General features: G+C 36.1%; 5 protein-coding genes and 1 long non-coding RNA gene across 11 annotated transcripts; 3 read left to right on the forward strand and 3 right to left on the reverse strand.

The window, feature by feature from the left end:
• Window positions 1–11934: 11934 nt before the first annotated feature.
• LOC135073945 (acetylcholine receptor subunit alpha-like) lies at window positions 11935–61948 on the forward strand. 2 transcript variants are annotated; one of them, XM_063968206.1, is made up of 10 exons: window positions 11935–12123; window positions 31326–31480; window positions 41049–41229; window positions 43674–43789; window positions 49547–49715; window positions 50861–50997; window positions 54051–54197; window positions 58896–59090; window positions 60442–60661; window positions 61720–61948. In XM_063968206.1, exons 1-10 carry the CDS (start codon window positions 11935–11937, stop codon window positions 61912–61914), a joined length of 1704 nt encoding a protein of 567 aa, XP_063824276.1. In that variant the 3' UTR covers window positions 61915–61948. The 2 variants fall into 2 exon arrangements, with proteins under 2 accessions (XP_063824276.1, XP_063824277.1); XM_063968207.1 differs by lacking the exon at window positions 41049–41229 and adding an exon at window positions 41284–41464.
• A 2221-nt stretch (window positions 61949–64169) lies between these two features.
• LOC135073952 (uncharacterized) lies at window positions 64170–65757 on the reverse strand. Its single transcript, XM_063968221.1, has 2 exons — window positions 65666–65757; window positions 64170–65566 (listed from the first exon to the last, which is right to left on the reverse strand). Exons 1-2 carry the CDS (start codon window positions 65714–65716, stop codon window positions 64397–64399), a joined length of 1221 nt encoding a protein of 406 aa, XP_063824291.1. The 5' UTR covers window positions 65717–65757; the 3' UTR covers window positions 64170–64396.
• Window positions 65758–66069: 312 nt separating this feature from the next.
• On the reverse strand, window positions 66070–97640 carry LOC135073917 (protein draper). 4 transcript variants are annotated; one of them, XR_010257725.1, is made up of 20 exons: window positions 97440–97640; window positions 91728–91973; window positions 90352–90647; window positions 89499–89745; window positions 88738–88869; window positions 87986–88103; window positions 85063–85274; window positions 82217–82362; window positions 80988–81138; window positions 80516–80622; window positions 79664–79825; window positions 77578–77781; window positions 76736–76891; window positions 75366–75542; window positions 74256–74423; window positions 72988–73146; window positions 71583–71750; window positions 70219–70359; window positions 68963–69322; window positions 66070–68706 (listed from the first exon to the last, which is right to left on the reverse strand). XR_010257725.1 is itself a non-coding variant. In XM_063968169.1 (19 exons), the coding sequence occupies exons 2-19, from the start codon at window positions 91814–91816 to the stop codon at window positions 69024–69026; spliced, it is 3129 nt and encodes a 1042-aa protein (XP_063824239.1). In that variant the 5' UTR covers window positions 91817–91973; window positions 97440–97640; the 3' UTR covers window positions 66070–69023. The 4 variants fall into 4 exon arrangements, 2 of the variants coding, with proteins under 2 accessions (XP_063824239.1, XP_063824238.1); XR_010257724.1 differs by having other exon boundaries at window positions 66070–68827; window positions 68919–69322; XM_063968169.1 differs by having other exon boundaries at window positions 66070–69322; window positions 72988–73143.
• A 4089-nt stretch (window positions 97641–101729) lies between these two features.
• On the reverse strand, window positions 101730–108734 carry LOC135074201 (uncharacterized). 2 transcript variants are annotated; one of them, XM_063968501.1, is made up of 8 exons: window positions 108391–108734; window positions 107599–107799; window positions 106856–106945; window positions 105954–106049; window positions 105038–105133; window positions 104457–104561; window positions 103260–104378; window positions 101730–102911 (listed from the first exon to the last, which is right to left on the reverse strand). In XM_063968501.1, exons 1-8 carry the CDS (start codon window positions 108440–108442, stop codon window positions 101782–101784), a joined length of 2889 nt encoding a protein of 962 aa, XP_063824571.1. In that variant the 5' UTR covers window positions 108443–108734; the 3' UTR covers window positions 101730–101781. The 2 variants fall into 2 exon arrangements, with proteins under 2 accessions (XP_063824571.1, XP_063824572.1); XM_063968502.1 differs by lacking the exon at window positions 101730–102911 and having other exon boundaries at window positions 103129–104378.
• Window positions 108735–112238: 3504 nt separating this feature from the next.
• On the forward strand, window positions 112239–115040 carry LOC135073918 (uncharacterized). The gene is made up of 6 exons (XR_010257726.1): window positions 112239–112317; window positions 112413–112570; window positions 112935–112991; window positions 113424–113493; window positions 113954–114144; window positions 114784–115040. It is a non-coding gene; the product is annotated as an uncharacterized LOC135073918 (long non-coding RNA).
• A 3605-nt stretch (window positions 115041–118645) lies between these two features.
• LOC135073919 (protein spindle-F) lies at window positions 118646–119917 on the forward strand. Its single transcript, XM_063968170.1, has 2 exons — window positions 118646–119435; window positions 119553–119917. Exons 1-2 carry the CDS (start codon window positions 118691–118693, stop codon window positions 119909–119911), a joined length of 1104 nt encoding a protein of 367 aa, XP_063824240.1. The 5' UTR covers window positions 118646–118690; the 3' UTR covers window positions 119912–119917.
• Window positions 119918–125175: the final 5258 nt, after the last annotated feature.

Genomic DNA, 125175 nt, shown 5'->3' on the forward strand with positions numbered 1-125175 from the left:
GCGCGCTGCTGCTCGCAGTGACGTCAGCGCCGAGGGCGCTTCTAGTGTACAGTGCGTCAGTGTAAAAAACCAGTCTAATAGTGCTAGTGTTGGTGATAGTGTTAGTGCTAGTGAGCAACCAATTAGTGAAACGGGCAGTGAAAATAAAAATAGTGCGCGAGTTGATAAGGCGCCGCCGCCAAATCCACGTTTTCGATTCGCAAACCTTTAAATAGATTAAGCACTAGTTAAGTCAATAATGCCCAATCACCTGTAATGCACAAAACCAAAACTATTGTTTATCACCTTGTATCTCATCTCATCTCACCAGCACCACTACCATACTTTCACCTCATCTTCTCCCTTCCCCGGGAGTATGTACGGTCTACGTACATTGCACAAACGCGGCGCCTCGGCGCGCCGTCAGCATTTTCGCGCATTGGCCTACTTTTTCATTTTAACCATAATTTTAGTTTTATATTCAGTACACGTCGAATCACCATACCAATCGCGCGTGCTCATTACCATTCGACCATTTTAGCGTAATATTAATTATTCGCAATATAATTATAGTTTCTACCAGTGACTTTCATTCATCTATCTACCATCTTCTTTAAATGAGCGGACAGTAACCGAACATTTAAATGATATGATATGATATCAACCGTCCGTCGTTGTGTCTCATTTCCCCCCGCTGCGGCCAAGACACCCTTAGCCGTCGCTATGATCAGTCCGGTGAGTCTGCCGGGCTGGCAGCGGGTCCCCGCCGCCTACCTGCTGTCCTAACGCTGCTGCCCTGGGCAACCTGGGCACAGCTTCCTTCCTATCAACCCTTATTATGTCTAAGTATATATTGTTAGGCAGGGCTAGGGCTCTAGGGACTTAGTGTCTTAGGGAATAGGGACTCTAGGCTCACTAGGGAGTTAGTTCCCTTCCTGACCGCATATCCCGGGCACGGGAGCGGTGCCTTACAACCACTGCCTCCCTCCCGTACACAGATGCTTTAGTAACCTTTAAAGATTTTACTCAGCTTATAACAGTTAAGTTAAAACACACAGAAATGTAAAAAAAAAAAAAATTATGTACCCAAGTATGTAACAGTTTTGATATTTGATAATCTCTCCAAAAGATTGCTCCAAAATTAATTAATTAATAGTCATGTGACCCTTTTCATACTTCCATACTTCATTTAGACTGTTTCATACCTATTTACAAGCTTTGTACAATTGTAATGTCGCGTTAAAATTTGCATAGCAAGCATTATGCAATACCTCAGACACTTGACGTTGCGGATGTGTACTCGTAACACAGACAGAACTGCCGTGTTGTAAATAAACAAATTTAGAGCTAGGTCGGATCGCGGCTACGCGCGGCAGGCAGCTCGCGACAGGCGCTGAGCTAACACTTTTGTAAACTGGCCAGGGCGACCTGTATTTTATCTCGTCTATCTTATTTGCCTAAATGTCGCCAGGTACTCCCAAAGCTGGACAGGCTATTAAGTATTCTCTTTACATCTTCGAACCCCAATTTTAATATTTATTTGGCGCAGAGCACACAAAACATTTTGTCACTGCTGAACTTAGCCAACGCTGAACTGTGAAGTCTAGATAAAGCCCTGAGGTTAAATTTGTCTAGATTCAGCTGTCTGTGGTAGCATATTGTATTATTGTCAAACACAAGTATACCGATGCGTTTATTAAAGCTGATTTAATGTTATTTGGTAAGAGCCACAGCGATAAAATATCATGAAATGTTCATGCTAACAATTGTCATATACAATAACTATTCTAGATCATTAGACTTTAATAACAGCAAGTTTGTGACGCCTGTGAACCGATTGAGTGACATAAAACAGCAATACTCGTAATATTGATCTCATTGTCGTAGTCTGCTACGGATTACGCTACGGGAGGATTGCTACGAACTACGAGCGTTACGGGACTACGACATAATAGAAATTTCATTTAAACCGTTTGATGATTTGAAATGTAACGTTGTAGCATTTAATTCTAATTTATGAGACATTATACCTACTCATTCATAAATTCATAACATCATACAAACTTTTTAAATCTATACTCTACACACTTTTTAAGTCTGTCTGTCTTGCTTTCACGCCTAAACAACTTAACCGATTTTGATGTGACATAGAGATAGTTTGAGTCCCGGGAAAGGACATAGGATAGTTTTTATCCCGGTTTTTGAAACAGGGACACGCGCGATAAAGTTTTTCTGTGACAGTCAAAATTACACGCGGGCGAAGCCGCGGGCGAAAAGCTAGTCAAAAATAATACGTAAAATTTACCGTAGAATAGTTACAGTTCTAACATTATGTATGAAAATTGCTAATTAAGTTATATAAACTAAGGGAGTAAACAGCTTTTGTCGTATAAGCTGTATCGCACGTGCTAAGTAGCGTGGCTTCACGGTTTTCGCTTATTAGGTAGGTATTTTGCAGTTTAATAACATTTAGTTATCTTTTACAATTTTTTACGATAATACCTAAAATAGTTGTACCTATGGTTTCTGAGAAGACACAAATTAGAAATTATGATGTAATTCATGTTTGAGTTGTAACAACGCGTACCTACCTATTATACCTAGTTATAATCCTAAAGAAAACCTCTCGCTCTCAATGTTCTGACAGTTAATCAAGACTCATTTCCGCCGCTCGTTGCTATGGCACTGAAACAAATAATGTAGCAGACAATAGGTACTCTCTCACTGGGTGTCCTATTACGTAATTCAGTAAATTACAAATTCTCAGTTGTCTTGATAAAACCGGTATCTTTACTAAAGTATTGTAATTTGGTAAGTACAGAATAAATATCTAAGTTCTGAAAATAAATTGAACTACTTTTTCGTATCCAATGAAAATTTAATCACCAGTCCGGTATCTGTCAGACTATACTTCATAACGCAATAGCTGAGCTTATTAAATTATGGCTGTCTTCAGAAATCCCCAGTGGAGCAAAAAATCTTTTTCATTTTGAGCCTAGCACAGATTCCGTCAGAGGCCAGTTTTGCTATTATAAATTCATAATAAGACAAGGCACTAAACGCTGTGTAAACTGTCGACGTAATGGAATTTAACCTTTCGAGACTGTTTAAGTTATAAACGCTGGATTATTTTCCGCTGTGGTATTTAACCTGCAATCGCTTAAGCAATTTCCCTTTCATTTCTCTCTTCACCATTAAATAGGTAGTTACAGAAGCCATTACGGATTCAAATAATAACCCTGGGGACAGTGTTGAGGGTTCAACAGCCGGTGTGAAAAAATCGTGCTCGGAAGCAAATTGAATAATTTGTTGAAAGATATTCGGCAAGAGAGGTGCCGTGCCGAGGCAGCTAAACCGTAATTTCGTGAAAATAAAACCAACAATTTCCGCGGCGCCTTATTTAACGTCCATGCATAAATTCTATTTGTATTGTGTATTTCCGAACTGTAATTTGTAAACATTTAGAAGACAGATGAATTAAGACAGATGTACTCCTCACTTTGTTTTTGTTCTCCCCGTAAATAGGTGAAGTATTTTTGGCTGTCTTTTGTTAACTTAATATTGTATGTAAGGAAAAGATGCCTTAATCGTTCTTTCGGCATGATTTGAAAATTCAGTGGTCTATTATTACGGAAAGATACCCCCTTTCTTCATTTAATAATAATGCTTCATAAGCGAGACCGAGAGTATAATGTAATCTTTTGTTTTTTTAATTACAGTTCAGACAAAACTCTTCACTGCAAAAAGGGGTTGGAAAATTCTTCTTCTTGAAATTCTTTTGAAATGCCTGTTGGTGCACGAATTTTTAAGTAAACATATTTCATTCAACTTTTTTCCATTCATATTATTGTTTGAAAGTATTTTGGCTTGGGTACTTTATCATGAGTTATAGATAGAGAGTTATAAAGAATGAATCATATAGTAGACTTGGCACAGTCATGGTGAGTAGCATTCAGCCTGCAAGCATACTCGTCCATGCTCGCTACTCGTACATCGATCAATCATCGGGCCCTTAGGAGCTCGCACGCAGCTTCCTGCATTCAAGAGTGACCGCAATCTTTAATGGATGGAAACGGAATCAACTGTTTTGGTTGAAGTATCCACATTTACATAAACAAAAAACACACAACAAACTGTAAAATTTGTATTTGATTCACCTTTACATTAGAATATTACTTTTTGCTGGACCGTTTAATACAAATATTCAGATCCGAATACCATGTTAATTCGGACGTGTGAATGTGTAAATATTATCTAAAAGCAAACATTACACCCGACTGTAACCTGACATGTGCATAATTGCACGTGAGTCTATATGTATACTGGTAGGGATAGATAGGTTGCATATTGAAGTAACCGAATAGTTGCTTCAATATGCAGAGGTTGAATATGTGCAAGATTGAATATTGACTATCTCACCGACCTTTGAAGATAAGAGCAAGAGGGCGTATAAGGAGGTGTTCAAGGAGTCCTCTATATGAAGTAGGTACCTAATCTAATGCAGCGGGTTCAAAGTGAAGAGCTGTACAATGAAAACGTTTGTTAGTACAAACTACAATGCAGCAATTTGTTATTTGACTAGTAAGGACTTTCAGTGAAAGTAAAGAGCATTGTTTCTGTAAGCGAGATGCAAAATGTATTTACGAGGTGTTTCCCACAAACAATTCAAGAGCCCCGAGCTCGAAGCACTGTGAAATAAAGAATTTAAAAGGATCACAGCTCGGCGATGTTTCTACTGTTTCGCTCGTTGCCATCTGATCTTTGAGACCTAAAGGAAGGGTAGTAATGATATACGCCAAGTTGTATTGCACTAGGGAATTCTACAACGGATGTGAATGCGGATACGGATGACTTCGCTCGATACGGACATTTACATGTTATGAATTCGTTTTCTCCTTTTTAATCAGTACTTGTTACGTTTTTCTTTTTATTTAATTTAATAAACAAATTTTGGTAATAACGACATTCAAAGCCGATAACAGCATAGGTGCCTATTGGATTTTATAAGGAAGTAAGTAAACCTTAATAAGTAGGTAAGTAATAATGACACATAAAATTAAAATATCAAAACATTATTAGGTGATTTACTCCTAAGTAATGTATTTTGTAAGGATTTATTAAGCCTCATAATAAGTCACAGATTGGAGAGATGAATCAAGGTCCAAGAATACTTTAACATTCTTTATAAATAGGTAAATGCTTCGCTGCATTTTTGATCTCATATTATGATTGTAGCTCAATTTTAAAGTATAGAATTTCAATAAATACTTCAAATGATATTCTTTCCTTTGCGGTCTATGAAGAAATATGGGTTGATATGATTCCAATTGCAATATTGGATCCCGAAGGCATCTTGTGGCTATAAAAATAATCCTGGCAGCGGGCCGGGCCCGGCACGTAGTGTTTCACGTTATATCGCAGATACGAAACCTGACTTGGCTTCGAATAAAACGCTTACGTCTCTCAAACTAAATTCGCCTTTTTATCCCCTTCAATTCATCGCATTAAGCGCTAAAACTGTGTCCATATACAAGTTTTATTTTCATGAAATGCGTTCTTTAGATAAGATACTACGAGTAGTAAATAATAAAAACTGATCTGCAAACTTTTAAGAATGATATACGAGCGTTCTAGACTCAGAATGTCTCCTCCAAACTCGGTCAGTTTCCATTTTGATGCATTGTGAAATACAACGGGCGTGCGACAATAACTGTCGGTAGCTTTAACCCCTTTTTCGGAGTGTAAATACCTAAGTTTATACCTGTATAGAATAGGTAGTTTGTTGTTTATATTGCTGAATAAACTAGCCGTATCTTTTTTTGGCTGACATTTTGATATAATGCTACGCAAATGTTTTTAGACATCCCAAAAAGCTATGGTCTAAGTTGTTTTTCGTGTAATTTTGATTTATGCCTGGGAGACGCTAAATCGAAAGGGTCTGTGAAGACTGACGACCCTTTTTACTCCCCACAGAAACTTGGATTATGACGGCCGCGCCAAAGTTATAAGACTTATCGTTATAAACTTTTATAGGTATTTTACAGCACTTTCTTTTCACTTTAACGGGGAATACGTTATTGACACTTGGAATTAGGAAAAACTTCTAGTCTTCTTCGTGATATTCTTTGAGTTTGTGATAGCAAACATATTGGTTCAGTTTTGATGAGAATTTTTAACGCAGTGGAAAAACGACAGGTTGAACAGGTATTATATTTTACATACGAGTCAAGTACATATGTTACTGTAAAAGCTCGAATTGCAGTAAATCCTAAGATATTCCAGTAAAACCTAAGATCTACCAATTTCTAATGGTAAATGTCCCAAAAGGTTTGCGATTCGAACTCTTACCACCATTTCGTTGGTAAATCTTAGGATTTACATTAATGGCACGGTAAATGTTGAAAAACAAAACATGTCATAACGTGCTCAGCGCATCTCATCATCATCATCATCATCATCAGAAATTACTTCAATTGGAAAAAATCGAATCTATCTTAATATTGAAGTTGCCCTCTTTGTATTTCTAGTCGCTCACTTAGTAATGTAGTCGCACGGACAGAATTTTAATATCTAAAATGGATTAAACATAACCCACTTTTTGTAAGCTCGTTCTGCATTTGATTATATTAATCAATATTCGTCGTTAGTTAAGTTAATTTTTCGCTTACTCAAATTCATACCGCTCAAGTTATTAAAACAGTAAGTATGCCATCATCAGTCGCTAAATTATTTTTTAATCGATCGTGTTATAATTCCCCATAAAGAATTAGTCATTGTTTTATTCCTAAAACCAACATCTACCAGCTGACAGAGGTAAAACCTAGCATATACTGAATTCGAATGGTAAAAGCTCGAAAAAATCGTCGTATTTTCAGAAATACTTACATTTACCAACTCATGTCGGTAAATCCTAAGACTTACACTTAAATCTTAAGATTAACCGTAGTTCGAGCTTTTACAGTAACACATACACAGTTCACACATATTTTTAAATTTAGATTCTATTTGCATAATATTAAGGCAGATGTTCCCTATATTTTCATTCGACATTTCCCAAGTGGGTGATTACAAAAGGGGCGACACGAAAGAATCCCGGAAATATTCGCAAACAGTCCTTCTACCTACTTCTGATAATTCTCAGAAACTAAACATAGCGTTTATCTTACGCCCATATTCACAAACGATGCTTGCTTAAGTGAGGTAGCAAATCGAACGCACAGCGTTGAATAGAGCTCTGTGATTGGTTCGTGCGTCCATGCGCTCTGTGAGACCTCATAGTAATGTTTGTGAATATGGGCGTTAATATAAAAGGAGAGAATTGGAGTATATGTCATTAAATTATAATTTTCTCAAACGAAAAATAATAGTTGCGAGCTGTTTTAAAGTAATGGAATTCTAGTTAGGGTTAGGTACATTGTTATTTCATAAAGATTCCCCGAGATAAAGCACCTGCTAAGATTAATTTCAGCAAATGCGACAGACAGGGAGAAATTGGAAAATAATCTTTGCTGCCGGCCCAGCCTTGGATACACCCGGGTCTTATTAGCGCCATGCCTTGTAAACAAATATTGTCCTATCACCTACGTAAAGCGTGAAAACACACCTCTTAAATAAACAGAAGCTTATGAATGTATAATATTGATATTTTATGAAATAATATTTATGGATATGCTTTTAATGTGTGTGATAAATAAATCACGTGGCAGTTTTTGATTCGATTTTAATTTATTTACTAGTAGCGTAAGAGTTTAATATTGTATTGGGACAAATTATCTTTTTATCCCTTAAATATTTATTATACCTAGTGCCAGGGCCGCGCCGACCGCCGGAAGCGCCTGTGTGCGGAACCTATGAAGCGCCTCTTTTCTAATGAATCGTCATAAAAAACGAATTTAAATTATTTTTAACGAATATTTTAATTGTTAATTTTGACTAAAATAAATGTTCTTCAGTTTTACAGTAGGTACTTAGATAATATTATCATAAGTGTATTAAAACTGAAAACCACTTAGGAATTAGGATACTAAATAGGTAAATCCCGTTCGTTCTGCTTGCCAATTACTACGAAAAAGAAAACTCGAACTAAATTTTTACATGCTTAATACAAAGAATTGTATATTTAAATATTAATAACAAAGAAGCTTACTTGTTTCTAATCATAATAATACTAATATGACTATTACGTACCTACCTATGCTATGTAAAAACAGCAAGAGTCTAACTTTTTTTTTATATTAGTGCTACTGAAATGCACTTGCAACTGGTGCTAACAAGAATATTTTAATCATACTTAAATTATAATACAGGGTGTTAGGCGGAAGATTAGACATACTTCGTGGGTGTATAGGTAAGGTCATTTTAAGAATACAAGTTCGCCCATTTTACCCTAAGTGGGCTATTTTTTTAAATTTTATATTTTTGTTTTAATTTAATTTTTTCCGAAATTTGACCTAAAAACTGCTTTTTTTTCTCGCGTGTTTTGAATCGCTTTTATTATTTCAAATTAATATCGAATATGTCTTAAGTCAAGTAAAATAAATTTCAGATCCAGATAATGATTGGATAGCTAGTTACGAGCCGCCAAAGTTTAACAAAAGTACGAACCATGATAAAAAAAACTACTTGGAATTCTATTTAAAAAAAAATTAAAGATGACAGTGAATTGCTAATGATCTTAAAAACATCTCTAGCTTCTCTTCTTTCCAATGATATTATGTCACATGTAGCCTAATAAGATGTTGAAATTTGTCAAAAATTCAAAGTTTAGGGAAGAAAATGGAACAGTAATACAAAAGTTATCCATGCAAAGTAAATTTAGAATTTTTTTACTGTTTTTTCTTCATAATGTGGTTATTATTTTTAAATTGATTTTGAAATAAAACACAAAAAAAGTAATGAAAATGAGTATAGCAGAAAATATAACGATGTTGGAAGAAGCTTTGTATGGATAACTTTTGTATTATTGTTCCATAGTAACGGCAAGTTTATTTTTGTTTAAAATAAATTTTCCGTTCCAAAGGAAAGTTATGCAAATCGCTCTTTTTCGTTAATTTATTTTTGCGAACATAACTATTTACTTACTTCAGTAGTTACTTACGAACTTAGTAGCTCACTGGGTAAAATGGGCGAACTTGTATTCTTATAATGACCTTACCTATATACCCACGAAGTTTGTCTAACCTTCCGCCAAACACCCTGTATACTGTGGTTTTGGCTTGGCTATCTCGTTCGTTAAAATCCCCGTGGCGGGGAATCCCCGGGACCCCATCCCGTTTGTGTCGTAACTCGCACGCATCGCATCGGGTTGCGTTCATAAACTCACTCATAGTCATAAAAAAATTGTATTACAAACTCGGCGCCTCTACGGTTCAAAATATGTAACTAGTACTTTATGGTTCAAAAGAACTGCCGCCGTTTCAACGTTGAGCTCGTAAGTAATCTATACTTGTATGTAATAAATCTGTAGAGAGGTCAATTCTGTACATAAAATATATTTTCAAAATAACTACCAGGGGGTGATTAGTGATCGATACTGATGCCAAAAATGCAATCAGTAAAATTTTTGTCTGTCTGTCTGTATGTTCCTTATAGAAACAAAAACTACTCGACGGATTTTAACGAACTTTGGTACAATTATTCTTCATACTCCTGGGCAGGTTATAGTATACTTAGGAATTCCCACGGAAACGGGAATTAGCGGGAAAATCCTTTTGTATAAAAAATCAAAACCGCTTAAGTTAGACGCTTTTTGGCAAGCAGGTACCTTAGTAAACTTAAAGCTTAGTTACAACAGGATATTGCAAAATTCCCACGGGAACGGGAGTTAGCGGGGAAAAACATATGTATGAAAAAATCTAAACAGATAGATGAAGGGGGTAAAACGGGATCCACGCGTACGAAGTCGCGGGCGGCCGCTAGTGTAAACTAAACTAAAACCCTAAGCGTAAAATGAAACCATAAACGTGAATCATAATAAACATATAGATATTGAGAGACTTGTTTAATAAGCGTAATATTTGTTTTGTTGCGCTTGCGCATACTGTACCTACTTACTTATCAATATGTACTCCATTAAAAAAAAATAGGTGGCAGTAGCGGCGCGGCGCCCCTATTGTCTTGGCGCCTGTGTGCGCCGCACACATCGCACACAGGGGCGGCGCGGCCCTGCCTAGTGCTTTTGAAATATTGTGTTTATGTATTATTAAATATACTGTATACTTAGAAAAAGTATAAAACTAAACATAGACGTGTTTATAGCGTTGAATTAATGGCACTGAATGAATTATTTAAAAAAGAGAACCTTTTTCCTCTACTTTCAGAAAAAAGAAATTATCTAGTTATTTACACACCGATGGATTAGAAGGTAGTGCTAAAGCCGGGTACTGTAGATGGTATAGCCGCGGCGGCGCGGGTAAGCTCTTACACCTTGTCATTTATGCTCGGGAATTACTCGTTTATCATAACGCGTTGTAATCTGCCATCGCCCTCGCTATCGCGCTGTGAATATTATATTTTCGAGATAAAATTTCACCGTCACAAGAAATTAAATTTTATCCACGCCGTGATTCCAGCCATTCAACCTGTTCAACACACGATAAATGGAATATCATCGCCATTATTCGGTTTTTTATTAAATTTAGAAATAGATTTAGGTTTTTGGTATATTATTTTGTTACTTGGATTTAATATTATAAGTCCAGTAAGTAGGTACTACAAATAGTGAGTGAAATAGTTTCAAATACAAAGTTAGTAAGTTTGTGTTTTGTACCGCTCCCAAAAGCAGTATAATCAAAAAGTTTTTAATAGGCGCGGAGTGCACGTCACCTCTACATCTTCCACGCTGCGACTGTGACTTCAAAGTTCGCCTGCAGCATGCATTCGATATTAATTAGAAGGCTGGCTTCCACGGCGCGAACACCGTCTGTGTTCAATTGAGCATGTTTTACTAACTATGCTTACTTTACCTAATTTGTTAAAAAGTTATCATTTAGGTAATAAACTGAGGAAAATGTTTGGTGTCCATTAACTCAACTTTTAGTTGGGGTTTTCACAAAACAGTGACTTGCGAGCCTATAACAAGATCGTTAACAGAGATTAATTAAACAAGTTTAGTTTTAAACTCACTACAAATAATTTCGTTATTTTACACGAAATGTATTTACTCCCTATTTATCACAAGTCAACCCATAGTTGGCACGGGTTAATCCCTTTTTTGAAATATTAAAATTAAGTCCGCAATCCATTTCTTTTCAGTACTAGGTATAATAATGCATCTGTTTTGAATGTAGATCGCCAGTGTAACCGTCAACAGTAGCGGTCAAGGAATGCGATGCGCTCGCTATCGACTCGCATATTTATAGAGGGTGTGCAGAGCGATGCGCCCCAAGCGCGCCGCCTCCCACCCCTCCCCCACGCTTACATACTTCGCCGAAAACCAAAATCTAATTACACAATTCTGTTAACTGATGATTGCGTTATCATAGTTCACGGGTTTCCTAGTACCGCTGTACGCTTAATAGAGTTGTTAAAGTGTTATAAAGTTCAGTTTACACAAAACCGTTGTAGCTGTAACGTTAGTTATTATTTTTATTTAAATAAAAAAAATGATTAGATTATGATCCGAAAAGGACAACTTCACAATTTCATAATAAAAACTCTATCACTTAAAATTTTGTGTCATAACGTTTATTGAAAAATAACTCAAACAAAAATTCTTTGACAGGAGTGAAATACCTATGTAATTGAATGAATATGCATATCGTGCAGGCAGAGCGGAGCTATGCATCGTGTTTAATTAAAGCGCCCGCTAACTAATACAAAAGAGAGTCGCGTCGGGCCGTGATTCTTTGGCAGGGCGGCTCGGGCGCGCGGGGCGGCGCGCAGGGCGGCAGTCGCCGCGCCGCGCCCGGCCCAGCTCCCCGCTCCGTTGCGTAACATGGCCGAGCCCGCGAGCTGATGGCCGCGATCGTCTGGTGGCTGGCGGCCTGCTGCCTGCTGCGCGCCGCCACCGCCGGCAACCCCGACGCCAAGCGGCTCTACGACGACCTGCTGTCCAACTACAACAAGCTGGTGCGGCCCGTCGTCAACACCACCGACGTGCTCCGCGTCTGCATCAAGCTCAAGCTCAGCCAGCTCATCGATGTCGTAAGTGTCGCGCGTGTAAACACTGCGTGCCGGGCTGACCTACATCGCGCAGGGTGCACTGCGAACGCATACCTTGCACTTGCGCGCCGCATTTGGAATTTAAATAGACACGAATCGCATCAACGCCTCGGCTCGACCCACTTTTTGTAGGACGCTTCAGTTTACCACAAATCTTGTAACCGCTATATTTGTAACTGTCGCTTTCACGCGGTCCCGATATCGCTGTTCGCGCGAGGCGCCGCGCTGTCTCCTTATGTATTTCAAATCAGATCCCATAAATCACCCGTATAAAGGAAATCGTATCTTTGATATTTATTCAAACCTCCTTTTCCCTAGCCCAGCCAGACACATCTTTACTTGTTTTATTGGATGTATATTTGAACATTTACTTTTGGATTAGACATTTACGAATATCTTTCACACTATTTTATTTTTTCTTATTAAGCTATTTAAGTAGGAGACATAATTATTATGTAAGTGCTTTTGTTATTATATTAACAATAGAAGCTTCCTTAGGTTTAAAAGAAGCTAATGTTTCCAGATTAGCTCAATCTTATGCTATTTAAAATAATAATTACCTTTTATAAAACTGTATGAAATCTTTTCCAGGATGCAATTGGCATCCCGCTCTTATTAGATTAAAAAAGAAGAAATGGAATTAGAATTCCTTAAAAGGCGTAAGTAAACTTACTTACACTTCGTACTTTATTATTTAATTTAAACAACTCGCACTTCTTGTTTACCTTATTTATTATCCCACTAACGCCGAATAAATGTTTCGTAATATTACGGGCCTATCATCCCCTCACCAGCGATATTTGCGGTGAATTTTAATAAAGCGAAACGAAACGATGAATCTGAATTTTATTTCATCGAAATGCAGTGTCCGCCAAAACAATCCGCTGATACAGATATCGTTTTGCGGCAGCTACAATACGCTTAGTATTGTTCGAATAATACACCTATTTCTGACCTCTCTGTGCCATACGGTGGTGGGAAATACCTGAAAAAAAAAAATTGGTACCTACGTATGTACACGCGCGTTTCATAATACGAGCTATGTGACGTTTCTCAAAACACGTGGAATAATTTTCCAATTATTTTGTGAAATATTACACGCATATTACTCCAATCTGGTTGAGAGGGCGCGAAAGCAGTCCAATTTAAAAATATGATATTTCCAGTGAATTAATTTATTTACGTAGGTATTCTCTTTTTATTTGAGAAAGGTTGGTGAGAATAATTCACCAGGATAAAACATTTCAGACTAGGAAATACCTCTTCTAATATTGAACATGTACATAAACAACATGAAACATGTAAATACATTCTATACATGCTGAGTAAAGGTTAAGTTTTGTAAATTCATTGTAAACTCCACTTAAATTATGGTTTCTCCAAATAGAATCTTAACTCCTTACAATAATTAGTATTTGTGACTCGCCATTCCACTTTTTGTCTCGATAATTACAAAGTCCAAATCCTCCAGCTACCTCGTTCCGCTGTCGAACAATACTGTCTGTACTTTTGTAATACTTTTGGAATTGCTCGACTGTAAACTTTACCCCGGGTTTGTAGCAACTCAACGATATACATTTGTGAGAAGATTCGCTTTGTACAGAAATCTAGAGTTATGCTTTTGTTTTGTATTGTCACAAGTTTGAGGAAATTTTTTGTTAACTAGTATTTTATTTGTAGTTATTGCAGGTATGTATAAAAAAAATACTAAAATTCAAACTCTAGCTGTATTTGAAATGTCATCTCTCCATAGAGTTGTTCCGTTTAATCAACATAGAAGCAAAAGCTAACAGTTGGTTTCCAACTTTAGCAAGCATCGAAAGTGTTTCCTGGAAAATAGTCTGGACGAGCGTGGGGCTTACCAATAAATAAACGCTTCACTTTATTGCATTCATTTTAATCTGGTTTATTTTACGTTTCGACGAAACGAAATCGAGTTCACCTTCGGACAATAGAATGAATGTATGTTTCATTTCACTGGCAATAATACATTTATTGGAAACAACAACGTGACAAAAATGAAACAGGATGAAGCACTGTGAATTGTGAATGACTGCACTCGTGATGTGTAAACAAATTAAGTTTCTTTCTTTTTGAAAAATAAAACATCGGTGACAATAATCGTTACTATTTTCATAAAAATAATTAACGTCTTCATAAACTTACTTTACATGAATGTTAGTATGAATAATGTTTCGTTTACTTGATTCGTTTAGTAAGAAACTCTTGGAGATACCCAAAATGGTGGCTACGTTAGCCCCTGTTCAATCATTGAAGCTAACGTGTAGGTATATCTATTTTATGAAATGAGTTCTAGCTAGAGCTTTAAATAAAGATACCTAAGCTTTATTAAGAACTTATTGATTTAAGGGCATTTCTACGGGGACGACCGATCGACCTACTGGGGCGAAAAAAGTACCTTTAAAATTGAAGTACGGACTTGAAAAAATCCGAAAGTTCAAAAACGGGCGAAATTTGGCCTAAAATGGAGTGTCCGGTTTCCAGAATTTACTCGTTTTTGCTTCATAACTTTTGAAATAATAACTTCCCCATTATGAAACCCACATTCACAGAACAAGGGATAGTTAATAAAGCTATATAAATGAGTTTCTTTATTGCAAGTCCTTGGGTTTTAATACAGTAACACATTTAAATTTTGTCCGACGTGTGTGCCTCAATTCCGTGATTTTTACTTTTGTGCTCCTATATCACTAACAACGCACAATACGAACACCCACGCCTGATTCCCATAAACTAGCAGTTGCACTCGAGTGGTCGAGCAGTATAAAAGAGGGATCAGTCGCTTTGAGGAGCATTTTTCAGAGGTTTGAAATCACTCAGAATTTTTGGTCACTGGTCATTTCTCAAACCGGTGTGCGATATTAAAAATGTTCATGAAGTATTTAATGACATTACTGCTGAATTAATTAAGTATTTAACTGATATCTGCCATTACGTTTGGTAGAAATCGTTGTAATTTATAATATTTTCGAGTAATTTGATTAAATGTGATTTTTCCTCAATTCCGTGGATCTCAATTCCGCGGAATATGGGGCATCGAATTGAGAAAACACGTACACCGAATTGATATTAAATGAAAATAGATACTTTTACTGTGCTATAAATTGTTTGTGTAACTTAAAATAATAATGAAATCAATAGAGCATAATAATAGGGTGAACTACCTCCAATCATTGGACCGTACCAGTCATTGGACAGAAGACAATAAAACTAATTTTTTGAGGTTTCATTTAAAAAAATACACTGCTATTGCTATCTTATTAAAATAATTCTTCCAGGTTCTTCCCTCGACCTTCACCAGATCGTCGGTCTACCTAGTGGGGGGCTGCTCACTGGTCCGTGGTTTCCACTCGATAACTTTTCAGTCATTTTGAGACCCACTTGTTGAAAGGCTCTACGGAGGCCATGACTCCGATATCATCCCCGATATCGCGACTCCTTGGTCTTCTGTATAATCTGCCGTAGCGTACCTGTGTGTGTACCATAATACTAAAGCCTTTTCGGAAGACTGGAAGTCGTCGAATCTGCGAGCGAGATGATTCGTAAGGACTCTCAAAAACAGCTTGTAAACACGCCTCATAAGTGAGATGAGTCTATAATGCTATCACCACACTTCTGTGCCATGCCGGAGGCGTTTTTTCTTCGAGAATAACGGAATTGAACTACTTCTGTAGAGCCTTTAGTACCGGCGAAGCTCAGCTATAATGCCGTAACACCTGGTGCCTTGTTGTATTTCAGCTATTTGAGTGCCATTTTAATCGTGTACAAACTGACGTCCGATATAATATCTTCGGTATAGTGTCAGGTCAATCTAGCTCTTGGGTTTTGCAATATTTGTTTTATGTTTAAGGTTAAGAATAAATAAACAAAGAGACCCTGTGTTATGTATTTATTTGTTTTATTTAAATAAAATTAAAATAATATATAAAAATTAAGAATTTATTATAGTTCCTTATTAAAAAATTAAACATATTGATTATTTTATTCCATTTTGTTTTTGGATTTTTGTTTTATTCCATTGGTATTTCAGACACATAAACCTAAAATGAACCATCTAACTAATAGACCAGCAATCAGATATCAAAACGTATTAAGTATTTATTTTATTAATTATTGAAATACATTAGGTATTTCTTCATAATGTCATCAATTCTAAGTTTGCGGAGCGATTTTTATATTTGGAGATTCATTTCTCAATTCCGTGATTCATTTTCTCAATTCGGTGCTCTCTCAATTCGATGCTTAACATTTCTCATAAACCACTTCACAATATTTAGTGACAATGCTATTTTTACATTCAGAATGGAGTAACATTTATTTTTTTGTATTGAAACTACTTAAAAAACTAAATATAAATTTTAGCACCGAATTGAGAAAATATACACCGTACAGTAGAAATGCATTTTTTCCTAATGTTTTCAATTGAGGGTCAATAATAATAATAAGTACATGCATTAATAGTAAGTAAATCATGTATTTCTATGATTAAATCAATTATAATTACAAGTCACTTGAAATGGTCATCATTTATTTGGTCTTTTATTAGCAACATTGTGTTTTCCCACACTTTTTCTACTACTGTTTCATCTTTGACAATTTTATTCGGTTCCACAATCTTGCAGTCAGAAAAATATTTTCCTGAGATATTTTCTAGCTCAGGTGCCACGCATAAGTGGAGAGTTGTCTGAGCGCCTTCAACAGGCGTTTTGAAAAACATGTCTATAAATAAATTTATTATCATTTTACGAAGTTTGGAATATCTGTGAAAAATATCAGTTTTAACTAAACCGGGATTTAATGAGTTAACAGTGATTCCCTCTGGTAATCGCTTTGATAACGCTTTAGCCCAAATAATATTACAGACTTTGCTGTTGGCGTACCTCGACCAGAAATCTAGAGGCCTCTTACCAATTATATCGTTGGGATCTAATTTATGAGAACGGTGTGCAACTGAGGATACTATCACTATTCTGCTAGGTTTAGACACTTTCAGTTTGTCCATGAGTAAGTGCGTCAGTAGGAATGGTCCAACGTAGTTGATTTGCATAATTTTTTCAATACCATTTTCGGTGCAGGCTTGACGTATTCCTGCAACACCAGCATTATTTACTAATATATCCAAACGTTCATAAGTTTCATTAAATTGCTTCACGAATTTCTGTATGCTGGAAAACTTTGATAGGTCCAACTGCTTGAATTCAACGTTTGGGTTATCGGTGGTTGCTATGATATCGCTCACAACTTCATTTCCTGTTTGGGTCGATCTAGCCGCGATAACCAAGCGGGCTCCACGCCTCGCAAGGTCTCTTGCTGTTTCAACTCCTATGCCCAGAGTCCCTCCGGTGACGATAACAACTTTTCCATCTAATCGTGCATTGCTGGTACACACACCTTTTATTGGTCCCACCCAAAACCGCAATCCGACTACGAACAAAAGGACAAGTGCAGCTAAACATAAAATCACTATAATACTCAAAAATAAATAATAGTAGTCAAACATTTTCTTGTCGAAAGAGTTTAAATCACTAAATAAATTAACAATATATTAAGGTTATAACGTCGAAATATGAATAAATTACCAAAAGATGGGGAGAGCTAGGTAAGTTAAGTAGTAGGTATGTTAGTGTCAGAATAATTACACAACAACAGATAAAAATAACACGTAGTGTCTTATATTTAACGTAAAAATAATGATGAAATAGTTAATTAAAAATTAATAGCACCTACGCGTACACGATCCAGATGACGGTAAAGTATATTTATGACACGAGAAATATGACTATTTAGCTTAGCTTTAAATACTATTGTCTTCATGACAAAACCGAATATTCTTGGAATGTTTAAGCAAAATCCTATAATTTAACCAATATTATGCCTGAAGGGCGTTAGAACTAAATATTACTACTTAAACCGTACTTCTAGGAATCAAATGTAAATGAGGACAAAATGTTTTTGGCAAAGAAGCATTATTAAAATGATATTGACTTTTAAAGGTAACAATAGCTCAAGAGAGCTTAATTTCTACTAAAAAGAGTTTTCAGAATTCAGTTGGACACCTTATGATTCGTTGAGATAACTCGAATATTAAATGTTTGTTCTAAAAATCTTCTTCTATACTTATAATAAATCTGTAGAGAGGTCAATTCTGTACATGAAATATATTTTCAAAATAACTATCAGTGGGTGATTAGTGATCGATACTGATGCCAAAAATGCAATCAGTAAAATTTTTGTCTGTCTGTCTGTCCGTCTGTATGTTCCTTATAGAAACAAAAACTACTCAACGGATTTTAACGAAACTTGGTACAATTATTCTTCATACTCCTGGGCAGGTTATAGTATACTTAGGAATTCCCACGGGAACAGGAATTAGCGGGAAAATCCTTTTGTATGAAAAATCTAAACCGCTTAAGTTAGACGCTTGAAATTTGGCATGTAGGTACCTTAGTAAACTTAAAGCTTAGTTACAACAAGGAATTCCCGAAATTTCCACGGGAACGGGAATTCGCGGGAAAATCCTTTTGTATGAAAAATCTTAAACCGATTAAGTTAGACGCTTGAAATTTGGCATGCAGGTACCTTAGTAAACTTAAAGCTTAGTTACAACAGGATATTGCAAAATTCCCACTGGAACGGGAGTTAGCGGGAAAAAATATTTGTATGAAAAAATCTAATCCCATCAAAAACAATACTTGTCAAAAAAACCAAGTCTCGCAACTCAGTTGTTCTACGGTAAAAAGTTGTGAGATCCATGTAATACCAAGTCCAGGCCAGGAAATCTTTAACGTTTTACATAAATATATTGACTTGGCCATCGCATGAAAACACGTGTAAATTAAATTATTTAGTGCGATGGCCAAGTCAATAATTTATGTAAAACGTTAAAGATTTCCTGGCCTGGACTTGGTATTACATGGATCTCACAACTTTTTACCGTAGAACAACTGAGTTGCGAGACTTGGTTTTTTTGACAAGTATTGTTTTTGATGGGATCTCATTTCTTTTTGTATTTTGTAGACAGCAGTTATGTATCTAGAAAACTGGACCGAAATTGAAAAATTTTACTCGACTTGGCGGTTGCACTACCGTGCCCCCAAATATTTTAGTTTTTCCTTGATTCATACACCAAACACTACTTATATTCCAAATTTGAAGCTTCTAGGTCTGCTAGAAGTGCCTTAGAATTTTGATGATCGGTGAGTCAGTCAGTGAGTGACAAAATTAAGTAACTTTGACCCGTTATAATTCTTAAACTACTGGTTCAAATTGAATGAAATTTTAAATATACCGTGTCTTTACAATGCCTGCATAGCTAATGAAAATTCAGCCTTCTAGTTTTATCCACAACGAAGTTACAGGCAGTCGAAAATGGCCTGAATTGCTTCGAGAAAAGGATGGTACGGCCGTGCCGCTTTTTTGCTCGACTTGGTGGGGGCACTGCCGTGCCCCCAGAACCGCGTAAGATAGATGAAGGGGGTAAAACGGGATCCACGCGTACGAAGTCGCGGGCGGCGATTACTTAATTACGATTACTTAATAAAATTTTAACTACCAATAGGTATTGTTACGTATATTTCAAAGAATATAGATAGCCTTTTTCAATATTAATTATAAAAAAGCTATAGCAGAAAATACCTATTCTTTGAACTTAACGATATAAGTAAATGTAGTGTCATTAAAAATAAATAGGTACAAACAAACCCCAATATACCCTAAATCGTAACCTTTTACCCATACACGAATAGAACTGGCATAACAATGACTTTATTCTAAAATTCAAGGTGTAGCAGTAGGTATGTAGTTACGTCAATTCTTTTTAATTTTTTCTTAAATATTTATGTAGTAGTAATGATCAAATGACGATTAATGGTTCAATAAAATATATCATTTTCGCTGTCCACTTTGTCCCTTAAGTGGATAAGCCGAAGCATTTACCGAAGGTAAACTTTGGCGTATTTATTCAGTGCACGTCCAGTAACGTCGGAATGCCCGCTCTCGCAGCCCGGCGCCCATTGTGCTGCGATGTGACGCGTCGCATCAAACATGTTACACTTCTGTCTGTAAATTGCACAGCTCGTGTATCACATCTACATCAATTCGATAAATGTTTCTTTTATGATACTATACAACAATAAAAATGATGCGATATCGATTACGCACAAACAGCACAATAGAGCAAACGGAGCGAAATCGTTTCCAATTCAAAGACTACTTCAACTTATTAGCCATTATCTGGAATTATTTCTTATACCTACAAGGATAACGAGGTTTTCCATTATGTACAATATTATTATTATTGAAGTTCACATAAACTCAGCCACCGAAATGATAAGAAACACAGACTGAATATTGACGTTACTTTATAGACTCAAGCTGAAAATTTAGGGACTTTTCAGTTTGATTAGGGACATAGTCTTGAAATACACTGTTTCACCATTTGGAAGCCTACAGTTCAGTTTTTGCCAATCTGTCCCTTACACCCTACACATAATATGCCCACAAACATTAAATTCTGTAATCCCCGTCTGCAAACGCCAGCCTACTTGGGATAGAGGTTATTTTGGTACAGCGTAGAGGTTATAAATACACTTACATTTGACTTTGAAATGATTTAAATCAGCATTTAAACCTCTGTCGCTTGCCTAAGTAGGTAATGTAGTTACTGCTTGACTAAACCCGAAACAAAAGGGATAATGGTCAGCGTGCTTTATGTAACTAATCCCGACATCACGTAGTCCTTTTAAACCCGAGCCGGTCCACAAACACGTGAACGTGACGTGTACTGTAAATTCCATTAAAAATTCACGCAACCATCTGGTGAGAGGGTTTTTGACCATCAATATTTCAATAGGTTACATAATATAAGTTTCAAACTAAGTTACTAAATTACGTTTAAACGTAATACCTGATAGGTATATTTTTTCAGCGTAATTTCAGGCATTATTGATTAGTGACTTGTTTCCACAGTAAAGACATGATTAATTATATTATTTCACTCATTACAGTGTGACCTAAGTTAAACGTGATTAATTAGTATGACACTAAAGCCTGGTCCGTGAGCACGTAGAATTTTGTCTACGTAAGGATGGGTAGCTTGGGGTCATTGGACAAAATTCTACGTGCTCACGGACCAGGCTTTAGTATTAAGTATAAATTATAAATCCAACATGTCAATACAATGTGACTAATATAAATTATTGTCGTTAGGTAGGTAGGTAGTTGCCTTGTCTCATTAGTATAAATAAATCCAGTAGAATAAGTTGGAATTGATAAAAGTAATAAACATTCTTCGTTCTTATAGATGATATCAAATTGGCGGAGGAAGAAATAAAAGAAGTCTCAGAAAACGTAGGTACACAGCAAATGGGTTGGGATTGAAATGCACCATAAAACTTACGAAAACATATAAAAGTTTTCTCTGAACGTCGCAAGATAAAATTTTATTTTAAAACGCTTTCGATTACCTTTCGTGGGGGTTAAAATACGATTTCCATTAGAACGAGCTCTTTATGTACATACTCGTAATTCATTCTTCAAAGTACACTTATTAAACGAGGTCGGTACTAGAAATTAGCGCAGCACACACAGCTTTCAGCTTTAACTGTCAAGGAGTGCGCCCATGCTTTAAGTTCAGGATCCTCTGACGCACATTTATCACGGTGACGTAATGTTATTCAGTGATTAACGCATTATTCGGGAAAGCTTTCAGGGATGGAGAATGTAGAGTTCCAGTGAGACGTAGGAAGCGTTCAAACCGACCCAGTGTACGCAATGAACTTTTTCAACCGACTTCAAAAAAAGGAGGAGGTTCTCAATTCGACCCGTATGTTTTTTTTTTCTATGTTTGTTACGCGATAACTCCGCCAATTATGAACCGATTTGAACAAATCTTTTTTCGGCGTATAGGTAATACCTCAAGGGTGGTCCCATTTAAATTTAATAATAAAAAAAACAACCCCCAAGGGTGGAAAATTGGGGATGAACTTTTTTATACGCAATATCTCCGCCGATTATAAACCAATTTGAACGATTATTTTTTTGTTGATTAGGTATTATCAAAAGGGTGGTTTCATGCGAATTTGAAGAAAATATTTCACTCCCAAGGGTGGAAAATTGGGGATGAACTTTTTTATACGCAATATCTCCGCCGATTATGAACCAATTTGAACGATTATTTTTTTGTTGAATAGGTATTATCAAAAGGGTGGTTTCATGCGAATTTGAAGAAAAACTGGTCATGGTAGGCACAACTCCTTAATGCTTAGGAGTTGTAGGATAAATCTTTAAATATTATAAGTACAAATAGACCAACAGTTGTATTCTTTCATGTTTTTAAGGTGGGCTGACGGTTTAAGGTCTTTTTAGGTTTCCTATGGTCTCAATGTACTGCCTACCTTCAGTGGTAACATCAAGGTAATAATTAGTTTAACTAAAAAGCAAGAAATAAGTAAAATTTTATTTAAAAAAAACCGACTCCAAAAAACCTACACTAAAAAGTAGAAAAATAATTACTAATTACCTACTTATTTATTAGGACGAATTATTAATATTTATGTAGGTATACCATGATTGATACTTTTGGAGTCGGTGCAGGCAAACTTTACATGTTTCATAATCTGGGCACCGACTCCAGAAGTATCAATCATGGTATACCTACATAAATATTAATAATTCGTCCTAATAAATAAGTAGGTAATTAGTAATTATTTTTCTACTTTTTAGTGTAGGTTTTTTGGAGTCGGTTTTATTTTTTTTAAAAATTTTTACTTATTTTCATGTTATTTTATTTTAAATGCAATCTATCTGACTTTAAGTCCATAGTCTGACCAATCATCGCTTATTATATGAGAAATCTGCTCGCTTCATCGTATCTTTGGGACCAATTTTATTGTGATTAGAGAATCAACCCATTTAAAAGAAAGAAATTAATGTCTTTACTGTAACTCGCAGGGAGCCTGCTATAGGTGGCAGTTGAAGATTGGTTTTTGAATTGGAACGACTTGTTTGGTGTGAACTCACCCGTATAGCCGTGGTGTCACATCGTACCGCCCGCGTCTCGACTCCCGCCCGAGCCAGCAGGGAGCGAATCGACTCGTCCGCCTCCACGAGAACTAGTCACGTAATTTTCCGATTTCCGGATATTCAACGGAAAATCTTTACTTCTTTTATTTTTATTTTAAAACTCCGTTGGGTACGTAGCTACTGCTAAAGTAACGTTTTGTACCTATGCATATAAAACAGTGTGTAAAGGTTACGTTCAAGATACCAAGATGAATTCAAGTACCTACATTTTTTGAGTTTTAAGAATTTTGTCCTTTGTAATTTATTTTTACGAGTGTTTTATGTAATGATCAAAAACTATTATGGCCGGATTTTAATATTTCTCACTTGAAACCTTGGGTAAAGTTGAAACTTTTCTGAGATTTCCTCCGATCGTTCTACTGTAAGTCATTGAAAGACTGGACGAACGTAAAAGATTGAATGAAGGACAGTGTTATTTTCTTTCCTAGTTATTGCTTTGGTCAGACATACATAATAACTATAATTTTCGCTCTGCAATATATAAAATACTAGCTGTGCCCGCGACTTCGTCCGCGTGGAATAATGACTTTGGGTAGGCACTTTTAATAATTTAGTCTAATTATTTTACACATAGCTTTTGCCCGCGACTTCGTCCGTGGAGAAGTCGAAAACGTTCTCATACGATTATTTTTAAATGTTTTAACGTTATTATCTAAATGTTTGAATACTTTTAAAATATAAAAATCAGGTTAAATAAACATGAAAATATTTTTTTCTTATATTTTATGAATATGCAGCTCGGCCTTTGATCCGGTGAAAGTTACTCGGTGGTATTATTTTTTTACAACGAAATCGAAAACTACACCTATCGCAGTATTATTGGTAAACATTTTTTTATATTTTCTTACGGGTGCTAGAATCACCAAGCTTCCAGCATGCCACTGGCCGTGGGAGAAGGAGCTTTTCCTCAAGACTACTCCCACTACCTCAAGGGCCTCCGCCAAAACTCTCGCGCGAAAATGAGTTTATGTATACAGCGCAAGCAGGTGCCCGCGGCATGACTTTCATGCATTACTATGCATTGTTGGGCGAGCGCACGCAGCGGGCACCCACTCCGAGGTTAAGTGGAGGCCCCTAGAGTATGGTAGTCGTGAACATGACGTCATGATTGTAAAAAAATGCACTAATGAGTAATTAATAACAACTTTGAAGCAAATCACCACTAAAATAACTTTCTACCCCTTTTTAACATAGTTAGGGGGTGCATTTCACTAAAATACGAAACACGTCTTCCATTAATTCTGTTATAGAATGCTTATGCAAAATTTTAAGTAGATTGGATGAAGGAATCTCGTTATTTCATACAAACTTTGCCCCTCCTTTTTACCTCCTTAGGGGTAGAATTTTGGAAAATCCTTTCTTATCAGATGCTTACGTCATACAAAGAACACACCGTCCAAGTTTCAGGTCTTTACGATCAGCGGTTTAGGCTGTGCATTGATCCATCAGTAGCGCGCGTAGTACTTGATCATTATTTTGCTGCGATGTGATTTTAAAACTGCGATATCTCCTAAGATATTTATTGAAATCGAATGGTGTAAAGGGCAAGAATGTTTAAAATTAAATACTTGTGGTGAATAATTTATTTATTTGGATAAGGATTAATATCATGTTTATAAAAACACCTTCGCAAATAATGCATTATTTTAAAACAGATTTTTTTTGCATAAAAATGGTTACTATGAGCCAACCTTAAAAGATAGACATATGCTACCGCGGACTTTTTTAAAGAACTTTTAAAGGGGAACAATCCTGTCATACATGATTTTTGCGAAACTTTAACCGTTTACGCAGCGTCAGCTCTCAAAAGGAAAAAATTCACTGATTTGAAATATTCTTGATTGGTGCTCCGCTCCTATTGGTCTTAGCGTGATGATAAATAGCCTAAAGCCTTCAGGAACTAACGGGCTATCCAACACAAAAAGAATTTTTCAAATCGGTCCAGTAGTTCCTGAGATTAGCGCGTTCAACCAAACAAACAAACAAACAAACAAACAAACAAACAAACAAACAAACAAACTCTTCAGCTTTATAATATTAGTATAGATCTGTGATGTTTTCACTTCTTCACGACTTTTTCTAACACGATAATATGTTTTGCCGAAATTATTTTTTGATTGTGTACAACATCAGCATAATTTACCCAACTTTACTTATTCCCTAAGCTAAAAGTTAATCGAAGTTTCACAACAGTGAAAATTACATCAAACTTCGACCACAATTTCCAATATGAATTCTTAATACATACATAGATAAACAATAAATTACGTAGGAACTTCCTCGTTTAAAAACGGCGGGGTGTGAGTTTTGAAAACAAACGTTCAGAATAAATAAAATTCGTTTGTATATTTTTTTATTTGACTCTCGGGGGAAATTATGCGTTCAAATCCCTCGACAGTTAGCCCTTATAAAAAGTTTATGCTTTATATTTTTAGTGCCGACAGGCCAATCACCGAATGTTGGGTGAAACGGTACACTGATCCGGATCAATGAAACCATGAAATGAAACAAAATTATGTTGAAGACTTTTGTAATAAGAAATTATTATCCTTGTCTTATTATGAAGACTTTGTGAAATAAGACATCAAATTAAATTACCGTTTTTTTAATGCTCTGGTGAACTCTCTGAAACTCTAAAGAAAATAGCATTAAATTTGACCCAAATCACTAAGGGAAAGTTAAGTCATTAACTTTATAACAGTAATAAGAAATAGAGTGGACGGTCCGGAGACAGTAACGAGAGGCATATTAAGTGAAACGTGATAGAAGATGAATTATTAATAAATCTACCATGTTTAGACTCAGTGTTCTTGTAATCATGTAAAATATACCTTTAATTTGCATTTATTTAATTGAAAGTAGAGTTTCCGCACCATTTTTATAAATATTAATTATTTTATTATACAAGTTACTACGAAGTATGAAGGAATTAGCGTACTTAGTCTGTTTTTGTATTTTTCAATGTTGTATATCGTAGACTTACCTATAACAAGGACATTAATTATTAATCTAATTCGTTACACCTTTCTAATATTGTGTTTGTGAAACATGTAGACCCGTGTCACATGAATAATCTTTAATCTCGTGAAAGGGCATTCCCTCGGCATTACTAAATTACCAAAATCTGCCGAAATGTCGGATAGACGGTAATATTTTCCTCTGTGCGATGGATTGCCTTTGACACTTTTGTTATCCTGAAGTAAACACTTATGAACACAAATACCTAGCACCTCAGAAAAAAGTCAGGATAACCTTGATTTCGCCTATTACTTTTACCTAATTTACCATATTTTAGCCCAGACTTTTCGCTTTATATTATGTAGAATGATGCTGATATATAATAAATCTTACAAGATATTATTGCTATACCAAAATTTCTCAGACTTATGAAACAATTTTGTTTTCCCTTTCGTCGAGAATAAATTAAAATCGACTTCTGTTGTTGAAGTTAGATCTCTCAGTGTTTATCAAATAAACTTCACCGAGGATTTCTGGACCATTTTAATCGAATTCAAAACCAATAATAACTTTTCAAATTGATCTTCTAGGAATATTTTAAGGATATTTTGTAGCTTGTTTCCTCATTGACTTTATAGGCCACTTTGTAATATCGAGCAATATTTAAAGTACGGACGTACCTAAGAGTCAATGTCAACAATACCCTCTTAGCAAAGAGTGGTGCGCGCGGTGATGGGGCAAAGATTTTAATAGATGAAAACATCCCCCGCTCATTGACCTTGTTTCGGTTACCATAGTAACATACCGCCTAAGCGGAACAAAACTGAAATACCTTGGGTCAGCCTTTCAATCAACTGGCAGAATAAACTACGACGTTGGGACCCTTATTAACCGTATTACTCCCGCGACGTGTAAACTCAAGGAATGTGCCCGAAAACGGTAGTGGTACTTATTAGTTTGGCTGGCCCGTGACATATTAAAATAACTTTTCCCCAAACTGTTTCTGTATAGATCTCAACCCCATTTAATTACAACGCAATAGATGACCATAGTTACTTAAATATTAAGAGTATATTTATGCACTGATGAATCATTGTTTTGTTTAGAATAAAAACTAATTGACAGCACTAATGTTAGCAAGAGACCTTAAACCTAAGAATATTGTAAAATAATGTCTATGCAAATTATCTTGTCATGTATCCTTGAAGGTAACAATAACAATATAGGTAATGAACGCTGACCTTTAAGAAAATATAATGATTGACGTAAAAAGAACCTGAAAATCTCCATACTTGTTCGATCAAATATTTTCTACTTAAGTTACATGGTGATCCATTAAATAAGTCAAGAGCCATTTATGCCGACACGTCTGCACCTATTGCTGAGTGTGAAGGTTATCATTCGAGAGAAATCTAATATCCTTTGGGAAAACACAGGCGGTGATAGCGCGCCCCAGCGGAAAATAAAATATTCACCGACAGAGATTTCCTTTAGATAAACCTCGCATATTGTCCAAAAAGACAAAGGGACCTAAAGTGGAGGAATTACAGCATGAATGACATGATAAATGCAGGCTTTTGCTGCCATTGTCTTTGTTGCGCTCGATATTATGAAAACAGACTATTTTATTTTACCTAGGTCGGCTAGGTAGGATGTTTAGATTTTTAATAATTAATAAGACATTTAATAATAATTAATATTATGTATCATACCTACCTATTATTATTATAGTTTTCTGACATTGACATTACATGTAAGGGAGAGAAACCATTGTAGCAAAGTTCGCCTTTGTAGGTATTCTGTTATTATGCTATAAAGTTTAAATAAATTGATTAACTACAATCAAATACAATCATTTTCTTTATTGAACAATGTACAAGGATTTAATTCGTAAGCTTCCTAAATCTGCGCGATTAATCGCTTTAGATTATCAAGATAAATAGAGGTCTCAAGGCAAGGGTCCAAACTAATGAATGCTATCGATTTACAGTTCACAATTTCAATATCGTGAGAATGAATAGGAAAATTGGCAATTTTGTAAGCTGTTTTGGATAAAGCGAGGGCGTAATTTTCATTAATTACCTACTTACATTTATATTCAGTAAGAAGACTTTATGTGTACGTATCCCAAAAGAACCATATTACACATCATTTCGTAAGCAACTCAATATCAACTCCAATAAGATGTGATAGGCCCTGAACTTTGAGGCAATAGCAACTTACGAAAAAAGAAAAAGAAAATATGATTACAAGATCCCCTACAGTGGCGAGTGTCCAATCAAAACTTGTGTGAACAATAACTTACCTTTTGTGAAGTCATAAATATTTTCCGATGTAAGTAATCACAACTTCACATAGTGACCTACTAGCCAAACAACTTGCTTTAATTTTTAATGTAAAATAGGTACATAGGTAGTATACCTAATATCTACTCTATTCTCTCCCGTATGGATTTTATTATATCCTCGGTCGTGTGATAGTTCTATTTTATGACCCTATTATTTTATGAAAGGTGATTCAGAAGATTCCTTTTTTGAATACTTAATAACGATTGAGTTATTAATTCTAACGCGTTTGACCATTGAGACGCAATGATCGAATGCATGTATTATAATGATTTATGAATTTGCTATACGAAACTATTTTTTATTTATTTATTTAAACCCAGGTTCTAGCACAGAACCTTTGAAACTTTTGCTTGAACGAAACTTAAAAAAAAAAAATTTTCACAACATAATACGCACTTATTTTATTAATAAAAAACTTTTGTTACCTTGATAATATTACCTTCGTAACAAATAGGTAGATACAACGTGCTTTGTCATATTTTTTTGTAATTAAAATCTTGCTCTTTGTCTCGTTTTTTGTGATCATTTATTAACAGTGAACACATGTTACTTTAAGGTACCTTCTTATCTACGAGTACCATTGTTCAAATTGAAACCATCTAAAGAGGTCAAACAAAATTTTATCTAGCCGTAAAATCATTCTGCGGGTTCACGTAATGTATTTACGACGGCCGTTGTTGTCTTTCAATAATTGTGTTAGAACGGGAGCGCCTTTTCAATTCAAATGGCACTTTCTTTCGTAGAAATAAAATATTGGTAGGCCTTACTCATTTGTTTTCAATTTAATTTAATTTCGCTTTTCCACTGAAATTCAATTTGCTGCTTTCAAGTAATAGTAAGTACTTACAGTTTGTAAGGTGAAATAAGTATGTATCCTTTTCAGTAAACGATTTATTTTGTGTCCTGTTTAACATGCAAATATTGTAAATACAATTTTAACTAACTAACGGACATTCACTTCCCTAAGCATAATGTGTACCTACAGCATTTTCGACATAGCTCGCAGAATTGCTAAAATCAAGTGGCAGTGGGCGGGGCACATAGCTCGTAGAGACGATTGCCGTTGGGGCAGTTCTCGAGTGGCGACCACGGGCTGGAAGACGTAGCGTGGGCAGGCCTCCTACTAGGTGGACCGACGATCTGGTAAAGGTCGCGGGAAGAGCCTGGATGCGGGCAGCGCAGGACCGTTCATTGTGGAAAACCTTGGGGGAGGCCTTTGTCCAGCAGTGGACGTCATTTGGCTGAAACGAACAGCATTTTCGCAGGAGAAGCCCAAGCAAAAACTTCGTTGCAGAAGGAGGTAAACTTTAACAAGTGAACTTTGTAAAAATTAACTGGGTACGACGAAAAGTTGTTCAAAGAACGAAAGTTTTTTGCTGAGAAAATTTCAAACGTGTCGTCGTGCTAAGAAAATATTTGGTTCAAGCTATGTAATAGGTACCTATAGCAATGAAACGTTTTTTGGCACATTGATCATGTAATGCTATAAATATGGAACTATCTATAAATAATTTATGGAGCCTCTCCCTTTCCCTTAATATAGTGTGGAAAGTCCATTTCCCGAGAAATAGATTCGAACTGGGCACGAATCGCTTTCCCTTTTACTGTTCCCTTATCAGGATCAAAGATTACGCCACGGACAAGAAATTGATTGATTAGGCGGAACAATAGATTAGCAATAAGCTTTTAAGGCTTCGGAATTAATTGACATCTGCATTAATAGCTTTATCCTGATCAATTCCTTTTCACTGAAAGGAACAACTACGAGTACCACGACTTATGTAGCTACTTATGATAAAACGCAAATCAGATTGTTACTCTACAATCTCTACACAGTACTCTACTTAGTATGCACAGTGGTCACAATACTTTTTCTGCGCTCTAACTTTATTTAACTTTAACTTTTGTTGTTATATCTAGATTACACTATTACATTAACTATTAATATTTTTGAAAATAAATAAAAATCGAGTGTCACAATAGGCTAAAAACTGCCCAATTACTAATATTCTGAGTAGTCAGCCACTTACTATGAAATTGACAGATTGCTGAATTCTGATATATTCCAGATCAACATAGTCCTATAATAAGATCAATTGACGCTCAACTGCTGCTATCAGCTTAGTGCGAACCATTCTGGATCAGACAAATCTAATTTGACACGTAATCGGATACGACCCGCAACATTTGTGTCCAGTGGGTAATTGCTTATGTCTAGACACACAGTAGTAATACACACAAGTTTGTCTGTGTACGAACTTTCTTTTCGCAAATTACAAACAATTTTAAAAAGATTTTCTAACTAAATGCAAAAGCACTTTCGTATGCGAGCAAATACTCTGAGACGCAAAGCAAGCCGCAAGTTGTTGAAATAGTTTAAGTATAAGTTTGTAAGTTTTTTGTAGCCTTATTAAATTTATTTTAAAATGTAGCTACCCCACTTAAATGGATTCTGTTTGCTCTCTATGTTTGTAAAAGGATTGCAATACTCGTAGCTGCAGCTTTCAGGCGATAAATTCTGAACCACTAAAGCAGTGAAACCATTGAAGTATACATAATACATATAGTAAAGAATCGAAGTAAATCACCTTCTTAAATAAGCAATCACCTAAACTGCGTTACTTAACTTACGACTAATATCCGAAAATGTTGCTGAATTAACATCAAGTAACTTGTGTGATACGTTGTAACAGCCTATAGCAGTTCAATGCTGGGTCACAAATACCTACTTATTCGTCGATTCTTGACGCTAACAAAATTTTGTATTGTCCTCAGAACTTGAAGAACCAGATTATGACCACAAACCTGTGGGTGGAGCAGTCGTGGTATGACTACAAGCTGCGCTGGGAGCCGCGGGAATACGGAGGAGTGCACATGCTGCACGTGCCGTCCGACCACATCTGGCGGCCCGACATCGTGCTCTACAACAAGTGAGCCCCGCCCGAGCCTATCTGTGTCCTAATCAATCTTCTAAAACACAGGACGGTGTAGCGATACTGACGCGAGTCAACAAAAGATACTTTGTTCCGATTTTCTTTGTTTGTCCGGGAGATTCGATGGACCGTTAAATGGCATAAAACTAATCTCTGCTTGTAGTCTTTTATTTTAGAAATTACAGTGTTTCGTAATTATTTACTTTAGTAAGTAAATAAGCAAATAGAAAGGTAAAAGATATGAAACCGTAGTAGAAAAGCAAGCCAATTTTCGTTATGTTGACTGTAATTTTCCACTTCAATAAAAAACTTCACCCGTATTGGTCCAAACAAGAAACTTTCCTTAACTCCAAACTCTTTCAGTAATTGAGTCAGAGTAAATATTTACTTTATAAATTCAGTTCAAGTAATAACTTTCAAGCAGAATCTCAGTTTGTAACGTGGCAAAATACCGAAATACCTAGTATAGGTAGGCGATATCGCTGTCTACTGTCGAGTCTGTCTGGCGAACCCTTTGTCATTCTCTAAAACGAATTGTCATTGAATTTGTTGAAACAATTTGGATTACTTAGACTTAAGAGTAAATTATTACCTACTCCGTGACTTGGTGTAACTTATAGCGGGCGTATAAATCACACCCCCTATGGAGTTGGGCCTGTAAGGTGCCACAAACGTTTGGCAAGCCGCCTAAGATAACAAAGAGAAATGACGTCACAGGTGACCCAACATTTTTTGCCTTTGAGAGGTAAAGCTCTTATTATCTTAGGACCCTTAATTCTCATAATCAGCTTTTTATAATCGTATTGAATTTAGGTATTTTATTACATGGTAATGTAAAATAAATTGTTAATCCCTTGATCCACGCGATAACTTAGAAATAAATACTGAAGTAGGTAGGCATAAAATCTTGTGTTTCACTTTCGGAATCGATAAGTTTCATCTCAAATTTTCCGGTGAAAATGAATGACGTCATTTAAATGGGATCCCATCAAAAACAATACTTGTCAAAAAAACCAAGTCTCGCAACTCAGTTGTTCTACGGTAAAAAGTTGTGAGATCCATGTAATACCAAGTCCAGGCCAGGAAATCTTTAACGTTTTACATAAATTATTGACTTGGCCATCGCACTAAATAATTTAATTTACACGTGTTTTCATGCGATGGCCAAGTCAATATATTTATGTAAAACGTTAAAGATTTCCTGGCCTGGACTTGGTATTACATGGATCTCACAACTTTTTACCGTAGAACAACTGAGTTGCGAGACTTGGTTTTTTTGACAAGTATTGTTTTTGATGGGATCTCATTTCTTTTTGTATTTTGTAGACAGCAGTTATGTATCTAGAAAACTGGACCGAAATTGAAAAATTTTACTCGACTTGGCGGTTGCGCTACCGTGCCCCCAAATATTTTAGTTTTTCCTTGATTCATACACCAAACACTACTTATATTCCAAATTTGAAGCTTCTAGGTCTGCTAGAAGTGCCTTAGAGTTTTGATGATCGGTGAGTCAGTGAGTCAGTGAGTCAGTGAGTCAGTGAGTGACAAAATTAAGTAACTTTGACCCGTTATAATTCTTAAACTACTGGTTCAAATTGAATGAAATTTTAAATATACCGTGTCTTTACAATGCCTGCATAGCTAATGAAAATTCAGCCTTCTAGTTTTATCCACAACGAAGTTACAGGCGGTCGAAAATGGCCTGAATTGCTTCGAGAAAAGGATGGTACGGCCGTGCCGCTTTTTTGCTCGACTTGGTGGGGGCACTGCCGTGCCCCCAGATCTTTCAAGCAAATGGGGTCTTTCGATTTCAATCAATCAGCCTAAAAGTAAATTTATGCGAAAAGGTCTTAAGAAACATAGGCTTAAGAACGGTTCGAGCGAGCACACGTGGGTTTACTAATTGAGTCTGATGGCTAACTTTGCTTTGACGTTTTAGTAGCTAAGGGCTATTAATTCCACTATTCTCTGGAATAATTGTTAGTATTGTTAATAAGCTGACAGCAAACTCCTACTGTCATACTATTACCTCCAACTATAAACAAATCGAAAACTTAGGTACTTATTCGAAAATATATTTAAAATACTACTAGTACTAGTATTATTAGTTTAACATTACTAGATAATCCAATTTTACAGTAACTCTCAGGCAAATATCTGCCACAAATGTTCATACCGTTCTGTATTATCATGGCGGCTTTGTTGTACGTTCATCAGTTTATTTCGGTGAAATATTTTGTACATTCAAAGAGTTTAGTGGAAGGGTTCTTGGTTGCCACAAAGGGATCCCCGAGCTAAGTACTTATCTCCCGGATTATCTTGAGCGCACGTATCGCTACTCCGTCTGCCCTTAAAAAGTGATGGCTAACATTTTAAAATTACGATTTTAACATTTTCCTGTGTTATAGTTTGTTTTTTACATAATCACGAGTACGTACCTAAAACATAACACCATACACATTCGATGTTGCTACCATGACTTAAACACACATAACTCATAATTAGGTACATGCCTTCGATTGTAGAGGTCAAAAACAATAGAAATCATTAGGGCTGCGGTCGTACATGTTATACCTTGATGCGATAGAAAACGTTAAAATTTGCATACAAAGCGACATCTACAACACGACTACTTGTGTATGAGATTCTTTACTCTGAGGTTCAGAGTTTCCTAGTTGCATTGCATAGTTAATGCCTTGAGTTATGCGACTGCGGGGTCTTGTGGAATCGTGCCGCACCAGAGCACAACGCTTCGTGTGGCGAATATTTATTTTAACACTAGAAAATATACTTGATATATTTAATACAATATTCTTAATCTTACAGTTAATGTTGTTCTTAGAAATAATAAAGGTAGCGATAACAAAATTACTTATTTGGAAAGCCCTCTAAGTAAAGGCCGTTTCTTTCTGAGATAAAAAGCGTCATTTTCTTCGGAGCGTAACCTGCTCACGTGCTAACAAGAGGGGGCGTGTTGGAGTAAATTTTAGGGCTATTGCGGGTAGGAAGTGGTTTTCATACATTTCAAATCAAAATAGGTACATAGCATGTGTTATACACATGTCACATAATAAATTATGAATATGTCATTTACACTTTGCAGTCATCGCACCAATTTCCCTCTGGTTTTAGTCACAAGTCTTCAGATTTTTAGTTTTTTACTTTGTAGAGATACAATTAGGACCGTAAAGCCATATATTTTTCAGTAAATGCATGTCATGCCATACATGAAATTGCTATTTGGCCACATTGTACGAAGAAACACAACTTGAGGAAGCTTATGATGACAAAAAACCGGAAAATAAAAGGGAAAGCCGAAAAATAAAGGCGAAGCGTTTTTTGCGAATCCAAAGTCAGCAGCCGGTGTTGACAGGACGCTCGTGCTTTCTAAATCATTACTAAAGATGCGACGTTTGTTTATTCATAATAAATTTTCCAAATGACAAAAATTTTTTGAAAGTATTAACTATTAAAAGTTAATGTACGTTTATTCAGTGTTCATTTAGATACTAAAAGAATAAGGGAAATTAATCATAAAACAAACTTCACGTTATTATGCTTTTATCAAATACTACTGAAGAAAATCCAAATGAAATGTGGTGTAGTTATTATAGCCGGGTATTAACACTAATCTAAAAATCTCTACACTGAAAATCGCATGAAAAATTCTCTATTTCTAGAAACAACCAACAACAAAAATAAATAAACAGAGAGATAGATGGATAGAGAGAGATCTTTTTTCATTGGAAATTGAATTAGTTTCCAGTTCATACTTTAACAATTTAGTTCGTCGTCGTCGTCGTCGTCGTTTCAGCCGAAAGACGTCCACTGCTGGACAAAGGCCTCCCCCAAGGATTTCCACAAAGACCGGTCCTGCGCCGCTTGCATCCAGGTACTTCCCGCGACCTTCACCAGATCGTCGGTCCACCTAGTGGGAGGCCTGCCCACGCTACGTCTTCCAGCTCGTGGTCGCCACTCAAGAACTTTTCTGCCCCAGCGGCCATCAGCTCTTCGAGCTATGTGCCCCGCCCACTGCCACTTGATTTTAGCGATTCTGCGGGCTATGTCAGTCACTCTGGTTCTCCTACGGATCTCCTCATTTCTGATTCGATCACGATTCGTAACAATTTAGTTCAGTACTTTAAAATTAAGTATTACATTCCATCAGCTCTTCTCAGTAACTTACCCTGCTTAATGTTTCTAAAGTCCACGTAAAAGTTAAATTCTGAGTCGGACTCGTAAGCTACTGAACACCTACAGCCGACTAAATCGCATTAAAATAATTGCGGCTACGCTGAAAGTTGGTTCGAACTGAAAATAAAGTAGATAGTAAATGGATTTTCGTTTTAACGCGACGAAAGCTCTAAAAGCTCCTGGAAGCGGACAGCTTTATCGGCCAAGTTCAGTTCAGTCCACTGTTACTGTTTAATGTTTTGTTGGTATTGCTAGAACTATATAGTCCAGTCATTTAAGCTTTAATTAGGTAAGAATCTCGGAATTCGAGATACCCAGCTGTAAGTCTGTAAATACTTGTATATTGACACCCTAAAAGTTGTCTCAAAACCTACATATGGTAGGGTGTAAGCAACTATTAAATTTTAAGGTCAAAGGTCACAAAAATCGGTTTTTTGCGCTATTTTTGGAAATATCTCATTTCCTATGGGTTTTTTGCTATTTGTATCTATTATCAATATTGTAGAATACAAAATTCTCTACAAATTTTGTTCAAAAAATTTTTTATACGGTGAACCGTTTTCGAGATAGAGGGCGGCCGCTTGTACTTATAATAAATCTGTAGAGGTCAATTCTGTACATGAAATATATTTTCAAAATAACTATCAGGGGGTGATTAGTGATCGATACTGATGCCAAAAATGCAATCAGTAAAATTTTTGTCTGTCTGTCTGTCCGTCTGTATGTTCCTTATAGAAACAAAAACTATTCGACGGATTTTAACGAAACTTGGTACAATTATTCTTCATACTCCTGGGCAGGTTATAGTATACTTAGGAATTCCCACGGGAACAGGAATTAGCGGGAAAATCCTTTTGTATGAAAAATCTAAACGCTTAACGGAAGTTAGACGCTTGAAATTTGGCATGTAGGTACCTTAGTAAAAGTAAACAACAAGGAATTCCCGAAATTCCTACGGGAATTAGCGGGAAAATCCTTTTGTATGAAAAATCTAAACCGCTTAAGTTGACCTGAAGTGATGCAGTGACCGCGCGCTCTCCGCCCTCTATCTCGAAAACGGTTCACCGTATAAAAAAAAATTTTAAACAAAATTTGTAGAGAATTTAGTATTCTACAATATTGATAATAAATACAAATAGCAAAAAACCCATAGGAAATGAGATATTTCTAAAAAAAGCGCAGAAAACCGATTTTTGTGACCTTTGACCTTGAAATTTAATAGTTGCTTACACCCTACCATATGTAGGTTTTGAGACAACTTTTAGGGTGTCAATATACACGTATTTACAGACTTACAGCTGGGTATCTCGAATTCCGAGGTGAACTTACTATAATGACTGGACTATATAGTAAAAAATTAAATAAGAATAAGAAATTTATTCATAATGTTCATTACATGTCAAATTTTCAATATATTTTCTTATTAATAATAAACAATTGCAATATGATAATCGTGCTAGAGTTAATTAAAATAAGTCGACTGTGTAAAGCATTTATGAAGGTGAATTTTAGGGACCGGAATTAAGATATGAGTAGGTACTGTCAAATAAGAACTCTCTTAAATTGTTTTTTATTTTCGGATGGAGGAACAAATTGAATGCCCTATTTTACTTATCGATAGCCGATAGCCCAAGCCGGTAGCTGCTCAAAGTCATTATACAAAATTAAATAAAAGACCCATTGTAAAAGAGGTCTGTATTTCTTTTCTCTTTGAATTCAGCTCACCAGGCTGGTGAAAAAACCAATAAACCTACGGTTTGACTGGCGTACCTTCGCTAATAGACGCTTAGTCCTCTTTGCACACGAGAGCCGCTTCACATTTGCGTGGTTTGAATGCCGCTGGGCCACTCTAATGACCGCGCTCTTTACTTTTACGGTTTTTATTTACTTTTTTCTGGCGACAGAAATAGACTCTTTTAAGCCTTCAGACTTACTGTTTGTTTGTAAGTTTGAATCTAAGTATGGCACATGTTTGTAAGGAGTCCTTCAGAATTCTTAGACCGATTTCGAAAAGAGAAGTAAAACATCATAGGATATTTTTACGTGAATACTCGTAGGGGAGACCTAGGAGAGTTGTGACAATTTTTACTTTTGGGGCCATATCTCGCTCAAAAAACATTCCACAGCTATGAATCATACAAATTAATGTAGCGCCGTTCCTTCTGTTTTCAAAACAATCACCAAAGTCAACTAAAGTATTAGGGTTTCTAAGAAAATCACCAAAATCTTAGACCACTCCCTCTGTCACAACTCTCCTAGCACCGAGGTAAGTTGTGACAGGTACCGAGGTGAGTTGTGACAGCATTGTATTTCATCTATTAGATATAAAAATACCATAATACTCAATAAAATATGATTTTTTAGCAAAAAAGTACTTTAATCATCCTTTAATACCAATTAAAACAAATAGTTATAGGATGTCGTTACACAGATTGAGGTACATTTCTCCAGCTTTCTTTTTTCTCCCACGACACTGGAGTTTTTTATAATATTTTTAGCTAATATAATCACTTAATATATTTTCTTCCTCTTCTGTAAAAAATAAAATAGTCGCGGTGGTATATGGATTATACCACAGCGACTATTTTATTTTTTAGACGGAGCTTTGCCTTCTGGGTTTACTTACTAATATGTCGTATATCTGACAAGTTTATATTGTAAGAGCATAAGATATTATCTTAAACTTTAACCCTTTAACCTAATAACTTCATAAGCCAGGTCCTAGATTTCGATTCTAGCAAGCAGTTCCTCTATATGGCTTTCATGTATAGTTATTAGGCATTCTGAATCAAAAAAGTAGCAGCATGCAATTATTATGAACCTACTAACATACAAAAAAACATCTAAAAACATCGTGGAAATGGCCCATCAGAAAAATTAAGTAAGCTAGGAGAGTTGTGACAGGCTGTCACAACTCTCCTAGGTGTTTAAAATGACGACTTGGTTCGAATAATAATTTTTATTTTCTAAACAAGATGCGCACACAAATGATCAGTGCTACACTATGAGACCTGAATAACCATGCAACTTGAGAAAAAATAACACAACAGTGCACATATACTAAAACATGATATAAATTGAAATAAAATTTTGAAGAAAAGCTTACTTTTCGCATTTTTTTTCTACACAGACGTCATATTTACGTAACCGTGTCTCGTGCGCCGCCCGCAGGTACTTTGTCAAGAAGAGCGTCTTAAAAGCGACAAACAAGCGTTTTTACCAGCTTCCTAACTATATTAAGTAAGGAGAAATCGTCCTTGTCACAACTCACCTCTGTCACAACTCTCCTAGGTCTCCCCTACACAGCTCGCAAAAGGCTCTCTGTTTGTACGTAACAATCGAAAAGGATAAGATTGAGTGCTCAGGAAAAGTCATTAATCAAATTGAACCGAAGTACTCGTAAGTAATTAACTCGCTTTTCGTTATCCAAATTGAAAGCATAAGTTTTTGTATATCACTTCAAACAATGGTGGTTTTCTAGAATCATTGTTACAAAGACACCTATAAGAATAAACAAGCTACGTTTTTATGTAGATAAAAGAATCTGCACCGTGTAAATTGCCATGTAGCGGCTCTCGTCTTTTGCTCCCGAGTGCGCGCTCCAAACTTCTGCGGCCGTATCCAAATTATTTCCATGTTCCTTAGAGTTATATGTCTCTATCAAAATACATTAACATATTGCTGCTGCCAACGCGTGTCGATTTGTTTTTGACGTAAGTGACTTATAAACAAAGAATAAATTATAATAAAGAATAAATTAATTCGTCCAAATGAAGCCATACGCCGTAATTGGCTGAATACTCTCGGCTGATCACGACGCCAGTCCGCGACTTTAATTTATTTATGGAAAATGAAGTGGTTCACTTTTTTGGTTTTAATTCCATTGATTACAATATCAACTTTCGCATCGCAGGTAAAACGATTTATTTTTCAATAAGTTAATAGGATTAGATTCGTGACTGATTGCTCAATTAAAGATTACTTATTTTCTAGGTATCCTCTTCACAAAATAGTTCAACCCATGGATTGAGAAATATATTGTACAACCTGAAGTACTCCATGACAAAACTCGTCCAAGATGTGAAGGCAGACCTTGACGATGTTTTACACAGCACGATTAAGGCAGTGGATCGATTGATACATTACAATCATAAATCAGTGAACGATAATAAAATTTAAAGTTCAGGTGGATCATGTCTTGTAGTACTGTACCACTGTACTGTCATTTTGACAGAAAACGTGTATTATGTAAAACACTAATAAATGATTGGATATAAAATAAAGTGGCAACTTGGATCTATTTCTACTTTATTTTCGGAAATTTGATTTGCCTTTGAATACGTTCTAGACTAATGATTAATGTTACGATGTAGTTGAATTATGCGATGGCATTCATTTTGTTCCGTCCACCACCTTCGGGCGACGCCGCGACTTTGATAAATGGCCGGACAGCTATCGTTACTCATTTCCGATCCTCCCTCTGCAACCTGTGCGCGCCTTTCTCCTTAATGTGGACCTTTTTGCTTTCACCCCGACCAGAAGAAACCACTACGACTGTCGCCCTTTGAATCACGATAAAGGCATCCGCCTCATTGTGTCGCCAACTCATCTTCCTTAATTTAATATGTCCTATTTTATGTACCCATTCATTCATTTTGTTTAGTTTGTATCAATTATTTAAATCAAACCATAAATAAATAATAATAAAGAACATAATAATGTCTGTTGTCGCTGCATGTTTGTGTTAAATGTTGTGTTTTATACGTGTAAATTTGTAACCTTTTCCGGAGGCACGCCGCGCGGCTCGGTCCCGAAATCACCGTAAATAACTGATGTGACAGGTGCATTTTCGAGACCCCAACCGAACTGTACCTACCCCTGTCAAAAAACCACATGTATGCCTATATGCTTCGAGTTTTGCTTGTCACTCAGATCTCTACTGCTGAGCCTGAGGATTATAAACTGCGTAGGTAAGGTAGGTTACGAGTAATATGTTCAATTGATTACATAGGTGTATAATTATTTTTCATACTTAATCAAATATGGTATATAATAATGAAAAAATAATTAGGTATTCATATTATAGCATGCGTAGTTATTGGTTAAAACTTGCCAGATGGAATAAGCAAATAATTGATTAGGGTACGACGCACATAAATCGATAACAGCTATGCCAACAACACAGACACTCCAAGTTAAGAACCATTCACCGTAGATAACAAGAGAACTAATTTCGCATTAGAAGCGACGTACAAAGTCAACACTTGTAGATATAATAGCTCAGTTTAGGTACACAGAACACGACAAACAGCAGTCGTGAAGCGATTCGCTCTAGGTGCAAGGCGGCGTGTAATATGCGTTAACATTGCAGTGCCGACGGCAACTTCGAGGTAACATTGGCGACCAAGGCGACCATCTACCACCAGGGGCTAGTCGAATGGAAACCGCCTGCCATTTACAAGTCTTCCTGCGAAATTGACGTCGAATATTTTCCGTTCGACGAGCAAACATGCGTTCTTAAGTTCGGTAGCTGGACGTACGACGGATTCAAGGTAATTTTGCGGAGCTCCGTCACCGCTTTCGCTGACCGTTCTGTTTGTCCGCAGCGCCGACGGCAACTACGAGGTGACGCTGATGACGAAGGCCACTGTCTACTACAACGGCATGGTGGTGTGGCAGCCGCCTGCCGTCTATAAGTCCTCGTGCTCGATCGACGTCGAGTTCTTTCCTTACGACGTCCAAACCTGTGTGCTTAAGTTAGGCAGCTGGACGTATGACGGCTTCAAGGTGACGCCCCGCTGTACGCTGCTTGGCGGCGCGCGGGCCGTAGCGTAGGGCCCGCCGCCCTGGCCGATGTCCATGCAATAGCTTGTTGGCTCGAACGTAAATCGTCGTGTAATTATTATATTACTTTTCTGTCCATGTGGTATGTTCTCACTTTTACATATTGACTGTACGACGGTGCTAGCGCAGAGGCGGAGAGCGCGCGTCCCGTGCCGCCGCCCGCTCCTCGCCCGCTGCTCCTTTAGCTCTGACATGTTGCAAGTTTACATTTCTATTGGTGATGTTTATGTGGAGTAGCGGTATGTCGACGTGCGTGACCACGAATGCTCCAGAATATCCTCGGTCGATTCCACTTAGCTCAATCGGCCTTCCTCGCTCGACAAGGAAAGGTATAAAATTTTAACTGCCAGGTGATATGGGATGCAAACTTCACTCAATCCGTTCCCATCCGACACCTCCCGCTCCGTTTGATCTTTCCGCGCCCGGCAAATAATATGAAACAGCACTAACTCTCAATATCAGACGATTGCCGTTTAAAGTAATGATCAGTGTTCCTAGAACCGCGTCAAGGGGCGGAACGGCGTCAATCGGGGCTTTCACACCTTCCCTTAGCTGGCTCCGCTCGCGCCACACACTAACACAAATACACTTCCATATAAGCTTGTTGCATGTTTCCTTTACGGTCGATGTACACTCAACCCACCGCATGACTCTGGCTTGACTCCGAACCACTTGCATTCCCGATCACGGCGGCCGCTCGCCGCAAAATGCGGCCGGGGCTTTTACACAGCTTCACACGATACCTGACACGCGAACAAGTAAGCACAGCACGTGAAATGATCAGAGATAAAGCTCACACTTGTGGCTCTTCACGTTCGAGCATTACTATCTTCATAAAGCATATTTTATACCTTTCCCTTTCATAAAGAATTCGGTGTCGCTGGTCGTTCATTGCATGTTTATCATTACAAAGAAAAAGACGCAATTCTACTCAAAATTAGACACGGAGTCCAAAAATACAAGACATGCTAGATGTGAAGTAGTAAAAGCGCGTCACCAGTCGAATCAAGACGATGATAATTCTCGTTTCGGCTGATGATGCGTTGTGTGCATGCTATTACAACACTTGAGCAAAACTTGTACCTGATTCCAAAACTACTTATTGTTTCTCTATAATCTGCTTAACGATTGCGAGTAGTTGTGCATCGAAGCGTGTTGGGATCAGGCGCTCGTTGGGGCCGCGCGCGACACACACACGCGGCGGAGCCGGCGCCTCCGCCCTCCTCTTCAAGTGCTTGACTGCTTGCCCCCGGCGTGCCTCGAAGTCTACGCTGTAGGCGAGAGGTACGTCACCTCGCATAGCAGTCAAGAAACTTGAACTCGGAGACCTCTTTCCTCGATTCTCGCGGAAATTCCACGACCTTTCATTACTTCTCGGTGTTTTCTGTGTTTACGCGTTGTGATTTTATGGCATGATCCGGGATATTGTTGTTGTCTCCCTTGATGATTTATTGTTGCGGTTGATCGGTTTTTTGTCCCAGATTAAAAACTCTTTCAAACCAGGTACATCTACTTGGCACACTCTGTGGTATGGTTTAGTGGCATCCGCTCCGAAGGACACCTTTACTGTTTCATGAATTGCTCGAAAGTTAGTCATCTAGCTGCATTATTGTTTAAAGTGAGTCTGTTTTGGGTGATAATTCAATGGCATTGTACTTAGAATAAACTAATTTATCGACTTCACATTGTGTGACAGGGTGCATGTATCGGATAAAACGGTAACTAAATAAGATTCTGATTAAACCTTAAATTGCCTTGATGATTAAACTTAATAATCATAAATAATATCAACTAATACGCTAAAGCAAAAATGGGTGATTGGAATTACGAGTATCATGATAGAACGATTTATTATTTGTGTGAGCAATTATTTGCAAATTATTATTTGTGTAGTACAGACATTTTTGCTTCACGTATGTAGCTGATTAGATATAAAATGCATTATCATAAACGCCTTCGTAATAAATAGTAAGAAATTGGTTTATATGTTTGTAATTTCGGTGTTATTTTAGATGTGATAAAATTGGTAAATAGTAAGGTTTACTTAACTTGATATAATTGAAGTATGAATTGTAATTGAATTAGTTGTGTGTAAGTACTTGTGAGTAGCGCGTGGTGGTGGCGTGGAGTCGCTAAGCTAGTTTGGGTGCAGGTGGACCTGAGGCACATGGATGAGCAGGCCGGCAGCAACGTGGTCTCCGTGGGCGTGGACCTCTCCGAGTTCTATATGTCCGTGGAGTGGGACATCCTCGAGGTGCCTGCGGTTAGGTAAATACTTTTTAGTAACTATAAAAGTCCTTTTAATTATTTATTCCTTGAAATTACTTACTTGAGCTTCCAAACAACACTTTTCTAACCCTTATATTTATAGGAGCTATTTTTCACCAAAAATGTAGAGTCTGATGTGCTGTCGTCCGTAACATAACACAGGATATGAAATAGTATTTATAATATTATGAAATTATAATGTTAAATTTATTGTTAGTCGTACCTACTCGCTAAAAATCTGGCTGCCAAAAGAATGTCAACGAAACAAAACCAAAAGCACTTAGCGGAAGATTTGCGTAAATCTTTGCCCATCCGTTTCCAGTAGTAATCGCTGACACAGTCGAGTAACCCGCATGTGAACTCTCGGCTGTCTTGCCGAGATAATAATGTGTTTCCTCTGCCCCACCCACATCCGCTCCTTGCGGTTCCCTTAGATACCTTTCGGAGACGAGCGGCTTTTTACAGCGGCTCTAATTTAGTCAATATTGAACGGTGTAGCTCCGGGATGTTGTTGCCTCTTCAAACGCTTAACGGTTAACTAACTAACGCTCCGTGCTCTGTTGGTCTTTTTGACTAGCTTGAACCTTGGTAAAATGTAAATTTTAACTGAGCTTTCCATGCGTTTACACTGTTATGTGCCTACTAAATAAATCTATAGAACTTTAAGTCACAATTCAATTAGCCTGTGATGGAATTAGAATTGAATGGTTTCAAGTCATTACGTTCAACAGTTTTTAACTGTACACAAGTAAAGATAAAATGATCAATTTTAAAGTGCGAGTAGTTTAATGTAGTATCCTCAGATTTATTATTTGTAGATAGAGTCAGATGCGTTACCTATCTACGTCATAGTCAAACAAAGCAAATTAAAACAAAGTGTTTCTTTCATCGATCTCCTTACAATGATAGTGGACTACTTAGGTACATTATTTCAAGTAAGTCCCTTCAGCGCAGACACCAGAGAAAATATTGTTGGTATTTACTTTCACTTAGTGCGACGCGCTCGGAAAATAAACACGAATGGCTTTCGTTATTAGTGGCCACACATTTTTCACGGCGCTCCGCCGGACTAATGAAACGATGCGACTTGAGGACACTTTTAAAAACGATCCACTTAATTAATAGGATCTCATTTTGCGTGCTCGTAAGCATACAGCCTCTGCCTCGAGTAATTTTGTTAGTGTGGGTTTCAGTGTTGACATAAAATAGTGGTTTAACTTGATTGCTATACCGTCTGATGTTGTTAGATGAGTGCTTGAAATAATAAAGTGGATAGGGCTGCAAAAACATTACCGATTAAAGTTCCATTATTACCGATGTCGTTGCAAATTGGAGCCTCCCTAAAAAGTAACCTTTATGTTTTATTCAAATGAGAATAGAGAGGGTACCTCAGCGCCTGTCCCAACACTTAAGGACGGTTATCGAGGCTCTCGAAGTCACAAGTGTCATTATTAACCCGGCATCACTTTTACGACATGTATCCGCTTACGTTCACTAAAGCCCCGCTTAAAACGTTCGCTGTACGTTTATCGCAGGTTACAGATTCGCCCCCCGGCGGAGAAGTTTCGCTTAGCCGGGCAAACTGCCACGCACTGTTAGTTTATGTTTCGAATGTTGCGAGTTGTATTTGCATCCGCTCACCTCTGTTTGCTCTTTTCAATAGCAAGGCTAAAACGAGGCTACATTTTACATACCTCAATGTTCTGAAAATATGGTTGCTATTTTAATTTAAAAGAGGTTTAACTCGTTGCGGTTGTAGCCTTGCGGGATAGCTATATCTAGAGATATTGAAAACGTATGCTTTTATTTCATTGGCTTTTCCTAATTGAATTCTATAATTTGTATACTGTGAGTTTGCCTGTATTTGATTATAAATTATGATTTGGCAAATACCTTAGATAGGTACATTTAAATAACGATGTCTTGAGATACTGAAATCCATCATACAATTTAGATAAATTGTAAGGCAATTTGAATTAAAGACGGAAATATTATCTTCCTTAATAAACACAAATTGGAATTCCCTCGGATACCTACATAAATTTACATTTGATTATCCATGACAATCGGCTAATTTGAAATTCATATGCTATCTTCGTATTGAAGGACTGGCAAATTAGTTTCATTAGGTTTATTATGTGCTCCATGAGCCGGGAAGCTGCTGAGAACTTATACCTATGTTGGTACCTGTTCTGGTATCTGTTCTAATATCAAAAGCCACCTTAAGCACGTGTTTAGTAAACCAGTAGATATTTTATGTGAACTATTCTCACTATCATGAAATGTTTCATTGTGAATAAAACTAAATTTATATTTGGCGCAGTTACCAAAAACGCAGTACCCATATGTTACCCAAATAATATGTAGGAAATAGTAACTGTAACAGTTGATATTAGTCAAATAAATATCAACCAGAGCTCAAATAAATTTTTGAGCTCTACTAGTGTAGCAGCATATTACTGTATTAACTTAATGGAAATATTTATCATTTCTAGAACATAAAATCTATTTCAAACAAGAACTGGATTATATTGCTCCGTTCGCTTTAACTTTGCTTGAATGTGATTTGTTGGTGTCAATCTGAAAATTTATCTCGTTATCCGCTAAAAATAACTATGGCGTCGCCCACGTTTTATTGCATTACCTTGTTACTCCGTCAGCCAGCAATTATTTTTCCTTACTACAAACTTACTTAGTAGGTATCTATAAAACGGCGCGGTTCGTACTTTAAAGATATTCTGTAAAATCTACTTTTAAAGCGTCTCCGCTCTGCGACGGCGAAGCTTTTTACGCAATCACTTGCGACGACGTAATTCTACCCTTGTCACCATTTCTGTAAGGCTGAAAATCTAATGACAAGATGCTATCTAACCAACTGACTCTCATTCAACTCCTTTGATTGTAACTGTAAAAATATTGTGACTTTCCCATTTTAAGATATTTTAAGTAACATTTACTTTTAACTGGTTCGACAAAAAGTGTTTTGATTTTCAGTCTTTTTAACAAGTACCTACTAGAAGATTTTAATGATCGTTTAGCATTTATTTTAACATTTTACAACGCTCCTGGCTATCTTTATTTTTTTTACATATCGTAAATACACTTGAGAAAATCCAGTCGAATATAAAAAAATAAAGGCGATAATACAAGTAACTTACTATCTTACTTTCTAAGGCCCAGTTTTTTGATTCTTGGTTAAAATAACTAATTGTTAAATTTTGCTACTAATGGTTAAATATTAACAAAATGTAAACAAATAGTTAAAAAATGTACTAAAAGTCAAGCTAACCATTGTTCGAAAAACATTTTTTTCTGATATTTAACCACTTGTCATTTGACATCTGTCAAATTTGACCATTGGTTATTTTAACTTCGAATCAAAAAACCGGGCCTAAACCATAAAGAGTTGTATGCTTCTTGTGCCCATTAAAGGCTGTTAGCGTAATATACAGGGTGTTTGGCGCATCGTGTGCCAAAATGATTTGGCGGATAGAATGGGTCATTTCCTATATTTTCAGCCCCCATAACACGTTCCATGCCAGGCGGCTACTTTTATATGAATTTTTTTAGTAATTTCACCAAAATACCCGAATCGCATCATTTAATTTCGATTTAAAAAAAAACTACTAGGCGTAGCCTCAAAGTAAATATTTTGTTTTGACGTGCATTGGTGTAGGGTTGCATCAAATCTAAATTTACTGGCAAATATCATCTAGTTTTTTTTTATTTCAGCTTTGAAGTTTTCCGAAAAGTTAAAAATGGACTGAACATTTAAGTATACATGGCTATAAAAAAATAAATAAAAGAGATAGCGATCTTCGGATTTTATCAAAACTTCTCTAGTCTATCCCCATTCAAACGGTATACTAATCTTATTTAAATAATAACAATAACTTCACAAATTCCTTAAATTAGTGCATTGACTCTACTCGGACTGATTTGCGAAATTTGTGTTTATAGCCCCTTTTTGTGTGAATAGCACGTTATTAAACACCTAACAGGTAAAAATTATATATCTTATGCAATGTAAAAACGTTTTCCCTATCGTTTTTCAATGTGGATTTCTTGAATTTAAAGACGAAAATAATTATTTTGATCGTTTATTAATTATTACAAATTTAGTTCAAAATGACCGCCTCGGCAACGTATACACTCACACGACATCTTCTTCTAATTTCGACTGTTGTCGTATGCAGCCACATTTCTCTTTTTATTACTACAAAGGCGTTTTTTATTCATTGTTGTAGTTCTTCTATTGTTTGAATCCGTTACGTCCACCAGTTCTTTAGCTCGTCCCCAGACGTAAAAATCTAACGGAATTAGGTCTGGGGAATGTGCAGGCCACTGTATAGGGCCATCTCTTCTAATCCACGAGTAGAAAACGTCTTTGTAGTAATAAAAAGAGAAATGTGGCTGCATACGACAATAGTCAAAATTAGAAGAAGATGTCGTGAGTGTATACGTTGCCGAGGCGGTCATTTTGAACTAAATTTGTAATAATTAATAAACGATCAAAATAATTATTTTCGTCTTTAAATTCAAGAAATCCACATTGAAAAACGATAGGGAAAAGGTTTTTACATTGCATAAGATAAATAATTTTTACCTGTTAGGTGTTTAATAACGTGCTATTCACACAAAAAGGGGCTATAAACACAAATTTCGCAAATTAGTCCGAGTAGAGTCAATGCACTAATTTAAGGAATTTGTGAAGTTATTGTTATTATTTAAATAAGATTAGTATACCGTTTGAATGGGGATAGACTAGAGAAGTTTTGATAAAATCCGAAGATCGCTATCTCTTTTATTTATTTTTTTATAGCCATGTAAACTTAAATGTTCAGTCCATTTTTAACTTTTCGGAAAACTTCAAAGCTGAATTAAAAAAAAACTAGATGATATTTGCCAGTAAATTTAGATTTGATGCAACCCTACACCAATGCACGTCAAAACAAAATATTTACTTTGAGGCTACGCCTAGTAGTTTTTTTTTAAATCGAAATTAAATGATGCGATTTGGGTATTTTGGTGAAATTACTAAAAAAATTAATATAAAAGTAGCCGCCTGGCATGGAACGTGTTATGGGGGCTGAAAATATAGGAAATGACCCATTCTATCTGCCAAATCATTTTGGCACACGATGCGCCAAACACCCTGTATTTCAAGCCCGAAACAATATAGCCGTATTAAAAACACTCACTTGGCTAATCGCCAATTCCATACAAAGCGTGATTATCCTCACATATGCGCTAAAACTATTGAACGCATGGCCGTAGCTTTTTCCGAGTATTATGAATTATGAAAATTGCCATTGAAAATGCAGAAAGGTTTTGTGTTACGAGACTACTCGCAATACGTAAAAGTTACAGCGATTGAGACTGACTTTACGGTCTATTTGATCGATACACAATAAAAATGCAAATATGTTTTATGGAGCACTCAACCAAATTACTTTACCTTCAATTTAGTGGGAGCGCTATTCATACGTAAACGGTTTCATTCTGTAAACAGGTTTTCTTTGTTATAAATTTGATATTGAATTGATGGCTTGCTAAAAGTTATAAGACAAAGTGGCAGACTTTATTTTTTGTATGGGTGAGGAATAAATGAATGGGGGGTAACACAAAAAAAAACTTTTTTTCACGTACGATGAAATACTGCGAAAGTTGTTACCTGTTCGCTGACACATGTTGCGTAACTTATTCTAAACATGTAACAGTTGCGAGTTTGCTTATTTACGTGTAGTTTGTTTGCAGGAACGAGAAGTTCTACACGTGCTGCGACGAGCCCTACCTGGACATCACCTTCAACATCACCATGCGGAGAAAAACCCTGTTCTATACCGTCAATATCATCATCCCCTGTATGGGGATATCATTCCTCACAGTCCTCACATTTTATTTGCCTTCAGACAGCGGGGAAAAGGTACCATTTATATAGCAACAATTTTTCAAAGATTATTTTTCAGTGCTGGTTTTCACTTTCAGAAAGTTTTCAGTGGAGTTACAACGCATTTAAGTTAGTTGTTTCTTGAGAAATACTCGTATTGAACTAATATTACAACAGAAGCTTGAGAATTAGTATGTAACTCACGAATTATTAATTTATTCAGGATCTACATGTTCAATTGTTCATCTTTAAGTCCTGTTTAATTGAATTGAGTCTCCTAACCCGGGGAGCATAGTTACAGTTCTGTGGCTTCCCGAAACTAACCTTGCCTGAATATATGATCGCGCTCTATTAGATCTCGGTTTGAGTTTCGAAGTGTTTGATTTAACGTCTTCACGCTACGAAACGTGAAATAATAGAAGTAATAGTTCGCAGAATACGTTACCGTTAAATCTACTGTAATTGAATTCATGATAAAGCACTCTTGCGTAAAGTTCACGTTTTGTTAAACTTCTAAAATAAGCAGTATGTAACAACCAAGATTGAATAGGTCTACTGAATGTTATCACGATCCAGAGCCATCTCAATGGCTTATACGTATCATTAATTTCGTTTAGCGGCACAACGAATGGCGAAAATAAAGTAGATAGGCGACTCGAGAGTGGCGAAGTAACGCTGCAGTAATGACATCGTTTTATGCTCTTGAAAAATTACTTCAACATTATTGGATTAACTTTACCGCACTTTGAATACAAAATTACTTGGTACCTTCGGCGACGACCGATCAATAGAAGAAGAGAACCTGAAAGAAGTTGTTTTCATAACGTAGGTAGTTTAGTAAACAAATGTTAAGTGGTTCTACGTTGGTGTTGATCAATCGCTATAGGTATCTAGAAATAGAAAATTGTGAACTAATCGTCACAATCTGCAGGAATGGGAATCTACATATTGTAAAATGTATTTACCTTGGAGTACTTTTTGAGTTTTCAAAGTGAAAAACTAAGTTTTATAGGGCGAATACACTAACTTTTATTAGCTGTATTGTATAATCAAAATCAAAACAATTCTTCTTTGGAGGTTTGATTGTATTCATCTACCCAAACGATGGTCTTCTTTACCTATTGATTGATTTTTAAGATTATTATGTGAAAAGAATAATGAACAACCCATTTTCCCCACAGGTAACACTATCAATATCAATATTGATTAGTCTCCACGTGTTCTTCCTGCTAGTTGTTGAAATCATCCCTCCGACTTCACTGGTTGTGCCCCTCCTGGGAAAATACCTTATATTCGCTATGATCCTCGTTTCAATCAGGTAAGTCCTCCTTTATTACGTTTACCTTCGTGTAGCAATATACAATATTGTAAAACTTTTCTTGAAATCAATATTCAGTCTGTGTAAATAACAACTGAAACCCGAAGTCGTTTTTGGTAGTTGTTTTTATTACTCTTAGGCTGAGTTGCATCACCTTATTTTAACTCTAATAACCATAACCGGTATTTTTAAACGGTTTCATTTCTATGGCATGATAGACTTTTAACGTTTGTTAAAGTTATAGTAAGATGGTGCCACTCAGCCTTAGTTCTTTAAGTTTTTCCAACTATGTACTTTTAAAACATGCATAAACATAATATTATTCATAATTTAATATAACTTGTGCATTATGTTGGTTAACATAGAAAATGACTTAGTACAAACGAGAAAGGCAAAACAAGCACGTATTAATCGGTAATTAATATTTAATCCTTTAGGCTTGACAATGCAAAATATTCGTGTTTGCATTCATGAGATTGTATTCAATATGCGGTATTATTGGTCGGCAGCGCAGCGAGATGCGGTCGATTGCCGTGGATAGGTATTTCTGTAGCTATCCCATCTACTGGATATTTTTAACCGCTGCATAATTTACTTTGTGACACATATTCCCTACGTGGTTAGGGAAATAGTGTAAAATATTTGCCTTCTGTGGCTTGTTCCGGAATGCTCGGCATTACATCGAGCCGTCATTTGCATTGCGTTGTGATTGTTTATGTCGATTGTACTTCTCTTAAGCATAACTAACATATATTTTAACTGAGAGATAAAATATGAGCCACACTATCAAAGGCTAGCTTGTCATCTGAAAGAGCTTTCATCTATGTAGCGCTAAAGTAACAAAATTGCACGCTGAATAACGATAACCTAGATACGAATATCCTTGACCTACAAAGTGTTTATCATACAAACACTGGTCAGGGGTACGACGGTTACTGATACTGGCTTATGATGCAGGAATGATTAGAGTAAATGACATTGTTCAGTGATGACATAGTCTTTACCTAGTTAATTTAATAAATATGTAGGTACTTCATATAACATGATGTCTTCGTAGAGCATAAAAATCTACGTCGAGTCAATATTTTTTCTCCTTCGTATTTTTACCTAAGAAGGCAGATTCTTTGTAACAAAAAGCTTGTTTCTCCATTTTCTTGCTTCTTAGATAAATGAAAAAAATCATAGATAAGCCTCTTATCTACCCTCGTATTTTTATGAAAAATATCACGAAAGCTAATGCGTGGTGTGTCATCTACGAGTGCCTACCGAGGCTTTATAGGTATAATTAATTTCTATGTCATATTTCTATTTTACTCTGCAAAGATGCGGTTAATATTTCATTTTATTGTGTGTAGGAAGAAAATAGAAACGTGAGAAATCTAATCACTCACTAAGTAAGTAATTGCTCAGTAAGATTAATGGAATACGTGTACTATGGCACACTCGCGAAACTGAAATTCAGGGTAAAGGAGCCTCATTAAATACTCAAAATAGACAAGAACAATGATATTTGGTTACGTTTATTTGATATGGAACGTATTCTACGCAAGAGTTGACATTGGCGTAATTGTATTAGTATACCTACGTATCATTCACACGAGCAAATAAATACGTCCATTCCTAATGCCTTCATGTGAGAGTCGGCCGCTTAAAGCGTGGCGACGTAGATGACTTGATCCTCCCGTCATAATGTGAGCGATTAATCAATGTTTCACTCATTTTCACTTAAAACTGTTATTAAATGTGCACAAATATCGTACTGTCTGTATCTAAATACGATTAAAATGGTGTATTTGTGATCATAAAAAGTATTAAATAAAATATGTTATTAATTAATGTACCATACTATTGTTAATACATGAAAGAAAATATTAAAATCACCATAGTTATTACTTATACAAGTGTAAAATTCCAGCCTGAATCCCACCTTATAAATAAAAGTAATTATTTAAATATGCCTCAGTTGGTTCGTTCACAAGCTGCGGCATTACCATATAAATTAAAAGCCAGTTTTCTAAACAAGATATTTGATTGCTTACTCTAAGCTCAAAGAAAATTTTGGAACGATTTTGTTCCATAGCCGTATAAAAACATGCAATTAAAATACTTGAATCATTGTCTGCACAAAGTTTAAACCTTTTGTTTTAGCTTTCATTATCTGCAGAATAAATAATAAAACACCCATTAGCATCACAAAGATACTTTCAATTTGTTTTTAGCTAACAAACGAATAATTTATATTGAATGAAGCGGTTTGGCCTGACTGATCAATCAACGCGCGGCAATTTGTGACATATGTTTATTGTTATTGATTTTACGCCTACAATACTGAAAAGGGTGTATCCAAGCCGCAGAGAAAAGCTAATGAAATATAAATGCGAGTATTAAACTTTCCACCAAAGCTTTTCATTTCAATGTTCTGAGAATCACGAATAAACTGAAACTTTCTAGATTTCGTAAAAAGAATAAATGTAATCATGCAATTACGAACGGTACGTAAGGAAGAAGCAAAATTAGGTAATGTTTTCGCATTTGTTTGGGTAGGCATTAGCACAAACGTATAATCCCGAAGAAGGTAAACAGTCCTGAAACTGCTTATTCAGGACGCAGCGCAGCCGCCCTCGGCAATACTCGCGCCCGCCCTACGATAAAGCTCACCCAATAAATCTTGATTAATTACTATCTACCCCCACTCCGTGTGTATTAAAACTATTACCCACTCGAAATGACTCGCTTGTCTTGTTACGTCATGAAGATGTTTGTTTGGTTTGGAAACTAATGAGGAACTTGTTCAATGTCTGTAAATAAATATGGGATTGAAAGTTAACATACTAACGTAACATTTGATTTCAAACTTTATTGTTACATTTGAATTAATTTCGTCAGTGTTTATGTTTACTTTAGTTTAGTTTCAATATTTGAATTATCTAATTCAAATATTGAAATCTTTTCTTATTATAAAATAAGTTTAATCACATACAAAATATAAAAACGACACTACTATATTTTTGACTAGATTTACATAAATATTTAATGCATTTCAATTCCAACAGTATATGCGTGACGGTGGTGGTGTTAAACGTCCACTTTAGGTCACCGCAGACGCACAGGATGGCGCCGTGGGTCAAGAGGGTGTTCATTCATATCCTACCAAGGCTGCTGTTCATGAAACGACCGCAGTACAAATTCGACACGACGAGGTGAGCCAATCCACTTAGTAGGTACTACTAGGTAGGTAGATTTAGTTGGACTATGTTTCTTAGTACTAATATTTATTATGAGCTTAAGCTACAAGTAAATATGTACGTGCTATCTACATACAAAGCTTAAAATCACTTGCTAAAGTACCGGGACATATAATTGACATTTCGTGACATTGTAGTCTCGTAGCTACGAGCTACGAAAGTTGGCGTAAAACAAACGCCTTCGTCTAACTTGTTTATTGCTACGAGTACGAGCGTATGGGTAACGGAACTATCTAAGTACTTATCAACGTCAATCTATTCTACTAACTAGAGGTTTTAATGGGTAAAAAGACAAATTGAATGGTTTGTCTCGTGGCCAATTATACGTAATTGACACTGCGACATGACACCAAGTTCTTGCCCCCATCGGTTTACCGAAGTGAGATGAGCCGACTTTGGAATCTAAGCACGGATCAGTAACAAGTGTAAATTAATTATAAGTTGGTAAAGGATCGCGCACCGTTGAAGTTTGCGCATATTTCCCGCCGCGGATATTCCCGTAACTTTAATATTAATAAGCTCACAACTGCAAAGTACTTGTACAAGAATTAACCTCTAAATTAATACTTTTTTCTTCAGAAGTATTGGCTTTATCTCAACTTGTAATTGATTGATCTTGCTAAAGATCGAGAACAGTTGAACTTCTGTTTGTGATTATTACGTAGAGGCACTTTTGAGTTGTTAAGTAATCTTACGACTACCTACAAGGACAACTGCTGAAGAATAATATACAATTAATATGTAGATGACGTAAGTAATATATGGGTATTAACATAGCTGGGCACCGTTAATCAAATAGTTAACTTCGTTAATCGTTAAACCGTTAATAAAAAAATTAACTTCGTAAAACGTTAAAACGTTACATTTCCCAAGATTTAACGCAAGTTAACGTTAATCGTTAATCCGTTAACACATGATAATAAAACGAAACAAATAATTGTATGCAAGGTTCAAATAATTTCGAAAGCGTACCGCGCATGGAATTTATTCCTCTTTTATGTTTGCGCTACAAGCTTTCGAAATTATTTGAACCTTGCATAAGTACAAATATTTTTTTCGTTTTAGTACAACTGCATTTCAGAAACTGCTTGTTAGTAAAAAAGTTTAAAACACTTTTTAGTAGTATCTCAATCTCAGAGCCTTGGTTCAATTACAATACAATTTAGCACCAAAGTGCTCGAAAAGACAAATCCAGCAAACCCAAACTCGATAAGTTTCCACCGTTTCGTTTAGGAATTCCTATGGCCACCTCCTGACTCCATCATCAGGACCCTGGACATCATCTAGTACTAAAGTGCTCGAAAAGACAAATCCAACGAACCCAAATTCGATGCGATGCCGCCGTTTCATTTAGGAGTTTCTATGGCCACCTCATGACTCAATGGTACCATAACATTGCATTGTCATTGTACTTACATAAGTACACCAAATTTCAGCTCAATCGGTTCAGGAAAACTGGTCTTAAATTCAGTTGCAAGAGTTGTCCCACACATACAAACAAGTGTCGTTAGTGATCTGGTTACAAAAACTGTTGTTCTGGGTTCTGGAAGTTCTGGAAGCCCGAACGTACTTGTCAGAACGCGTTTTTCAGCGTGCCTGCTGTATCTTTTTGGTAAATAGTAGGTACTGGATTAACGATTAACGGACTTAGTATAATTTAACGGTAGTTAACGAGTCCGCTAACATTTTTTAAAGTTGACTTAAAAGTTAATCCGTTAATAGAAATGTTAACTTCGTTAATTAACGATTAACGAATTAACGAGTTAATGCCCAGCTATGGGTATTAATCACATCATCACGTATTTTTGTCACGTTAGTTGTAAAGGGGATTATGCGATCGTCTATGCGATCACTAGACACAATAGAAAATCAAATGACGGGCGTGCCTTCGGCGGGACGTGCTGTCGTCAATTTTAATTAGATGACGTGTCCTGTTTGATAGTAATCCACACAGAATATGATTGACAAATATTTATGTGAGTGTGCCTTATGAGAGTTCATTTGCAAAATTTAATTAACATAATATCAGGGTATGAATAAGCCATTTTAGCAACCGAGTCAGTTGTTTAATATTTGCAGCAATATTTATGCCGGATTAATTGCAATTTATTTTAATTAAATTTATGCTTTTCAATATTTTCATTCTGAGCTACCTATCAAATTAAATAAATATATATATAAATAAAAAATAGTCGTGTGTCAGGCCCAGAACAGACGGTGAAACGCAACTGTAACGAAACTGTAACTGCTAGTTACTTTTGAGTTGCATCTATGTTTCTGCCATAGCGTCCGTTGAGAGACCACACATGACGCGATCAGTTTGAAACTTACAGTTTCAGTTTCATTCATAAGAATCATCAGAAAGTTGCAGTTTCATTGCAGTAGCGTTTCACCGTCTGTTCTGGGCCTTAGAGTCATAACTTGTGCAGTTAATAAGGTTCGACTTACATACATTCTTAATATAACTGGAGTATAAATTTAACGTTTTATGCTAGTTATTTGTAACATAGTGTTTTCTTACAGCTATTATTAACAAGGACTCTTAACGCTGCGCTGTGGGTTTAATATTATTATATCACCTGCTGAACTAAGGAAAATAACAAGGAAAGATGCTAGAAAAATAAAAGTACCTACCAGTTTTTCTATTTGCTATCTGAGGATAGCCACTTGGTATCATAATTCACTTAACGAATGATGTCTATTAGCAAGGCAAGTGCTATAATGGCCGCTCGCTGTGGTTACCGAACATTACGTAAATGGATCAGAGGGGCGAATTACGGACTGTGCGACTCTACTGACGATAACCAGTACCTAGCCTGAAAATTGACAAAATTGGTTTACAATATGTATGAGACCATTATTGTACAGCGAATATGGTATGACGACCATTAACAACCCATTTTTCGCTTAAAAAAGGGAACCAAAGTAGTTTAGGGACGGCTTATCAAAGCTTAAAAGTGAATTTATTAGGATACTAGCGGCCGCCCGCGACTTCGTACGCGTGGATCCCGTTTTACCCCCTTCACTTATCTTATGCGGTTTAGATTTTTTCATACAAATGTTTTTTCCCGCTAACTCCCGTTCCCGTGGGAATTTTGCAATATCCTGTTGTAACTAAGATTTAAGTTTACTAAGGTACCTGCATGCCAAATTTCAAGCGTCTAACTTAAGCGGTTTAGATTTTTCATACAAAAGGATTTTCCCGCGAATTCCCGTTCCCGTGGGAATTTCGGGAATTCCTTGTTGTAAGTAAGCTTTAAGTTTACTAAGGTACCCACATACCAAATTTCAAGCGTCTAACTTAAGCGGTTTAGATTTTTCATACAAAAGGATTTTCCCGCTAATTACTGTTCCCGTGGGAATTCCTAAGTATACTATAACCTGCCCAGGAGTATGAAGAATAATTGTACCAAGTTTCGTTAAAATCCGTCGAGTAGTTTTTGTTTCTATAAGGAACATACAGACGGACAGACAGACAGACAGACAAAAATTTTACTGATTGCATTTTTGGCATCAGTATCGATCACTAATCACCCCCTGATAGTTATTTGAAAATATATTTCATGTACAGAATTGACCTCTCTACAGATTTATTATAAGTAGGTATAGATAAACCCACAAAATCTTCTTTTCAGAACAATATAGGTACACACTGTTTCTAAAACATGTTGTAGGTACTTATGTAAATACGAGTAAGGTGCTTGAGAATTTTTTAAATCTAGCACTAAGTTTCTGTGAAACGTGTTTAAGTGGTTAGTTTCACATTTATGTTTTGAAAAAAAAAACTATGATAAAGCACCCTCAGTTTATGTGTTAAGTAGCACTCCTCCATATTAGGTACTCCTTAAAGGAGTAGGTATGTAACTTTGCAATACACCTACTTGATGAACATTAGAGCTACTGTCGGGCACCACAAAGTTTTACTACTGACAAGAGTCAACAGAGTAGAACCAGCGCAATGTCAGTCGCACCCAGCAAATAGCCCACGGCTATTTGGGCATACCGTATTACGCCTTACTGGGTCAAATACACATCGTCTTACAGAATATAGTATGTAGCAGTCACACTTCCAAAGATTAATGTGATTAATTCATATCTGACACGGTTTACACACAGATTTTCGCAGACTTCTCAATTTATTGTATCGCAGGACTACGCTTTGTAACTTTCCTCCCCAAAGTTTTGAAGTTCAGTCCCCAAAGAAATTAATCAAATGTAAAATAGGAGGGTTCCCTAACTTCGACTAGTTACTGTCTTAATTATTTTATTACATTAGCGCTTGGGGAACTAACACGTTACTGTTTTAATTACTTTGTATAAAGTTAAGCTGTCTGCAATGCTATCGTGTGTATCGTATATTTTATGTACGAAATTAAGTTCTTGATGACTCAATTTTCTATTGTGATCAATGTACGAGTACCTACTTAGTATGAAAAGGTTATACATAAGACAGAAATAGAAAAATATTTAATCAATATCATCACACATACATTATAAAATACGCAATGAATGTTACTGAAAAGGTTCTATGGTGTCGCAGCACCTCAGTATTGCTACGACGCTGGTCTTCCGTCTTACTTAAAAAATCCATACAAAAAGAAATTGTCACTCCAACAGTTCTTCTTTCATTGTTCTTTTTCTTTGTCCTCACAGATCACGGTATACAGCGTGTGGCGTCGTGGTCCGATGCGGGGGCGCCGCGCGGCCGCTCTACCCGTACCGGTTAGCGGCAGCCGATGATGACTGCTGTGCGCCGGGTGCTTGGCCCCCGCCCGCAGCGCCGCCGCGCCCACTCACGCGCACTCCTAGCAAGGAAGACCTCACGCACACCACTTACCTCAACTCAGGGTATGACTTTATGACAATTTAGGCGGCGATCTCTTCCATAAGCTTGGTCTGTCAACGAAAGCCTCTCGAATGCTAAGCTCCAATCACTGCTACGTGATTAGGTGAATCAACTGGTCTAGAAGGCCACACGCTCACCTGTTTGTTCATCAGCTCATGGAGCTCAGGTCGGAAAACTTCCTTCAGCAGTTATAACAAAGCATATTTAAGAATGAACGCATGTGAGCTTATGTAAATAATGTAAATTTCAGGACACCATGTTTAAGAATAAGTACGGACAGCCAAATTATGATACTCCAGTGGTTTATTCCGTCTAGATAGTCGGTTTTCCTGGTCTACAAAGTGGAGCTTTCTCTATTAAATCATATTTCTTTGTAAAACCTACAAGAACCTATTTACACATGTAACGAAATTGTGCAGAGACATGTCTTGTCGTCTCTACATTTTGCTTATACGCGAGTCGTGGTGAGTGAGTTATGACGGTAACAGGCGACATGAATATTTGAATAGAGTGCAGATGCCTTGCCGCACTGTTATTAAATTGTCAGTTATGGTAACGTTTCTATGAATGCCTAATGTGACAAGTTTATGAAGCGTTTATTAATTAGGACTCGAGGAATTGATGTACTTGACAGTTGTGCATAGGTACTGTGCTGCAACAATTTATGTTATAATATTTTTTATTTATTTTCTAGCTTTGCTATTGATGGCGCAGTACGTCATTAAAACTGCTCGTACTGCACAGGTTTTGGCTATAAAGCATGACACATGCGTACACAATCTCTATTGTAAGCTTTTAAATGCAGGAATGCGAGAATGTCACAATTTATATCGCTATTTTCTAAATACTACACTATCGATCAACTTACGCTATGAAAAAGATCGATTCGCTCACGATGCGCTTCACTTTCCTTTGCCTACTTACTTGTCTTAAGTTTTATAGCCGACTACTTGCCTGATAGATAACGGTTCTCTATAAAATTGTATTGTCGTTAGGCAAGTACTTTTTGTTATTTTGTAAAACAGTAGGTAGGCATGAGTAATAACTTAATTATTAGTATCGAAGTATTTGCATAAAATCTGCGTCGTAGTAGTGCGCGTATTTAAGGTATTTGAACAACTGGACTAGATTTTGTTTTGATTTTGGTCTTAACAAAAAATGGTTTAAAAGCAGGACTCTTCGTAAATGTTAAATGAAAAAACATCCCGCTCTCACCTTAGTAACTGTTTCCTGTACAGTAGTCAGATAAGCTAGCGCAAATCCTCAAACAGGGTTGGTTTTCTAAAAGGTAGCCTATTTTCAGTACCTAATTCAAACGTTTCACGTTCTTAATTGAGTTGTATTTCACAGCAGTATGGGGGAAAGCAACCGCTTTGGCGGCAGTTGTGTAGTGCACGGGTCCACCGAAGGCGGCGGGGCTGGGCTCGCGGGGGCCGACGAGGAGACTCTCAGTCCCGTGCCCGACCCCCCGCCAGGGTTCAGCCACTCAGCCTGCCCGCCAGAAGTCCACAAGACTTGCTTCTGCGTCAGGTTCATCGCGGAACACACGAGAATGCTCGAAGATTCCACTAAGGTCAGTGTTTAAAAATACAGTTACGTCAAATCCTGAAAATAGTGTGAAATATTACTATAGTACGATAGTCGCTCACTGGCGACATATGCAATGAAATTAAGATATTTTACAATTGCAATGTGAACTGTAAAACTCTTTTACGAAAGACATTTTAAATTATTTATCTTTATTTAAGACTGTCTAGTAAGTTATAGTTGAGCAAATGTTAAAACCATTACTCGACGTAAGAGCATGTTGGCTGTCTGGCGTATATTTATTTATCCGTTCTTATTTACTCGCAGACACGGCATAAATGTTTAATTCTGTGGCCAACTGTTTTGCGGCACGTCGGATCTGCCGAGATGTGGCAAAATATTTATTTTTATAATTCCTATTGTTGGGAGATGAATTTTAAAATGCGTAGGCTTAAAAGTACGAATTGAAATAACGGACAGAACAACTTATTAATTGTAGGTGTTAATCCATTTTACCCTGAATAAATAAACCGACCATGACAGAAAATACAACGCATTTTAAAATGTGTACCTACAATTAACCGCAGTAGATTCATTTACATTAATTCAATTTCATTGTTGGAATTATCGTATCATTTATTCATAGTACACAATGAGTGCAGTATCCTCTGCCATAATGTGATAGCTGTTGTAAATGTTGTAATGGCAGAAATAAAACACATTGCTGCTCAAGAGCTTTGTATCGTAAACAGTAAATAGCCATAACGGGAAAGTAGAAAATAACGAGCGACAATAACAGTTACCATTACACTCCGGGCAGGCAGAAGGCAGTTTTTATACTCTTGACTTCACATCTCTCGTTGCTATCTTAATTTAATTATACTCACTGAAAACTTTTAGGGATGATCTCTAATCTGATTTTGAAAGAAGCAGTAGAAACGAAAGAGCAGGGTTATTTGTTAGAGATAGAAATGAAATAGTTTATTCAGTAAATATGCCCTTTCCAGAGCACTTATACGAATTCTTGTGGGTAAAGATTAGGTCCTAACTTTCCAATCTGGTGGTGACACCCAAACTCATACTATTAATTTGCGATCTTAACAGGTAAAAGAAGATTGGAAATACGTTGCAATGGTGCTCGACAGATTATTCCTATGGATATTCACGCTGGCCGTGCTAGTGGGTACGGCCGGCATCATCCTGCAGGCGCCCACGCTCTACGACGACCGGGTGCCCATAGACAAGCACTTCAACCAGTACGCCACCTCGTCTCTGGTGCGATGTCCGCCGCCCGCGTAATACCATACTCAAAACCCGACGATGTACCGATTGCGATCTTTTGCAGTTTCAATAATTTTGTCGTGAAATAAAAAAAAACATTGTCAATTACATAAATAAATAAAAATATGAACAGTTAATTTAACAACGCTAATGCCAATAACGTCAGGAATTCACTTCCCAAAATGCTTTGCGTTCATGGAAACACGGAGGAATGCCTTTCGTGTATCAACACGGAATACGGCTCCTTGAAATACATTTACCGGCGATATCTCGATACCGAGTCGACATAAATGCATGAATTAATTTCCTGCGTCGGAAGCGTGCGGCACTCCTGCGGTTAAGCCAGAGATCACACTCGGCACATCCTCGAGGCAACTACATACTCATAATGGTATTACAGCAATTGCAACGGTTACCTGCAGATATAACTGATTATTTGATGTAACATTGAATTGTTAAGTGAAACATAAAATGCATTTTTAAGTTTGCTGATATTTTAATAGAAATATATTTGAATTGTTAATAGATATAGAAGCTATTTATTAATTCTGAGGATATCAAAATATGTATTTTATAATGATGTTCATGTATTTTGTAGTCAGAAAAAATGAAGGTGACCGTCGCATGTCATATGACCCAACGCACACCCGTCCCGCCCGGCACGTGTTCTATTCCACGACACGTACTATATTAATTATACTTACTCTAATCTAAGATTAAGAACTATTTCTCATATCTCTTCTTGTCTCTTGCACCAAATGTTAGTCTTAATATCATGCTAAACAAGTTTCACAAACATTCCCATTCTTATTCCCAAATTTCCTGTAACGTTCCTAACGACATTTCAACATCTAATTGTGACAATAAATCATAGCAATCGACATGATTTTCATCTTACGTTATTTTTGGTGAAAATTTTGTTTCCAATAATTGAAAACCTAGATCTTTTAATTCTGAATTGTAAAAGTTGACCAAAATTATTTTAATTTAAATAGTTTAAACGAGATCTCATTATTTATAGATTAAATAAGATTAATATACGTTATCTAGATGTTCTAGATTTAAGAGAATGAACGAAACACCACCAAATGAATATTGTCTGTGTTCAACAACAATCTAGCTAATAGACGTAGTAAACATAGATCTTTACTTAAGCTCCATCATACAATATACGTAATCTCCTATGTGCACCTCGCTTAATCTAATAAGGATGCGTATTGTTTTGTTTTATAGCGCTTAAGTAGGCATCGAAATCAGAAGTATTTTTAAGAATAGACTCTAGCTGTAAGATCCCACCTATTTTGAAAAACTTTGTCGTTGTAATATCATTTAGGTGAAATCCCTCGACTCTTCTAAGCAATTCTTACTTAGTTATGTTTGTCGTAGAATAGAACATGTACTACACTAAAATAAAGTTATATCGATTTTATTATTTATAAGGAAACATAGGAATCGAAACCAACGTAACGCCGACATTTATGGAATTTACAAAGCAGTTTTGAAAGAATTGTTGGCTTCGGAAAATTAAGTTAACAATGTATTTATAATATAAAATATCTACTGCACATTTACAAAGAAACCAATGTAAAATTATCCTTATGATAATAAGTACAACATAACGATTTACTTTAAGTGATGATTGCTCAATTTTATGAATGGGTATCTATTTCGCTACTGGATCACCAATCTAGTATATAAATCTGATTATGTTGTTATAATCATTTTAACTTGTGTAAATACAATTTCCTTTCTTGAAAATAAATATATCCAAACTTTCGGTTATGGATTTCAACAATGTTGAATATATAAATATATTGTTTATGTAAATATATTTTCCATGGGCACGGAAAATCTGTGTCAAACTACAGACAGGAATTGAAAATGAAGAGAATGTATTTAATATAAAATGAAAGAAGATTAACAAAACACTTTTAAATATATTTGTACAAAAATAAATAACGTATATAAACAGTTAACGTAAAGGCTTTTCATGTCACAACAAATAAAGATGATAAATATATCGAAGAGTCACTCGAATACAAGCATACCTAGGGAACGTATTGGTGCATAGTAAAACCCTTAATGTGAATGAATAAATTATTCTAGTAAATAAGTACTGAGCACATTGGACTGCTCGCGGTAGAGTAGCGCAGCTCAATTGTAGAGAAATAAGTTTGTAATTACCTATTTATATTGTTAATAAAACCGTTATACATAGAAAGGTTGTTTCATTTTTCATGTTTTCTGGTTCATGGACGATCGACCAATACCCAACTTAGTATTTGTTGGTAGCAATTATTTTTATAATAAAAAAAAACAGTCAATAATGGTATTGTTTATTTAATACTATCATCTAATTACTAATTGTCATGGTTTTCTAGGCATATTGTCACATAATTCTAAAAATAAATTACGACTGTAAAGTTAGGAAAAATAAGTCTAAAAAGTTATATTATATTTATAACATATAACCTACTCAACCTACAGAAAACGATTTATTTTATGCAAATCCAAATAAGTCAGGGTCATCGAAGACACTAGTCCCGACATTGTCTACCTTTTTGAAATAGTCTTTCATAATGGCATCGTTTTGTTTGCTTTTTTCGATTAATGAAGTGGCCTCTTGGACAGCTTCTTTGTGAGCAGTACTGTCCTTGGGCGCCAATTGAAAAAACTGATGGTAATCTGGTAATTCTTCAGGATATTCCACATTCTTCTCCGTACTACTGGGTTTTACTGTAGTTGTCGTAACAACCACCTCATATTGTTGTGAAGATCCATCTGCAAATCTGAACGTCTTGCTAGTTTCATCCATAATTTTTTTTGCAACACCTTTAAACGTTAAAGGAAAATCCTTGGGATTTTTTATGATATCGCTATTATCTTTTTTAACTTCAGCCTTTTCAAGTTGTATTGGTTTTTCTTCTTTTTCTTCCATTTTTTCAAACTGGCTCTCGATTTCTGCAAATGCATCATCTGATTCTTTATCGGCAAGCGTTACTGTATTTGGTGTTAACATTTCGTCTCCACGCAAAACACTTAATATCTCGTTTAAGATGTGATGTATTTCCGTGGCTTGAGGAGTATTTTTGTGATTTAATTCAAATTCATGAAGTATTCTAATGTCGCCCCAAATGCCGTCTACTGTAGGGTTAGGATTCGATTCTACTTTTCTTAGTTCCCTTTTAACATCTTCGGATATGGTGCTTAGTTCGCGACGGAGCAAAGCTGTTATTTCAGGGAGTCTATCACTTTCGTGGACAATATTGGCCTTAGCTTTAAGTATGTTTTTATGAGCATCATTTTTATCAATAAGATCCAACATTTTATTATGTACGTTACTGACAGATTCGTCAATTTCTTTTGATACTCGTTCCGACAAAGATTTTTCATTTGAATCAGTTTTAGATACGTAAGATGAAATAATTGTGTCTTCCTTTTTGGCTTCTACATAGGTTGATGTATCTTTATTATTAAATCCTCTACATCTTGTATCATAATCTGATGACTCATGAAAAATTCCACCCAAGGCTAACACTTGTTTCACTGCTAGAATTGTGCATCCGATAGTTTCCCGAACGTCCACAACCACGTCGCTTAGGAGTTTCCCGAAGCTACTTTCTACTGAAGACATAACTCCTCGAAATTCATCAAAAAACGACGCAGATGTCTGAAAACAAAAGTATAATTAACAGGTCATTTCGTTGATAATTTACAAATGCATATTAAATCACATAAAGTAGGTCCAAAAACATGTTGACTTGCATACCTGCGTAAATAATACACAGAAGAAAATCACCTTCCACTTCATGGCAAACATAAATGATTGAATAGTTCCAACATGTATTCTTGCAAGTGTAAGCCAGACTTATGAACGTAGCTTATTTCAACTCTTTAATATATTCTAGGAACTTATTTCTGTTTGTTTATGCTGGGTACGACACGCGATACGATGGAATCGAAACACTTGGGCAAATATTTAGCGTCTTACTACGTTAGACTGCTTCCATAAAGCAAATTATAAGAAATATCGTAAAAATAAGCATGGTTACTATGGAACATTCTTGCAACAATGAATGTAGGTACTACTACGGACGCTAATAGGTAACGGTAAATATTTAATTTAAAACGTCAGAAAATAGAATAAACAAACGTCACAAATAAAACAAAGTATTTATGTTAATGAGCTCATTTATTCACTTATTATTATATCACAAACTTTACGTTTAGTGCAGCAAAGTAGGTTCATTTACTTATTTAAAGTGTTCTTGAATTTTTGTTAATTACAGAAAAAATGTATTTAACAAAAATTTAATACCTCAAACGCAGATCTATAATATTGCATAATTGGTTGATGAATAGATATTGACTATATTGTACATGAAGTTGTAAGAAAACCTATTTTCTTGTTTAAGCAGTATAAGTGTAAGTTCGTGTACCTGTATTTCAATTTACTTAGAATCACAATTTAAGTGGAATAGTAATATTTAGGCACAATGGCACATTAAACTTACACTTAGGATACATGACGTCACGTAAGTTTTATTACTCCTATTTAAATTTAAACAATGTAAAAGTTATAAAACATGAAAGGGTAGATTGATTTAATTAATTTCTTAAAATTAATAGTAAATAATATTTTTAATATCATATTTAAAAAAGTTTTTTCCACAGTCCATCTTAAGATTTATAAGTCAAGATCACAAATATTATATTTATTTAGTGTTGTGTTGTACCTTTCAACACAAAGCCATTACATAATTTTAAGATTATTGAATTCATAAAATATACCAATAAGTACACAGCATTGCATGCACTTTAACTTAATAATGTAAATAAAAATTTACATTACAAACATTATTAAAAAACAATACTAGTTTGTTACATTTTATGCTTGTAACTGTAAAGTAATATTTCATACCATTATCGTGCATGCGTGACCGTAAACAAATGCCAGTACTTTGTGAGATGTAATGTTATAAAGATACCATTATAGTACCTACATTTACAATACACATTTATGATCTCAAAAAACAAATCCAGCTTTAGGTGCTATGCCAGTTACCATACTTCTTAAAAACCGAAAATAATTTAAAGTCCATGCTATATTACAAGCTCAAGCTGACCCGGAAGTACCTACTTACAAGTGTTACATTTTATATCGATACAAAATAAAATGCACGAACATTTGTAAAATATACACCAACTTATGAAATACGTATCAAAACAAAGTAATCGTTTAAATAATTTACATCAGCCAGTAGCATCGGAAACTGAAATAATTCTAGTTTCCAAGACACTGATGCAATAATTCATACGCTTGCAATACAGTATACAGTATTGTCGCTTGAACACATTTTAATTTACATTATCATCTAAGTAATAAGAAATACCCCTACGTGATGCACATTTAAAAAATGCTTTATAAAATTATTGTTGTGACCTTGTAATTTATCCCCATTTAACAGCTGCATTGTATCCATCCACATTACTAATCGTATTTTTTTTACTTTTTGTATTCTTGGAACATATTATATGCCTTAACTCAGCACTCTGCATATAAAAATAAGGATGTTGTCTAAAATTTTTATTTGTAGGATTCGTGTTTTACTATTTCTAAAGTTCATCCATGCTGTTTAGAATATTTCATAGTTGGATTTACGCCCTTTAATAATTTGGCACTTTTTGAGCACAATCGGTAATTGCTTTCGATCTTACATACATTTTCTAAAGTATTAAATAGATATAGTTTTTTAAATCCTAACACCAAACTAAAATGTAAAATGTTCTTTAAATAATTCTAAAATGATATAGTTGCTATAAACTTATCTATTATGTGTCGTGATTAAAGTGTAAATAATAAAAATATAAATTTGATTAAAAACAACATCATAAGATTTGAAAAACTGTATAAAGTGTAAATAATTGAATATGGTAACAGTGGAATGTGATTGCTGTCCTTTACTTCTGTCGATAAGACCTTTTATAATAACAATAATAAAAATAATTGAAGTAACATTGTTTTAATTAGATTAAGGTTACACGTATTTTCCAAAACATAAAATATTATAGCAAAATGCATATTTTTTATTATTAATTAAAAACCGAAAGCATTTGATCCCTTGATCCCTCAAAGTAATATTGTATGGAATTTACTTTGCGTTTTTAAATACATGTAAATTGTTTTTATCTACCTTTAAAATCCACTATGTACCTACTTCCTCGTATAGGAATACTTTCAATCATTTACTTGATCATTTTGATGTTACTTTATGGTTTTGATCATTTTACATAAACATAATTCATTTCCAACAACAAAATAACAAATATCAGAATATACATGATTGATATAGTATACATTAACTCTATTTTTAATATCAAATAAATTGCGTAAAATAACAATATTTTTAAAGTAATATCAATATAATATTTTTATCATGTACTTCTACCTAATTACGATATTTCGATTCGATATGTACGTCATTTACACGTAATACAATTTCAACAGAAACGGGCCAATACACAATCTTATTTAGATTTAACATTTTTATCGATTCCAAATAAACTCTAATCGCGACAATATGGCATCGTCACTCGTAACCGTCGAACTACTTCAACACAATAAATAAATAATACAGAATATAATTCATTTAAAGCATCGCACTACTAGTTAAAAGTATAATTACAAAAGCGGGAAGAGATCATTCACCGAAATAATTCACGAGACGCACCGGTCGCATCATAAAAACGCTCAAAGGAGCCGCTACAAAAATATCTTTCGACCAACGGGCAGTACAAAATATAAAGGTACTTTAAGGCCTATTCAGACCTAAGCGGTATTCGCTACCGTCTGCGGCAGAGAAAACCCAGTGGGTATGCGGTAATAATACTGTTTAGACCTAAGCGATATTCGCTACCGTCTGCCATGTACCTCTACCCACAGCGGCAGCGAATATCGCTCAGGTCGCTCTAGCCGCGATACTTGATACTAAATAACTGAGCGAAACCCGCGCGGTATGTACCTCTACCCACAGCGGCAGCGAATATCGCTCAGGTTTGAATAGGCCTTTAATGCTATCGTATCTCCTTCGACACTAACCTCCGAGAGTGGATCACAGTCCCGGGCGTCAAGGTAAAGCCGGGGTCTCGTCGCGCGGCGGGGTGGCTTCCCTGGCGGGGGGGAGAGGGAGGGTGTCCTCGTCCCTCGTCGGGGGGACGGGTGGTGTTTCCTCGAGGGGGGAGGCGGGGCGGTCGAGGCCGCGGGGGGGCGGCGCGGGCGCCACGTTAAGCTTGGGCAGCGGCGGGATGGACGGCGGCGGGGAGGCCGCGGGCGAGGCGGCGGCCGGGAAGCCGTTGGCCATCCTCTGGTAGTGCTGCTTCCACTTGTTGACCGGCGGCGTGTAGTTTAGGTGGTCGTACTCCATTTCTGGAATAAAAATTGACGTTGAGAAACTTCTCGATATAAATAGGACAATGATCAAGTTCCACATACGATTAGAGTGTAGACCTGTAAGCTCAAACGATGAATTCATCATCATCATCTCAGCCATAGGACATCCACTGCTGAACATAGGCATCCCCCAATGCTTTCCATGCTGCCCGGTTGGTAGCGGCCACCCACAAGGTAAACCGACGACATCATAAAGGTAGCAGGAAGGCGCTGGACGCAGGCCGCTACCCAATTCAACGATATTGAAGAACTAGCTTTCCGCCCGTGGCTTCGCTAGCGTGGAATTTTGCCTGTTACAGAAAAACATTATCGCGCGCGTCACTGTTTCAAAAACCGGGATGAAAACTATTCTATGTCCTTTCCCGGGACTCAAGCTATCTCTATGCCAAATTTCATCAAATTCGGTTGAGTGGTTTAGGCGTGAAAGCAAGCCAGACAGGCAGAGTTACTTTCGCAATTATAATATTAATTAGTATAGAATAGATAAGCAAAATTAAATTAATAGAATCTCCATTCCTAATATTGTCGATATAAAAATTTCTTTATTTTTAGGTTTAAAGAACATTTATTTCTCATTAAAAACATTACAGTTACTTACATGAGAAATTAACAAATTTTATGTAGGTAGATAATTTACAAGTTGTCCAATTATAGCCAGAACAAGCAGAATAAGATGTACTTCTGCGGGAACCGTCCTAACAAACCTGTACTTACGTGAACTTTGTTGTACATACGTATAAACACTCAGTTTTCTAGGTTTACATTACTGTGAATAAAACTAAGTTGTACATTACTGTACATACATACAGTTTTTTCTTCTTTCAATAAGATAAAGTTAATACAATTCGTATAACGATATTAAAACAACTTACCGTAGCCCTCCTTGTGCTTTATCTCGTCGTAGACGTGATCCAACTTATTGTCATCGTCAATAAAGTGGTATAGGTTAGGATTGTTCGCATCCGCGTCCTTGTTCTTCAGGGATGACAGCGGATCGTAGGTGCTCGACGATGCTATAGTGAAAACAATTATGATAGGGATTTCATTTTTGTAGTTATTACAATATGTATGTATAGCCTGACCAGGAACATAAAAACCCTGGCATAGAGGCGCGTCAATTGCATTTGATAGTGCAACACTGAGTACAGTCGTACCTGTGTTAAATTAATAGGCTAACTTTATGTATCAGGATTCAGGATTACGGGCTAATTTGATATTTTCATAAATTAACGAAAAAATATTATTATAGGTAACCTGGTTTAAATAAATTAAATGAAACCATCAATCGAGCTGGTAGGATTTATTTTATTATTCATCATTAATCAAATTCAGAACTTGAATATTCAACTGCAATGTCTGCTCATGAACGCTTCAAACTCGGTACTTCTTTCCCAATTCCATAAAATTCAACACGAAAGTGACAAAAAAATTTAAAATAGGTAGGTAACTAGTTGAAATTGAAACAAACCACAGCTAATTTTCATAGTGGTCTGTACTATACGATACATGTCAGTCAATTTAACAACCTTTGTCGGAAACATTATTCAATGAAAATATTGTCCGAACTCTTAGTATTTCTCTTCGACAAATACTTTAACACATTGTGAACATTTTTCTTTCACGACTATAAAAAGATTTTAGCAATTTAATTCACAAAATCAATTGCGCACATATAAAATAAAGTTTGTTTACACTTTGACAGCAATAGACTGACATGCAAGGTGACATGTCAATGAAGTTTTCAGTTATAGATGACCCACGCTGAACTGTCCCACCAAACTCAATGACAGGGGGGCGCTACCATCGTTCAACTATATGGTTTCCAACATGGCAAAAATCTGAACCAGCGATCCGGTATTGACGGTGGCGCCCCACTGTCAATGTCATCGACAGGACAGTCCAGTATTTTGGAACTATACTGTTGCCATTAAAAGAAATTAGTACCATTAGTTTTCCGCAACATGGCGAGGGTTTTTATGTTCCTGGTCGGGCTATAATAATAATACTATGTTAGTCAAAACTGTGTACAACTCACACAATAATGTCTCAGTTGAAGTTAATATCGCGAAGTATGTAACAACTAGACAAAATGTCTGGGCCAATAATACTAAACAAAGTACTCAAGGACTACAATGTTCTCGTGATAATTTATCTATGCTTTTTAGTACACTTAGCTAATGCATTTTGTGCTATTGCTTAATTTAAAACAAACAACGAAAATACAGTGTGATCTTACTGTCAGTAGAACCGCTGGCTCGCATTCGCAGTTTTTCCATCGTCGTGTTGTTCAGTTTGCCGCCCAAGTTGTTAAGTATTTGGTTGGCGTTGTTGAGCAGTGTGGTCGAGTCGTCGCCGCGCGTCGACCCTTGGAACGAATAAACTGGGTTGTCGAAGTGTTGTTGTTCTGTAATGTTAATGATGATGGTAAGCATAGGAATTTGTGACTAAATATTTGTGGCTTGCTTTTGTATGTGTGGGAAAGTGTGCTCACTGAGACAAATATTCAAGACACGTCTGTTAAACACGACGTTGGGCGTCGCTGTCAGACATTTTACACATCTGATGCTATGTCGATTTATGAACGAAGTCACATAGCATTTCTAGCAGCGACTCGTGGGATATTTGACAAGTTTAAGCCAATATAGAACCAAATAGGATACCTATCATTTGGATCAACCACCTGAAGATGACAGGGGCTCGATGAAAAAAGTGAGACGTTTTAGAAGAGTTTAATCTTTGGCATTATGGGGTATTGTTTGTCTCTCAGAGATCAAGCAGTGAACTGATGATTATGGGTTGAAGATAGCCGGCGTTTGGTGACAGCATACCATGGACTAAGATAACTCATTAGTTCAAGCTGCATAATCATGGATTTTAGTTCTAGCGCTTAAAGGTACGGGAGCGGCATGGTAGGGGTGACATTGATATAGACCCAATATATGAACCCGTGACATTGACAGGGGGGCGCCATCGTCAATACTGGATCGCTGGTTCCGGTTTTTACCATGTTGGAAACAAAGCATAAAATCTGAAGCAAAATCTAAAGTCTCGCTGACGTTTAACGTCTCAAAAACGCCCTCCCGTGCCGCTCCCATACCTCAGGCACTGACTGAGTTAATCGCTAAACCTAATAACATAATATCTCATTAGTCCATGCTGTATACACATATCAGAATTGAAAAAGAGGCTGACGAAGGTGACTGAGTTTCTTCCGCTAATTCTTCTCAGCACCAGTCCATTGTTGTCGAAGTGGTGGTAGGGCAAGCTATATTTGGGACTTGTATAAGTGCCCTAGAAAGTGTCTATACAGGGTGTTAGGTAAATGGGCATATGAGCCGACACTAGCTCATGTTAACATGGTCATATAAATGGTATGGTGAAGTCAGAAAAATATCTTCATTTTAATTTTTTTAATTTTCATACAAAATAAATTTTATAAAAACCGATTTGTTTAAAATGATTGAAATTGATGAAAATTAGAATGATTTGTCCAAAATTAAAATGATGATATCCAACTGACTTCACCATACCATTTACATGCCCATGTTAACATGGGCTAGTGTCGGCTCATATACCCATTTACCTAACACCCTGTATACTGTATAAACCATTAAAATTTCATTTCATATCGCGGGCTGTACCTGGCTGCGAGTGCGGCGAGGCGGTGTAGTGCACGTGCGCGATCTCGCGCTTGAGGTGGCGCACGCGCTTGCGGTAGTACAGCAGCACCAGCACGGCGCAGCAGCAGCACAGCAGCGACAGCACCACCATCGCCACCGTCAGCCCGCTCGACGAGCCTGCTGCCAACAACCGATACTTAGTCTCAGTACTTACGCCCGTATTCACAAACATTACTATGAGGTCTCACAGTGCGCATGGACGCACAGGGTGACACACGAACCAATCACAGAGCTCTATTCAACGCTGTGCGTTCGATTTGCAGCTTAACTTAAGCAAGCATTGTTTGTGAATATGGGGGTTAGTATCTAAGTCTGAGTTGCACCACCTAACTTTGACCGTAACTATAACGATAACCGGCGTTTTTTGTATGGAGTTTGACAGATTTCTGACGTTTGTCAAAGTTAAAGTAAGATGGTGCAACCCAGCCTAAGTCTGAGTTGCACCATCTTATTTTAACTTTACTAAACGTCAAAAATTCATACAAAAACATCGGTTATCAATATAGTTAGGTATTGTTAAAGTTAGGCGGTGCAACTCAGCCTCAGTAGTGACAATACTACAGCTGAGTTGCACCACCTAACTTTAACGATAACCTGTGTTTTTGTTTAACAAATTTTTTACGTTTGTTAAAGTTAGAGTAAGATAGTGCACCCCAGCCTACGTAGATGCACAAGTATGACATAAAGTTCTAATATTTCCTCTAACTAAGCTATAAGAGGCACCACAGGAATTCACGAAACGGTAGTCCGACACCGATATCAGTTGGAAATGCAGGAAAAACAGATTGGTCCGATCTTATAGTGAAGACATAGAATAAGCAAACCCACTGTTCTAAGAAAATAGCACCATCGAAAACAATGCGTATTTTCAAACAGGTTACGATTAAAATAACTTGATTCATTTTATTTACAATTTACAATATGTCACGTCTACAGAAAAAACGACATTAAAAATTAAACAGACTCCAAAAAAGGTCACTAAAAATAGAAAAATAATTTACGTTATTTTATTTAATTAAGACAATCATAATGACTATGATTGATATTCTCGTAGTCGGTGCCAGTCTGCCAAATGCAAAGCTCAAGAAACGTACTTTTACAATTGAGAACCTCCTCCTTTTGTTGATGTCTGTTAAAAAAATAGTTACATTAATCTATCCGCAGACGAAACGAAAAGATTACATAAAAACCAGGCTTGAAACATATTTTTGTAAGAAGCCAGTGGTTACCTTCAGCGCGGCCGATGACCATGGGCTCGCTCGCGTGCACGTCGCAGTTGTCGCCGACGAAGTGGCGGTGGCAGGCGCAGCCGATGACGGGGTCGCACACCCAGTTGCCCGTCGCCGAGCAGTTGCACGCTTCCATGCAGTGGTCGCCGAAGTAGCCCTCGGGGCAGACTGGGGGAAATTATAAATTTGATTTAAGTAGCAGTCATAAAAAGCGACAGAAGTCAAAGATATCAAATGAGGTGTTCAATGCTATATTGATTGAATTCTTAGGTTCAACGAGTGTAACAGCGGTAGGTGGGTAAGGTTTTATTTATCTGTGATTTGTGGGCATTGAGCGCGACTCAAGGCTGACAACTGAATAATAATGACGAATGTCTACTGAACAGCACCTTAGAATTTAGAGCGCTAATCCAACGGATTTGTTAATTGTATAGATGTTCCACATTGAACTGTCCCACATGTGACATTGACAAGGGGCGCTACTCGATACTTGGTTACGATTTTTGCCACGTTGGAAAACACTGAACTGTAATTTGCTTTTAGCCATTTTATGTTTCAAAATCGTTCAACTATAATACTGGAAATACATTATATGCGTCACTTACATATTTCTAAAAGGGCGAAGATTTTACAATTCCGAGATAACACTTAGGCCGTCCCCAAACCGTCTGGCCAGTGAAGGGAGTGTATGCCAAATCCTCCAACTTGCCTCCGTTAAATTAGAGAGGGTCATCCTTCTACAATAAATACTGTGGCCTGCACAGCGAACACTTTGGCCTGATGACGATGATTTATTAGGCTCCATTTGTATACTCATTCTTATAAGATACACCATACAATAATACGTGGTAAATTCAGTGAACTGCTCCTGAATCAAATGTACCTACTACTGCCTTTTCTATTTATTTATATTAACCGGCAGACAGTGGTGACTGAGTTTGTTGCGGCGCTTCTTCTCAGCACTTGCCAAATGTTGGTCTCGAAGCGCTGGTAGGGTAAAAAGATTATGAGACATGTAGAGGCTCCTTAAGAGCAAAATGACGATTTGTAAGAACTATTTATTAGTCTAAACAAATAAAGAAATTGACTTTGACTTTGACATGTACTCACACTGCGTGCAGTAATCGCCGGTGTAGCCGGGCGGGCAGCGGCAGTTGCCGTCGGTGGCGCGGCAGGCGGCGCCACGCGCGCACCGGCAGGGCTGCGAGCACCCCGTGCCCCACCAGCCCGGCCCGCAGCCCACGTCGCAGCGCGCGCCGCGCCAGCCCGGCAGGCATTGGCACACCCCTGCGAGAGAAAAAATGATTACAATAACCCTGTTAAAGCCTCGTCTCTGAGCACGTAGAATTTTGTCCAATGACCCCAAGCTACCCATCCTTATCGTCGTCGTCGTCGTTTCAGCCGAAAGACGTCCACTGCTGGACAAAGGCCTCCCCCAAGGATTTCCACAAAGACCGGTCCTGCGCCGCTTGCATCCAGGTACTTCCCGCGACCTTCACCAGATCGTCGGTCCACCTAGTGGGAGGCCTGCCCACGCTACGTCTTCCAGCTCGTGGTCGCCACTCAAGAACTTTCCTGCCCATCCTTATCGCTCGCGCGTAATTATGTTGCTGTTGCGCTCGCACACTCACTGCGGGCGCCCGTCGCACAGTCGCGACAGCAATATAATTACGCGCGAGCGATAAGGATGGGTAGCTTGGGGTCTATGGACAATATTCTACGTGCTCAGCGTCCAGACTATAGAAAGAAAGACAGAAAAAACAACACTTAGTTAAGGGCAAAGAAGGTATTCGGAAAAAAAGTCAGAAATAGCACATAAATATTACAAGGAAATAAAAAGTGAACTGAACAATGCCACCCTGTCGCAACAGCGATAATTCGCAATTTTCTCACTCGTACAAACGACATCACATCAACACTGGAATCAGCCCGGCAGGCATTGGCATACCCCTACAAAATATTGGCATTAAAATAACCCTGTTTGTACAGACGACAGCACATCAAGATCCAGCCCGGCAGGCATTGGCACAGCCCTACAAATATTGGCATTAGAATAACCCTGTTTGTATTGTACAGACGACAGCACATCAAGACCCGGCCCGGTAGGCATTGGCACACCCCTGCATTAAAAACAATTTTATTGCATTACAAAAATCCTGCTTCTACTCTCACTACTTCTACTATCGCGATTATCACTCTGCACCGCGCTCCATCGCATAGGTCGCGTAATGAGAATTGAAGCTATTAAAAATTGTATACAGCAACCATGTTGCGTAGTCGTACTGACAAGTGCTTTTCGGTGTGAGTACGTATTCGCCTAAAAAAGTGCGATTATGGTATAAACATAACTCGAGCGCAAAGCTCTTTGTTGAACTGAACTTGACAGTGCATGTAATAGCGCCAATTTATCTGTGTATATCTTGTTTGTAGGTAGATGTTAATTAATTACGAATCAAAAAACAAATAAAGATATCACTGACCAGTAACATGATGACAATCAGCGCCGTTCTTGCAGTTGCATTTTCCTTCGCAGTTGACTCCGTACGTTCCGAGTGGACACGGGTACTCACAAGTGACCCCCGTGTAACCACTTGGACACGTGTAGAAGCCTGTCACGGGATCGCAAGTTGTGTTACCTGTAGTTGAAAGAAATACGGTAACAGTATTGCTTTGTTTCATAAACCTCAAAAGGAGTTGACACAACAGCTAGCCATTGTTGCGGCGATAAGCATGTTTGCTCAAACTTATATCACTTACGCACTTTGAACGGAAACAAATAAGAACATTTATCGCATTGTTTAATTCGAGCATTACTGCAATGGCAATGTGCAGCAATGGAAATAGCATTATTTTATCTGTGGCTTTGACAGTATGTGTTTGTTCTATACTGATAAAGGACAATGTGAGACTGTAGTGTGATCGAATATTTCAATTCATTTCTTGAACGCATTGGTAAATCCCACTTCGCACCACGACGAAGATAGCGTGACCACATATACCTAGCGTGAAATATTTATAATTTTATTTTAATAAATAGTAAAATAATTTTGTAATATTCATAATTATATTATGTATTTGCGTTAAAATGTCATAATGATTTATTGATCGTTAAAGAAAAACTTTTAGTGGCTCGTGTTTTAATGTTTCCCTACTTATACACACACAGTATATCAAAGCTTAATCTCTCCCATTTCGGGGAGTATTGCCCGTTTTAACAATTAATCCCTAATTTTTAAGTGACCCCTTATGCTAACATAGGAGTCACTTAAAAATTAGGGTATGATGGTGAAAACGGGCATAACACACAACCACCGATACTCACCGAGGTAGTTATTAGGGCAGCGCTGTGAGCATCCCGCGCCGTAAGTACCAGGCGGGCAGGGCTGGCTGCAGTTGCTTCCAGTCCAGCCGGCGGCGCACATGCATTGCCCGACCGAGTCACACGACGAGTTGTTCAAGCACTGGCACCGCTCGGAACACTGCTCGCCGTAGTACCCTTCAGGGCATTGGGTCTCGCACCTTACGCCTACAATAAAATCAGATACCCCATTCTAAACACACATAAAAAATAAGTGATTGTTAGTTTATTAAGATTTAGAATTTTTTAGTTTTTTAGGTGAAAGGTGATCAACCCACTCTTTAAATAAGCTTCCATGCCATTTAACAAAACTATTTATCATGTATTTGAGAAATATAAGAATAAATTAATAAATGGGTCTTGTGTCAAATAAACATTTATCTTGTTTCAATTAGCGTGTCTCCATGACACGAATTATTATTTCGAGATTAGCAAAAAATAAGTAGGTGAGTAGGTATTATTTCGGCTCAGAAATTTTACCGATTTGTAAATGTCAAAGATTAGTTAATTATCATCTAAGATCTAGTTCAATAATCTAAGAAGGTATATCTAATCTACATTAAATGATATAGTAGATTGAATGGAAAATAAAATAAGCTCATGTTTGCAACACAAATATGTAGGATCATTATAGTCAGTCAGACATTTTGCTACGAACGCCTGATCTCTCTATGCCTATTTCTATAATACGGTTCGTACAAGAACCGATACTATGTATTGATAATAAAGTTAACGGGAATTTTATAGTACTTTATTAAGTTTTATTAAAACGGTCTTTGAAAATTCACTTGCAATGAAATATAGATATTTTGATCTAAGAAATATTAAAACTAATAAGGAAACTACTAGGTGTTAACAAGTAACTACAAGAAGATTTAATGAACTAACTCAGTGAAATAATATAGTATTTTTATTGGGAACTTTAACTTTACACTACACCCACAAATAAGTTATTCACATAAACTCTACCATTCTCAAGAGACACTTCCCAAATAGAACTGGTTCCGGCTGAAGAGTCTACGGCAGCGACAATAGCTCTTGTTTTGAATCTGTTAACTTTTTCCAAACTTTCAATTGCCTTAAACAACATTGCGTCTGAATCGGAACGTTCAATATTTTGTGTCCAAGAAATACACTGATTTATTAACACATGATTTGTGGTGTCATTTTTCCATTCAGATATAGTACTAGTTGTAGTTTCTTCTGAGATTTTATTTTTAGGGTTCCGTAAAGACATAATATTACTTTCTCTTCTACCAGTAGAACGATTAGTAGTGCTTCCATTTCCATCGTGGTTTGGATAAATAGCTGCTGTATTAGAGACGTCACACACAGTGTCGAACAATACGAGGTTTCCCAATACATCTGTTATTAAAACACAATACAACTTAATACAGTGCTACAGTACTTTTGTATACGTACCAAGTTTCCTAGGCAGACCTAGACCAAGAAAGGGTGGTTATTTATATTCAACAACATCAAACTACATATTTTTGGGAAATTGAAACCTTAAGCGTCACTGTCAACAGCAGCGTAGCGTAGACGTGTACGCCTATTGTACGCTTGCATAGTATAATATCGCGTACGCAACGCTGCCGCTCCGTCCGCTCAGACACATTGTTTTGTATGTGTCAACGTGAAATTGTGAACTCTGTCAGTTTATAATATAACGCGTTAGATTGCAAACTAACAGTGGGTTAGGTTAGGTTAGATTGTAATTTAACTACGTCAGATTGTAATCTGACGGAATTCACAATTTTACGGTGACATGTGTAAGCTGCAAGCAGGCGTCCACTAAGCATACGCGTCTAGTACGCTACGACAGTGAGGCTTACTGATACTCGTAGCAATTTATAAATATTTTGGTTAAATAGGTTGAGGAATATTATATAAATTGATTTTTACTATCTTATCTTAATCAAGGAAATTAGAAAACCATTTAAAACCAAATTGTACAGTATTTGTGGGCGATTAATATTCGAAAGATAATAATAAAATTCACATATTTTCTATTTCTTAAACAGCGTTTAGTGATAAAATTCATACACACCTCCCCAGCTAGCCTCGCAGATACATTGTCCTGTGACGTGGTCGCAGCCCTTGGAGTTTGAGGAACAGTTGCAGGCGTGGAGACAGCCCTGGCCGAAGAAGCCGGCCGGGCAGCGCCGCTCGCAGCGCGCGCCCTGGTAGCCCGCGCCACACACGCACTCGCCTTTATGACGTGAAGAATATGGGTTAGTATCGTATGGCTATCTAGTCTTTAAATAGACGATTCTGAACCTTACTATAACGTGCTATAACTAAGCTGTAGTTCGACGCACTTTTAAAAGTTATGAGATTTTTAAAGAACCATTTTGACCGATAGATGAACCAGATCTGTTTGGTCTCATATCGAATATTTTTTGTAAAACAAAATGATTGATTGTTTAATTTTAACACAACCTGGCTATCAAAGATTAGCTTAACTTTGAATTTAACGATCAATCAACTTCTGCCCACCTGAAGATTTATTTTATTTACCTATTTTATAAATATAACACAAAGAAATAAAATTATTATTGTCATTTATGTCTATTGTTTACAGGGTAAGTGACTAATTGTATTATTTCCATCCAACAGGAAAACAATTAATTTAAATCTAAATGATTGATCATTTATTTTACAGTAGTCATTGAAATATATTTCGTTATTACATGTATCATTAATTTTTATTACGTAGGTATTACAAACGTAAGTGATTTCTAAGTAGCGTGATATGCGCTTGCGGAAAACCAAACATGATTCCTATATTTACTTACTGAAATCATGGCTCACAATGACAATTTAATTCATTGATAAATAAATTGTTTTAGTATAATAATAAAATAATGATTATATGAAAAATTTGCAAATTTAATCTTACCGTTAATTGGATTGCATGGTGAATCATTTTCACAGTCACAAGGTTGAAGGCACTTCAAGCCAAACCTTTTTCCATCGCATGGACGGTCACATTTCAAACCGTCGAATCTGGAACAAAATGAAAATAGAAAAATAGAAAATCTACTAAACTGCAGGGAATAAGAGCGATATAGAACTAAAACACTGTTTGGGAGGGTAGCACGTCAGCGCAGTTGTCGCCGTACAGCGTTATCGATTTTAAACGATAAGCTCACTTGTCGTCATCGATATGCACAAAAGAAGCACTAACCCTGGCGTGTCGTGCGAGCAGCGAGCGTTGTTGTAACTGTAGCGGCGCTTGTCCCGCCAAGAATGCACGCCACGATAAAATCTTATTCTACATCGATTTTAGATGACAAATTTATTGGTTTATCGTCTAAAATCGACATAATAAGTCCTCAACACCCACTGGTGGTAACAAATGGAGTACTAACCCTGGCGTGCAAGTGCACTCGCCGGTGTCGTGCGAGCAGCTGGCGTTGTTGTGGCAGTCGCATGTATCAGCACAGTTGTCTCCGTACAGAGGGTAGGGACAGCGCTCCTCACAGCGCAACCCGCGGTAGCCCGGCGCACATAGGCACGATCCTGTATGAATGCTTTACTCAGTAAGGTGTCTTATGAAGCGACTATAACTACACTTGCGGATTTTTAATTTATACTATAAAATTATTTATATCTAAACATATTTATTTAATTTGACATATGTCATACTTGCTGGCAACAACACACCGTGTTGTTATTTAGAGATTAATTGGAAGCTAAGCTACGAGTATAACATGTAAGAGCTGCCAGGGTGTTTAAAACTTCAAGGACGACACGATTACGTGTTTGGAAAGCAACATGTTGTCTAAAATTTACAGAATGTTACGATAAGAAATAAATAAATAAAACAAGTAGGTACAAAAAAAAGATGTGATGCTAGATCGGCTGAAACTAGAGTCGATGCTGCTGTTCTTTACATCGAAGAAGTTCCATTGACTTCAACCCTAGTCAACTTTGTTTTGCGGAGTAGGTATCACGATATAAACCTATTTATTGAAATGATTAGCCACGAATACAGCTGAGAGCTGTTCTAACAAATCAGTGAGCCTTTTATGGAAAACATTCATGCGTCAGCGGGTCTAATGTTTGTAACAATTGTTACGCAAATAACCATATTTATGCCTATTGTGGGAATAGAAATCAATATTCATCTGAATACGCATTGTGGTTGGCGACGTAGTCACTGAACTCTTCCAGTTTATTATTATTAAAATACGTCAAAGCTATTACTTAAGTATTTAGGTACTATTCGTTCGCGTACTCCGTTCCCGGATAATCTATCTAAATCTAAAGGTGACTGACTAACTGACATAGTGATCTATCAACGCACAGCCCAAACCACTGGACGAATTGGGCTAAAATTTGGTATGCAGGTAGATGTTATGACGTAGGCATCCGCTAAGAAAGGATTTTACGAAACTCCACTTGTAAGGGGGTAAAACGGGATCCACGCGTACGAAGTCGCGGGCGACCGCTAGTCAGTATATAAGGCCTTATGGCATTATAATGCCATCCGGGCACTCAACGATTAAGGGAGCAATCTATGGGAGTCTGGCTTGTTTTATCTGACACAAGTAAGGGTTGTCACCCGCACAAACGGGGTCTACAATGATCACGTTACCGTTAACAGGTGAGCAGTGGGCGTCGTTCTCGCAGCGGCAAGTGCTTCGGCAGCCCTTGCCGTACGTTAGTAGCGGGCACTGGCGCGAGCACGCTTCGCCGCTCCATCCCGCTGCGCACTCGCACGCGCCGGTCCATGGGTCACACCTGTACATTACCATGATGATTTGAACCTTATTCGATTAACATAAAGACGAACACTACATACTGCCACTATAATTTGAACCTTACCTATAGTCTGGTCTATGAGCACGTAGAATTGGTGCAGTCCTGTTGTCCCCCCTGCTTGGCCCCCCTAGGGGAGCCAACAGGATTTCGAAATCCTGTTGTCCCCCCTGGCTAGGGGAGACAACAGGACTAGATTTTTAATCAATGATTTGAGGACTGTTGTCCCCCCTGGCAAAAATTATTTAAAAGCCATAAAATTTTATAACTTTTAAGTAGGACTGGAGTACCTGAATGAATGCCAAATTGCCAAACTGAATACCTAAACGTATGTCAAATAATAATTAACATTTGGATAACGAAAAAAATATAAGTTCTTGGTACCGGTACTATTTCAGACTATGTATTTCAAAATCTGCTTTACTTGCTTTTGACAGAATCGTTATGAATTATCCCTACTAAATAATATTATAAATGCGAAAGTACTAGTATTATATTATCTGTGGCGAAAGTAACTATCTTTTTTTATAAATAAATATAAACATATAGCGGACAAAGCCGTAGGCAAAAGCTAAGTACCTCTATTATGCTATTCTCATGTATAAAAAATATTATCTAGGTACTGTAAAGTTTATCAAGTGTAAGTAAAAATCCGTTTAGTAGTTTTTACGTGAAAGAGTATCAAACATCCATACTCACAAAGTTCCGCATTTACTTACAACATTAGTAGGTAGGATGCTAAAACTGAATAATTTTAAATCTATACAATATTATAAAGCTGAAGAGTTTGTTTGTTTACTTGAACGCGCTAATCTCAGGAACTATCGGTACGATTTGAAAAATTCTTTCAGTGTTAGATAGCCCATTTATTGAGGAAGGCTATAGGCTATATACTATCACGCTACGAGTAATAGGTGCAGAGCAAAAATGAAAAATGTTGCGAAAACGGATTTTCATGCATACGAAGTCGCGGGCACAGCTAGTTAATCATAATATTCAACAAATTACTTGCTCAGTGACAGTGATTCAACTAGCAGCCGCCCGCGATTTCGTTGTATTATTTTCAATCCTTTAATAAATAAATTCCGTTCTTAGTGGATGTCTACACCCTATAAGGAAACCTACCTGCCAAATTTCAAGTTTGTAAGTGTTAGTACCGGCCGGCACCAATACCTATCAAAATTGTAATTATTACCTTGACAAACGTTTAGGTATTCAGTTTGGCAATTTGGCATTCAGTCAAATACTTCAGTTTTTCATAAATTATGCTATAAAAAATTATGGCATTTAAATATTTTTGCCAGGGGGGACAACAGTCCTCAAATCATTGATTAAAAATCTAGTCCTGTTGTCCCCCCTGGCTAGGGGAGACAACAGGATTTCGAAATCCTGTTGGCTCCCCTAGGGGGGCCAAGCAGGGGGGACAACAGGACTGCACCGGTATGCAATGACCCCAAGCTACCCATCCTTATCGCTCGCGCGTAATAATGTTCCTGTCGCGCTCGCACACTCATTGCGGGCGCTCGTCGCATAGTCGCGACAGCATTATAATTACGCGCGAGCGATAAGTATGGGTAGCTTGGGGTCATTGGACAAAATTCTACGTGCTCACAGACCGGGCTTTAAAGGTATCATAAGGTTGATTTTATCAATGAAAGTTTTTAAAATGTTATGCCCTAAAGTGGATTAAATACTTGGTTGCACCATCTTACTTTAACTATAACACGTCACAAATCTGTCAAACTCCATACAAAAAACACCGGTTATCGTTATATTTACGGTTAAAGTTAGGTGGTGCAACTCAGCCTTAGTTTGTTACTCTTACCTATTGCTTGTGACATCTTTATTAACAAGAATAAAATTTATCAAATCCTTATCTTCATAATTATAATATGTATTATAAAATATACTCTGACCCTTCCGTCAGAGTGAGAAAAGCAAGAAATGTATAAAACTCATAAAAGTAGTGTACGTTTATTCCTTAAGTTTTTGTCATGTTTTCCCTAAAGTGTAGGTATTGAATAAATACAAGGACACAATACACAAAGTAATTGTTTGCTATGGAAAAATGCAATTTAAAAGTGTATTAAGTTTCACTGGTGAATTTAATGTGTCATGAATAATTAGCACTGGTAAATTATGTGTTTATTTTCCCGCATTTTTAACCTCTTGTCATTCGAGTTTATAACAGACATAAATTCGGCTGTTTCAGTTGGTATTCGATGAGTTTCGCCAGCCACTCAATTTGTACCAATTGGTATTACGAGTAAACAGAATTGAAACGCAATTGATATAAATTTGAAGAATCGTGTTTATCATTAGAATACGCAACACATACAGTATGTCAAACAAAAACCATCTCCGATCGGAGAAAAGAGGCGAGATCTTCTAAACTCTCTGTTACAGTTTTATTTCTATGGGGAGGTAAAGGCTTTTAAAGATTTAGATGTTGACATAGAGTTGGTGTTTTTAAGTACCAGAATGGCAGGGCCTCTTTTTAAATCAGATTGATTCTTTTTGGAAACTATAAAGATACTTTGATGCCCGTTTTCACCATCAATTCCTAATTTTTAAGTGACCGCAATGAAAACAAAATTCCTGTTATGTCTTACCTGGATTGGTGGTGAAAACGGGAATTAATACTCAATACTCAATTAATCATTTATAAGTAGATTCACTTACATATCAGTGGTCTCCGGGTTGCACTCGCACTCCTTATCGCACCGTGCGCCCCACTTGCCGTCCTCGCAAGCTCGCACTTGGCAGAACTCGCCCTTCCAGCCCGGTTTGCAAGTGCACGACCCGTTGCGAGGGTTGCACTCGCCGCCATGTTGGCAGGAACAGTTTCCCAGGCAGTCCACGCCGTAGTGACCGAGCGGGCACACGTCACGACACTAGAAGGTTAAATTTACGTTCAAAAGGTTTTTATGCGTGCGATATGTTTGTATTATGTATTAACCAAATCGCCAATTATCCGAATCGGTCCTAAGCGTAATATAAAAATTAAAACCAAGTAATTTTTGATTTTTTTGTTGGAATTCGGATATATTTCAACTGAGCGTTATTGTAGCAGTTCTACAATAACTCCAAGTAGAAATATATCTGTTTGTTAAACTAATTAAAGTTTATTCTATGTGTGACAGTTGGTTTTTCTCTATTACCAGTCTATGTCCGATTATCCGAATTTACCCCGGTCCCAATTAATTCGGATAATCGGCGTTCTACTGTAGTACATAAAATAGAATTCAAATATTGACATTATAAGTGATACTGATATAAGATAGAGAAAGGGGAAGAGAGGGTTCCCTAGAGTTGCAGTACAGATGTGGCATTTTACTGAGCCCTCGCGCGAACTTCTTGAGAGAAAAGCAAGTGCTGTTGCACTGTATTGTTTCATTTACCTACACTGATGCAAGGTTCGCGAACTTAATTAGTTAATAATCTACTGCACATATTACATATTAATAGACGGTTAAAGAAAATGTTTATGAAACAAAATGCTGAACATGACGACGCTTCTTTCCGATTCCTTTTAGAAATGTACCTAATGCTCAAGCGGAAAGACGTCACAGCACTAAAAGGTCATGTTTACATTCCAATTGGTTATCTTTTAGGTATGTTTTAGGCGACACGCAGACGTAGTAACTTTATTTGCAGTAGTAAAGTATTCTTATTCAGTAGATAACTGAAAAATTTCGACAAGCCCCCGCGATGATAGTACAGCTTGATGTTTTTCAACTTTTGAAGAAAGAGAAAATGCCAAAATCTCAGAGAGGGAAAGGAACAACGCCTTGTGGTTCCAGGAGGTGGTTCATTACCTACTTGCATTACAACAATATTGCAAAAACATCGATAGCCAAATCTCGGTATTTTACTCTGCTGCAATAAATACCCCCTGTTTATCGCAGTCTTAAAGATGCTTTGTCGAATTTACATTTCCAGTTGCTGAAACAGCAACTTGCTTGAAATTGCTAAGTCCACATTGCGCCTATTGTCGCCTAAATGTCTCTTTATATTATTAAATCCAAGAGAATTGTGAGAAACTAAAAATCAACGAGCAATGCAAAATCATAATCAAAAATACATTTTTATACAACATTGATTTTCCTTAATAAAAAACTGCTTAAATATTCGCGGTCGAGTTGCATGACTGTGGCATTGAAGATAAGAAAAAATAGTCACTAGATGTAGCAACAACGATCGGTCTGCGCGCTATTTATCTGCCTACGTCCCACGCAATTTTCTCAATGAGGACAAATATTTCATAGAACCGCGGACAACTGCACTGACCTTTGAATTTAAAATCTCATAACTAATTATGCAGTGCCAAATTAATTACCTACGATTACAGTTGCCGCGAATACTCGCTATTATTCGGTATTCGGCATTACTCGACATTTTTTTGATATTCGTCGAATACCGAATAATAGCTAGTATTATTCGGTATTCGGCGAATAGTCGTTTAAAATAAACTTTTAGTGAACAAAAAAACTAATGAGTTAAAAATAATCATATTTTTATTATTTTCCCTAATAAAACAATACACAATATCAATTATTATTTGTAATAGTTATTATGTACATGTGCCTATCATATTATTATATTGAAATTAACCCTCCGTGTACCAGGTGACTAAAAGTTACGTCCCGTACCAGGTGGGGGTATGACATACCCTAATGAACAAAGTGAAAAAAAAATTCATAAATTTTTTTTTTAGGTGGAATTTAATATTGATTATTTACGTATGCTTATTAGGTTTAAGAAAATCTCTGAGCTGAAAATATGTATTTTAACATTTTTATCATAAAAAAAACAAAAAGACAATTTCCGTTGTTCTTGTAATTTGGAATAAGTTTCTTATGTATAAATTTATAATTGGTGCCTCTAATTATGACAACCGTTTTTATTTAAATAAGTACAAGATATTAATGTACTTATAATTTAAAAGTACATTAGAAACGACGACATCGTAAAGGTAGCAGGGAAGCGCTGGACGCAGGCCGCTACCAACCTATCAACATGGAAAGCATTGGGGGAGGCCTATGTTCAGCAGTGGACGTCCTATGGCTGAAATGATGATGATGATGATGAAATTAAAAACTGGAATTACATTTATTTTAATCATCGGTTTTCAATTTACCACAATATTCTGATGAAAGAAAATGAGTATGCTCAATGCATAAAATGGGAGCGTAACAATTTCATAAGTAGGTATGTATAACATGAAACAGATTTCTTTAACTTTATTGTTTTCTTTTCTCACAACCTTAGAAGAAATTAGAAATAATTTTTTTTTTTTTTATGTCGAATAGTAATGTCGAGTTATTCGACTATTCGCCAAAGTGAATGGCGAATAATCGGTATTCGACTATTCGCTATAACCACTATTCGCGGCAACTCTACCTACGATGATAAAAAGAAAATGTAAAATAAAAAAAGATAATCTTTCGGTTTCGCATTGGCAAACGCCAGTCAAAGGAGAATATTTTAAGTTCGGTCAATAACACAAATATCCCAACACCAAAATAAGTAGTAGACTCAAAACTGAAATAAAAAATAATAATAAAAATTAAGAAAAGAGTATTTAGTAGTGTTTGTGGCGTACTTTTTCCCCGGTGTACCCGGCTTCGCACTGGCACACGCCAGTCACGTGGTGGCAGCCCGCACCATTGGCACATTCGCACGTCCGCTCGCACTTCTCGCCCCATCTTCCCGTTGGGCATCTGAAATAGATAACCAAAACGTAATCCTAACTTATTTACCCGTTTCATTAATAAGAAACTCAAACACAAAAATTACTTAGGTGTATTTTATCAAGTTATTTTTAATTTCAATTAACAAATTGTTTTATTAGAAGCTAAATTAAGAAAGCATGCTTATTTACATAATAGATAACTCTAATTGTGTAGTATGTAATTAATATAATGTAATAATTAGTTTGATACACTATTATCATAGGTTACGTTGTACTATTGGCTCTGGGCTATTCAATAATAACAAATAATTCCGCTGTTCTCAAGCATTAACTGTCTCTCTAATGACCTATTGTGATAGTATTGGCGTATGTGCAATGTCCATGAGTGATAGATAGATAATGTTGTAAACATGTTTTAAAACGATAAGATGATAATTAATCATAAACAGTTATTATTTGATAAATATCTGTTACTTGCAAGATTAAAAATTATATAATTTAAGCGACCGAGTACAAAGAGAAATGATACCAATAACTTTAGTTATAATTTTATTAAAATTGACATTACGGATTGTGGCGGTAATGGCGGTTCGTTTATATCGCGATCGTGCCATTGTTGAATAATGACAATGAGTGTATCGTATGTTACTTGTTTTGCTTACTTGTTGGCGCAAACTTCCCCGGTCCAACCGGGAGTGCAGTCGCACTCGCCCGTGAAAAGTTCGCAGGTTCCTTTGTTCTGGCAGCGACAGCCCTGGGGGCAGGGGTCACTGCCTGGGCAATGCTGTTCACATCTACGAAACGATAACAAACCATTAGTACATCGTGTCGAACGTGATTGACTGGGCAAGGGCTTGTACAAAACAAAAATAATGTTCAAGTCTTCTCAAATAGGTACTTTCTGTACATGAAATATTATATGCAATGACAATGAATATTAGTTTGCTGATACACATGGTACCTATTTGATTAATTTACAGTGACATGTTTAGGAAGCTACCACTTTAACAACCTGACAGTAGATCAACTAAATGTTTAATGTGTAGCTATTGTTAAATTGTGTATTTTGCAATCGCATGTAAATATTACAATATTATAATAATTTAATACTGTCTTAATTGTGTATCGAACTGTAGTGCATGTAGGTTAAGCTATAAACTAACGCTCGATTCCCATATTGGAAAGCAGGTAAGAGACCAAAGTACAGTAGATCAAGATCTGAATATTGCTAAAATCTTGGAATAGAAGATCAAATATGGGAATCGGGCGTAAAAGGTATGGTATGGAATGTGTAATATAATTTACAGTCTTGTAATTATAAGTATGCAAGAGTTGAGGAGTGGACAAAAGAATTACGGCTTTCCAATCATATGTAGGAAAAATCAGTGACAGTTGTACATAGTACATAGTATGGCACACTTACAGCGGTCCTGTAAAACCTGGCAAGCAGGTGCATGCCCCAGTGGCAGGGTTACACGTCGCATTGTTTTGGCACTGGCACTTCTGATCGCAGTTGTCTCCGAAAGTGGGCGGGGCGCACGCACGCTCGCACGATCGCCCGCGCCAGCCCGGGGCGCACGCGCATTCGCCCGTCAGCGGCTCGCAGGTACCCCCGTTCAGGCAGTGGCACGAGTTCTGGCAGTTACGACCCCATTTGCCTTCGGGGCAGGCTAAAAACGAAATTGCGTCAAAATAACCTTAGTAAAAGTCTGGTAGTCAGGCATTACAAGCTTCCTAAACCAAAAGACAATCGTTATTGCATGTCGTCTGAAAATAGTGTTTGCGGATCTTGTCATATTAAACCCATGCTACTATCATTATAAAACTTAGTTTTCTGAAACATAAAAAACATCATCCACTTTTGCTTTTCAATGAATCTTTAACAACTTTCACTTTGCAGACACCCTCCCGGAGTAACTCATTCAATTGTCGCACGGATATCGTTTAAGTAGAATTAAGGATCTTGTCTGATCAAAAAATACGGCACACAGGGCTTGCAAATTGTTGTATCAGACTGAAGTAGCAATAATTGTAGTGTGGTATTTCCGTCGCATACTATTTCTAACTTGGTTTCATAACCTAATTCTATTTTTATGTATATCCCCCGCTTTGCAACCATCTGCAAATGATAGCCTAATGTCTACCATTGATATCTCCCGCCGTCTGAAATCAGTTACAGCTTCGATTCCCCTGCGTATCAAGTACAAGTTGGATCTATAAATAAACACAGCTACTTTTAATGATGTTAGCAGTTAAAATACAAGCGGAATACTGACATATATCACAAGCCGGGCCCCCATATCCGTGCTCGCACGCACACGTATTCGGCGCCACACATTTGCCGTGCTCGCACTTCTCTATGCACACCGGCACGCACTGGACTCCATGCTTATCAGGTGCGTAGCCTGAGCAGCACTCTTGCACTGGCCTGTACTTGGGCAGCGTCTCGGTCTTGAATATTTGACGAAACTTAATTGTATACTTCGAACATCGCGGCGGAATGTTCAAACACCACGCGTACTCCTTTACTTGGTAGGGTTGATTCTCAGATACCCGTATTGTCGTTGTGTACCTAAAACAAACTTGACTTTTACTTGAACTCAGATAAAAATAAAGAGGTTTTCTACAATGAATCACTTCAAATCGATTGACGTCACACCAGCATATTGCGCACATTTTTAACAAGTTTGTGCCAAAGAACATTTAACCAACTCGATCGACCTTTAAACCATACCTACATCTTACTTATTGGTAACATTTATCAAAATTGCAATTTTATAAAAAGTTCCAGACAGAACAAAGACAATGCAGAAAGGGAAGTTCGATAAAAGTTAACTGACCCATTGAACAACGAGCCTGATCAGCAGTAATCAGTCACCCCAGCAAGCGTTCAAAAGGCAAATACACAGTAGGTTCATAAAGTAGGTACCCATATTGCTTACTGGACCATATCCATACACCTACTGATTAAGTGATGCAGAACAATGAAACACAATGTCACTGCCAACCATGTAAATAAAAGGATAGGCACAGTCACAGAACAAACTTTACGTTTGCAACATCTTGAAATACGCGGAAGTCCTTATCTTTAACTCAATGGCGAGTATAATGAATTTCTCTTAGTGCATTGTTAAAGTAATTCGGATAAGCGTGAACGATGACCAAGAATTCCGACGTGACTAGTTATAAACATTATTTATCTCTTAATACAAACAATTATCACACGCAATGTTATTTGAGATCGACTAATTTATAGTTAGGAGTTCTTCTTGTTAGTAATAAATACTGCAGTAAGATGCTCTAAGTGTAGTGTGCTCCACTCCAACAGTCGTTAAACTTGGTCCACCGTTTCATATTTTTATACTTTATTGACTGTTAAATTATGTTCTTAGACTACTTAAATCTATTACAATAAAGACTTAGTTTTCAACAAGTCAAAGCATAACATGCATTACTAACGGAAATGGGAAATCCCATTATTACCTGCCATATATTATCGAATTCTTACATGTTTTAGATACCTAATGCCCGTTTTCACCATCAATCCCAAATTTTTAAGTGACCCCTATGGTATGTGTTACCATAGGGGTCACTTAAAATTTAAGGATTGATGGTGAAAACGGGCATAAATCTATTTTATTATAATACTTACAGTTCCTGCCTGGTGCAGACATTTGGTCCTTCGAGGAGTGCGCTCGCCGTAGCCACCAGCAGCAAAACCGTCGCAATTTTTCGCCACATCTCGACTTTTGTTCACGCAATTCTGAACCGAGTCTCCATAACAAATCGTTTGTTTTGGCGCGATTACGTCACAATATGCATTCAAATTAGGTTCCTTGTTTGTTTCGTTGCTTACTGGGTACTGGCTAATGTTCCTGGTAATGTCTAGACGATATGTCTGCAAAGAACAAAGATATTAATTAGTTTATTGCGTTTCAGTTAAAGAGTAGGTAGGACATTATGTATTTTATCCATGTGATGAAAAGATGTATTGAATTTTGATTCAGCATAATTTAGGATTAGAATTCTTGATATTAAATTATTCGATCTGTGACGGATGCGCATCCTCTAAACAGGATAATTTTATAAATTCAACAATGTGAAAGTTCCAAAGTAGGTGTGCAGCAGCACAATTAGTGAGTATTTAATTTTATAATAAATACATAAAATATATTATCTAAAGTATGCTGAAAATAAGGACCTTTCAGAGCAAATATACATGTTGGTGTTCAAGGAGTTGAGTACCAATTATTTCTGGTCTATTTAAACTGCTTCTGCACGCTTGCACAGACATCGAACTAGCTTTCTATTCTTACCTACTTTATCTATATTTCTTCTATTATAGTATTATTTATTTTTAGTCGCATATACCTAATTTAAAGCTGGTTAGTCCTGCTCGACACTAAGTAAATAATCACTAGGTGCCTACGTTTTATGTAGAGGTACCTATGTACTAACTTACCTAAATTACTACATGCTCATGCACACAATAATTCAATGGGAATTATGGATTCGAAAAAAAATCAACATCTGTTTACGAATTCACAACAGGCTACCGTGTCATATTCGTGCCAGGTTCGAGCTCGTTTGGCACTAAAAACGGTTCAATTTCAATGAAGGTCATTGGAAATGCCGTTACTTAACAGTTAGTCAAACAAATCATTGACAAACCTACGCTTTCATCGAAGCACAGAGGTCCATAAATCGAAAACAATATTTGCTGGACGATTTCTTGAGTCAAATTTTTATGGAGTACCGACTAAATAGATGAGTAGGCTAAAATCTTGGTCCAGGGCTAATATGCCTCAAATTTCTGAATAATGACGTAGACTTGCGACAATTAACAGTGGTTTAGGTATTCGTCCAAGGACGTAGGTCCTACCAGGAAGACTACAGCAGTCTTGTTTTTACTACAAAATGTAATATCCATCAACGAGCCAGATGCCCTCAAAATTCGCGAATTCTTCTTAAATCCTTTATGGCGCCATTTATTAGTGCAAACATCGGAATTTGGCACTCTGACAATACGAATCTTAAATGGAAAATGATGTAAGAAATAGTCATTATGCCGCCCAAAAGTAAACAACAAAATTAACTACAAACCACGTGTGTGCAAACAAAATCGTTTATAAGGTCGTTCGTAGGTGTATTAGGGCAATCGAGGTATTGGTATTATAAATGTACTTTAACAGTTTCGGACAGGCATTAGGCAGCATTTTGATATTATATTTAAATTTTATCGGTCTTTAAAATATGTACCTATATGTACCTACGTCGACATGTAGCATAGAAGTAAAGACTACATAAGTAGTTAATCCATTTGCGCATATTTAGCACTATCCATCTATGTTATGAGATAATCCTGAGAATCAAGAGGGACATAATACAGATAGTCTGTATAGAAACTATTAATTCTAGTTACACCACAGTACATTTACTCTTAATGGCATATTATTTGACCATCCTGTTTGTGTAGATCTGTCGGCGTTGGATCAGACAAAAATAATTATAATTTACGCATTTTACATAAACTAGCAATAATTATTCAAATGTTTACTATTACTATTACGCCCTTACTTATTATCAGTTTCCTGAAATGAACTTGAATTACGCTTTTGATAAACAAATAAGTCTGAACGCAGTCTGAATCATCATGACATGATTATTATGTAAGCAGGAATCCAGTGTTGCCAGAAGGTTACTTTTGTAACCTTTTAGGTTACTTTTGAACTGCATTGGTTACTTTTAGGTTACTCTAATGAAAAGGTTACTTTTAGGTGATTTTTCAGAAATTGTAGAATTAACTTTTCAGGTTATTCAGTAAAAAATATCAATAGTGACAATTTTAAAATTATGTCATAAACTGCATTTAAACATGAATTTGATTTATTATTTGTTAAAGAAAATGAGTTTTAGCGAATGTTTTTCGATAATAAAACGCAAATCCATGAAACGGTTTTATACGACCGGTCACTTTTCGGTCTTCATGGAATGGTCAAAATTTCGAATTTAGGTAAACGATTGATGATCAATTGTATTCATTTTCCATCCATGAACAACCTTACACAATCGCTTCGCACCCCCCCCCCCCCCCCCCCCCCCCCCCGTATAAAGGTTACTTTTTATTCAAAAAGGTTACATTTTTTTATATTTCTGGTAATTTCTGACAAGACCTGACTGGCAAAACTGCAGGAATCATCCTCAGAAGACACTAATACCACCACCAACATGTCTCCCAATCCCAATCACAGTAAATCGAACCAGACTGGGCGCTAAGGAAGGTAAAGAGGGCAAGGAGGTGTGCTCCCGACACATCTTGATTGACATTATATTTCTCTTGACGACAAAGTGTACATTATGTCACTATAATCTTAGATTAATAAAATTAATCTAAGACTATAATCATGTAGGTAGTGACTAGTGGGGACACCTACTGCGAGCATGAATGCGTCAAATAAAACCGTCCTCTTGTAGGGATAGATAGGTTAATTCAAATTCTTTATTGTAAGTTTCTAAAATATTTTTGCAGGATTTTAACTGAAGCTTCGGGTTTGGTACGTCGCCGAGTGTACTGACTCAGTACTCTCAGTACATACTGACTGACTACGACGGTTCATTCTCGGAACCCGCAGTTAATCGTCTGGCTGGTGCTGACGACAATAACATGAGCATATGTCACACGCATATTATGCTGGCTTACAACGTGAAATACCAGGGCTGAGGCTGAGCATTGCAATAGAATAGAGATTACAAAGGAGCAGTCTCAGAAAAAAGTGAAAGTGACAACACCACGAGACACGATAAAAGTTGGCACAAACAAAATCGTATCTCTTGTTTCCGTATTTCTTTCGATCTTGTATGCGTATCCTATTAATTATGTAAGCATACAACACCGCAAATAGACTAGGCACTTGTACGTTTGAACTGTCTAATAAATAGGTCAAATAGGTAGGTACTCCTCACAATTCAAGGATATGCCAAGCAATTATCACACTCATACATAAACGAAATGCAAGCGTTGTGAATATTGTCAAAACACCAGAAGCGTTAGTGCTGTGAAGACAAAACAATTGAGGTCGTTAGTTAAACAGGTCACTCTACCAACGTGTGGGCAAATATTCAAGCGCTCGAATCGCATTCGCGTGAAGAAAGTAGAGCGAAGTCTATACTACGCGCGCTTTAGCGCTTATTCATTAATAAATTACTTATAATACAAAGGGCTAGTTTTTTTTTGAGGCCCATAGAAATAACAAAAATCGTGTCAAACTGATTTCTACGCGGGCGTAAGTGCAGACTGAAACTATTAAGAGTTTTACTGGCTAACAAATTGTAATTAAACTTAAATCAACCAAATAAAATATTACCATAAAGTACACATACCTACTCGTTAGGTACACTATTGTTAAGACAAGAGTAACTTCAGAAAATGTGTTGAGCATCTGTTGGCTGAATGGCAAAAGTAGGAAACAAAGATTACTCATAGCTTCTTGGTAAAAATTAGCAACTTTACGTATGTTACAATGTGTGTATGTATAATAATATTTACCTACCTACCAGGGGTTCAATCACCCAATTTAAATATTGTATTTTTACTTAATGAAAGCTAAGGCTGAAAATGAAAGATAGGTAAGTAGCAAGTAGGTAGGAACATTTTTGTATATTCCATTTTCTTCCATAAACTTTGAATTTTTGACTAATTTCAATATAACATTACTACATGTAATATATCATTAGAAAGAAGAGAAGCTAGAGATGTTTTAAGATCATTGGCAATCCATTATCACCATTCATTTTTTTTAAATCGTATTCTAAGTAGAATTTTTTATCTTGGTTTGTACTTTTGTTAAACTTTGGCGGCTCGTAACTAGCTATCCAATCATTATTTGGATATGAAATTTATTTGATTTGACTAAAAACATAATTCACGCGAAAAAAAATTAAAGCAGTTTTTAGGTCAAATTTCGGAAAATAAATAAATGAAAACAAAAAAAGTAGCCCACTTAGGGTCAAATGGGCGAACTTGTATAATATTCTTAAAATGACCTTCTAACCCAAACACCCTGTATAAAAGAAGGTGACTAGAAGATAGGATTCATATCAAAATTTTTGTTGCAAAATCGCTCTATTCCTACTAGGTAGGTACTTGAGAAAAAACAGTATTTAGCTTATTGGGCTATCATTCATGACAACAGAAAAAATATTACTTGTCTAATCTTATCTCTGAGAGCATTGATTGGTATTTTAGCACACACAAGTCAATTAAATCGCTAACACTTAAATAAAAGATATTGTGAAAATGGTCCGATTAACTTCTTAGATTAATTGAAACCATTTCTTATCCAAGAATATTTTATAAACTTTTCTAGTCTCTTAAATTTTAAAACATCAAATTTAAAGTTAACTGACACTATGATGTCCCACCACTGTAATGTAGTAAATAAAGACATTTTGTATTTGTATCCTTGTGCCCACAAAATGTGATGTCACAGTAGTTTCAGAGCCATAGAAGCAAAGTCATGACATTATACAGATAGCAACATGAAAGCTAAATAAAGAGTCACTTAGAATCACTTACACATACTTATACCTTAAACCGACAAAAAAAATGATTTAAAATTAACGAAAATAATAAGTAGGTATTAAGATAGGTGTAGGTTTGAGACGTAAAAACCAATTCCAAAGTTGAAATTCTATTATGCCGCATGGCTTCTGAATAATTATCAAAAAGGTATTGAGGAGCAAAGCATACGTTTATAATAGTATGGAAATTTAAGATTTCCAGAAACAACAAGATTCAGTTGTTCTGTTTGTGTGTACACAGGGAGGGATATGATCGTTTAAATAATACTAAGCAGAAAGATATTTAAACTAAGTAGGCTATCTATACCTAGCTGGATATAATTCTTTGGATTGGCATTGCAATATCTTGCAACTTGCAGATAAGTACATTCTTATTTTTAAATTTTCTCAAGTTATTGGTTGCTTAATTCAAAGATTACAAATCAATTTGATTGTCTTGTCATCACCATCATCAACAGACCTTGAGTGACCCAGATAAAATTCATCGACATTTCAATCATTTTATTGTTTACTTGAGCAATATTATATCTGTAAGTGATCGTAGGCAACAACAAACCAGTTTTGTAACTAAATAGGCAGTTAAATACGCTACCAGTTACACTTCTATAAAGTAACAGCTTGACAGTCATCAAATACATTTTGTTCAGTGCAACATACTGTGGAACTAAAATCTAACTCATAATACTTTTTCGAAGTAAATACTTAATACCTAGAATCTTTTGTTTCTTAATCGCTAGAAGTTAACACTGTCACTACGTACATTTAATGAATCAGATTTACTTACTGCTCCGCTGTGAAGCACTTTTATTTAACACTTCACTTTAGTCCACAATGTTAACGCTCATTAAACGCACAAGCAATTACTAATTATGAAAATAGTTTTTTTTAAATTATTTTACGTATAAATTTAATAAAAACAAAAGCCAAACAGAATTACATCGTCACATCACCAAAACACAAGAGTGATTGATGAATGAATGAATTGGATGGGTTAAATCAAAATGAACCAAGACCAATAAACCAACAGGAAAGAGCTAATGAATGAATGACTCATTCATTTAATAGAAGCCCATTGACGTTGTATACTATGGACAGAGCTATCATTTTAGCGCTCACCAGTTGGCGCCACTGTAGAGTGAGGTCCTGTCACTTGCTAGTAGCGAAGACAGTGGCGCTGGCTGGTGAGCGCTAAAGTGATAGGAGGACCATCGCATTTGCACTCATCAAGATGGCGCCACTGTAGAGTAAGGTCCTGTCAATCGCCAGGGGTGCCAACTGTTAAGTATAAAAACGATAGCCCTCCCCGATTGCGCCAACTTTTGACGTCTCCAATTCATTGGCGCTTCTTCTGCAGTTGCGCTCCGTTTTTCATTCCAGCGAGGTGCAAATTCGGTATCACGGTAAAATTTATGCGCAAAACAGAGTCGAACGAAGCTGGGCGTAAAACGTACATCAAAATTAAGGACGATGTCGAACTTCAAGTGTTGGTTGCACTACTTTTGACTGAAAGTAATAACGTTTACTGTGTTTTGAAGAATTTTCTAATTTTACTCGAAGGAGCAGCTGCTTTCTGTTTACGTCTATGCGTCGTTTCAACTAACTGTCAAAAAACGATATCGCGATACGGATTTGTCAAAACAGCATGTTCGTTCGTCGCACGGTGGATCGAAATGGCATTAAAGTGGACATAGGGATTTTTTCCGGAAAATCGAATTTTAAAAATTGGCAATCGATAGTCCTTTGCTCACTCATCACGACATGTTATATCACATTTTTCTCTAAACCTGATACTTTAGCTTAAAAAAAATAATTTGTGTTTTTTTTGTATGAAACGAGACATAAAGTGCTAATTTTCTCCGAAGACCTGCTAGATCGTGACTTGAAACAACCTAGGTCGGTATAACTACATTATTTATTAATATTCTAAGCTATTTCCAGCTGCTCCAAACCGCAACTTAGCCTGTTAAACGATTCCGAAAAAAATTAAAATTGACTCTTCTTGTAATTGTATTTTAGTTCTTTTTTTTTAGAAAAAGCTTCGATTACGGTACTAGAAAGTGATTTTATCGTTAGGTGACATTGTTATCTATTCTCAGAATCTGTTAAACCCTTTCTTTCCTATCAGCACATGACTTTAAAACAACAATGAAGTTACTCATACCTCGTAAATAACGTGTTTTGCGAATAAGCAGATAATGGTCAGGGGTGGGGGTAAAAAACAGATAAGGATTGTTTATTTGTTTTAAATTTAGTTTGGGCTGTGTAACGTCACCAATAACATTCAACTTTAAATGCGGTTTTTAACACGTAATTACAATGGAAGCTATTGTGAATAATATAGATTTGTTCGTAGTCTTAAAAAATACCTTAAAACCTTTGATGGACAGTGAGGAACTTTATAATCACCTTTAGCAGAAAATGGTACCTTTGTCAGAAGAAAACAGTGTTAAGTTAAAAAAAGTTTGCCGGAATTTTTGTACTAATCTTAATGGACGATGGACAAACTGTCATCTATCTCTTCCCCAATTTTTAAGAAGAAACAGTGATTGCCTTGAATCTCCAATTAACTGAGTCTGGCAACTAGTTTTTGATGAAGACAAAATTGAGGAAAATGTTGGTTCAATTACTGAACCTAGTGAAAAAACAACGTCAAATATAGATGCAATTACCGAAAACATGCCAACTTCTACACTACATGCTTCGACTACTTCCTTTATCCCGAGGAAACCGTTACATAAATTAACTCAGAAACAGAAAAAAAGATGAATTACACGTTACATAAATTAACTCAGAAACAGAACATTTTCCTCAATTTTGTCTTCATCAAAAACTAGTTGCCAGACCCAGTTAATTGGAGATTCAAGCCAATCACTGTTTCTTCTTAAAAATTGGGGAAGAGATAGATGACAGTTTGTCCATCGTCCATTAAGATTAGTACAAAAATTCCGGCAAAACTTTTTTTAACTTAAGAGTGTTTACGCGAAGCGCGGCGTTTCAAGGGGCATCATTGGAAATGATTCGCGCGCGGCGTTTTTTAATAGTTTTCAAATGTTTATGGCAAAACAATAACAACGAATTATATATCGTTTCAAAGTAAATATTTTAAAGAAGATGTTATTTTATTATATTAAGCTATTTTATGTTGAATTAAAGAAGAATAATGGTGTAAAAATCACTTTGATTTTTGGGTATTTCACGTTCTTTGAATTTGTGATTTCTTATTGTAAAATGCTTAAATCTAAGAATTTTCTCAACTAACTATTTGCCTAAGGACCTATGCTATAGGATATAAATGTTTGTTATATCGTTTTCACAGGATTTTTCTAAAAATTTCAGCTTGTAAACTGACGCTAAAGTGGAAATTTGAAAACCTGTGTGGACTTATCTTGATAGAATTCTTAAATACTATACTAATCGAAATATTTTCTCAACTTACTATTTAGACGACGAAATTGCCTAATTATTTATGCCTATAACATATTTGTAATGTAACTGGTTAATGATTGTAACGGGTTGAAAAAGTACTGTTTTTGCGCCAAACGGCGTAAACGCTCTTAACACTGTGTTCTTCTGACAAATGTACCATTTTCTGCTAAAGGTGATTATAAAGTTCCTCACTGTCCATCAAAGGTTTTAAGGTATTTCTTAAGACTACGAACAAATCTATATTATTCACAATAGCTTCCATTGTAATTACATGTTAAAAACCGCATTTAAAGTTGAATGTTATTGGTGACGTTACACAGCCCAAACTAAATTTAAAACAAATAAACAATCCTTATCTGTTTTTTACCCCCACCCCTGACCATTATCTGCTTATTCGCAAAACACGTTATTTACGAGGTATGAGTAACTTCATTGTTGTTTTAAAGTCATGTGCTGATAGGAAAGAAAGGGTTTAACAGATTCTGAGAATAGATAACAATGTCACTTAACGATAAAATCACTTTCTAGTACCGTAATCGAAGCTTTTTCTAAAAAAAAAAAAAGAACTAAAATACAATTACAAGAAGAGTCAATTTTAATTTTTTTCGGAATCGTTTAACAGGCTAAGTTGCGGTTTGGAGCAGCTGGAAATAGCTTAGAATATTAATAAATAATGTAGTTATACCGACCTAGGTTGTTTCAAGTCACGATCTAGCAGGTCTTCGGAGAAAATTAGCACTTTATGTCTCGTTTCATACAAAAAAAACACAAATTATTTTTTTTAAGCTAAAGTATCAGGTTTAGAGAAAAATGTGATATGACATGTCGTGATGAGTGAGCAAAAGACTATCGATTGGCAATTTTTAAAATTCGATTTTCCGGAATAAATCCCTATGTCCACTTTAATGCCATTTCGATCCACCGTGTCGTCCGGGCGTGTGGAAGATGACAATTTTTAGCGCAATCGGGGCACTGTCCACTTTCATCCAGTCACGCTCCATTTTCATTCCAGATCCAGCTGATGTGCAATACGGTATCGCGGTAAAGTTCACGCGCAAACAAAGACGAAACAACAGATTTATGCACTTTCCATTAAAAGTCCGAACACCTTATTTTTTAAATAAAATTACTAAATCACATCAATTATTCATGATGAAGCGTTTGAATTGCGTGTGAGAAAAAGTAGCTTTCTGTCAGCTTTTATTGTAAGGCGCAGTTGCGCTCCATTTACGTTACAACTTCGTTTGAACTAACTGTCAAAATGACACCTGATTTTCGTACGTCGTTCAGTTGCGTTGCCGTTGAAAATTTTTAGCGAAATCGGGGCCCAACATTTTTTTATCCACATCGAGGAAGCTCTTGGTCTGTATAATACCTCTACTACTCCTTATTACTGTATAAATCATAGATAAGAATAAGTACTACGTATAGATAGCCGTCTCAAGGTTTTGATAGAAAGAGGCGCCATCTAGTTCTCAAGCTCCGTACTCGCTTCTGCTTGTAACACGGTGCTTTCGTCGTTCATGGTTCGTATCCAGGTATTATTCCAAATATTATTTTGAGGCGCAGTTTTATTTTGGTAGATTTCTTTCCAAAACAATGCAACAGTGCATTAATTTGGAAAAAAAAATCTACCAAAATAAAACTGCACATAACCAATTGCTAAACAAGGTAAAAGAAATAAAAAACAAATATGTAAATCATTTAAAACTTTTATTTTTACTTTTATGTGATACAAAATATCTGTGCGCTAACATTTTCATAGGACAATTTTCATCAAAAACTATATTTTTACCATTTAATATATTATTTATTTCTTTACACCAGTCATTTATCATCAAGGAAATTCCTTTACATATTATAAGTTCTTTAACTTTTTCTTTATGACTTTCGCATGTCACAAAATTTAATGTTACAAGAGAAGTGGTTACCAATTTTATATATTCGGATATTTGATCCGATTCACACTGTGTTGATAAAATTAACAATGTGATTTCTTCTATATGCAATAGGCATTCCAGCAAATGTTTATTGGGATAGTGAAGATTGCATTTTTCTGAATATTTTTTCATAGTTATAAATTTTGAATAGATTTCTTCACCATCCCCTTCTAAATCACTTTTACACATTTCACAATAACCAATATTTTTATAAATTGTTTTAATAACCCAACCACTACAATAAGCAGCTGCTGCGCATTTTTCGATGTTTAACGGATTTTGGCTTTTTATTAAATTATCAATGTTGGTTAGATCCATGTTTATGTGATCAAAATTTATTATTATATTTTTAGGTAAGGGCCTAACAATGTTTTCATAAAAAAGGTATTTGAGATTTTGTAAACAATAGCCATCATCACTTTCGCAATTAGCCCCAATTGATTTAGGCGACACCATATTATTTATTAAAAGCGCTTTATAAGAAGCCTCAAATGCCGGCACTGTAGGCATTATATTTCGATGCCCATGAGCCCTTATTGCACCAAAAAAATTTTCTAAAGGGTCTTGATTGAAATTGCGCAGCAGTAAAGATTTGAGCCCAATGGAATGTAATTTTTTTGTTATTTGCTGGAATGCTTCTATAGTTTTAATCCAACTTCTTAAAGATGGAACCACCCCTGAGCGTGCTCCACCAACAAATTGCATGGATTTTAATATTGGTAGACTTTTATACCACAACTTATGATGTGGTGACTTTGGCGAGACCGCAGATCGGTAAACTTTACCCTTTTCAATTCTGTTGTAACTACCGTTTACGGAATCGAACAAATTGTCGAAAAATAATAAAATTTCTGCAGTATCTTGAGCTTCTTTTGGGATTCTGCCAGTTCCTATAAACAAACACATTATATAGTTACATACAAGTATAAAATATATTTACATACTTGTTTTAAATAAAATTATTATAAGGTAGTCCAGATAGTGTCGTGCACCAAATTAATTTTAATTTATTAATTCGTTAATCAAATTAATTGTAGTCAAGTCCAATGTATTCAATGCATTTTTGTAAAATTAAATCCTTATGTTAAAGTCAGTTAAAAACGAATCTAGACATTATGAAATCATGGAATATTTCCAAGCAGATGACATGAAACTCTTGCAGTAGAAACTAAGTTATAAATTATAATATTCGTGACTATGATGACTGGCATAAAAGGCAAGTACAAATAAATGTTTACCTGCTGTAAATCCCATGGCAACGCTGACAGTTTTACTAAAAAGTTCCGTGCAGTATTTAACCTTCATTTTAGGTATTAAATTAGGAATTACATGGCGCGCGGTAAGTTTAGGAATTAAGCGCATGCCTTTATAGCTTGGGCCCTTTTTGTATAGAGCTTCTAAATGGGCCCATTTTGCCGTGCGCTTTTTCCCATTCAGAGTAAATTCCAAATTTTTTGTAATCAGATTTATTCTTATTCCTTTTAAAAGATGAGGGGGGTCGTATAGTGGGTAAATTTTGTGTTCGTTGATTTCAAAAAACCCCCCTTTAAATTCTTGATTCTGCCTTATATAATGACCTTTGGTGTCATTTATTAGTGAATTTATGGCAGCCATATTAGTGGATCCCTGGTCGCACGTTGTCGAAATGACTTTGAGTCCGGTTGCTAAAACGTTTTCAATTACTGTTTTTAATTGCCTTTTGAGCTTCTCCGTTTTTGTGGATCCAGTACAAAAGCTATAAGCGACAGGCTGCTTAAATTTTTTGAATACTCCTCTGACCATAAATACCAACACGTGATCAGCAAATTTTCTTTCGCGTTCGAATCCGTCGTCCTCAAAACCTTTTATTTTATCGGTATGTTTATCAAATGCAACATGGGCAGCAATGGCCATTTCGTCAAATATTATAGAGCAATATCTATGCTTACTAGGCATTTTTTCTACCCTTTTCTTTAAATTATTAAAGATAATATCATTTATCCCAGGCATTAAATATGTTTTCGTCATTAATTTGTTCAAGGTAGTTTTTTTCGGCAGAACACATATTTGGCTCAGCAAGCGATATGCCTTTGGACTAGGTTTATATAATGATAATGCCAATATCTTTTCATCTAATGTGAAACGATGTCCTTTGGGGTGTTTTGTAGATTGTCTTATTTGCATATCAAAAAATGTTTTTGCTGCTGGTGACAAGTCTTTTGTAACATATTGATAAGCTTTGGAACGGGTCAATTTCTTGGCTATTTGTAACTTTTGTATTAATCCCGCTTTTGCTTTTTTGCATCGTCTGAGTTCCGCTTGTGTTTTGGCGACTGCTTTATATAGATCTTGTTCAAATTGGTTCTTGAACATATGGCCTAAAATTAAGAAATGGTAAGAGTTAGTTTAATATAACCACATTATTATGTATAAAAAAAAAAAAATATTTTCCTTACTTCTAATAACACCACTGTGAGTCCTTGTGCTTGGCTGCTTGCTTGCTGCTTGCTGGTCATCCATTGTCATGGGCGGAGGCCTTTTAGAAGTTGGTTGTGGTGCACCTGAAAAGAAACACATTTTATAATTTACTTCATTCTGGTTCAAATGAGCATGGTATCTTGAAAGATAATAAGAACCTCTTCTTCTCTAATTAATTCTGGTGCTCAAATTCACAAAATTTCATACAAATAATCCGGCCAGATATTTGATTATGAGATTAGAGTTATGCAATAAAGATTTTGAATTTGAGTTTAACTAAGATTAAAACAAAGAGGCAAGATACGGCTTATGCGTCTCGTAAATGTCGAGTTCGAATGGCGTCCCAGGATGGCATTTTTGACAGGTAACAATCGGCCTTACCTACACATTACACGCACGGAGAGCCTTTTTGTAATGTTTTTACCCGACTGCGCCAGAAGTATGGTTATGTTTTTTTTAAATAAGCTCATACATGTGTCGTCTAAAATCATCCATAAGAGTTTATCCCGGCTCAGCGGCTGGGCATCAGTTTTCATTTATAAAATAAAACAAAACTTACTTCTAGTAACACCAGTGTAAATCATAGTGCTTGTGCTTGGCTGCTGGTCATCCATTGTCATGGGCTGAGGCCTTTTAGAAGTTGGTTGTGGTGCACCTGAAAAGAAATACATTTTATAATTTACTTCCTTCTGGTTCAAATGAGCATGGTATTTTGAAAGATTATAATAACCTCTTAAGACCTGATTCTGGTGCTCAAATTCACAAAATTTCATACAAATAAACCGGCCAGATATTGAGATTATGGGATTAGAATTACGCAATAAATATTTTTAATTTGAATTTGAGTTTTACCCAAGATTAAAACAAAGAGGTAAGATACGGCTTATGCTTCTTGTAAATGTGAAACTCGAATGGCGTCCCAGGATGCCATTTTTGACAGGTAACAATCGGTGTTTTAGATGACCTAAACTGAACTGGCCCACCAAACTCATTGACAGGGGGACGCCACCATCGTTCAACTTTATAGTTTCCTGCTGCTTTTACACTGCGCGGAAATTAGAAAAGTCAAGTTAATGTGAACACACACCAAACAGCGGGGTGGGGATGAAAATCATTTATTTTTCATCCCCACCTCACTGTTCGGTGTGTGTTCACATTGACTTGACTAATTTCCGCGTAGTGTAAAAGCATCATCCAGCATGGAAAAAGTCGGAACCAGCTATCCGGTATTGACGGTGGCGCCCCGCTGTCAATGTCACGGATAGGACAGTTAAGTATATTGGGTCTATACCTACGCATTACACGCACGGAGAGCCTTTTTGTAATGTTTTTACCCGACTACGCCAGAAGGAGGGTTATGTTTTTTTTTAAATAATAATAACTCATACATGTGTCGTCTAAAATGAGTTTATCACGACGCGCATCCTAGCCCGGCTGGGCATCAGTTTTCATTTATAAAATAAAACAAAACTTACTTCTAGTAACACCAGTGTAAGTCATAGTGCTCGTGCTTGGCTGCTGGTCATCCATTGTCATGGGCTGAGGCCTTTTAGAAGTTGGTTGTGGTGCACCTGAAAAGAAATAAATTTTATAATTTACTTCATTCTGGTTCAAATGAGCATGGTATTTTGAAAGATTATAATAACCTCTTAAGACCTGATTTTGTTGCTCAAATTCACAAAATTTCATACAAATAATCCGGCCAGATATTTGATTATGGCATTAGTTTTACATAAGATTAAAACAAGGGAAGATACACTTAAACGTCTCGTCACGCTCGAATGGCGTCCCAGGATAGCATTTTTGACAGGTAACAATCAATCTTACCCACACATTACACGCCTTTTTGTATTGTTTAAATATGAACAATTTAAGAACTAAAAAGAAAGACCACGGCATCACTTTTCATTTTAATACAATGAAAAAAAAACATGATGTCAGTGCCTTGTTTTCACGTCCACTGCTGGACAAAGCCCTCCTCCAAGGTCCAGCATAATTTTTTATATTATGCAATATAAAATTTCAGTGTCCTAGTTACAATAGGCTCAATCAATGCTGGGTTATTATTTATTCCGATTTTTGCCACTTGACATTTTGTCCATTGTTTCATTTTTGTTATAATCTTACCCCCTTACTAATAAAAAGTTACACAGTTGTTGAACACTGTTTTAAAATGATATTTCCATACTAAACGTCACTTTAAAAAACTGTTCAACGAGCGTGTAAGTTTTATTAGTAAGGGGGTTAATAATTAAAAGTTCTGTAAACTCTTATAACTGTTTATGAACTCATACTGATTTGTAAATAAACTATAGGTACAATACCATTTTAATGTTTTGCTGTTTTATAAAAGAGAACACTAATAATATTTACTTACTAGTATTAGGACCACAATAGATCTCTTTATATGTGGGTGGCTGCTGCTCACACACGTCCATAGGCTCTGCTGTGTAACTGGATGGGACATCTAAAAAATAAAGACAAATTTAATATTTCATCCGTCATAAGAATAAAAAATTGCTCGACTTGGAGATATGTAGAACAACATACATGGTGACATTGCAAGATGTTGCCTTAGTATATTAGGAATGTCAGGACTTAATTTATGCGAAAGAAGAAAACCACGCTCCAGTCTACAGTGGTTGCGGGTTCCAATCCTGCAAGGCCATAATTTTGGTACAAATGTCAATCCATAATTATTATGGCTTTTATACATTATAAACATAGTAGGAACTTATTTATGTTAGTAGTTAGTGTCACAAAATTTATGTACCCTATTTTTATAGGGAACTTAGGTAAATGTGTTAGGTACAACTAGTTTATTACAAAATTAACAACTAAGATTTTGGAAGAATGGTGTATAATGTAGGTAATGATAACCTGTGTCTTAGTTTAATTACAAGTAATTAATTAAAAATAATAATTACGGATGTATTTTTACACAAATTTACATGCCAGCTGCGCTGGTGAGATAAATTGCACATCTCTTTAACATAAGACCACTTTTAAATTTAGTACCACACTATCTCGGTGAATAAAATTTTAGAATGTGTGAAAAAAATATTACATAGGTAATAATTATTATTGTCCTATATGTATATGTATAACTAACTAAAATACCTGGAAGATGCAGTGTTGGAATTGCCAGTTTGCTCAATCTGTTTTTCGGGTAATGATATATTTTATTAAAATGAAGATGGCAAATTCTTCTGTTGGCAAATATATGTTTGTCATCCTCTCCATCAATACCAGCATTTTTCACCCATGTGCGAAACTTTTCCAACTCTTTCAATGGATTCGGAAAGCTATGAAGAATGGCACCTGCAAAATGAGATTTAAGTTAATGTCAAATTGTAATCTTTCTCAGTTATAGTTTGTTGTAACACCTGAAGCTTGGCGCAAATGGGCTATTGACCAAAGCCACCGGTGGCCATCAACATATTAAAATACAAGTTATTTTTAAATTGAATTTTCTTTTATTATGTCTCCGTAACAATTTGTGCACTCCATTAGTTTAGAGTATTATATTATTGAGTGGCATTGTAAACTAATAGTGGGTTAGGTAAGATTACAAATTGTAGTCTAACTGCGCCAGATTATAATCTGGCATGAGTTCACAATTTATTTTTTGATGGCATAAACATAAGGTGTTTTTTTTAATTTTATCATCACGGATTGCAATAAATTTATACTCTCACAAGTTTGAAGGTTGTTTGTTGTTAAGACTTTAGTTGTACTTTATTTAGATACCTATTCATTCTACATCATCAGATTAAGATGAGATTGAATAGTAGGTAGGTACAAGTTTTATTAAAGTAATAAATTTTTATGGCACTTGGCAGCTAAGTAAAGCATAAGGTTGGTTATTTGTAGGTAACCATTTATTACTGTTACAAGTATTTATTTACTAACCATTTTGAAGTGATGATTTGCATGAAGAAACACAGCAGATCTTCTGAGGCATGGTTGTGGTCACACAAGCACATAAACAAAAGTAAAAGTTCACTTTCTCAGAGTCACTATCTCAACACGACACGTAGGTATAACAGAGTCACTATCTCAGTCACTTTCTCAACACACACAAGACCTGAAGTTAGAACGGAGGAGCATTAGCTCGACTCAACGTTTTACTATCAAGGATCGCGAATGCAAAGAGAAAGAAATCCAATAAGAAAACGGAGCGCGCAACAGCAACGATCAAGTTTTCAAATTAGAATGTCAGATTTGACGTTCAAGTGGTTAACCGACATATTATGGAAGCGTTCACACGATTCAAGACTTTTTAAAACCAATTTTAATTTTTCTTGATTATAAAGTTTTAAGAGACTATAAAATATTTTATAGAGTTCTATTTCAATTAAATAACTTTTAATAATAAAACATTGTATAACAAATTAATATTTTTATAAACGTAAACGCATTTTAAGGTCAAAAAAGTACGGGGTCAGGCGGATAGATGGCGCTTGCGAGCCTCGATTTGATACGTACTAAGAAAGACGAACTAGCATGGTATAAATACAGATTGTATTTCACCTGATGGTAAGTGATGATCAGGCCGAAGGTGGAAACGAAGTTTTTATTTATTTATTTATTTATTGCACATAATGAATACACTGTATATTGTTAGGTACTAGGTACTAACATACAAATGCACACCCGGTTGGGCACAGCAATACAAAATAACAGTTATTAAATATTATTAACAATAATTAAATTTATAAATCTTAAAGTCTACCTACTTATAACTTTTATAATATATAATACAATTGCAATTAACTTAAAATATTATAATGTTAGACATTACAGTTAAAACAATATTTATTTATCAACTTAACATGAAATACTATGTTTTTCTTCCATGAATTCCTTAACATTATAAAAACTTTTACTTATTAGAAATGTCTTTAATTTATCTTTGAATATGTGATCTTTAGGTATATTTTTTACATTATCAGGCAGCTTGTTATAAAGGACATTGTCAGAAACCGCCTTAGATTCCTGGGCACAGCAGTAAAGTATCAAAATTAATCTCTTACTTTTTGAATACTTAAATATTAATTAGATTGTAACGGACACTTGAGGATTAGAAAATGAAATAATAAAAGTCTTTTATATGTATTCCATAATACTATGACGACATCCGGACATTTTAGGGCGTGGCCTGCTCCATATCCTATGAAGTTCCATAATTTGTGTCGATAAAATCTATGTAAAATCGGCACAAGGCAATGCCGTACTTCATTGTTAGGAATCCATGTAATAGTGATGTTGACTGCGGTCATCATAGACAATAAGATACCGATCTTGTAAATAAAATTAATCGTCCAAATTGCTACAGTATGACTAGATTTTAATAAAAAGTTAAAAATAGCCGTACTTCATTGTTAGGAATCCATGTAATAGTGATGTTGATTGCGGTCATCATAGACAATAAGATACCGATCTTGTAAATAAAATAAATCGTCCAAATTGCTACAGTATGACTAGATTTTAATTAAAAGTTAAAAATATATTGCACGATACTACAAGAAGCTATCTAATGTGTCTAACTGGTCGAAGGTCATGAATAAAATAAAAAGAATTGTGATCATAACACTGATATAGACAATGACAATAATATGGGATCATCTTTAATATATCTGTAACAGTTTCAAAATCCGATGAAAAATCCAATGCCGCTTAAAGTGAGAGAAATGTCTAAAGTTCTAATAGAATTGAAAGTTTTATTCGCTCAAAATGCTTATAACAATAATTGGTAATACATTTCAAATATTAAGTACTTACCTTTATAATGTATCGATAGAACCAAAATGATGTCCTCTCAGCTTGGAAAGGGAAAACCCAGGATTGGGGGAGCGCTCCAGGCAATTTTCAGAACATTTCATAGGTGGTAGTAAATAATATTTATTTTATTATTAAAATTGAATATTTTGATATTGATAAAACTGAATATATCTTTCGATTCAAATACCGAATATTTTTCAATTGATAATAATTATCGAGAATTGTTAATAATATTCAATTAAAAGTTGTTCAATCCCTAGTCATGCATAGACTAAGACGGTAACCATGGAGATAGTTAGTTTGGTAAGTCACGTGTTAAATGTCAAGAGTGGAAAGTAAACATAGGATTCATGTTATTTATTTACGTGCAAAATGTAAGTAAGTAAATCATAAAAGTGGAACGCCGAGCTGTTTCCAAAACCCGTCCAATATTATAATACAATTCGGCTGCGACAACTACAATACAGAACATCTCCCAAATCGATGTGCATAAAATAATATAATACAATACTAGTAAGTAAGAGGTTATGATAACAAAATTGCTATCAATAAGTTTATAGAATTGGTCCGCCAGGAATAATTGTTCTTACATAAAGATTTGTGTCATTTAGAACCTAGAAAGTATTTTTTCGGCACTGTTGATCTAACGGCGAACAATGTATGGAGAACGAACATTGTCCTTTGTATACAACGGTAGGCAGGACTATTTCTGAACATTTCTGAATTAGGAGTTGGAAGGAGAAGTTTGTGTTTTCGTCGGGGATTTTGATCTTGTTGAAATAGGTAAGTGTGCTTTCTGATAAACATTGCCGCTTCTAAAATGTATATGGATGGTAAAGTAAGTACTTTCTCACTAGTGAAATGAGATTTACAGCTGACTCTCTGCTTTATATTAACAATTATTCGTAAACATTTTTTTTGACTTATAAACAGGTCTTTAGCATCACAACTGTGACCCCACGAATCCTCAACCACGACGGAACTGGCTATCTTACCTCTAGCTGCCGGAACACAACAATACTGTTAACATTGTTGTTATGGCGACAGACTTAGATAAGATGGTGGTAGCTAGCCAAGCGGACTTAGAACAAGCCCTACCACCAACCAAACCGAACAGAAAAATCTGCTCCCACTGGGAATCGAACCCGGGACCTCTGCGTCTGAAGCAGGTGGTCTTACCATACCACTAGACCACAAATTAAGGTGGATAATCATGACTTTAAGCATTTTATGTTTGTTTGACCCATAAAGTTAATATTGAAGGAATATTAACTTTATGGTTTGACCATGATCCTTGCCCGCTCCATAGTTTGTAGTCAATTGTAGTCAATGACAGTGATTCTACTATGTTACTTTTTTTTACAAGTTTCACAGCTTTGAACTACAGCAACTATGATCACCTTGTATTCTTGTCAATTGCATTTTGACACATTCTCATCAAAACGGTTAAATATCAACAAAATTATATCTTTCACCTGTCAAAAAAGTAGATTCATTCATTATTTCCACAGATATTTCATTTGATTTCATATTTCATTCATTGATCGTATCGATCACGGGGTGGAAACGCCATAGTGTTTGACAGATGGTTAGTCAAATGTCATTTCTAGGAGCATCCACATAATCTCAGCAAACATAGCCTGTAGGATTGGGCCAATTAAAAAAAAAGAGAGCATCCTTTACGTCAACTGTCATTTTAATGACATTGACAGGACAGTATCCACTCATTCATTCGCTGATTTTGCTCGCTCATTCAATCAATCATTCATTCACTCAATTCTTTTCGAAATTCCGAGAAAAAAATCTTGATTCCGAAATATTCGGAAATAAAAGCAAACAAATAATGGTCATTTTACCGTATTTACATTGTTTACCGTATAAACAAGATGGTTTCTTATTATCACCAAATGCATCGTGACTGGTTGCTCATCCACCAAGTCCAAGGTTTTTTCTCTAGCACGTGATGAAGCATTGCAGGCTCTAAGGATACAGTACCTCCTGCGTGCAAATCCTTTATCAGGAACTATGACAAAGGAGCAACTTCGTCAAAGAAAGGCAAGTCATATTTTTAGGTTATTCAACAACCTTCCAAATTGCTATAAAATTTGCTGCAATTTCCCTAGGACTGAACTGACTGATTTTTGTTTCAGGTCTGCCAATCACATTTTGAGGATAAATAAATCTAAAACAATCTATTGGTTATGACAATGATGAATGGATGTCCTATTTTTTATTTATCCATGAAGAAAATAATAACATCTCGGCGACCATCCAAGCTGTTGCTGATCAGGTCATCCAGTAAGTTAAAGTAAGTATATACCTAGATTCAACCATAAAGTGTTTTGCAAGTACTAATTTAATTAGTCTATACGAATAAAGAAAGTTTAATTTTTTGATTTGACTAAAAAAGTAAACAATGTTCTTAATAAGTATTACTTTTATTTTAAGATCAATCTACTTAGTCAATAAAACTAAAATAGAAAGAGATATTTTACTACATTTCAATAAAACAAATTATCCTTATTCTATTTTTGTTTGGATTAGGCACCTTACATAAATTATATCATTGACACGGTAACTTACCACTAAAAATTGAAACATTAATTTTAACATTTAAGATTTCAATACAGGATGTTGCAATAGATGATTATTTATATTTTTTTTCTTTCTAGCTGCTAATAGAGATAACTTCAATTCAATGTTGTTGCCAGATAATGCTGTGAGTGAAGGTATGTTCAACTCAGTTGTAAATAATACCTAAGTACTTTTAAATTGATGAGTCACCTACAATATTCTTTGAACATAATTTATAATTTCAATACGTAATTTAAACTGATTTTTCGTGATAGTAATTTTTCTTTTGTAATGTTTTGTAAGCAATACCTATATTAATTCTGCAAAGAAAACTCTTTCTTGAGTTATTTCAATTATATTGTTTTGTATGATAATTAATTGTACATTAAGTTTTACAGGATTTTGCCAATATATTTATATTTAGTAGAGGTTGCAGTATTCTATCTTATAAAACTATCTTTTTAAATTAATTTTACATAGTTATAACACAGGTTATACCATCATACTTAATTAATTTTATAGGTTTATTTTATGCTAATTTTTTAATTTTGTAATAAATTTTAATTATGTTTTATTAAATATTTCAGAAACTATATCCTGCCATCTACATCAGAGCCACATCTGTCATTATGGATAATATTATTGCTGCGTCCTAAGGTATCATAATAATGTATTTAATTTATTTAAATTCCTACGGGAACGGGAGTAAGCGGGAATATACATTTGTATGAAAGAATCTAAACCGCGTAAGATAGATCAACGCACAGCGTAAACGGCTAAACCTAGGCACTTGAAATTTGGAAGGGACGTAGCTTAGGTACCGTAGAGATGCACTAAGAAAGGAATTCTGAAATTCCCACGTGAACGGGAATTAGCGGGAAAAAACATTTGTATGAAAAAATTTAAGTATTAAATACACGTAAGACACATGAAGAGGGTAAAACGAGATCCACGCGTACGAAGTCGCGGGCGGCCGCTAGTATTCTTCTAAAATTATTAATATTAAGTATTTCAGTTACATATTTTGATGCTTTTTTCAAAGTAGATAATTAATTTTAAGTAAGCGTTTATAATATGTTTAATACATGTATTATACTATTGTTATTAATTATTTCAGGTTCAGCTTGCAAATAAACCCATCAAGCAGAGGCGGTACACACAAACAAAAGGTGGACTCTTTGGTTTTTTTAAAACGGAGCCCGAAAGCGTATGAGCTATTGCGCCACATATTTATTTTGCCTAGTCAACGATCAAGAAAATGAAGGTATTGAGTGAAAAAACTGCCGCAATGATACAGCCCCAAATTTGGTAGGTTTGACAAACGCTCAATAATATCATTTAAATGTAAATTATGTACAGTCGAGTTCATAAATATAAGTGCAGTGCCAATTTAAAAAAATATTGTAAGCGTTTTAGCGATCATACAAATCTAAAACGAATTCAGACAAATGTAATCATAAGCTGTTCATAAATATGTTGCGGTAACGCAGTATTGACTACGCTACTGCTCTATAATCTGTTGATAATGCGCATGTGCATATACCTTAAGTTGTAAAGGCATTAAAGGTTTATTTTCGTGCGCCATAATGACTGTGATTTCATGGATAAGTCCACGCATGCTGTTTTTGATAATATTAAATTATGAAATAAATAAAAAAAAATCTGCTCTTTACGTAAATCGATTAACTTACTAATAATTCTGAGTCGCTCATAAAAAATGGCAACACCTTAAAGAGTCACCCAGTATGTAGTAGTATTATCCTTAATAATATTGTAAATGTTACACCAAATTGAATCTGGTTTAATATGAAAGGAATAAGCGTCGACAAACATCACGTGCGGGTACAAGTCGCCAATTTGAGTTCTTTTTCTATTATTATAAACCGCTTATTCAGTCTGTTATTATTTGTAATAAGAATCATAATAATGTAATTCAAATTGTTTCAGATTCCGGCCCAGTGTATAGTTTTTTTAACTAAAGTTTTTTGTTATTTTTGCCTCAAGAATGTACTTATTGTGAATTTCTTTGTTAATGGCTGTATAGTTTTACTTGAGTCAAAGAAAATCGTAGTTGATGTATAAAAAAATAATTTATAAATCTATTAGGGTACATTTTACTGTCGTCTTTTTTTTCTTAGAAACTTGCAGTAGATTATTCACTTTTTTGGAAACTGATAATTACTTGTTAATACCATAATTTATTATGGAAATTTGTACTGTTAAGTAGGTAATTTTTTTTCATTACCTTATAGTAGATAATGTCTTTTGTTGATGGCTGTATAGTTTTACGCAAGTTAAAGAAAATCGTAGTATATTTTTTTCTACACAAATTTTAGTTATAAGATGACATATATGATTGTTTGTTTGTTTGTATTGAAGAGGCTCCGAAACTAAGTACTGGACCAATTTGAAAAATTATTTCACAATTAGAATCCTTTATTTTCCCTAATGAAGATAGGCTATAACCGGATTTTTACAGGCGGTACGAAGTTCGCCGGGTCAGCTAGTTTCTTATAAACATGCAAATACGGTAAAAATGATACATTTTGTTAATGGCTGTCTAGTGTTACGCAATTACAGGTAATCATCATTTTTATTGTAAACAGAATTAGGTACCATTTATTTATAACTAGCTTTTGCCCGCGGCTTCACCCGCGTGAAATTTAGTGCCACAGATTGGCATAAATTATACCCTATATGTTAATCTAGATTACAAATAATAATACTGTAAAGGTTCAACCAAATCCGTTCAGTAGTTTTTGCGTGAAAGAGTAACAAACATCTACACAAACTTTCACCTTTATAATATTAGTAGGATTTATAGTCGGCGACAATAGAAATGTTCGCTCGCTTGAAATTTTGTAAACAATTATTGCAAAAAGTTAATATTAATTTATATTATTCTGTTCTGTTGGCTTCAATGGTGGGTACCTATTTATTTCAATAAGTTAAACTCTAGGTAAAATTGACATTTAGTATGGAAATGTAATTTTAAACCAGTGTTCATCCCTTTCATAGAGGAGGTTTAATTCTCTAAGGTTCATTCCGGGCTTAATTTTTTTTGTATAATGGGTTTTAGGACTGAAATTGACTCAAACAGAGATAAAATAACTAAGAGTCTTTAACATTTACTTACTTGGCAATTAAAGATAGATTTACTCAAATCCTACTTCGTACTATGTAATATTATAAATGCGAAAGTTTGTATGGACGTCTGGAATCTGAATGTTAACAGGTTTGTTACTTTTTCACGCAAAAACTACTGAACGGATTTTGATGAAACTGCAGTATTATACTTTATAACCTAGAATATCTTTGAATGCAGTTCCCTTTCTTTACAAAAATAAAGGAATGTTTCCTTTGAGTAAAATTTTCTATCTACAGTATTAAGAGTACTTTCCCTACAGGTGGCATTACAAAGTTCCACCCTGTATAATTTATGACGATCTTTGACAAACTAAATTTCACGCGTGTGAAGCCGCGGGCAGCAGCTAGTTACTAAATATTATGTTCATAAATAGTTCAGTCTCAATGTTATTGATGAAAATAAAGCCCAACTAGACTTTATTTTCTACTAGCTTTCCGCCCGCGGCTTCGCCCGCGTGGTATTTTGTCTGTCACAGAAAAACTTTATCGCGCGCGTCCCTGTTTCAAAAACCGGGATAAAAACTATCCTATGTTCTTTCCCGGGACTCAAACTATCTCTATGCCAAATTTCATCAAAATCGGTTGCGAGGTTTAAGCGGGAAAGCGTAACAGACAGACAGACAGACAGAGTTACTTTCGCATTTATAATATTAGTTGGGATTGGCGCGGTAGGTTTTCTTTTATTTTTCTTAAAAACCTACAGTTGATGATTCTGTGAATTAATGACTGTATAGTTTTACTTACTAATAGTATTTCATAGTTTTCTAAGTTTATGGTGCTTACTTATAATTATCGAGTTCAGCGGATGATTTTTTATTCCATTATTATTTTGTAATTTTCCTTACGGAATAAGAAATCATCCGCTTGGTATATTATCTTCGAACGCACAGTGTGTTATGGGACTGTATAAACGGACATTCTCATTGATTTGATGAAACGTATAGAGCTCAGTTATACAAACATGATAGTAAAACTCCCGTTTGAAAATTCCACGTAGTTTTCGCGGTACAAAAATTCAAAGTTACCTATTTTTTTACTTCAAAATTATGCAAAAATATTCTCACTCGTTAACTAATAACATTTAATTCAGAATTGTTACAATACTTCATAGAGATCTTAAAACTACACGTAATAAGCGTATTAAGTGCTTCGTAAACGCATTCAGTTAATTAGGAAAAATGATTTTAGTGATTTTTGTTTTTATTTTTTTTCTCAATTATATCTTAATATATGCAAACATTTTTAAGTGCAAGATATAGTCTGATATTTAGTCTAATTGCATAAAAAAAATCAACTTTAAATTCCGTGATATATTTGAGGAAAATCAAATTGAAAATATGCGCAATATAGAATTGTAAATTTCCCATCACTTTTTAATAGCAATATTTCTTTTGGATGTTTAAATATCATCAGCTCGATTGTACCAAATTATTGTATTGACATTCGATTTACATAGGTTTCAAATCGATGAGAAAATTATTAAAGGTAGGATAAATTTCGACTTCCTAGATTAGTTTACATACTTTTTTAGTTAGTTACTTACATACAACTTAAGTTAATATAAGAGTGTTAAAAAAGAAAAATAACTCGACTTGAGAACCTCCTCCTTTTTTTGAAGTCGGTTAAAAACAATGTGAATGTGACTTTTTAGAACCTTCAACACTATGCACATAACAGGCGGGATTTGAAACTTTTTAGACATGAATTATTCCTTCCAAAATTGTCGACCCTAGACTCGTAAAAATTTTATTAAGACGTTTTATGTTTTTTCTCAAATACATCACGGAGTTTAAAGCTGATTTTATTAATACAATTAGATTAAATATCAGACTATATCTTGCAATTCAAAATGTTTGCATATATTAAGGTATAATTGAGAAAAAAAATAAAAACAAAAATCACTAAAATCATTTTTCCTAATTAACTGAATGCGTTTACGAAGCACTTAATACGCTTATTACGTGTAGTTTTAAGAGCTCTATGAAGTATTGTAACAATTCTGAATTAAATGTTATTAGTTAACGAGTGAGAATATTTTTGCATAATTTTGAAGTAAAAAAATAGGTAACTTTGAATTTTTATAACGCGAAAACTACGTGGAATTTTCAAACGGGAGTTTTACTATCATGTTTGTATAACTGAGCTCTATACGTTTCATCAAATCAATGAGAATGTCCGTTTATACAGTCCCATAACACACTGTGGAACGTGTAGATAATTCTAAGATGTACTTCATGTTCAGACTCAAGTGCTCAAAAGATAGGACCACCTTTGTAATTTTGTCGATAGTTGTATGCATTAGTTTTTAAGTTGTATTTTTATGAAATAAATTTTTTAATAAAACTTATGTATTTGGTTTTTTATTTCTATAAATAATTTGAAATAATAATGTACCCGTACCGTTATTGGTGCGGTAACGTTACTCGTTATAAAATATATTAAAGCGATACTGCAACGTCGCTAAGGCAGTCGTTATTAAAAAGTTACGATCTTTTTTTTTTTTTAGCGCTACCCAATGGAAGTCCATAGATGCCGGAACTTTTACTATGAATGGACCAATCATAGGGCCGTTTCCTATCTGTCCCTGTCTCATCTGTGGTATCGATAATCCATATCTGTGGTATCGATAGCGAAGGAAAAATCTTTAATTTTGCTCAATTTTGCTATTAGATTTAAGTTTCTTTGTTTCTCTAAATCATAAAAACAAATGGATTCGTCATCAATTGTAAGTTTCAATAATGATTCTACATTTCAATCAACACTAAAAGGCGATTATAATAATGTTAGTGTTCACGAATTGGCATTACACGCAATGAGAGATCGATGTTTACTGCTACAACGGAGAATCAATGCTCTAGAAAGTGATAACATGCGTTTAAAACTAGACATTACTAAAGCTAATGAAAATACCCCATACATCCCTCTACCTGAAGATGAAAAGTTTCAGCTGCAACAAAAAATCGCTGAATTAAATAAACAGAAATCCCAGCTCTTACATCATGTTTTTATGGTTTCTTGTGAAAATAAGAATCTTTGGAATAAAATATCGGCTATCAAAGGGCCAGAAAAAGCTACTAAAGAATATACTAAGCAACCACTTGCACGGGCTAACACCTATGTGCACAGTACACCAAAAACAAGTGCAAACTATCAAGAAAAATATTCCGAATCTAGCTTAGAAGAGATATCACTCAAGTTAATAAATAGCTACATCCAAGAGAAGTCACAATTAGTGGAACAATATGAGCAAATGGCACAACTTCAAGATGCTGATGATGAGAATTTTCTGAATGTCGAATCTATAGGCTTTGCATATATGGAAGACCCAGCTATGGACTCCCTAAAGGAGATTCATTTACATACTGAGAAACTGCAAAATCTTAAAAAAGAACTTGCTCAACAAGAGCAAGACCTAAAAGTTGTGATAACAAGAATAGAAACTGTATTAAAAGGTATTTCACTATTCTGATTGTGTTTTTGATTACTAATGCCAAAACTGCTATCCTTGCATAATCATGTTGGGATGTTATTATGCGTTTTTTTACTAATGGCATCTTTCTTGTTTACAGAAGGCTACAAATGTCCAACTTGTATTGCAAACAATACTAAAATTATTACATCTGAACACAAGGAAATTGAAACAAGTGATAGTTTAGCAAATTGGGCTACGCCAGTGGAATCCAGCAACTACAATAACTTCAGTGACCTGAACACATCGGCTTATAAAAAAAATATAGATAAAAATGACAGTGAAAGTAGAGCATGTCCTAATAAAGTATGTCCAATGTGTGGACAAAATTTTCAGGAAGATGTAGCTTTTACAGAATTCCAATCGCATGTTGAAAATCATTTTATTGGAGAAAGTGAAGCAGATTCTGTTATAGACAACTTTGAAAACGTTCCATATTCTTTTGATCCTGTGATATAATATTCCTATTAACCTTCAAGCGGGCGCGCGGTCTTTTGTAACGGCAGCGGTCGCGCGTAAACGAAAAGACCTATGGGGTCTAGTAAATAAATAAAGCACTTATTTTCCAATAATCATTTATTATTATTCGGCATGTGACGATGCACAGCATCTGGTGAGAGATGCGTCCACTTCCGGTGTAGTTTTTAACCATTTTATACCTTAAATGACGTCATTTCCGCAATTATTTAATAGGAATTGATTTGACTTACTTCCGTTTGCCGCCATTTTAGTCACCTGGGGGCGAGCTTGCTCGGAGTTCTTCATAGCGTCTTTAACTTCCAAACTAGCAACATCGTAAGCAGAAACTCTGCTCAGATTTTTACTGAAATAATTTATTTCTCAACGTTCTTATACTAAGTTTAAAATTAAAAAGTGCAATTGACCGCGCGTTTGTGACCGCGAACGACATGTACGTGATGGTGGTTGGCGCCAAAGGGGACGAGTGTCTTCCGGACGACGAGCAGGTGGACCCAGAGCGTCGGATACCGGAGAAACTCGGACCCCGGCGAGATTCAAAACGGATGAAACGAGGTACGTGGGATTCTGATAGTTTTAACACTCTTTTCGATCAAATGAGCATTCTCGCGAATCTCTATATTGTATAAATAGATTGAATAACGTACCCACAACCATCTTATACAATTCTAACGGCGGCCCCGTCAGCCCCAATCGCAAACATTACCAATCAAAATACGTTGTTAGCATCACCACAATCGAACGATAACTCTTTCTGGTACGAGTTTCTTAATAAATACCCCTTTAAAAAGGCTCATTGTGCTCATAAAATAAAGCACCTACAAATGCTTTACCACATCAACAAAGCACTTTAAACTACAACTATTAGTAGACTGGGCGGCCACCCCCAACACTGAGCCAGCTTACAGCTTGAATTATTAAATTCTAATGTTTTTTGCAAATTAAAGAAGCTTAATAAGTATGACAAAATGTGCTAAGTGCATCGAACATGTATACTTCTATTTTGCAACAACGAATTGTAATGTGACATGCAATAAACGTTTTTTGAATTTGAACATGTCATGAGCGTATCCTGGCTAAGATGCCTAATAAGCATTGTGCGAGGAGCACCCTCCCAGTGCTGGATTTTTGTTCGGCAAAATCACCCTGTGCTCGTACTGGTGATATTTAAAAAATAATCCGACCTTGGTTCTCTAGCCGGTCACTTCAAGCAAAATCAAAACATAATAATAATATCTTTATTTGCTTAGACTGATTAAATTAGTTCTTACAAATCGTCAAATACTAATAAGTAAGTAACCTTTACCTACACATCTTATTATCTTTAAAGCAAATACATAAGCCTCAAAATAACTCCCTTCGATTTAGAACAAAAAGCCAAGGATTCCAAATCAGTCCCTTCAGGTCCCCTTGACGACCAATAAGTCAAATGACCATCCACTCAGCAAATTCTATGGAAGCTGCCTTTGAGCGTACCTATCTTGGGCATTGGCAGGCGTCATCATTCTGCGGAGGTCAACCTGTTACCTGACAATGGTTCCAGGGATGCGTCTGCCATTCACCTCCAAGTCGGTGCTTGCCCCTGCACCTGCAACGCCGTGCTTTATTCAGCGTCTTAACACTCTTGACTGTCTAGCGCTGACCAAATAAGAATAGCAAAGTCAAGTGACTTTCCACTCAGCAAATTCTACGGAGGCTGCCTTTGAGCGTATCTTAGGCAGTGGTAGGCGTCATCAGACTGCGGAGGTCAACCTGTTACCTGACAATGGTTCCAGGGATGCGTCTGCCATTCACCTCCAAGCCGGTGCTTGCCCCTGTACCTGCAACGCCGTGCTTTATGCAGCGTCTTAACACTCTTGACTGTCTAGCGCTGACCAAATAAGAATAGCAAAGTCAAGTGACTTTCCACTCAGCAAATTCTACGGAGGCTGCCTTTGAGCGTATCTTAGGCAGTGGCAGGCGTCATCAGACTGCGGAGGTCAACCTGTTACCTGACAATGGTTCCAGGGATGCGTCTGCCATTCACCTCCAAGCCGGTGCTTGTCCCTTCAACGCCGTGCTTTATTCAGCGTTTTAACACTCTTGACTGTCTAACGCTGACCAAATAAACCGAAATCCTGTTAAAACAGGTGCTGAAATTACCAGATAAGGCACCGCTCAGCATGAGCCTGCCCCTCAAAATATTGCTTCGCAAGAAGGACAGACCAAACAACCTATTCTATTAAACGTCCTAATCAGTAGATACAATTATGTAAGTATTGATCCGATCTGAAGTAGTTGAATGCTAAATTCTAAATCTGGATGCAGATACCGATCACAGAGACACCGCCGGCCTCTCCGCATGTCTTGTGAAGGTACCCTAAAATTATCAATCTCTCGTTCTCTACTGCATACCGAAAAACATTGATACAATCACAAACTACTTACTAAACCTCGTCACCTTTGACAAACCAGACGAGACAGCAACTACTAGAACGGAAGGTTAGTGTGTAACATTTTATCTTCTGGAACACTTTAAACCTTGTCAATTACGTGAACTCAGGTTCAACAAATCGTCATCTCTAAGGGTTTTGTCGGTAAATACGAAATCTATACGACTCAACAAGTGCCTATAATGGTAAGCTTGATCTCCAGTGAGGGCTCATCACAACTCGACCCCACACAACCGATCCAATACACAAGACTCCAGCCCAGCATCTCTTAACAACCATCTGGATGTCTACAAAATATCAGAAATCATAATCAGCGATGAGGGATTTCTCATTCTTTCATTCATTCCATGTGCGTTCACTAATTTTGCTATCGGACAATCAAAGCATAGCCTATACTCTAAACTAAGGGAGGAAGGGGCACATTCAGAGCCTCTATTGGAACTGTCTCTCTAACTTTTCAACTTGAAAAACATCACCTCCTTCCGGTTCAGTCGGGTAAAAATAGCTCTGACAGCGCAAAATATTATCTCCCAGGTCGATTCAATCAATTTTATCTGACGATGATCTAGGTCGATTTACGGGGAAAACAACCTACTTAGTGGCATCTCCTGGGTTCAGATCCAAAGGTAAATATTCCAAAAGTTCGGGAAATTGGATATCCAGAGACCCCACAGAGATTCACCAGCAGCCTTTGCAACGACTTCTACCAGGGTGGCTATGGTGGTAAACTAGGCTAAATCTTTGCTGTCCCGTTTCTCACCACAGCAAAAGGTACCTGCTTAGCACCTCGAAGTGACCTCTCTGGCTTTTCTTAGCAGGGCTCGAGGCCGACCCTCAAAATACGGAATCGTCAGGATCAGGTAACATGTAATTTTTTTAGTATGTTGAGTTGGGGGTAATAAGGTATCGTTCCTAAAACATACCTGGCAAAATTCCACTTTAAAAACTTATAAAATAACCTGGCCTTGGTGGTTAAACTAATGGCCTAAGGAAAACAGTCGTAGCTATATACTCACCTCTTGAAGCTCGACAGCAAGATTTATCTGCTAGACTAAATCGTTTATCTACTCTTCTACTACCTTTATGCCCTGTGGGTCTCAACAAAATTCACTTTAAAATCGCAAACCAGTCGAAGGATGGTCGATTAGCCCTCTTTTTTCTATATGAAGTTATAACGTATCCAATTTTCGATTCGATCAAAAAGTGCTACTTATCTAGGGGGGCTGGTATTACTAATCTAAAACTATATTAAAGATAACTTTAATTTTCTTACTAAGCATAAAAGCTTAACCAATTTCACTTCCTGATAAAGGCCTTAAACCCAACAGTAGGTATCTAAAATGTGACCTTTACGAGGCTTCTCGCAGACTAGCTTATGTATATTTTTCTCCTACCATCTACATCAGCTGCTGACATGACAAAACATAGTCTCACCTGAATAATTTCAAGATTAAGTTAATAAACCTTGACCTACGAGTAAATTCGGCACCGTTACGGCATCATACAAACAACTGGGAAAAATGACAGCAAATCCCAAAAAACAACATAGGTATGCCCTTTCTACGGTTGCGTAAGTTACTGGAATCAGGCGAGCAGAGGCGAACAGCGGAATATAATAACACATTATTTATTTATTTTTCAACACCAAGTAATACTAGGAATCTACATGAATAAAAACAGTATAAAGGTTGTTGGATTTAAAACCTCTCCTGGCATTGTCGACTTCGTTGTGGCATCTTTAATTTGGGTTGATATTTAGCCATAGATGAAATTATTTAATGAGATATTGGCGTAGGCAGAACAATAATAGCAATATTATAAGGCAGACACTTTTATTAACTGATCTACGACCGATACACCAAATAACATATTATTTAATTAATAACTTTCAATCAACAGATCTAAAGCATGTTGGATACTCTTCAATCACATCGTACGCCTGTATTATAAACTTGTGTTGATGACTCGCATGAATCTTACTGCCATGCGGGCAAATTATATCAATACACACTCAATCTGCATTTTAATGAGGAAAGAATTTCTGAATTCAGTTCAGTAGCTTTCCAGTTTATTCCTCCTACTTTGTGATATTAGTGCTGCTCTCACTGGGCATTTAGAACAAAACATGTTAATACCCTGAAATTAATCATGTTCTAATCTAGTTCTGTTACAGAAACTCGAAAACTTTCATCACATAGTGCCACTGGTAAGTAGTCACCAGGAGCTAATAAACAAGTCTCTCACCAGATGCTGTGCATCGTCACATGCCGAATAATAGTACAAGTTTTACAAAACAATAAAACTTGTATTATTGAGCAGAGACGATGCACAGCATCCCAAGAAGGCCTCCTGATGAGCTCTCTATGAAGAACTCCGAGCAAGCTCGCCCCCAGGTGACTAAAATGGCGGCAAACGGAAGTAAGTCAAATCAATTCCTATTAAATAATTGCGGAAATGACGTCATTTAAGGTATAAAATGGTTAAAAACTACACCGGAAGTGGACGCATCTCTCACCAGATGCTGTGCATCGTCTCTGCTCAATAATACAAGTTTTATTGTTTTGTAAAACTTGTACTATTTTGTACGCAGATATATTTTGATTGTATTTAAGTCTTTAGTAATTTGAATTAAGTTAAAGAAACTATTATTTAATCAATTAACATGACGAAAATATTATTTGGAACTAATACTAATTTTGGAACACAAAATGTTTTAAAATACCTCAGAATAGTTCATATACCTGGTAAAAACGATAAAAATGGCAAAATAATAATAAAACATAATTTTATAATTTTGGCTCAGTTTGGCTTGGT

The sequence above is a fragment of the Ostrinia nubilalis genome, chromosome 8 (genome assembly GCF_963855985.1).
Source record: "Ostrinia nubilalis chromosome 8, ilOstNubi1.1, whole genome shotgun sequence".
NCBI lineage: Eukaryota > Metazoa > Arthropoda > Insecta > Lepidoptera > Crambidae > Ostrinia > Ostrinia nubilalis.

Coding starts and splice junctions, on each gene's coding strand:
- LOC135073919 (XM_063968170.1), top strand. CDS start 118,691: ATGGATTCGTCATCAATTGTAAGTTTCAATAATGATTCTACATTTCAA. Junction 119,436..119,552: donor AATAGAAACTGTATTAAAAG/GTATTTCACTAT, acceptor TCTTGTTTACAG/AAGGCTACAAATGTCCAACT.
- LOC135073917 (XM_063968168.1), bottom strand. CDS start 91,816: ATGTGGCGAAAAATTGCGACGGTTTTGCTGCTGGTGGCTACGGCGAGC. Junction 75,543..76,735: donor TGATTGTCATCATGTTACTG/GTCAGTGATATC, acceptor TTTCTCTCGCAG/GGGTGTGCCAATGCCTGCCG. Junction 74,424..75,365: donor CGGCGATTACTGCACGCAGT/GTGAGTACATGT, acceptor AATTTCCCCCAG/TCTGCCCCGAGGGCTACTTC.
- LOC135073952 (XM_063968221.1), bottom strand. CDS start 65,716: ATGTTTGCCATGAAGTGGAAGGTGATTTTCTTCTGTGTATTATTTACG. Junction 65,567..65,665: donor TCTGTGTATTATTTACGCAG/GTATGCAAGTCA, acceptor TTTTGTTTTCAG/ACATCTGCGTCGTTTTTTGA.
- LOC135073945 (XM_063968206.1), top strand. CDS start 11,935: ATGGCCGCGATCGTCTGGTGGCTGGCGGCCTGCTGCCTGCTGCGCGCC. Junction 41,230..43,673: donor GGACGTACGACGGATTCAAG/GTAATTTTGCGG, acceptor GTTTGGGTGCAG/GTGGACCTGAGGCACATGGA. Junction 49,716..50,860: donor CTTCAGACAGCGGGGAAAAG/GTACCATTTATA, acceptor TTTTCCCCACAG/GTAACACTATCAATATCAAT.
- LOC135074201 (XM_063968501.1), bottom strand. CDS start 108,442: ATGCCTCAGAAGATCTGCTGTGTTTCTTCATGCAAATCATCACTTCAA. Junction 106,946..107,598: donor TCCAACACTGCATCTTCCAG/GTATTTTAGTTA, acceptor TTTATTTTTTAG/ATGTCCCATCCAGTTACACA. Junction 104,562..105,037: donor TTACACTGGTGTTACTAGAA/GTAAGTTTTGTT, acceptor GTTTCTTTTCAG/GTGCACCACAACCAACTTCT.